Source organism: Paroedura picta, chromosome 1 (genome assembly GCF_049243985.1).
Source record: "Paroedura picta isolate Pp20150507F chromosome 1, Ppicta_v3.0, whole genome shotgun sequence".
In the NCBI taxonomy this organism is placed as follows: domain Eukaryota; kingdom Metazoa; phylum Chordata; class Lepidosauria; order Squamata; family Gekkonidae; genus Paroedura; species Paroedura picta.
In genome coordinates, this window is record NC_135369.1 from 29262099 (window position 1) to 29385578 (window position 123480).

Below are 123480 nucleotides of genomic sequence, written 5' to 3' on the forward strand. Positions count from 1 at the left end.
GGGGGATACGCTTCTAGGTAGCACTGTGTGTGAACGAGACCTTGGGGTACTTGTGGATTGTAAACTAAACTTGAGCAGGCAGTGTGATACAGCGGTAAAAAAAGCGAATGCCATTTTGGGCTGTATCAACAGAGGCATCACATCAAAATCACAAGATGTCATAGTCCCATTGTATATGGCACTGGTCAGACCACACCTGGAGTACTGTGTGCAGTTCTGGAGGCCTCACTTCAAGAAGGACGTAGATAAAATTGAAAGGGTACAGAGGAGAGCGATGAAGATGATCTGGGGCCAAGGGACCAAGCCCTATGAAGATACGTTGAGGGACTTGGGAATGTTCAGCCTGGAGAAAAGGAGGTTGAGAGGGGACATGATAGCCCTATTTGTCACTTGGAGGAGGGCAGGATGCTGTTCCCATTGGCTGCAGAGGAAAGGACGCGCAGTAATAGGTTTAAACTTCAAGTACAATGATATAGGCTAAATACCAGGAAAAAAATGTTCACAGTCAGAGTAGTTCAGCAGTGGAATAGGCTGCCTAAGGAGGTGGTGAGCTCCCCCTCACTGGCAGTCTTCAAGCAAAGGTTGGATACACACTTTTCTTGGATGCTTTGGGCTGATCCTGCGTTTAGCAGGGGGTTGGACGAGATGACCTGTATGGCCCCTTCCAACTCTATGATTCTATGATTCTATTCTATGACTTGGATCCATTCTGGGTTGTGGCCAGAACAAGGAGACAAGAAAGTCACTCCGCAGACCAAAATTCATCTGCAGAAATGCTCTGGTGGATGCAAACTAAAGCTTCATCAGTTTGATCAATGGCTCCCACATTCTCCATTTGTGACTACATCGGGGTCAGCCTTTCTCATCAAGAAACACATCCCATATACCTTTTAAACTGTTGACATTCTGAGAGCAATACTTTAGCTGCCCATCTCCACAGAACCCTTGCACTTTGAATTCTTTTGAATCTGATTATAGCACGACATTTATGCCAAGCCTTAAATAACCCGACATCAATCATTGGAGAATGAATCTCAGTCACCCAACTGAACAGACTAGGTCAAAATGATCCCATTTACAAAGTTCCATTGCTCTCACAGAGATATATTTATCCAAGCTGTTCATCCTGACTTTGTTTCTTTCTCTGGGTGACTTCATGAAAGTTTAAAACACCAGCATGCCACATCCTACCACCAAGGTTTTTGTGGGCCTGTGTCATGTCCCATGGCTCCTCCATCACAGGTCTCTCCGATAGCTAATCTGGAAGGAACTGAAAACCACTTTTTTGCTGCATCATTACCGACAAGGCTCATAGAAGCAAGAAAAAGACAGGTATACCTAACAGTGGAGGAAAGGCAGCCTGGTACTGGCCAGTCTCATCAGACTTTGGAAGTTAAGCAGGATTGGCACTTGGAAAGGAGACCACAATGGAAGGCTCTGTAGAGGAAGACAATGGCAACCACCTCTCCATCTCATTTGCCTTGAAAATCCCTTGCTGGGATTGTCAGAAGTCAGATGTGACTTGATGACTTCACACACACACATTCTAATGAACACAAACATATCCTTCATCTACATCTGTTTGCAAGAAAATTGGGAGCAGCACCTGGCTACCTAGAGGGTCTAAATCACACATTAATCTGTATGTGTGCGGTGTAAAGTAAGAATTGCATACACAAAGAATAATCACCTGCACCCTGAAGGCTGATTATACATGTATTGAGGAGAAAGGTGGGATACAAACTAAGTGAATAGTATTGACTACAACAATGGGACAGGGCTTGGCAGATGCCTTCAACACCCAGCACAGCCCCCCTGGTTCTTGAGCACCATGGGACTTACTTCCAACTAAACACACCTCAGATCAGAGCTGTATGGCTGCAGCTAGGCTTGCCAGCTCGGGGCTGGGAAATCCCTGGAGACCTTGGGGGTGAGCCACGAATGGGCGGGGAGGGACCTCACTGGAGTATAATGCTATAGAGTCCCCCCTCCAAATCATCCATTTTCTCCAGGGGTGCTGATCTCTGTCGCCTAGAGATGAGTCACAATTCCAGGTCCCACCTGGAATCCCCAGGAGATCCCCAGGTGCCACCTGTGGACTGGCATCCCTAGCTGCCGGCCATTGGGATGGGGCTATAGCTCGGTCCCAAAGCTCCTATGTTGACCAGCATCTCCAAACGAAAGCATCAGGTAATAACTGAGCCCCTGGAGAAATGCAGCCAAAAGGCAAGCCTGGCTTTGCTAGGCCAATGGGCCGACACGGTCGAAGGGCCAGAGTAAGGAACATTCCGAGCGAAGAGCAAGGAACAAGCTTGACGGGGCGTCCACCCAAAACACTCCCGCTCCTCACCCCGCCCCCTTGGACGGTGAAAATCCGGCGCTTTACGGCAATGACGTCATCGCCGTGCCCTCGCTCCCTACTTCCGCCCTTCTCTTTTGCGACGGTGTGGTGAAGAGGCGGGGGAACGTCGCGGCTGGGGCGAGAGGCGCGCTTGACGGCTAACCCGGACAGGAATCGCTTTGCGTGGCTGTGCGGGAGGAGGCGAAAGGTGTGCAGCCCTGAAAGAAGCAGGATCGGGGCCTTCGCCATGAGGCAGAAGAAGAAAGGTAAGCAGAGGGCGTGCGTGGCCCCCAGGGAGGGTGGCGCCCTTCCCCAGCCCCCAGCTGAGGGGCTCCCGCCAGGCGTCTTTGGTGTGGTTTGGGAGGGAGGGAGGGAGGGAGGGAGTGTATGTTTTGAAAACTTTGTTATGAATTTGCTTCGAACATAGATTTTCCTTGATTATGCTTTAATGAGGAGACTGATAATAAGAATGTAATGGGATGCCTTGCTCACCTATCCCTCCAATTTTGTATGCATTTATTATTTCACTTTTAGTCTGTCTTTCCCCCAAAGACCCAGGGTGAATTTATTTCTGAACAGTATTCTCTCTTGCTCCCTTACTTTGGGGATGTTCTCTCGCCTCACTTAAAGTTTTAAAATAAAACCAAGAACCACCTAAAGGGGCACGAGAAGTTTCATAAGCTGCTTTAGCTCTTTTGTTCCCCCAAATAAATTTAGTGATTGGGTGTGTGTGTGAGTTAATAGGTTGTTTCTGGTTATTTATGGGCATTCTGATTTGATTCCTGTATGCTCCATCTCTCTTGCATCTGTTTATTTTTCTGTCCTTCAGGATGTTTGGGGTGAGTCTGCATTTTCCTTTAAACATACCCCATCCCAGTTAAAAAAATCAGTTTGTCTCCAACTTGTTCACTCACTCTCTCTCTCTCTCTCACACACACACACACACACACACACACACCACTATTCATTATTTCTGTCATGGGATCACCCTTTCCCCTTGCCCATTAACCAAGGTAGGATCTCCCAGGACCAGTGTCTGATAACCATGAAAATGATCCACAGTTTAGCACCATAAAATCAACCTTCTGCCACAGTGCTTTCTACAAGTTGGGAAAGTTTACTTGAATCATTCATTCAGCATTATAAAACTTCCAAAATTGTTTCAGCACGGAGGCCTTCTTGATGTTCCCAGGAAGGCCATTTGTCATAATAGGGATGGCTACTGAAGAAGTCCAAGAGTGGGCCATAGCTGTCTGTTTGCAGGCAGGGATGATCAAGAAGTCCTGATGAGACAAGTGTTGTGTTATGCCTGAGGGAAATGAAACCTTTGGGGGGCAGCAGGTGCCAAAAGGGGTGTGGCTTATCAATAAAGGTGAGCAAGACCATTCTATGACCCATGATCCTGAGCTAGTTCTGAACTAAACTACATCACAGGGTTGTTCTGATCCATTGACTGGCAACTGCAAGGCTCCTAAATCTCCTCTTTGCACCAGTGTTTTCTAACCCTAGTAAAGTTTATTCATGGGGCTACTGATGGACATTGATGGCCTCATAAAAGGCTGCGGGGGGGGGGGGATAAAGTACTCACTATTCCATCAGCAATTTTGTGCCCCTTCCCCTCTCCACTGCTGCCTCTCATCCCTTGTAGTTGACATGATAGTCTATATGGGTCCCACAATTCCAGGAAGTAAACTTTCCCAGAGTCACAAAGAACTGCTGGGGGAGGGGGAGGGGGCTCTAGAGAGATCTAGAAGAAGAATGAGAAGGAGAGTTGGTTCTTATATGCCGCTTTTCTCTACCCAAAGGAGTCTCAAAGTGGCTTCCAATCGCCTTCCCTTTCCTCTCCCCACAACAGACACCCTGTGAGGGAGGTGAGGCTGAGAGAGCCCTGATATCGCTGCTCGGCCAAAACAGTTTCATCAGTGCCGTGGCGAGCCCAAGGTCACCCAGCTGGCTGCATGTGGGGGAGTGCAGAATCAAACCCGGCATGCCGGATTAGAAGTCCACACTCCTAACCACTACACCAAACTGGCTCTCTACAGTGGTCATCAACTTCCATTGATGGATCACAGACTCCTAGCCTGTAACTGCTGCCCAGAACTCCTTGGGGGAAAGGTAGGACAAAAATGTGATAAGTGGATGGCCCGCTTAGGCCCTGTGGTAAGGGGGAAATGTGCACCATATGTTTGTGTGAGAGCAGTAACTTTATGTGCAGCCTCCTGATGCTTTTGCATTTGTCTTTCAGGAGATCTCAGCCGGGCAGAGCTCATGATGATGACCATAGCTGATGTCATCAAACAGCTGATTGAAGCCCATGAACAGGGCAAAGATGTGAACTTAAACAAGTAAGTGGTGCCAGATGCTGGATGTCAACATCTTTCCCTGCACATGCCTCTTGAGCGAAGTGAAGTATTTCTAGTGTCAACTCCTGCAGACTCACTCGGCCCATTGCAAGAACAACTACTGATGTTTTGGAGGGACGAAATATTTGTCATTTAATTTATATAGCAGAATTAGCATCATCATGTAAACAAGTAACCTGTTCCCACCCCCCAAATTGCTTATGATCTGTGCTATCTATCCATCTTTAGCCATCTCAATTTTACACCTGTTTTTTCTCCAAGGAGTTTGGGGTGGTGCACATAATTTTTCTCCTGCTGTATTATGAAAGGTTAGCAGGGTTGGTTGGCTTCTGCCGGCATCAATAAAAGGAAAACTTTTTGCAAAATTAGGTTTTGAATAGGTTAGTAGGATGTAATGAATTTTAGCCAATGAATTGATCTTGCTCCCCTCCCCTCTCTTAAATTTTTATGGTTCTAGCTGAATCAAACTGCTGCTTGGAAGAATAGTGACTGTTTGGCAGTCCAGATGTTCATCTGCTAAAGTATTATGTTAAAAACAAAGCCTGGTGGCCAAGCGGTCCTGCCCGGCCGTGTGTGTGCTTGGGGGTGGGATGCTTCATTGTTGCAGACATTGCTTGATGAGTGGGTGTGAGAAAGACAAGGTCTGATTAAATCACCATGAGCAGTGCTGAATAGAATAGGCCAGAAGTAATACTGATTGCCCTTAAGGAAATATCCGGGTAGAACGCCACTAAATTGTGCTGCTTCCCGTTGCAGGATAAAAACGAAGACTGCCGCTAAATACGGCCTTTCATCGCAGCCCCGTCTGGTTGACATCATTGCTGCTGTGCCGCCTCAGTACCGCAGGGTGCTAGTGCCCAAGCTGAAAGCCAAGCCCATCCGCACTGCTAGTGGGGTGAGTCTTCTCTTTACTTGATCAGTCAGTGAAACAAACTCAAGGCTCAGGCCAGGATATCATGTTATGGAGGATAGTGATCTGCTCTATCTACTAGAGCAGGGGTAGTCAACCTGTGGTCCTCCAGATGTTCATGGACTAGAATTCCCATGAGCCCCTGCCAGCAAATGCTGGCAGGGGCTCATGGGAATTGTAGTCCATGGACATCTGGAGGACCACAGGTTGACTACCCCTGCACTAGAGTGAGTGAGTGAGGTTGCCATTAAGTTTCTTCCAACTTACAATGACCCTATAAATGAATGGAGATGAATGTTCTCCCAAGTGTCCTGTGGTTACCTGCTTTGCTCGGGTCTTGCAAACTGAGGGGCGTAGCTTCCTTAATTGAGTCAATCCATCTCATGTTGGGGCTTCTCTCCCTGCTGCCTTCAGCTTTTCCATTGAGTCTTCTCTCCTCGTAATGTGGTCAAAACCTGAATGTAGATTGACTTAAAATATTACCTGTAAGAAAAGTTATCAATGGAATTAAGCTAGAAAGGGCCTGTTAAACTTCCTTTGATGTATTTGAGAGCGTACTGGAGGTGGGCATGCTGTGGGTAGAGAATATCCTTTGTATCTGTCTTCTCTTATAATAGAATAAAGCACACAAACTGTAATAACTTCTCTGAAATTCTTTGTTTTTCAGATAGCTGTTGTGGCAGTAATGTGCAAGCCGCACAGGTGTCCGCACATTAACTTCACTGGAAACATATGTGTGTAAGTTTAACCATTTCCAGTTTGTTCATTCAGTACTCATACGTATTCTTTTGCTTTCACCTTTCTTTTGGTTTGGATTGCAAATTAAATCCGTACAAATTCAGCTTTCAGCATTAAGAACACTTCCATCATCTGGACCCACTGTTTGATTAAATGGCCCATTGTTGGCTTGATTGTTTGAGCATGGGTTACTTTGCTGTCATTGATTAGGATCTGTCATGCGTGTTAAGTGCTCTCAAGTTGTTTTCAACTTATGGCCACCCTATGAATTGATGTTCTCAAAAATGCGCTGTTATTAACAGTTTTCTCAGGTCTTGCAAACTGAGGACCATGGCTTCCTTGACTGAGTCTAAATGATCTGTGTACTTTCTCTTCCTCCAGCAAGCTTAGGGAAATGTACATAGCTGTCCTTCCAAAACATATGCACACACCATTTTATCCTGATTGTTGTTGTTATTTGCTAAGTTGTGTCCAACCCATCACAACCCCACGGACAATGATCCTCCAGGCCTTCCTGTCCTCTACCATTCCCCAGAGTCCATTTAAGTTTGCCCCGACTGCTTCAGGGACTCTATCCAGCCACCTCATTCTCTGTCATCCCCTTCTTCTTTTGCCCTCGATCGCTCCCAGCATTAGGCTCTTCTCCAGGGAGTCCTTCCTTCTCATGAGGTGGCCCAAGTATTTGAGTTTCATCTTCAGGATCTGGCCTTCTAAGGAGCAGTCAGGGCTGATCTCCTCTAGGACTGACCGGTTTGTTCACCTTGCAGTCCAAGGGACTCTCAGGAGTCTTCTTCAGTACCAGAGTTCAAAAGCCTCAATTCTTTGACGCTCGGCCTTCCTTATGGTCCAACTTTCACAGCCATACATTGCAACTGGGAAGACCACAGCCTTGACTAAACGCACTTTTGGCAGGGTGATGTCTCTGCTTTTTAGGAGCCCTCATAGGAACCCTATAAGACTGAAGATGTCTAATCCATGGTTACTCTATGAATTTCATTGCAGCCTTGGAAGGGAGGATTTGGTCCTAGCCAGGTGCTGCAAATGCTAAGCCTCAGTCATCAACACAAAAGCTAGTGCCTTGAGTGAGATATCTGCTGCATTGATTTCTCAAGGCCTGATCTTCCCTCGTGTTTTGGTAGAGAAGTGAGATGCCACGTTCTTTGGCAGCACAACGTCGTAAATCCTACTGTAGTACAGATGGTTAAACGTGGGGTTGGTAAACATGCAAAGTGAATGCCGTGGAAGCATCAGCAGATCTAGCTGCTCAGCCTGCTGTTCCTAGGATCGAGGTCAACGTGGCTCTTGTCCTCTCCTGTAGCACTTCCAAGCACACTTTGCTCGTGTGTGCCAGTGACCCATCTTTGAATACGGAGGCATTTTAGTTTATGACAGGAAAACTAAATAAACACCTGCGTTGTTTCTACCACTACTTCCAGAGAGCTGACATGGCGTATAGTGTCTCAGTTTTTCCATCAGAGAAGAAGACAAATCGGTTCTTATATGCCGCTTTTCTCTACCTGAAGGAGTCTCAAAGTGGCTTACAGTCGCCTTCCCTTTCCTCTCCCCACAACAGACACCCTGTGAGGTGGGTGAGGCTGAGAGAGCCCTGATTATTATTGCTCAGTCAGAACAGTTTTATCAGTGCCGTGGCGAGCCCAAGGTCACCCAGCTGGCTGCATGTGGGGGACTGCAGAATCGAACCCAGCTCGCCAGATTAGAAGTCCGCACTCCTCACCACTACACCAAACTGGAAAAGTCCTTTGAACTATTTCCTTTTGTTTCTCTGAATGATACAGATACTGTCCAGGAGGTCCTGATTCTGACTTTGAATATTCAACACAGTCCTACACAGGATATGAGGTAATTCTTTGGTGTTGTTGCAGGGGGAGTGCATTTGTTTAAGGGCAATGATGTACTGGGGGGCACTGATGATTTGTGCCTCTATTCCATCAGAAAGAAAGTTGGCTACAAGTTTCTATGTTTAGAAAATATTTTCAAATGTGAAGGAGAAAAAAAAAAGCCCTCAAGACCGCTTCTGCACATGAGTGTGGATTTCAAAACAACTACCCTGTGCTCTGCAAGCCAGCTAGTCGGGTCTCCTCTGGAACTGTATCCTAAAGCCTACATAAGAAGGATTGGGGATGTTGATAGGTGCTTGAAGGAAGAGGCCACGGAGCAGGAACTTGAGGCATAGAGTTGGCACACAGGGTTGATCCAGCAAGGCACCCTTTCCTAGCCTCACCCTATATAGGCTGGGAAGTAATCTGGCTCAGCTGTCCTGCTGGCAGGTGTTAATATCCTGCAGCTGCAAAGGGATTGACGAGGATCCTATTGCCTACTTCTGTTGTTGACCATTTTTCCTCCTTTGGGCCACCTTGGCTTGGTCCTTCTGCCACCATTCTTGCAGATGGAGAGCATCCCTAGAGGGTTATGGGCCCAGGTTTGCATCCTGCCCTGCTGAAGCCTGGTGATTTTTAGAGGTTGGTGGTGAGGTTTCCCTTGCAGGCTTTGGCATGGGGGCCTCAGGCACTGCTGGATTGTCATCAGCAGGCACCTCTGCAATGCTGGGCCCTCCCTGATCAGTCTTGTCCTCCTCAGACTCTTCTCCTGAGCAGTGGTCCCCAACCTTTCCGATGCTGGGGACCAGCAGGGCATCGGGCCGCGCCCGCACGGGCCGCGCATGCGCGGCCCGGCCCTGATTCCCTCTCCCCCCTCCTGCAGTAAGAAGCTTCCCGGGCCGCAAGCTTGCGGCCTGGGAAGTTTTTTACTGCGGGGGGGGGGGCAGGGAGAGGGAGCCGCGGCCCAGCGCCATGGCCTTCGCGGCCCGCAGTTTGGGGACCACTGCTCCTGAGGACATGGAGCTGGAATCGCTGAGCAGGGTCATGTGTCAGAATCCTGTTGTTTCTGCCATGATTTAGTGATGTTTATGTAGTTAGGTATGTAGAATGTACCCTTGTAGGAATTGGGGGCTTGTCTCTTCTGCCAAGTTTATAGCCCCTCACATTCCCTCCCTGCATTCCACCCTTCCCCTCCCCTCCCTTCCACCTTTCACTACCTGCTCCACACCCCCCTCCATGTCTTGCAGCTGAGTCCCTTATCTGAGTGTTTTGGCTGTGTGAAGGTCTCCCGCTTTTTTGGGTTCCCACGGGATGGGAGGGGAATATATGTGAAGACCTGTATCTTGGGCCCCAGTTTCGCCCATGTTTGAATGAGTATACTTTCATGCTCCATAAACAAAATCCTTGCTTCAAAGCCAAGAGTTTGCTTTTCTAGACAACTGAAGATCCCCACATCATGACAGCAGCAATGAACGTAGTGGCACTTGAAGACAGGTAGATTTACTGTGATCTAAGTTTTTGTGATCCATTAAAAGTCAGGAAGCCTTTAAGGAGCCCCTAGATTCTTTGTCTTGGAACAGGCTATCATTGCTACTCCTCTGAAAATACATAAACAAAAAGGTTCAGAAATATTACATACATCTTCATTAGGCTGAACACTTTAATGATTGTTAAAAGAGTGTGCCAAAGGGAACAGAGTATCTTAGGTGCTTGAATGAGAAGCAGGTGTACCCTCACCTTGGTTTGGCTTTCCTTTGGCCTTCTCTAGCAAGGAAGTTGTGGGGGAAACCAACACGAAATTTTGAAATTCTGGCCAAAAGGAGGTCTCAGCCTATAGCTGACCTGTGTCAGCCATGAATGCCCCTATTCCCCACTCCCGTTAGCACAGAATGGAACTGAAATTAAAAGAAAGTTTGTGTAGCCTTGATTCTATCTTTCCTTTTCAGAGCTCCTCTGATCAAGAGATCTTGGACAGTGACTAAAAGAGTACCCAGTTTCTCAAGGAAAATATGATTGATGGGAATTGTATATTAACATGTTTAAATAGCTTTTTGTTATTTTGTTGGGCATGGATAACCAGAATGGGTTTTTTTAAAGCAAAATAAATTATCTCTACTAGATGGAGACATCTTTGCAATATTAATTGGATATTATCTGTGAAATATAGGGATATTTCCAGGAATGTAGCTTGTACTTACCCCTTGGAACGTAAGTCACCATTTCATACTTTTTAGGTCATGATAGTATAAAGCAGTGGTCCCCAACCTTTTTCAGGCTGGGGACCGGCGGCAGCAGGGAGGGTGATTGCACGGCCGGGCTGCGCAAGCGTGCATGCGCCATGCACGGCCGAAAATGTGCATGCGCGGCACTTGCACGCATGCGTGTAAGTGCCGTGCATGCACGTTTAGGCTGTGCATGACTCATGCGCACGTGTGCGGCCCTGCTTCCCTCTCCCCCCCCCCCATAGTAAGAAGCTTGCTGAGCCGCAAGCTTGCGGCCTGAGAAGTTTCTTACTGCGGGGGGGGGGGGCGGGGAGAGGGAGCCGCGGTCCGGTGCCAGGGCCTTCGCGGCCCGGTGGTTGGGGACCACCAGTATAAAGCATGATCATAGAATCATAAGGAGCCATACAGGCCATCTAGTCCACCCCCTGCTCAACGCAGGATCAGCCCAAAGCATCCTAAAGCATCCAAGAAAAGTGTGTATCCAACCTTTGCTTGAAGACGGCCAGTGAGGGGGAGCTCACCACCTCCTTAGGCAGTCTATTCCACTGCTGAACTACTCTGACTGTGAAAATTTTTTTCCTGATATTTAGCCTATATCGTTGTAGTTTAAGCCCATTACTGTGTGTCCTTTCCTCTGCAGCCGATGGGAACAGCATCCTGCCCTCCTCCAAATGACAATCTTTCAAATACTTAAAGAGGGCTATCTTGTCCCCTCTCAACCTCCTTTTCTCCAGGCTGAACATTCCCAAGTCCCTCAATCTATCTTCATAGGGCTTGGTCCCTTGGTGTCCCTTGATGTTGATGGGCACTGCTTGCTTCTGTTATGTGGAAGAATAAATTTTATTGTATGTCTGTTTCTTCTAGCCAACATCAATGAGGGCCATTCGTGCTAGATATGACCCGTATCTCCAGACCAGGCATCGAGTGGAACAGGTAAAGCTTGCTTTGACAGGAGTGTGCAGTCATGACTGGCTAAAGAGAAAGAACATTTTGCGAGCTCTCTTTTCTGCAGATGTCTGTGATCTTGGAAACATAAGTGAGCTATGCTATGGCTCTCAAAAGGTGCTACAGTTGAAGGCTCAGGTCTCCCTAATGGCATGTAGCACTTTTTATCAGCTACAGCTATTTCGCCAGCTATGGCCATCCCTCATCTAGTTTCAGAGTCACAAGCTTTGAACTCATCCAGATCACTGTAATGCACTCTGCTAATTGTATGTTGTGGCAGAACCCATATGTAGGTAGGACTTAGGAAGGCAGGTAGGAGATCATATGACAGAACGCTCCTTTGTTAAAAACCAAATCCCTGTTCATATATATCCATCATATCTGGATATGGAATGCTGACCTGGCATTATTACCATGCTGATTGGCTACATTAAGGTGACCAGATTGTCCCACTTTTGGAGGGACATCTGGGGGTACCTGACAAATTGTACTTATGTTGAAATTAAAATATATATATTACAATACTATTTTTGCATTCTATGCATTCTATGAAACTTTTTATTGCTCCATATAGACCAAATTTTTAATCAAGACCCCCCCCCCCCCACCCCGGGTCAATGGTGTCCCGCTTTACCAATGTTAAAATCTGGTCACCTTAGGCTACGTGGAATGTGCTATTAAGTCACAGGAGACTTATGGCAACCTAATAGTGTTTTCAAGGCAAGAGACCTTCAGAGGTGGTTTGCTGTTGACAGCCTCCGCATCACAATCCTGGTATTCTTTAGAGGTCTCCCATCCAAATTCTAGCCAGGGCTCGTCCTGCTTTTAAGTTCCAAAAACGGATGAGATCAGGCTAGCCAAAACTAGACAGGTCAGGGCAGTTTGCTCTGTATCGGGCACTTTTTCCATTCAACCGTGTACTTCCCCACCTACTTGTAATCTAAAGTAATGCCATCCAGTCATGGACTTTGTATGTCTATAAGGCCCGCCGTACCTAGCAGTTTGAACCCAAAAGCCAAGCAATGGACCCAGTTTGCTGTGACTGGGCCAGGGGAGCCTCAGAATGGTTATCCCTCCTTTGTCCACTGTGTGTGAGTATTGCTCCGCAGTGTGTGCTTTAATTATCAAATGTGAACTGCCTTGAGTATTCTGGGAAACGGTTAAAGTATTTTAATGCACCCTAATGTGAATGTTTTGTGTCCTTAACTTTCCACTGTGATAAGAGGATTTTATCAGACACTTTTAGTATGATCTAAACCTGCATGAAAAAGGAGACAGGCATCCTTGGTGTTGCATGATATGAAGGAATATCTAGTTATCCAGTTTGGGCAAGTAGATAAATATATATAATATATAATAATCATCATTTTGTAAATCTGTCCCACCCTTCCATGTTGCTGAGGGTGGGTGCCCATGAGGAATCACAAGGGGGAGAAAGACCAGTTCGGAATGTTTTTTCTGGCCTAAAACGACCCCTCCAGGCCAATGCACATGCTTAAGAGTATCTCCCTGCTCCATTTTTTTTTACTCACGGAGGCCACTGTCTCATAGCTGATCTCTTCTTGTAGCTGAAGCAACTCGGCCACAGTGTGGACAAGGTGGAATTCATAGTGATGGGTGGAACTTTCATGGCACTTCCTGAAGAATACCGAGATTATTTCATCCGTAATTTGCACGACGCTTTATCAGGTCACACATCCAACAACGTGGCAGAGGCTGTCAGGTAGGCATCATGTGCATACATTCGTTTCCTCCCACCCACCCAGCTTGGCATCTTTGCTTCTTTTAAATCCAGTGTGGAGGACTGAACTGTGGAGCTCTTGTTCTAACATTGAGCATCTTTATCGCCTTTTAAAAAACTCCCCCTTCTTTTCCCAACTGCACCAGCTTGTCTACTTCCTTATAAAATGTGGCAAAATTCTAGGCAGTGTAATGTGTGTGTCTAAACTGTGCATGGTTGCAGAAACCACCCAGCATGTCAACATGAAATGAGGATACTTCTGATGTCTGAGCACCTTTGCTCCTATTTGCTTCCTTGGGCAGCTGGGCAAACTGAGACTGAAGGAGGCAAGACGCAGAAGGATGTGCCAGGCCCCTTAGAAGAGGTGGGGAGTCCCTGCGTGCTGGGCCTTATGTTGACAAGCAACTTTTCCCAGAAGTGCATCTGTCTTCCTAGACTGCAATACAGTGGTTGCATCAGGCAGTGTTCTTGCTTTGGAGAAACTGCCTGGCAACCAGCAGGGAGATCCTCATGCCCATTTAATAGGTCACTGCTGATTGGTTGGGCCAAAAATTAGCTTGCAGTGTGTCACACTTTTGTTTTTTCAAACTTTTTATCCAATATTTAAGGTGTGGTGGTGTATACTACTACTACTACTACTACTACTATTATTATTATTATTATTATTATTATTATTATTATTTAATTTTTAGACCGCCCTTCTCCAAATAGGTCTCAGGGCGGTTTACAACATAAACAGTTAAAACACAATAAAATCCCCATAAAAACCCCAATTAACATCAACAACAAGTTACATATAACATATAAGCGGCAGTGGTCACAATTCTGATCTTAGTTACCTGACTTCCCCCCAAGTTCAGCCTGGTGGGGAGAATAATATTCAGAAGAGGGTGCCACCAATACAATAGATCTAACAATGATCTAGATGTTAGAGATCTCAATATTGGAGGGGATCCTCTGATGGATTTGTGGGAGAGCTGCCCTGGCCTCAACCATATGCCTGGCAGAAGAGCTCCGTCTTACAGGCACTGCGGAAAGCTGGTAGATCCCACAGGGCCCTTAGCTCTTCTGGGAGCTCATTCCACCAGGTTGGGGCCAGGACTAGGATTCTTCTCAAGAACTTTAGAATAGTTCTGCAGTTGAATAAATGACTGAGCAGGGCATAAGAGGGATGGCCTTAACCCTAATTTATTACACATGGTTTCAACTTCAACCTGCTGCACAGATGTCAGTGAGAGATAAAAGTCATCAGGCAGGGAGCTCCTACCATTCAGACTAAGGTTGCTGTTCTGGACAAGCAGAGAAGCATGTCAATGAGACTTCAAGGGCCCCACTTAAAGGATCCTGCTCCCACACTTACAGATCCTCTGCTGACAAGGGGATTGGGGATCTTGGGATCAGAGATCGTATCAGGCAGAGGAGGAGGGGAAGCTGTTCCTTAGAGACACATTCTTAGAAGATAATGTTATATTATCTTGCACTCAGGATACTCTTTTTTGGGAAGAGAGATTTTGGTAGGGAGAGATTCAGAAAGGAGTAGCGCGGATAGGTGGGATTCATGATAGGCGTTTTGGCAATGCAACTTACATGACTGGTGTGATGGTTGCAGACTTCAGGTGCTGTCTAGATGACCTACTAGGTAGCACATTGAGGAATCGATAGCTATAGGGCACCTGGGCACTGGCAACACTGAGAAATGAAGTTGTGTGATCCCAGAAGAACAAGATAGGTTGCTAGGCTAGACAAGGTAGGTTGCTAGACTTCAAAGCCCATGACCTTGAGTTCATGGCATTTTCAGAAATATACCTTTGACTACTTAAACCATCAGGATTAGAGAAATTTTTGCCGGATATATCCATCAGTGGCTGTTAACCATGGTGGTTAAATAGAACCTCTAAGAGGCTGGACACATTGGAAGACCAGTTGCTGGAACTTAAGAGCCTCTTGTGGCGCAGAGGGATAAGTCAGCAGACATGCAGTCTGAAGCTCTGCCCATGAGGCTGGGAGTTCAATCCCAACAGCCAGCTCAAGGTTAACTCAGCCTTCCATCCTTCCAAGGTCAGTAAAATGAGTACCCAGCTTGCTGGGCGATAAACGGTAATGACTGGGGAAGGCACTGGCAAACAACCCCGTATTGAGTCTGCCATGAAAACGCTGGAGGGCGTCACCCCAAGGGCCAGACATGACCCAGTGCTTGCACAGGGGATACCTTTACCTTTACCTAATGGGGGGGGGGCATTAGTCTCTGTGTCCTGCATGGAGACCTCCCTGGGGTTTCTAGTTGACCAATGTCAGACATGACATGCTGGAGTGGATGGATCATTGCTTTATCCAGCATGACTGTGTTCTAGCCTGAGTATGTGTTGCTTGCTCAACGTTACAAGCTTTACAGTGATGTTCTTCTTACTGCTTCCTCTCCCTCCATATCCTGTACTTACCAGATTGATTCCCATGGCCATAAAGCAACCTGGATACTTTTTTTGTTGTTGTTCTGGCCTTTAATAAGTCCTTTCCTCTGGAGGGCAGCAGATACTCAAAATATTTTGGTCATTTCTTCTGCTTGCACAAAAAAATGAACGTTGCTTGAAGCTTTTTCTCATCACACATATTCACGTGTGGGGCAATGCCCAGAGTCTTTCCAGTGTCTCAAAACGTGCAAAAAACGCTTCTAGGAGATACCTTCACATGGTCAGCTCATTGATCCATTGCAACAACACTCTGCAGAGGTGCCTGTGCCATTCACAGGCCTTTCTTTGGAGCATCTGCGTGAAAGGTTCTGTTCAGGTAACCTGCTTGTCCCTGTACACTGCAAGATAATATAAGGCAAGAAGAAGTTTACAAGCACTTGGTGCTTATGTATTACAAGTGCATTTCATATACTGTGGCTGCATGGACATGAAGCCTTTAATAAAACTGCAATCCACCTTGATATCAGAATACAGGTGCCTTGACAAATTGGGGTTTGTCCCTGCCCCACTGGATTTTTTTTTTGTGGTAGTTTAGCAGAAACAGAAGAGAGAATGGAGGATGATCTGCTGCCTAGAGACAAAGTCCTTTGAGAAAAGGCTGAGGGACTTGGGAACGTTCAGCCGGGCGAAGAGGAGGTTGAGGGGAGACCTGATTAATCTCTTTGAAAGGCTGTCACTTAGAGGGGGGGGGCAGGAAGCTGTTCCTGTTGGCAACAGAAGATGGGCCTCACAAAAATGGGTTTAAATTACAGATGGAAAGGTTTTATGGATTCATTGATTGATTGATTACAGCTGCCTCCTCACTGGAAGTCTTCAAGCAGTAGCTGGGCAAGCACTTGCCAGGGACACTTTAGGTTGATCCTCTGCTATTCTAAGTACCTTCCAGTTCTGTGAGTCTGTCTATTTATTTTATTGATTTTCTGTACTGCCCTCCCATAAGGCTCTGGGCAGTTTACATAGAATGTTATGAATATATATAGATATCTAGTGACAGTAATATAACAGTGGTCCTAAAATTGAACATAGCGAATTATAACAAAATACTATAACAGATTCACAGTATGACAACAACTCTCAACTTTTGACATGAACCTGTAAGAGGTCAGCATGGCTCAGATCATGGAGGGGGTGTTTGGGGGACCAACAGATGTTGCTCAGTCAGCTGGCCTCAACCAAATGCCTGATGGAGGAGCTCCGTTTTACATGCCCTTTGGAATTATGGTAGTTTAGGATGGGCTCTGATCTCTTCGGGGAGCTTGTTCCACCAGGTGGGGGCCAGGGCCAAGAAGGCTCTGGCCCTGGTTGAGGTCTGGCATGCTTCTTTGGGGCCAGGGATCACTAGCCAGTTGATGGTGGCAGAGCATAATGCTCTTTCGGGGATATAGGCAGAGAGGCGGTCAGACACACTGGACCCAGACCTTGTATGGCCTTGAAGGTGATTACCAAAACCTTAAGCCTGATCTGGGATTTAACTGGGAACCAGTGGTGTTGTTGAAGCGCAGGCCAAATGTGGGATCTCCATGATGTGTTTGTGAGGATCCTGACCACAGCATTTTGGACCAGTTGCAGTTTCCAGATCAAGGTTAAGGGCAGGCCTGCGTAGAGAGAGTTGCAGAAGTCCAATCTAGAGGTGACCGTCACATGGATCACTGTGTCTAGGTGTTCTGGGGCCAAGTAAGGCGCTAGTAGTTTGGCTTTGCGTAGGGGGCAAAAGGCCTGCTGCACTACTCTCATGACCTGTGCCTCCATGGAGAGGGAGGCATCAAGGATCACACCCAGATTGGTTTGCTGTGGTGTCCAAACAGTATGTAACTTTTCTGGTAATGTATTTATTTTTGCACTGGTTTTGGACTGTAATAAATAGTTCTTTTGACGTCTGGGTTAACAACCTCTGTTGAGGGCTTGTTGTCCCAACTCCGGGGAGGGCGGTATAGAAGTATGATAAATAAATAAAATCAGTAACTCTCTTCAAGCTGGTTTATAGGCACCCAGTTAGTTAGCATTAGATTAGAGAGGAGGGCAGCTGTGGGCACCAGGAGGAAATGGAGAATGTGATGGCCCTGTCACAGGCTGCTACAGCTCTTGTTGTCAGGGTCTGTCTGTGTTGAACTCTGATAACCTGGGACAAGCATGATGCTTGCTCTCTTCAAACTGTGACTAGCAGGCCAGGGGATATGCACTTCTGCTTCTCCCCACACCCTTCTTTGTTTCAGATTCCTATTCCATTTGTTTGCCTTAACTATGTTTTGCCCTAGGTCTCTCCCAGCGCTAGCTATGTTGAGAACCAGCTTGGTATAGTGGTTAAGAGCGGCAGCCTCTAATTTGGAGAACTGGGTTTGATTCCCTACTCTTCCACGTGCAAGAAGCTGGGTGACCTTGGGCCAGTGACAGTTCTCAGTATCTCTCAGCCTCACCGGCCTCACAGGGTGTCTGTTGTGGGGTGAGGAAGGATAGATGATTGTAAGCTGGTTTGAGATGGCTTTGGGTAGCCAAAGGCAACTGTTCTTTTATGCAAAGCTTGCCCTCTTACCTTTGACCTAAATCTTTGGACGGCAGCGGAGAGAAAGGATGCCATAGCTTCTCTTACTCGGTCAGCAGGGAGGAAGATTGGCTTGCTCCTTAAGAGAAAAAGACTATGCGTATGTTGCATTAACATGATGTAGGAATCCCGTGGAAATTAAATGGCAGTTAACATTTAGCATGCAGAAGTGGTTGGTGAGTCACTGGTAATTGTGGCCTCTTCCCCCTCAGGCAAATGACCTGAAATGTGATGAATGGTAGCAGTGTGGCTGTGTGAACCCATCCAAAGAAATAACTGCTTGCCAAAACTATTACTCATGTGACCTTGGCATGACCTGAAAATGAAAAACTGTTTGTAATCGTAATTTTGACTGATGAGAATTACAATGGGGAAGGGGGTACACGAATCTGTGGATTTGCGGGCGCATAATAACCACTCTCTATTGACTTCTTTGTTCCCACCTCCCCGTAGTTTTCTCAGTCTGTTTCTATCACCTGTACTTTAAGGCTGTATTCCCTCATCATGGATCTCATGGGGAAATGTTCGATGTACATGTTTCCTGCCTCTTTCCTTTGCGTGGTTTTGCCGAGTTTGAAGTCTGAACACAGTAACCATAGAGACCTCAGTTTACTGAGTTTGCCTTTGTAGCTTTTAATTGGGCTCAACTTTTGATACGTGGCTGTGCTACTTGACTGGACGATCCTGTGTGTTCTTTCTAGGTTGGAACTTGTGGATCTGTTCCATTAAAAGCCGTGCTTTCCGCCGGCAGAAGGAGCTTTCCTCAATGCAAGCTTCAACCCTATGTGTTTTAATACACAGCCTTATGCTCGAGGCCAAAAATAACATCCACCATAGTAGCTGGCCTCACCACTAGGGGAGGAAGGAGAGGAGATGGAAGATCTGCCCCTGCCAGACCTCCCCCCTCTGGGACCTAGTTGAGGGCACGACTGGCAGAACTGGAATGTTTTAATGTTTTAACTTTTTAGAGTTGTTTTAACTTTAACTTTTAGAAGAAGAAAAAGAAGAGCTGGTTCTTATATGCCACTTTTCTCTGCCAGAAGGAGTCTCAAAGCAGCTTAAAATCACCTTCCCCAAAACAGACCACCCTGTGGGGTGGGTGAGGCTGAGAGAGCCCTGATATTAGTGCTCAGTTAGAACAGCTTTATCAGTGCTGTGGTGAGCCCAAGGTCATGCAGCTGGCTGCATGTGGGGAGTGCAGAATTGAACCTAGCTTGCCAGATTAGCAGTCTGCACTCCTAACCTTTACACCAAACTGGCTTTTATATTTTTTAAGGCCGTAACCTGCCCTGAACACTGGAAGGGCAGGATATAAATATATTGTTGTCGTTGTTGTGTGCTCTTTCTGCAAAAAATAGACTCACTAAAATAGATATTTTAAGAAATTACTTATATTTCACAATTTAATGTATGTGGAAGTTTATCTTTATTGTCCAGTTGTTCTCCTTTCTGATTCATTTTTGTTGGTCTGTGTGGAAAAAGTTTACCACAGAAGTTTACCACTGATGGGCTTGAAACCCAACATCAGTTGGAGTTACAATCATGCTTGACATCTGCTGCTTTGTCACATGATCACATTAACCACATTGCTGGATATTAGGCTGGGAGTTAAGAGAAATGGCAGCATCCTGTTTAATTTTCAACCTCTGCCATATGCAAGGATATCCTGCGTATAAAGTGTTCCCTGGAAACATTTCTGTCTTCTTGGAGTCTAAATCTATATCTATACACCCAGTGTCCTGAGCAGGAGATCTTTTCTATCCTGTCTGCTAATGAACCAAGAAACAGGGATCTTAAATCTCAAGGAGCTTAACTTTGTTTGCACACTGTGAGACAGTTCTGTGCAAGTAAGGAGGAGGCTTTGTGGTTGCACGTAGTGCATGGAGAAGGACCCAGGGTCAGTCCTTAGCATCTCCAGTCAAAGGACCTCAACAAGAAATGTTGGAAGAGACCTTTTTCTGCCAGAGCTCCAACAGAGCCTCTGCCAGTCAAACCATTATGAACCGATTGGTTTAATTAACAGCCTAGTATAAGAAGGTATCATATGTTGAATTCCCATGGAGCAGATCTGTAATAGGAGACCTGTCCAGATAGTTGTGAAAGATTGTGAAGGCATTTTCCTTAGATGTTCTCAACTGGAAGCATCTACAAGGAAGGCTTCAGGCAGAGAATAGATGTCCAGAGAGTAAGGCTTTAATTACAAGTCAAGCCCTTCTAGGAACCTATACTCTGCTGTAGTTTCACGATGGCTTGAGGCTCCTTATCCCTCAAGCAGGGTGCAATCAGGTTTGGAAGAGAAGCACACGTCTGTATTTTCTGTTACCTGTGTGGTGCCACCAGTTCAAAGGCATCTGTAAATGGCCAAGACCTCTGCAGCTCTTACCTATATTAATGGAAGGTTTCAAACTATTTGGGCAAGAATTTGAGACAGTAGAGAGGCAAGCGGCATGCACTTTGCAAGTGAGACAGTGTTTGGAAATAGGCAAGGAAGAGAGCTACCAGATGCATTAGTCTGCTAAGGCCCCAGTTGCTCCCCTTTTGCAAATGCTGCCTAACTCCACTCAAGTTTCTTACCCTGCAAGAGAGCCTGCTTTTTCCACAGAAGCAGAGAGCCTGCCAATGGTAGAGTTGCTACGTGAACTTTGCCACGTGAAGCATATCTGCCACCCTTAAGCCGCGTTGTAACTCATGAAGCCAGCCACCACAGTGCGGAAAGTCCTGGTGAAAGCCCTTTCCTTCAAGGGCATCAGTTCCTCAGGCGGCATCAGTTCCCAAGCTGATTGAGCAGCTTGCTCCACCGCAAGAGATTTTCCCTTGTAAGGTGCACCTGACAAGTTGATGAGAAGTTTTACTTTTATCTCTTGAGAACACAAGGCATTAAGGGGATTTCGGCACCTCTCCTGGATCTCTATCAAGCCACGATGGGGATTTAGCGATAAGGCAAAGGGCATCCCTTCTGTGGGAGGACAGCTGTCGGTGTGTGCCGGAGACTCTGCTATCAGCTTTGCTTTGTTCTCTAGAGAAGCCCACCAATGAGCTTAAATTATAGGAGCAAGGAAAACCAGGGTGGTTTTTTCCCCTCTTTACTTACTTAACTCTCCCTCTGACTCATTGGAGGCGCAGGAAGTGGGGAGGGAGATACTGTCCAAAGCATATCCAGTTGTGACTCACTATTTGGGGAGAAAAAAAATGAATGAAGTCCAAGAAAGTCTTGACTCGCTCTGAAGTTAGTGGTAACTTTTGGCACAGGAGGGGGAGTAAAAGATAAGACCTTTAATTACACGCTGTACCGAAAGGCTTAAGGAATTCTAAACAAATTGGACTGCAACTCAGCTGAAGTCGAGTAGATCTCTTGGCTTAGCTGGGTTTATCTGGTGGATGCAAACAGCACGGCTGCTTGTTACCTGCCAAAGATTTAGGTTCTGCGTTGCAGAGCCCAGGATTCCCCTCCCCCCACATTTATGGAGTGGGGGGCGATAAGTTGTAGGTTTCATGTTGTTTGGCTGCAATTTTGATATTGCATTGATATTCTGTTGATGGCATCACAATCCTGATGATTCCTTATACGAATTTTCGTTCTGCTAGTTCAACCGTTTTCATTTTATGATAGTTCTGAAATGGCACGGAGATGCTGCTGCACTGGAACAAGATCCAATATCCTCTGAACGCTTTCAATAGATGAAGCAGTTTATTCTTCCCTCAGTGTTTCCCAGACTTTTGATACCCGAGGCACAGCCCATCCCCAGATTAAAATTGGAGACACATCTTACCTTTACACTATAACTTCTCAGTCAGATCCTAGAGCATTGGGCAGGCATCTTCCTTGAAAGGGCATAAGAACATGAGAAGAGCCCTGCTGGATCAGACCAGTGGTCCATGTAGCCTAGCATCCTGTCTCACACAGTGGCCAACCTGTTCCTCTGGAGGCCAACGAAAGGGCACAGAGGCCTTCCCCTGATGTTATGTCCTGGCTCTGAATGTAGAGGTTCCCCCAAGTCACCATGGCTAGTATCCATTGATAGACTTGTTCTCCATGAATCTAATCCCCTTTTAAAGCTGCTTGTTTCTGTGGCCATCACTCTACATCCCCTGGCAGCAGATTCCACGTTTTAATCACCCTCTGTGTAAAGTAGCATTTCTTTTTGTCTGTTTGAAGAAGAAGAATAGTTGGTTCTTATATGCCGCTTTTCTCTATCTGAAGGAGTCTCAAAGCGGCTTACAGTTGCCTTCCCTTTCCTCTCCCCACAACAGACACCCTGTGAGGTGGGTGAGACTGAGAGAGCCTAGTGTCCATCAGGTTCATTGGGTGCCACTGAGTTCTAACATTTTGGGAGAGGGAGAAGAATGTCTCTTTGTCAGCTCTCTTCATCTCATGTGTAATTTTATAGATCTTACCATGTTTCCCTTGAGCCATCTCTTCTCTAAACGGGAAAATCCCAGACTCTTCAGCTTTTCATCACAGGACAGGAGCTCTAACCCCTGAATTATCTTGGTGGCCTCCTCTGCACTTTTCCCAGCTCTGCAATTTTCTTTTTGAGATAGAGGTACCAAAACTGCACATAGCATATCAAATGAGGCCAAGCCATAGATCTGTACAAGAACAGTACAGTATCAGCCGTTTTATTCTCAATCCCTAACACAGAGTTTGCCTTTTCCATTTATGCAACACACTGGGTTGACGCTTTCATTGAGTTGTACCACCCCAAAAACATTTTTCCTCTTAGTCTCAGCGATTCACACTCTATTCACCTATACTTAAAATTGGGATTTATTTTATCCCAGTGCACATCACTTTAGACTTACTAACACTGAACATCGTGTGCCACACTGTCACCTACTCATCCAGTTTGTGGAGGTCCTCTTGGAGCTCTTCATCTTCAGCCTTGATTTTTACCAACCTGAATAATTGGGGGTCATCTGCAAACTTGGCCCACTTCCTGATCACTGATGAATAAATTAAATAGTACCAGACTCAATGCCAATCCTTTTGGGACCCCACTGTGTACCACTCTTCATTTTGAGAATTGTCCATTGATTCATACTCTTTGCTTCCTGTCATTTGACCATGTTTTATTAAATAAGTGAATGGTAGCCAAGGCACTATTTTCCCACTGGCTGCACCAGGGAGTTGTGGCACATCCATACTTCCTCAAGATAAGCATTAAGGATTGAGGCTGCATGGAACCCTTTCCTGTGGTAGGACACAAAGCAGTGAATGCCTTCATGATTGATTTATTTAGATTTTTATACCACCCCTTCCATACTGCTCTGGGTGGTTTACATAAAATGTCATAGGGTAGTTACATAGAACAACATAACAAATATAACAATCATAGAATAACATATCAACTAGAACAATATTTCAACAGGAACGGTAACTTTGACAGAACCCTTAAGTAGGTCAGATTATTTCAGTCATGGAAGGGGGTGTCTGAAGGGGAACCAGCAGATGTTGTTGGGTCGGTCAGCGTCAAGTGAATGTCTGGTGGAGGAGCTCCCTTTTGCAGGCCTTGCGAAATTGTGGAAGTTCAGTTAGGGCCATGATCTTTTCAAGGATCTTATTCCACCAGGTAGGAGCCAGGACAGAGTAGGCTCTGGCCCTTGTTGAGGTCTGACATGCTTCTAGATGGTGGCTGACTTGCCCAGGGTTTACCTCTGAGCCCTTGTGTACAGTTTGAATACAACTGCAGGCTCTGTCAGTCTGCCTATCTATATTGTGTCCAGTCTTCATACAGATCCAATACAGCCGTTAACTTGGACATAAACACACGAGTTAGCTTTGGCGATGTTACTTTCAGAGTCTGAACTGATTCCTTCCTTTGAATGGTTTACATATCCAACGGGGTAAATTGGAAGTAGAGAAAGGGTCAACTATTCCTGAAAGGACTAGGGCCTTTTGATGTTTTATTGTTTAAACTTTAAGGCACAAACATGCATGCATATATGCACACACACACACACACACACACGTCACCCAGGAGAAGCAATCATATTGTTTTTTATAAGCTGGACTTTTATCAATAACAAATAAAATTCCATTTTATAGAGAAAGCTGGTGATCTGTGTTTAATGCAGGGTAGTTTGTACCGAAGAACCTCTGAAACGCCCTGGAATGTATCTGTTCTTGATGGCTGGGCTTGACCTAGAGCATAAGGTAACAGTCCCTGAAGCTTAGTGATGTCGTCATGCCTCAAGCCACTTCGTCATCTGCATAACGGACGACAGTTGATTGTACAAAATTGTTGTTCCTTTCCAACTTTGGGGATTGCGTGGATTATAAATAGCCTCCCTCTGTGATTTCGGTGGCCATGACTCACTATAAATATTTGCGGCAGGTACATATTAATTGACGAGCCTCTGAAGAAACACAGATAGGGAAGGCATGAGTTCTGTGATTTGAGTGTGGAAATCAAGACCTGGCCTCTGCATTTTAAGAGCCTATTTTGAACAAGAGTAGGTTTTTTTACTCCATTTCTACCTTAAGGAGCCTCAAAGTGACTTACAATTGCCTTCTCTTTCCTCCCCCTACAACAGACACCCTTTGAGGTAGGTGAGGCTGAGAGAGCTCTGAGGGGAACTGGGACTGGCCCAAGGGCACACAGCTGGCCACATGTGGAGGAGCAGGGAATCTAACCTGATTCTCCAGTTTAGGGGCTGCTGCTCTTAACCATTACACTACGCTGGCTGGCTTTCTAGAGTGCGCCTTAAAGGAGTATATCTGTTGTTCCCAAACTTTCAGCTTAAATGAGAATATAAGCACTTTGTGATGGGGTCAGACCAAGGTCCACCAGCCTGTTTTCTGGAATGGCCGGCCAGATGGCATGAAGCTGATGACCTTCACTGCCCTCCCACCAACATCTGGCATCTAGAAATATGCTGCCTCGCAGTAAGCAGGCTGTATTTAACTGTTGTGCTTGATGGCTGCTACTAGACCATGTCAGGGCATAATGAGCCTCGGCCCAGTGCAAATGAGCTGAAAGGGTGATCAGTCCTCTGCCCAAATCCATTTCTGACCCCGTAGGACTTTTCCCCAGAGGCGAGGGAGGGAGGCAGAGAGCTTGGCATTAAATTCTTGCATACAGAAGTAATGTCTAGTAAGCTCATGCCAAGGCAATGCAAAAGCAGATTCCAGGTGCTCCTCTGTGCAGCTGATGCAATTCCACTTGGGGAGCACGGTAACAGAGTCGCCTTTCTGTTACAGCCCTCCTGATGCAGGGATATCTTCGTATCTTGACCAGAGGTTGGCAGCTCAGTAGCTAAGATAACACTGCAGAAGGACTGAGGTGGGGAAACCGTCATGTACGCAATGTCCCTTTCTGTTCCCTGCAAACAGGAAAAATGAAAAATTTCCCTTTTGTAGCTTGTGTTTGCTACAGACAATGCATGAGGTCCATCTGCTTGTTGGAGCTTGCCCTTGCAAGACGTTCAAGTGGACACACAAATCACACATAGATACGCTCACGCGGACACATATGCCTTCAGCCTAGCATTCCATAAAGCAAGGTTTCGTTAACAAAGAAGTAACACAAAAATGAAATTATTTATTTATTTTTGGATATATAACCACCCCTCTCAGCCAACTAGGTGCAAGGCAGCATTGCATGTCTTGCTGAAAGCTTTCGCAGCCGGAGTCAACTGGTTGTTGTGGGTTTTCTGAGCTGTGTGGCGTTGCAAGTCAGGTTCAGTGAAAGCATAATTAAATCGAGCATGGATCATTTTTAAAAAGGCGTGCACTCAACAAGCCATAAGTTCAAGAGTCCCAGGTTCTCACAGACTTTTCTGTTAATCCTTTTTTGAATGGTACCAAAACCCATGGCTTTGCTCTTCGAGTGTCTGACAAAGCTCGACTGTGTATGCATCAAGAGGATGTTCCTATTCAAGGATTCTACAGTTCTTTAGAGCTGCAAGTGATGGGAGATCCTTTGTTGAATCTACCAGAGTTTCTGAGAAGGATCCCCATAGAGCAGGGGTAGTCAACCTGTGGTCCTCCAGATGTTTATGGCCTACAATTCCCATGAGCCCCTGCCAGCAAATGCAAATGCTGGCAGGGGCTCATGGGAATTGTAGGCCATAAACATCTGGAGGACCACAGGTTGACTAACCCTGCCATAGAGCACCTTTACATAATGATGATTGAAATTACTTGTTTTCATTTGGATCCCTCTGATAATGGGTAATACTCAAAATGCTCACCTGGAGGCCTCATCCAAAAGCTGTCTTCTGCGCATTCCATCACCAAATAAACATTCATATGCCTTACGTGGTAACGCTGGCCATTAGTTTGGGAAAGCATCTGTAAAAAGTGGTCAATATCTGCTGCCTCCACCCCCAATCCTGTTCCAGCTTCTGTGGCAGTGCCATGGCTATTCCAGAGCACTAAAAAGCTAACTATGACGTGAAGAGCACCAGCGAGATGTGATCAGGCCAGATGCTCTTGCCGTGTAAAGCATGCAATAAACATTTCATGGAGGTTATCAAAGGCAGCCTACTTGTCCCATTGGCCAAATTGCACTGACGAGACGCCTGACTTCTTCACCTTTACCGCAGAACAATCAGCGTACCAGATTAACAGTAAGGCAGTGAAACTGGACAGGCATATTCATGATTTGGGTCCCCGTTGGGGTGACAGGTGAGAGATAAATAAAATTTACTAGATGCCGAAAATGGCGTAAAACTTCAGTGGCATCTTTTCTCTTCTTCGGGGGATGGTTGTCCTCTTCCGAGCATGCACCTTGGGGAGGGTTGCGTGTAGAGTGGTGATAAGTCAGGGGACACCCACCTAGCTGGCCAGATCAATCCTGGCAATCAGTGGGGTGACAGATGTCACTGATGAGTGGCCCTCATATCCAATGATGTGTCATCTTTGTGTCCAGTTTGTATTGGATCTGCCACTCTTCTGACAATCTCTTTTTTTTGGGAGGGGGGGAGGTCCTGGACCCCTTGTGGAATATGATTTGGTGTCCTTCTCACCAGGCTGGAAGCAAAGCCCAGCACAACCGCAGAGTTGTACAGTGACAGTACCTGGCAGGCCAGCTTCAGCAGTTGAGAACAAAGGTTCAGGTCACAAGGTTCAGGGGTTCAAGCGACTGAGAGGCTCATAAAGTTGCAGACCAGTTGATCCCACATTGGGTCCAGCTTCCCTGCAAATGATGCTGGGTCCAATGTTACGGCCCTCTTGCAGGCCAAATCAGCAATGCCAGAACCTGCAGGGACTCATGAGTGTCTTCTGGTTCTTCTTCAGAAGAGTGGAGGCTTTAAGCTGCCAGGTGTACACGCCTGGGCTTGATCCAGGCCTTGGCTCTGTCTCTTCACTTTCTCTGCTTCTGGCTCCTGTGGGGGAATTATGGCAGTGGGCAAGTCCATGCTGGGGCCTCCTGGCTTGAGGACTCTGCTGGCATAGGAGGTTGTGGAAGGTTACCTTTTGGGGGAGGAAGGTTACCTTTGGGGGGAGCATCTACAGTGTAGGATGTGTCTCTCAGGGCAGGGCTCTTGGGACTGGCTTGTTCCTCCAATGAGGCTTCATTCTCATATGCTAACCCAGATCGGCAGTCCATGATGTTGGCGGCATTTGGGTTCTGTCTGCCAAGGGCATCCGGACCAGAAAGTGAGTCCTTCTAGTTGTGTCACAGCCCACCAAAAGCAGCACAAACAGTTGAGAATGCTTTGCCCAGCTGTATAGAACGTCTTCTTGGTTGTTGTTGCCTCTTTCATCTGTACCCTTCCCAGCTGAGGATGGGAGAAAATGCTGGGGTATTTCTTAGAGAACGTTCATGGAGGAAGGAAACCAGCTAATGCACTTCATACACCAACTCTTGTACAAGTTAGTTGGTAGAAATATGGCTGGATGCAATTACACAGAAACATAGAGCTGGAAGGCATTCCCAAAGGGCCATCTAGACCAGGGGTAGTCAACCTGTGGTCCTCCAGATGTCCATGGACTACAATTCCCATGAGCATTTGCTGGCAGGGGCTCATGGGAATTGTAGTCCATGGACATCTGGAGGACCACAGGTTGACTACCCCTGATCGAGACCAATCCCCTGCACAATGCAAAAAATGCATAACTCCCACCCCTCCAACTCCCCTGGTGGTCCCCGTTCATGTGCTGGATTTACTGTGAAGTGAAGAGACATTTCTAATGAACATTTCAGGACACAATCAGTTTTTTACAGGTGACTTTTCAAAACAGGACATTAGAGATGCTTCACAAAATTTGTATAGATATCTTAGACCAAAGCCTACCTGGCAGGGAGACACCAAATGGCTGTATCATAAATTAATATCTTGTCTCAGGTCTGCAGCGCTAAGTCATAAGTTTTTGGCAAGGGACATAAGGTATGAAGCTGCTTTGTAATTTTATTTCATTTGGGTAGTGTTTCAATAGGAAAGCGTGTTTTTCAAGCCCTGAAACAGATGGTGACTGCAGGTCTGTTTGCTGAGATCAGCTGAATGGTAACTCCGACTCATAAAATAAGATTTCTAATGCATTGTAGTTAGGCTCATAAGATTTCTGACGCTTCATAAGAAACTGACGGAAGCCAGAATTTCTTTTCTAAAAGAGAGACTAATGTGGTATTTAGAAGAAAATATATACAGTCCTGAGCTAGCTACTATCATTAAGGGAATGCAGGCTTCATTTTATTTGCACTCAGCACAAAGTAACCATCCTTTAAAGTAAGTTATTCTCATCTCTTACCCAGAGGGTAAGGGAATTTGTATGCTTAAATTATAATTTCTGTAAAACAAGTAGATGTTAAATGCAATGCTGTCCTTTTAAAAACCTATTACTGTTGGAATTCTTTTTGCTTAACTATGTGGTGTCTGAAGGAAGACTACAGGAGAAGGCAACAGCAAACCAACTCTGCTTCCCCCTTCCCTTGAAATTCCTTTGCTGGGGTCGCCATAATTTGACCGCAACTTGATGGCACATCACTCACTCACTCACTCACTCAAAACAGTGGGATACCCTGGACTCAACAAGGACATTGGCTTTTTTATCTCACTATGTATGCTAACCTTATCCAACTCTTATATCCATATTCCTTACAATCCATATTCCTTACAAGGAGCTGCGGCCGGGGGTTGGGGACAGCTGCTGTAAAGGAATTCAAACCTAGGGATAAGCACAGTAAAAAGTGATTCAAGCGGGTAACTGTTGGTCTGAAGTAGCAGAACAAAGTTTGAGTCCAGGTTTTATTCAAGGTATGAGCTTTCTTGTGCATGCACACTTCTTCATGCATTGAAATGGAAATCATTAGACTACATATATAAGGAGAGAGTAATAAATTCGCAGTAAATTAGTTAAACAGCATCATGAAAATATGCAACAAATATCCAGTATAATGAAGACATTTAGGTGATTCAAGAGCCTTGCTAGAGTAACAAACTGAGTTTATAAGGCTATCAGGTTATCATTCCTTTGGGTTCAACTCCAAAAACATAGTGGAGGGAATAAAAATGTCAAAATTAGTGCTTAAGGGCAGATGTATTCCCTGTTGTAGAGCAGAATAATTAAAAGAGACCAGTTACTAGTAACTGGAGTTCAAAAACTGCATATTTTTGGATATTTTCATATGCTATTTACTAATTTACTGCGAATTTACTGTCTCCTAATATATGTAGTCCAGCGATTTCCATTTCTTTGTCTGAAGAAGTCTGCATGCACATGAAAGCTCTAACCTTGAATAAAACTTCATTTCTCTTAAATGCATTGTAGGACTCAAACAATAAAAAGTGGGCAGTGATGTCTTATCTACAGCTATTTTGGGACAGGGTGCCGCTACCCTGGGCAGGGAAAGGCGATGCTGTATTCTTAGTTAACTGCACTAGCCTTCCCTGGGGGTAGCAGCCACCTTTGAGGGTCATGACTGTGACCACACTAATGTGGGAAGAGACAACAGCTTTAGTTCTAGGAGATAAGCTGTAACATATTTATTTGTCGTTATGGTCAGCTTTAATTTTAAATCAAGCTATTAGCTGAAGCTTTTTCTAACAGAAAAACCCAATTTAAATGTTAATCAGTTTTTAATTTTTAAGGATGATTCCTACTCCCTCTGAATCCCTTTCTATATTGAAGCCTGAGAGTGAACCAAGTGTCTTTGCCTTTCCTTAAAACGTAAAGGTAAAGGTATCCCCTGTGCAAGCACTGGGTCATGTCTGACCCTTGGGGTGACGCCCTCCAGCGCTTTCATGGCAGACTCAATACGGGGTGGTTTGCCAGTGCCTTCCCCAGTCATTACCGTTTACCCCCCAGCAAGCTGGGTACTCATTTTAGCAACCTCGGAAGGATGGAAGGCTGAGTCAACCTTGAGCCGGCTGCTGGGATTGAACTCCCAGCCTCATGGGCAGAGCTTCAGACTGCATATTTGCTGCCTTACCACTCTGCACCACAAGAGGCTCCCTTAAAACGTATCGGGATGCAAATTTCCCTAGGATACTCCAACTGTGGAGAGCTAGGTATGTGTGGCAGAATGCTCTGCTTCATTGCTTCCTTAATTCTCTCCAAGAGAAAGCAATTTGTTTGGCCGGGGTTTGCTCAGCTTTCCTCCTTTGTTCAATCCGGTAATTCACATGGCCTTCCCTAAGCAGGTACAACCTTCAATGGGCTTAGAAAGGAGCTTAGGGTGACACTGTAAGTAGCTAACTGCAAGCCTTTGTTCTTTCAGTCTTTGGGAGGGTTTTGTATTTTTTGGAGAGCTTCAGGATTCTTTCTCTTAACCAGTCAAGCTGAGGCCCTCCAGATGTCCATGGACTACAATTCTTTTGCGGCCGATTTGCTTGCAGCCTGGGTAGTTTCTTACTGCGGGGGGCGGGGGGAGCCGCAGCCCGGTGGGGACCACCGGGCTAGAGGATCTGAGCAAGTTGGCTTTAGCTCTCAGAAGCTATACTGTTAATCTTTAGGGTGCCACAGCATTCTATGTCGTTCCTATAAGGTAGGTTACCTGAGAGTATTCTCCCAATGAGTTTCACGGCAGGGTCTCCGTTACACAAACCTGGCTGTTACTTTACTATGCTGAGCCTGTTTGCACCGCATGAGGTTATTGATACACCTGCAATAGCACTGGAATGGAATAAATTCTTCCATCTGCTTTAGGAATGGCCAGCGCATCCACAAAGGACATTCCTGTATTTTTTTTTCTGACTGCAGCTTACGCCTGAGTTCTAATTAAACATCAAACGCCCAGTGAGTTAACTGTATGAATTTTGGGGGCTGGATTAATGTGTTTTAATTGCCAAGCATTTGCGTAAAACATGACGCACTTCTTGTTGTTATTTTTTTGGCTGCCTGCTTTCAGTCCAGCAATTATAGGAACCAATTGTGAAGCGAAGGGTGTACAAAGGGGGGGGGGGAGGACAGACCATGCTACATTGGTTTATGCAACTTATGATAGCAGCAGAAATCTCCAAGAACCCTTCTGGAGAACATCTCTAACATTATGCATATGGCATGCACACCCAACTTTGCAGGGATTCCCAACCAGGGGTCTATGGTTTTTCTCCTCCTGGCTAAATGGACTTGGCCACAAATTAGAGCTGCCTCCACCCAAAGAGCTTGATGGGGAGGCTGTGGGTGTAAAAATCAAAAGGGGGTGGAGTTGGTTGTGACATGTTATGGGGAGGTCCAGGCTGTCTTCTCGGCTTCTGCCCTTCTTTCCGGCCTACATGAGGCAAAGCCACCTTAGTAGTAGTAAAGGTGGAAGCAGGAAGTGAAAGAAGAGTAAATGGTGCGGATGGTTATCCCACTTCTGCGGGCCATGGCAGAGAGGTGTGGCCAGCTGACATAATTTCTGGGGGTCCTTGAAGCCTGAAAATGTATTTCAGGGGTTCCTCCACAGTCAAAAGGTTGAGAAAGGCTGGACTAATACATAGTGTATCAGACTAAGCTGCAGAATTCATGGCATTCCTTTTGATGATATCTGGGGCATAAGGCCCAAAGGTATGACTGTGACATGAAGTCAGACCTGCATTTCTACTTGCCTCTCTAGCCCTGCTTCCCAGTTTAGCAGATTAGGAGAAAATCCATGCCAAGCGGTACAGAACAAGACCCCCAGTTTTCTGTTCCAAGATCAGGATTAGCTCTGGAGTTTAAGAGCCACTAACAAAGAACATGCTTTGCTTTCACAAAGTCCCAGATTTGATCCACTGGCATTTCAGGAGCAAGCTCTGTAGCATGATGACTTTTGATAGGAATACACACTGTAGCACAGTGAAAATCCTTGTGCAATGTTGGCAGCTGTTACTGAAGCAACTTCTGAAAAAATATGCACAGCCAATCAGATCTCCACTGGCCAATCAGAAGCCCTGTTGTACAAAAGTCCCAGCTGGCCCCACCCACAATACCCAGGAAAGGTGTTGGTGGGTGCCATGGCATCCACGGGCATTGCCCTGGGGACCATGAGTTTAAAGAGGGCTTGAGATTTCTGGGATCTGCTGTTAGCCAGAGTAGATGGTATTAAACTCATCATTCCAGGCTTGGGTGCCCAGAAAGATATTGTCTTCCACCATCTCGGAACATTTGCTGGGAGTCTCTTTCCAAGCCTCAGAATGGAAGCCAGATTCTTCAGTCTGAGCAGACACCACTCTGCTTTCCAGGTAGAGGGCATATTCACAGCTGCTCTGCTACTTTCCTCCCTAGCTTGGACTCTGGAGCCTCCTTTATACCCAGGTTCCCCCTCCCAAGACTGCCTCTTCCTCCCTTGTCCTGCCTTCCCATCCATGCTTCCCCTTTATTCCATACACCTGCCTAGGGCTGGTTCTTTCCTGTAATTCTTGCTCACCCTGTCAGTCTCCTCTGGCCTTCCCTGCTGATAGCTGCTGGCTCCTCCCCTGCCTGAGCCATCTCTCCTTGACAGTGGGGCAAGGTTCGTGGGCCAGCTTGATGACTGACCTGGCTTGGCCTGGCCTGACCTTTTATCGCATAACTGTCCCTCCTCCAGGACTCTTGGTCTCCTGCCATCACCCTCCTACTTCTGGCCATGCTGTTTACTGGGCTGTCTGGTAAATTTCCTCCCTGAGTGGCTGCCTGCTTCGAGGTCCGCTGGGGAAACCCGGGGCCTGTGCTGCTGCCACCGGGAACCCGTGGCCACAGTCCCAGACAAAGCTATACTATTTACCCAAATGCAAGACTGTTTTTTCCCCAATATTCCATTGAAAAAAGAGAGGGAATCATCTTAACTTTCCATGCAAATATCAAATAAAAACCTTTGTTGTTGTGTATAATATATTTTTAGAGGCGGTCATCTTCCTTTCAAGTACAGTAGCTACTTCACAAGATAGCTTCATATGTTTGGCCCTGAAATTTAAAAAATGAGAATTTCTGCACATCTCGAGTTCTTCAAAAGTCTGAAAATAGGACGTTTTTACATCGCTGCCCAAACTCGCAACTTGGCATCTGTATTATAGTGGCAGGCAGCGAGCCAAGCCCTATGTATGATGGAATGCAGAGTTGTACGAGTTCACACATTAGCAGTTCTCAAATTTAGGGGCAGAAACGGAGTGTGTGCAAGATCAAAGAACATACATCACTGTATTATTACTGTTTAGAAGTACTGAGTTATCTGGATTGTTCCCTGTTCTGCTACATTTTATGTTAACTTCCCTAAGCCTCAGGGGAGGGCGGTATATAAATATAAAGGTAAAGGTATCCCCTATGCAAGCACTGAGTCATGGCTGACCCTTGGGGTGACGCCCTCCAGCATTTTCATGGCAGACTCAATACGGGGTGGCCTTGCCAGTGCCTTCCCCAGTCATTACCGTTTTACCCCCCCCCCCCCAGTAAGCTGGGTACTCATTTTATCGACCTTGGAAGGTTGAGTCAACTTTGAGCCAGCTGCTGGGATTGAACTCCCAGCCTCATGGACAGACAGCTTCAGACAGCATTTCTGCCGCTTACCACTCTGCGCCACAAGAGGCTCTATATAAATATATAATGAATAAATAAACTGAATATTTGCAAAATAATAAAACCAAAAACTGTATATTTAGAGTATTTTAAAGTCTGTCGTGTTGGTTTCCAGCTCCTGACTTTCTGAATTTGTATCTGTTCTGTGTCCATTGTATGGTGCCAACTGTTTTGCTCCAAACCTTGGTTTTGTGACTGTCGCTCATGAGACAGTGAAGACATAAATCTAAATAACAACTTCCTGCCATCTAACCAGACATTATTAATAGTTCACATCAAACACAGTTGCCAGGTGTACAGCAGCTCACGTTGAACAAATGGAATCCAGGAGCTTAATTTGTTTTCAGCGTAACGTACTGCATTGTATTGCTGTGACTGCAATGCAGTGTTTCAGTGGCGAGCAAACGGACCCCTGAATATCAGCAGGAAATACAATTATTCACACAAACGCCTTGCCTTTTTTAAAGGTCCATCATGTTTCTTCTCCTAAAGTGCCTCTCTTAGAACTTCCAAGCGTTGCGATTAGCCTCAAATCAAATTAAGCTTCCTTTTCGCCTCTAGCTTGCCAGGCTGCCGTTTTCTGACAGGGCACAGTAGATTAGTCATCAGTGGAAGGTGTTGTTGCAATTTACTCACTGGAAAGCCAAGAGGAGGGTAGAATCCGTCCCTGTAGTGCTTATTTATTTTTTTTATTGTTAGATTTCTAGCCTGCCACTCCCACTAGCGGCTTGTGGTGGTTGACAACATTATTCCCCAATAAAACCCCATTTATACTTCATTAACCCCCCCTCTCCCCTAATACATTAATACAGAATATCCAAGCAGTGACAAAAATCCCTTCTCCTTCCAAGCAGACAGTGCCCTGCCTCGGGGGTAGGAGGTTTAGCCCAATGACCCATCTAAGCAGGTGGGGGCACGATCTTACTAGCCCTGGCCTCAACCAAAGACCTAGTTGAAGCGTTATGTTTTACAAGCCCTGCAGAACTGTGACTGCTTGAGATGGGACTGGGTTGACAGTGAAAACATGCATCTTGTGGAGGACAGGCAGGCATGCACAGGGCTTGGTTTATATGGAGACTAGCAATGCTTCCCTAGATCTAAATGTTCTGTTTTCAAAACTCAGCAGTGGGTTCCTTTTGAGAAGGTAAACAAAGCAGTCTCTGAAGTGCTATAGAAAGCCGGGTTGGGGGATGATGTGGAATTTACTGGTCCTGACCTGGATGGCCCAGGCTAGCCCAAACCTTTTGAATCTCAGAAGCTAAACCGGGTTGACCCTGGTTAGTGTTTGAACGGGAGATCACTGTGGAAGTCCAGGCCTGCAAGGCAGAGGCAGGTAGCAGCAAACCCACCTCTGAACGTCTCTTGCTCTTGCACCATACAAGGTGGCCATAAGTCAGGTACGACTCGATGGCACTTCCCACCACCAAAGTCCAGGGAGGTTTATAGCTGATGACACATAACAGAGCACTTTGAGGTCAAAGGAAGTCCCATTGCGTGTCTTGGATTTCTCTGTCTCACCGCCTTCCAAATCTGGAGGCAGGCTGCAAAACCTCTGCAATATAAAAATAAATCAAAAGCCTTAAAGATACAGTTTAAAAGTGTATTGAATTGAACAGCAAGATTATTATTATTATTATTTATAGGTCATGTTTCCAGTTTAGCTCCGAGCACTTTACCGCAGTTATCAGAACAAATTTTGTTAAAAGTCGCAGCAGTCTCAACCGCAGCAGACACAAAGCTCAGGGGCCACCTCCTAATAAAATGCAGGCAGCAAAGCAACGCGGTTGCCCAAAAGGAAGCTAAAAGGCTGGACTTACTGCTTTGAAATGGAAAAGCTAAAAGGGGCAGCCCCCAAAGTTGCCAAGTTCAGGCAGGAGCAGCTAATTTTTAACCTTCCCCTGAAAACAAAGAATCTCCACAGGCCCTGGTTTTGGGGCATTTTAACGAACATGAAATGGGCTGTCAGGCTAGAAAGAAGGAGAAGCCTCTTGGGGATGTACAGGCCGTTTTCCAGGTTATTTTTTTTCCAGCAGAGAGCTCCAAAATGTCTTTTACAACAGTCAAATGCATTATAAGGGTGCACACTATATCCCTGCTTCCCGTCTCCTGTAGTCAGGATGAAAAACGCCTTTGTGCTCCCATGCCTACCAGTATGTCAAGGACTCTTTTGGCGCGATGCTGATTCCCGTGTGAGAGAAACCGGCAAGGAGCAACTGCGAGTCCTCATGGCGAAAAGACAGGAAGAGAATACCCGTTCTTCAGTGCTGCTGACATGACCAGATAACGGTGCTTTCAATGGCAGTGGTCAATTCCCCGTTTGATATGCCGACAGATTGTCCTTCAGCAAGCACTTAGCGCTTAGGGAATGAATGGGAGGCAGGCTTCAGGGATCCATATTTTGCAGGTTGTTTTGAATGCAGGATGATTACAAGCCTGGTTTTGCCGACAGATGCTGTAAACTCCAGCGTGGTGTAGTGGTTAAGAGCAGTGGATTCTTATCTGGAGAACTGTGGTATCTCGTACCAGTCACAGGTCTTTGTCTCAGAACTCTCTCAGCCTCACCTATCTCACAGGTCGACTGCTGTGGGAAGAGGAAGAGAAGGAGATTTTAAGATGATCTGAGACTCCTTAAGGCCGACTTTCTCAACCAGGGTTTTCTGATACCCTGGGGTTTCTGGATGGCCCTGGAAGGGTTTCCTGAATGGCTGGGCGTTGATTAATGTTTTACATATTTTAAAAATGTGTTAAACATTTATTGGATGATATGATCATATATGGTCATGTCGACCTGCCCTCCCCTTCCAAAATGAGCAATGATGTAGCTGGAGGGGGTGGGAAGGGGATGAGCCCTGGGTGAGTGTGTCCACAGCTATGTTCTCCAACCATATTCTGCACAATTGTGCCACTTCTGGAGTTTCTCAAAGCATTAAGAATGTTTCAGGGATTTCTCAACAGTAAAAAGGTTGAGAAAGGCTGCCTTAAGGTATAGAAAAGCAGGGCATAGAAAACCAACACATCTCCTTCATACCTTGTCAGTCCCTCTCTTATTGTTAGTCAGATCTTGTCTAGTGTTTGGGCTCTGGATTGATTTGCACCATGATGTGAAGCCGATACAGGGATGACCATGAACCAACTAAAAGAAGCAGTCAGAGACAGGGGCGCATGGTGGAGACTTTCCTATAGAATCGACTGAACGGATGACATCATCATCATTATCATCATAATGTGAACTTGGCTGAACAGAAATTTCACTCCCTCCCCCGTTACCTCCCACAGATATTCAGAGCGAAGCCTTACAAAGTGCATTGGGATCACCATAGAGACTAGGCCAGACTACTGCCTGAAGCGACACCTTAGTGACATGCTGTCGTATGGGTGCACAAGGCTGGAGATTGGAGTGCAGAGCGTCTACGAGGATGTGGCCAGGGATACCAACAGGTAAGGCCTTGTATAGTGGGGGTGAGGGTTGTTTTCAAGGAAGGTTACATACATTTGTTGGAGGAGAGACCTGACTATAGTGTAGTGGTTAATAGCAGCAGCTTCTAATCTGGCAAGCAAAGTTTGATTCCCCGCTCTTCCACATGCAGCCAGCTGGGTGACCTTGGGCTAGTCACAGCCTTGTTAGAACCTGTTCTCACAGAGCAGTAACATCAAGGCTCTCTCAGCCCCCGTCCCCACCCACTGCCCCTACCTTGGAAGGTCATTATAAGCTGCATTGAGACTCCTTTGGGCAGTAAAAAGCAGGGTATAAAAGCTATTCTTAGCCATGATGTTTGGATGGAACCTCCATGTTCAGAGGCGGTGTGGCTCTGAATATTAAGTTGCTGGCGCATCAACAACTGGAGAGGGCAATTTGTTTGATGCTGCCCACATTCATCAAAAACACTAAATTGATCTCCAGTTGGCTGTGATATCAAATGCAGAAACATTGGAGATTGTCTCTACAAACTTGAGTTCAACTCATGTATAAAATCATGGTTTCTGAAGAGGAAACAAATTACGATTTTTTCCCCAGAGTTTTGTATTTGGATATCACCACAAACTGGAGCCTGATGCCAGACTTCCCAAGACAGGTAACGTTCAATCACACCCTGTGTGTGAGAGGGGCTGGAATGGGAACGCATGAGCACAAGAGCAAACTGCATCCATGCTCATCACAGACCAATTTGAGTTTGCTATGATGTCTGAATGCAGCTTTGGTTCCTTAGATGTTGGATTTAGAGGATGCATAACACTATTTCCATTTTGGATCACATAGCCCAAATGTTCTGCCTTCTCGTTTAATTGCTGTTGGAACTGGGAGGAGAGAATTGAATTTTGTTTCAGTTTATAGCTGTAAAAAGAAAACCTGATAGCTCCTTTGTATGCTGACATATTCTGGAATGAAGTGGATGCCGTCCTTATGTTTTTACACATGCAGCTTAGAATATTGTGCTTCTAAGCTCCAGATATTTTAATTTGCCACCTTCCTAGGAGGCCTCTGAAACAGCTGCGTCTGTAATGGACTCGGTGTCACCAGCTCTTGTGCGTGCGTTCTGCCTGGAGACACTAGAGTTAAGCCCTGCTGCAGCCAGGAGTATGGCTTATAATAAGGGATGGCCGTTGGGGAGCATTATTGTTGTTGTTATAATAATATTCATAGCCCACCTTTCCCAGTTCACTCAAAGTGGACAAAGGTGAAAAGCGATTCAGTCAGAAAGCAAAGACCTCCAGCAAGCAAAGCAGTAGGGCTGGGATTGCAGAACTGGAAAACAACATCACTGAAAAACTGATCCTCCAAGAGAGTGACTGGCTGAAGGTCAACCAATAAATGTGGGGATTTCAGCCCAAGACTCTAGAGTCATTCCATTATGCTGGCTCTCACGCAGTTTTTAATGACTGTCCTGGGCATCGTTGGATTTCTGCCATTCAGCTGAGTCGTAATTCCTGGGGGAAAGGGTGTGGGAGGCTGATCACGTCCGTTCCCTGTGGTGTGTTGAGTATTGTTGGATTTGTGCCCATCTACTGAGTCAGAATTTTATTGATGCCAGGCTCTAAAATGTTCCTGGGTATAGCTCAGCACCATTTGCACACACACACACACCCCAACTCCAATACTACAGTATGGGTAATGCACTAGCTGTAACTTCGATGTGGTTACTGGATTAATTCAGTGTTACAAAAAGAAGGGTTAATTGGAATATTTGGCAAGCAGAAGGCCCTGGCAGCTCCAGGTAGAGGCAGCAAGTCTGAGAACTGCTGCTGGTCAAAGATGACTGTACTGGGCCAGGTGGATTAACGTTCTGTGTGTCGGTATAAGGTTGCCTCTTACACAAATGGGTCTGTGTGAAAACTAGAGAAGCAAATTAACAAACCATTGCAGCCAAATGGGTGCTGGTTTATCTTCATGAACGGGAAGCCAAAGGTTGCTTGTCGTGTCTTCCCAAATTCCTAGGTGAAAACTTTCAGTAGACCAGTTATGAGCTGATTCATTCAGCAAGCTATGATGCATCGATTTGGCCTTCCTCGGTATGGCAGCCTATCTGGGCAGGACTGTAAGACGCAGTGTCGAAAACACAGAAGTGGATTTGTTCGCATTTTCCAAGGGCAACAGTTGAATTGGTGGTACAGGGGAAGATGGAGAGAAAATTCCTCGGTCGCTAAGCCCAGTGGACACCTGCCAATGAACTGTATGGTCTGTTCTGGCAAGGGTGTCCTGGCCCTTTAGCTAAGAACTGGCCTAAACTGAGTGCCCTTTGCTGGATTAGATGTAGAAGGAACATAAAGAGATTCTGCCCAAAGCTGCTCTTTCATCAGGGGGAGTCTGAGATGCTCTTTTGTCCATGAGCAAAGTAAGTACGTGCAGATGCTCACAACAAGTTAAGTGCAGATGCTGGAAAGTAAACTCTGCATGCCAAACAAGTGTTCTGCCTCTATGCTATGGCCCAAGCTGATCTGCCATGAGTAACAGAAAGCAGCTCCTATGATATAATGAATAGAAACTTAAGGTTTCTGCAGATTTAATAATTATGTTTCTATCCCCCCCACACACACACTCCAGGGGCCATACAGTGAAGGCTGTGTGTGAATCATTTCACTTGGCTAAAGATGCTGGATTCAAAGTGGTGGCGCACATGATGCCAGATTTGCCGAACATGGGGATTGAGAGAGACATTGATCAGTTTGTGGTAAGTGTGACCCAAACTTCCATTCCAAGGGTGGGCTTGAGCAGAGTCAGAGGTTGCAGAGCATGTGAAGCTGTGACTGAATAAGCCATGCACAAGTCAAAGACTTGAAAAGCAGAGTGAGTGCGCCCAAAGAGGTGAACTGGGGTTAAGTTTTTGATGTTCCAGAGGGCAGCGGAAGAAATGGGATACAAGTTCAAATGTTGCTGGACTTGGTCATCCAGTAAAGATGATTTGGTAGTAGGCTCAGGGAAATGCCACTTCATAAAATACATAATGAACTTCAGGAAGTCTTTAGCTGTGATAGTCACCCTTTCATGGCAGATACATTTACCCAAGATCGAAAGCCAGAACAGATCTTCCATGCTGAGAGTCAGTGTATCTTGGATTTCTCAAGTGTTGGGAGCAAATGGGGCGGCCGTTGCAATAGCCTTCACCTGTTTGGAAGTTCCCAGCAGCATCTTAACTGGTTGCTGTTAGGATATGGTGCGGTGAAGGCTATTCCAGCAGGTGCGCTCCTACATTCAGGTGTATCTGTGCAGGCCATACAAAAACAAAAGAAACCCAAGATATAGGCAGAAGGTCACCAAAATTCAACAGGAAATGGAGACCAATAGGTTCTGTTGCTTTCCTGTGGCTCTCCAGATGTCCATGGACTACAATTACCATGTTAATTGGTAATTGTAGATTGTGGACATCTGGAGAGCCACAATTTTGGCCACCCCTGTTCAAGGCCCATTGAAAACCTTCTGTTCCTGAGTGGGCCAGTATTTGACACTCAGTGTAGATTGGTGAAAACCAACAAGCTATTTTTGGTTCAGGCTGATCATCAATCTTCTGATAATAGTATAGGCTGTTCGGATGTTAACCGTTTTGCGTAAAGCTTCATTTGGTTTATCATATCGTTTGGAGATAATGAGAGTCTAAATATAGAGTTTCTTGATAATCTCTCTCCAGACCTCTCAAACGGATCAATAGCCAAGTGCTGCATTAGCTCTTAGAAGAATGTGCCATAAGGAACGTTTTATTGTTCCTTTGAGCTGTATTTAGCTTAGGGAAAGTACTTTTATTCCATCACTTTTTCAGTTATGGCGTTTGAGTTGTCGTAGTGACTGTCGAGACCTGGTTTGTCTGCTTAACTTAGGGTTCTCAGGCTGGGTGCTGTCTTCCAGCCTTTCAAGGTCCTTCTCCTTCTGAAAGGACGCACAAACATTAACTTCAGCTGGTAATAATTGCTTTTATCTAACTTAAGCAGCTCCAATACCTGGTCCATAAGCTAGCCCATCTTTTATTCCATGAACTTTGTATTTGCTTTCCTTCATTTATATACCCCCTTTCTCACTGAAACTTAAGGTGGATTACAAAATATAAATTTGATCAGACAGCATAACACCTCCAATAAACAATGCAACAGGACTAGGTTTACAGAACTGGAAAACAATGCAAACAAAACAAACCCATAGAAAGCCATGGCATACCATAATGTCCTTTCTCAATCATTTTGCCCAGAAAGGGCAGATTAGAGACCAGGAGATAATTGGCTGTCTAATTCTCTTCTGTCGCTGATTTTTAAAGTAGCAGGCAGAAGTCAACCTATTTCAAAGACCAAAAAGGGGCTCTCAGTCAGTGATAGATAGATTTATAATGGGCATCAAGAACCCCTTACACAATTTCGATAGCTAGGACAGATAAGGACCCAGAGTACAAGTGATGACTTCCACCAATCTCAGGATCGTGTTGGAATCCATCACTGTAACCGAATCAAAACGATCCATAAACACGCCAGATGGTGTACTAGCATTCTAATAGCTATATTAAAACCTAATTAAAACCCACTTGAGAGATTTTATCTGTAATAAAAAACCCTTTTCTGAAGCATCGTAACTAATCATCACTTCTTAGGAATTTAAGGGCTTAGACTTTAGAACCAATAAGTGCCAAAACCCTTTTAAAAAACAAGCAAGGGATAAACTAGCTGGTACAGTGGTAGCACAAAGCAGGATTTCTTTGCTATTGTCACCACCTCCAGGGAGCTCTGCAGCCCGTTCTGGTTTATTTGGGGTTCTGTGCCAGTGCTGTTCTAGACTAGACGTCTACGAGCCTTCTTCAAGTCCCTGATCTCGGTAGTAAACCCGAGCACTAGTTTCACAAGGGTGGGATAGGTTGATAGGGACAACCACACTGATAGCTTCCAGGAGCTTCATAAGAAGAGTCCTGCTGGATCAGGCCAGTGGTCCGCCTACTCTCACAGTGACCAGTCAGTTCCTCTGGAGGTTCAACTACAGAGCATAGAGGCTGAAGGTTTCCCCTGATGTTTTCTCCTATGGGATTCAGAGCTTCAGTGCCCTGAAAGGGAGGCTCCCCTCAGTCACCATGGCTAGTAGTCGCTGACAGGCCATCCTTCATGAGTTGTCAGATGGTATCATAAAATCCCCCAGGACATTCCGGAAGCCAATTGGACCCATTAGACTCTGCAGGTGGACAATTTTAGCCAACACTTCACTGCTGCAGAGCATCGGTGCCACATTCGCCTGTGCCTTGAGGAGGGAGTGGTCAGATGACAGCACAGGATGGACCTTGAATCTCCAAAGAAGACCCCCCCCCCAAAAAAAAAATTCAATGCAAAAAATTAAGTCCAAAGTACATCCTGCTTGTGACCAGCAGGGCTGTGAGATCCGAAGCAAGCCCAGACCAGGTGCCATCAGTTGTGAATGTTGCAATCCTCCAGAACTTTCAATCCAGGTGTCTCCCAGACACCAAGATTACCTCTGCCAGGTGGACACGGCGGACTAGGCAACTGGTAAATAAGCTGAATGACCAATCTATCACTGGAACCTAACCTCTGAAACAGACCAGGGGTTCCCCATCTTTTTGACCCTACAGGCACCTTTGGAATTTTGACACAACATGGTGGATACAGCCACAGAGTGGCAGACCTGGAAGACAAAGCCAGCCGCAAAATGGAGGCGGCAGCTTACCCTCAGTTGCACAGTGACGATCGTTTTGGTGTCACTGATGCCAAAGCAATGTTTTTTAAAAGTGTGCGCAGCCAGTCAGAAACCTTGCTGGGCAGAAGCCCTACCGGGACCTTCCCGTTTTGTAAGAACACTTGGCAGGCCCCATAAAAGGTATTGGCAGATACCAGTAGGACCCACAGGCACCACATTGGAGGCCCCTGGAGCAGCCAATCAGTGCCAGCTATAGTATGCACAGGTAATCTGTGAATGGAGAAAGACTCTGGGGTGGGGTGGGGGGGATGATGGCTACCTCATCCAGGGACCTCCTCTGTGATCCTGATGGACTGCATAACCAGTCAGTGTTAATGGAGACAGATATGCCCTGTCATTTCCTTCCAGCCAGGTTTCTGTCCCGCAAACAAGGTGATTTCCCCACTCCTTTTCCAGCAACTCAGACAGGGGTGCTGCTTTATTCCTTGCTGATCCGGTGTTACAGAAACAGTGGCAGTAGGCATTCTTGGGCCAACATCTCTCAGGATGGGAATGGTTAGATAGGCAGTGAGATGGCTTATGTCTCCACATCCAGCTTTCAACCTCAGCATCTTCAGGCTGCATGGGAATGGCATCCTTGCTATTTGTTATATGTGGGAAATTGTTTTAACTATTTTATGGGGATTTTAAATTGTATGGATTTTGCTGTTTGTTAACCACTGCGAGCCAGTTAATGGAAGCGGCGGTATAAAAATCTAATTCACCATCATCACCATCATAATCAGGGGTAGTCAACCTGTGGTCCTCCAGATGTCCATGGACTACAATTCCCATGAGCCCCTGCCATTGTTTGCTGGCAGGGGCTCATGGGAATTGTAGTCCATGAACATCTAGAGGACCACAGGTTGACTACCCCTGATCATCATCATCATCATCATCATTATCCTTACCAAATGTCCTACCCCAGTAAAGACCAACAACCAGTATATCTGGAAAGACTCACTGTCCCGTTGGATCCAAAGAAGCCATAAATGAGTCCAGAAATGAATTGGTGAGGAGTCAGAGCTTGAAGGCATTGTCCATTCTTGTGCCGGTGCTGTTCATCGGCTCCAGGTATACTGTCGGTGGGTGAGTGTGTGTGAGTCAGAAGCCTGCTGGTAGTGCCAGTCTGCAGTCATCTGCTACATCACCTCACACATATATTTACCCTCAGGGAATTCTCAGAAGCGAGTGAAACACAGCTACCTTGGTGTAATGCCATCTGTTATCTTCAGAAGACGGAGAGTAGTTTTTTGTACCCCTCTTTTCTCTACCTTTAAGGAGTCTCAAAGGGGCTTACAATCGCCTTCCCTTCTTCTCCCCACCACAGCCACCTTGTGAGGTAAGTGGGGCTGAGAGATTCCTGAGAGAACAGTGACTGGCCCAAGCTGCCACCCAGCTGGCTGCCTGTGGAGGAAGAGTGGGGAATCACACCCAGTTCTCCAGATTAGAATCCTCCACTCTTCACCACTACGCCACCCCATCCCATGAAGCTGCCTTATGCTGGATCAGATCACGGGCCCATCAAGGTCAGTATTGTCTGCTCCGACTGGAAGTGGCTCTCCGGCGTCTCAGGCAGAGGTTTTTCACGTTGCCCACTACCTGATCCTTTCAACTGGAAATGGTCGGGTGCCTTCTGCGTATCAAGCAGATTCTCTGCCACTGAGCCACGACCCTCTACAGAGAGCCAGTTTGGTGTAGTGGTTAGGAGTGCGGACCTCTAATCTGGCATGCCAGGTTCGATTCTGTGCTCCCCCACATGCAGCCAGCAGGGTGACCTTGGGCTCGCCATGGCACTGATAAAACTGTTCTGACCAAGCAGGAATATCAGGGCTCTCTCAGCCTCACCCACCTCACAGAGTGTCTGTTGTGGGGAGAGGAAGGGAAGGCGACTTTGAGACTCCTTCGGGTAGGGAAAAGCGGCATATAAGAATCAACTCTTCTTCTTCTTCTTCTTCTTCTTCTTCTTCTTCTTCTTCTTCTTCTTCTTCTTCTTCTTCTTCTTCTTCTCTTATGTCAGCTCAAACTTAAGGACAGTTTATTATTTAACCCAGAAAACAGCCCGGTCGGGGAATCCCGAGTGCGTGTTTCCCGGTTTTAGCACTTGCCGTAATTCTGATTTGGCAGCATGTATGATTCATGACTCCTGCCTGCCTGTTTGGTTCCCCCCTCCCTGCAGGTCACCTCGTTTTTCTTGTGTGCTGACAACACAGAAGTTGTCTTGCATTGCCTAATGCAGTGTTGAGGTGATGGCTCTGTTAGAAACCTCATTAATCCTACTGAGCACTTGATTTATGCCGGCTATTAATCCCCTCGTTTTTATAAACTCCCCTGCTGGATTCAAGGCACTGGCAGCCGGGAGGGTTTCAACTCTCCAGTTTTGCCCCGTCAACATCAATTGCCTTGAAGGCCTGGGAAGGCAACTTGAATAGTCACAACACATGCAACAAACAGCACTGCTTGTGTTAAAAAGTGCTTTGGTCACTCTCGTGCTGGTAATGGCAATCCTATATTAATGGCCCCCCTCCCTTCCCTGAAAGTGTTAAGGACGCTTATTATTTCTTTGTTTGCTTTATTTATATCCTACTTTCCTCCCCAGTGGGAGCCCGAGGAGTCTTCCAACATTCTCCCTTTCTCTATCCTCACAGGTAGGTTAGGCTGACTCATCCAGCGTGTAGGTTTGTACCTTGCTCTCCCAGCGCTTAGTCTTATCCTCACATCACACTACAGATTGGCTGTTCTCTTTCCTGATAAAGATCCCAGTGGACTTTGATCTTAAGACTCCCCCCCCCCACCCTTCCAGTGGGGCCAACAAGGAGGGTTTACAAGTACTATTGGCATAGGGACGAGTCAGGGGCTTCTGTGCCTCTTCTCCTTCTCCCCCAGACCAAAAAGAGGACCTGGCCTCACCCTCTTGACATGGGTCCTTTTCAGCCAGCAAGGAGGAGCATGACAATCACCCTGTGCCGTTCGGTGTGTCTGGAGTGGAGGAGCATTGCAGCATCCTGGAGCTCAGTGGCTCCTCCTCTCTCCTTTTGTTCTTCCATGAGCTGGGGAGTGGTATAGTGGCAGTAGGGGCATGGCCGCTTCCTAGTCTGCCCCTGCCCATTTGTTTGTGTTGTTTCCCCACTTTTGCCAGACGTGTGACGGGAGAGTGAAGAAATATGCTGTGTAGTAATGCTGCAACACAGGCAAATCTGGGCATTATTGAGTGGCGGTATTGAGTATAACTTCTTCTGTTGCTCCAATGGGCCTGCTTTTAAAGAAGGGCACTGTGTTGCTATGAGACAAAGGAGTTGAGGGCTTAGGAAGGATGTTGGGGAGGAGACCAAAGAAGCTATGGAACAGGAGAGCAAAGGAAATGGATGACAAAGGGGACAGCCAAAGCTGTGACCCCAGAAGATAGTGGGTGGAGGCAATGCAGGGAGCTCTTAGGGCTGGGGTGGCCAAACTGGGGGTCTCCAGATGTCCATGGACTGCAGTTACTACTCTCCATATTTCCATGGACTACTGCTGGCAGGGGGTCATGATCATTGTAGTCCATGGACATCTGCGTTGAGCAGGGGGTTGGACTAGATGGCCTGTATGGCCCCTTCCAACTCTAGGATTCTAGGATTCTATCTGGAGACCCACAGCTTGGCTGCCCCTGTCTTAAGGCTTCATTCCAGGAAGACTCCATGTGGGTCTGGTTAGGGAAAAAAGAAAGACGAGCTGGCAGGAGATGAGTTGTTGGAGACCTTGTAGCAGCAAGGCGTGCCCAAATGTCCCATTCTGGGTGTAAAACAACCAGCCACACTTGCACTCTGTGTACCTCCAGTAGCAGATTTCTTAAGGTACTCGCTTGAGTCCTGTGTGTGCTGTTCCTCCTGAAGACTTTTTAAAAATACTGTGCTAAATGTCCCTTTATTTGAAAGGCTACTATTTTTTGCAGACAGGTCCTGGTGAGTCTGTGGCAAAAGCCTCTTGTGCCTTTCCCTGAAGCCTTTTAGGCTTTCACCAAGGAGCTTGCTGATTACGCCTTCAGACTCACTGGCAAGAGCTTTGCTGCACGCCAGAAACAATCACTTTAAATTGCAAGCAAATTGCTGTCAGATGCACTATTGACAACTTAATGGCTGATTTTTTTTTTATCCCCTCCTTAATAATAAACACGAACCTTGGCAATAAGCCGCTGCATTTCTTTACAATATGGCATCATAGCTAACAGAAGCCGTATTTTGTTTTGGGTTACAGATGTATGATCATGCTGCTGGACGAGAGTCCAGGATACCGTGAACATGTTTAATTGGGTGTGCTACACACCTCTGGATTGCTGCTTTCCACATTACAAAGCCCGTTATGACAAAGATGCATTTCTTTTCACATCTTTTCACATTATCAGACCTCAGCAATCAATACTTATTTTGGAGGGAGGGGGAGTTGTAGACTGTCCTGTTCTCTTCTGTCGAATAGCCTATTCTGCTGACTGTCCCGTGCTTCTTACATGCCTTGAGCCTAGAGGAAAGGCAAAGTATCAATATTTTAATCAATAAACTTCCCACTTGTTCTCAGTTTTGTTGACCAGCCTATTGTACTGTACAGCGACATCAAGCAACATCTGTGTCCATGTGCTTAATGTTGCACAGTTTCTCAGGAGAAGAGCCAGTTAAGCTGAAGGAGGTCTCCTTAGGCTGAAGAGAGAACATTTCATTTCCTTAGTAGACTGATAGAATATAGGCCAATGAAATTCTATCTTATTATCTTTAACCGCTCCTGCGGAGCGGATAAAATAAAGCAGTAAGGGCTAAAGGGGAGGAGAATGGGTGGGCCCTGTCCGGGATAAAAACTCGGACCTCTGAGTGTCACTCCAGGGCCAAGCGGCCAATTGGCTGGTTGGCCCAGCCTCGCCTGGGCCAGCTGGGGAGTCACTGCACAGAGGGAGAAGCCTTCCGATGTGGTGAGTCCTCTGGCCGGCTTCTCCTCCCCCTAGGGAAAGGCCCAGGGACGCCTTTTGGTGTATGCTCCTTTGTACCTGAAACTTGGAGTCATTTTGTGGCTATGCCATGTGTATGAGTAAGCCCCCGGAAGATGATTATTACTGCTTTCATTCACTGTTCATTTCCCATCGTTCCAAAGGTTTCTTCCACTAATCTCCGGGTTATTTTATCGCCTAGTCCTGATCACTGAAAAAGAGAATGAGCTGCTTTGTAGGTCACTTTAAAGTGGGAGGGGAAGAGAGGCAGGCATAGCATTATTAGAAGAAAGAAAGAAAAAAAAACTCCTAATCTCCAGCAGCCTTGAATGCCAAAGCCCCCAGAGGCAAGTGACAGAATTTATTACATTTGTATGTATAAACAGCCCTGCGACTATTTCGCACCCTGCGGATTTGGAGCCAAATCAGCAAAAGCAGCCATGGCTTTGAACTGTTGCTCTTGGGCGCTGTTGTTCATTATCCTGCAGGGAATGCAAGGATAGATAAGGAAAGCTGTTGCACAGAGTTTAAAATCACTGACGATTTCAGGCTCCTGGATTAGGAGTACAGGATTAATTTGCCGCCTGTTGTGGATAACCTGTAAAATCCGCCATATTAGAGTATTTTTCTAGGCAGATCCTGTATTGATTAGGGCTAAATCCTGCTCACCCCTCCAGCTGTTTTCTGATGCCGAAATATTTTGTTGGTTCTACTAAATTGTTTTGCCTTGCACCAGCTTTGTTCACCACCAGTGATATGGTTTAGGCAAGCAGCAAGCTGTTCCATAGTGTATTGCCATGATCCCTTTGACCATAGTGCTCCTGATTGGGTGGCATGACCCCATGTGACTAATCCAGAAAGGGGACAGAAGTTGTAGCCCAGAGGTAGATATTAAGAGTAGATTTATTATTAATATATATGGCTCCAAGGCAGATACAAAGACTTAAAAATCCAGAACAATGCTGTAGTTACTATAATAAAATATTATAAAACTGTAAAAAGTTGTAAAATAGGGAATTTAAAATATTGAACACAATTATTTAAAAACTACCAAGATTCCTGACAAGTTTAACGTAACTTGCAAGCTACAGCACAATATTTATCTACCAATTTAGAGATGTTAGTATGTTCCTGATGAGCCTCTTGTGGCGCAGAGTGGTAAGGCAGCAGTCTGAAAGCTTTGCCCATGAGGCTGGGAGTTCGATCCCAGCAGCCGGCTCAAGGTTGACTCAGCCTTCCATCCTTCCGAGGTCGGTAAAATGAGTACCCGGCTTGCTGGGGGGTAAACGGTAATGACTGGGGAAGGCACTGGCAAACCACCCCGTATTGAGTCTGCCATGAAAACGCTAGAGGGCGTCACCCCAAGGGTCAGACATGACTCGGTGCTTGCACAGGGGATACCTTTACCTTTACCTTTTTACCTAGTATGTTCCTGACAGGAGCATTTTGATTTTTCCTTCCTCTGTTGCTCCAGAAAACCAAAACCAAGGGGAGCAAAAAGTGGACACCTAAAGAAAATATGACCCACATACATGTTCTTTCAGCCTTCGGGATATTTTTGTATTGGCCCTCTAACATTGCAGAGGGAAGGGTGGAGCACCTCATGAGGGTAAATTCCTTCCTATGATGCTTGATATCCATAAATGACAGATATGCCGCTGGCTTTTGAATATATTTGCTCAGGAGATCTAGACAGATCTAATTGGCACTCTGTGTCATTAAACCTTTGTTTAATGATTTTCCCAGCTCAAGTACAGATTGAATAGAGAAACCAAGACTCAAAATTTTATTTTCTGTAAGTTGCTGCCATCTAGATTTAAAGTTGTCACAAATAATTAGCGGTAGCATTCCATTTATGGCTAAATGAATCTTTAGCCAGGTCAAAATAGATGACAGACCAATTCTGGCTTCCATCTTCGTCATGCCTAATTCCAGGCAAACCATGGAGTTAGAAACACATTTGGGGACTTGCAGCACAGCCCTAAAAAACAGACTGTACTCATTCTAACGGGGCAAAGCAAGAGGCAGGAGGACCAAGAAGAGTTCCATGCAGCATCTGAGCTATCGTTTTTGCCTAAAATAGCCTAATAGCAGCCAGGACAAAATGCTCCATTTGTGCAGTAGAATATCAGTATATTATGGGCAATTCTCTCCCCAAGGATAGATGCATATCTGCAATGTTCCAGCTTGGAACCAGGGGACTGGAAGGTCACTTCTAAGTATCTAAAGCTCTTCACTTGCTCTAAACTCTTCCCTCCTATAACACCGACTAGTGTTCTGGAAAGTAACACTACATCATCCGCATAATGGAGAATCAAGATGTTTTGAGATGCCAATTTAGGGGGGGTGTAGGTCTACTGAGTCCAGGCAACTTACCTGGTTGTTTATATAATAAATGAAAAACATAGGGTCGACAAACAGCCCTGTCTTACCCCTTTGTTAGTGAGTTCAGTGAGATGCCCATCTCTGCTGCATCTTACTCTTATTGCAGTCTGTCCGTGAAGGGCACAAATAAGAAAGAGAAGCCTCATCATTAGTAGATGCCTCCAATTTGGCCCACAAACGAGGCCTTGAGATGGAATTGAATGCTGATTTAAAATCGAAAAATGCCGCATATAATGAGACTGAACCCTTGGCACTGTTGGAGAGTAAGGCAATACTCAAGTGTAGATCTACCTTCCCTAAAACCTCCTTGTTCATGCCATGAAGGCGAATCAGTTAGATTGGAGCAAACTGACTGCAAGTATGGATCACCATACATGATCCAAAAAAAGGAGACCCATCTCTCAGCAGGAATGAATGAATCAAGGGGTAGAGGGACATTTGACAATCTATTTGAGGCTAGCTTCCAAAACCATGATGGATTCTTGTCTCTGGTTGCCTGTATCAGGATCCTCCAGAGCTGTCTGGACTATTCCCTTTTTCTTTGGATTATCAGTTGGTTAAAGGCTCTTTTTTGAGAAAGCAAGAGATAGAAAGACACCATAGCAGAAGCTAAGAGGAAATCTAGCATTAAACAGCATTAAAAAAGCCGAGTATTCATGCAAGTCAGTATTTGCGTGGGCTTGACTAGATTTTTTGTTGTTGTGCTACTGCCATCAGTGCAACTACTAGTTTCACCCCAAAAATCAAATTTGGGAAATATTGAACAGAGCCCACTCTCCATGTATAGTAGAAGGAAGGAATGCAGTACCTTGGAGACTGGTATGGCTTCTCAAGTCCAACAAGCTTTATCCATCATGCTAGCTGGAGTAGGGAGAGATCCATGATCAGATCCTTCCAGTAGCATTTAGCTCTGATTGAAAGAGACTTAAGCATTTCTCTCTGGGTGTTTTTGCTTCTTATATGCCTTTGCTAATAAAGAGAGGGTGCCTATTATTTTCCCCATCCATGCATTGCTAATAATTGTACCATGGCAGGATGATTTTGATGAATAAAACTGCCAAGTGTTGTCCCTTCTCCCTCCCCTTGTACTCAAATTGGATGCCCCCCACAGCCGATATAACGTGTGTAAAACAATGAAATGGATGTCCCCTGTACCTGAAGTTGACTTTATAAACCACTGGCAAGAACTGAACATGGATGCTCCAGCACTGCAATAGGTATGGTCCTATGGAGGTATGCTCCTTTTTTCTAGGCTGAATGTAACAGAAGAAAACCCAGAAGATAAAAGTCTTGATGAGCATCTTGGTCCAGCAGAGCAAAAAGCACAGGGGATAAAATACTTTTTATCCAGCATTTTGCTTTAAACACACAAATTTTCACCACAAATTTTACTTTTCTCTATATTTCAAAAGAAAACTAACAAAACAGAACATATATTTATAATGGTTCTTAACCATTGTGTCGGAGATAAGTGGTTAATTAACAAAGAACTGTTTCCACAAAATAAATGGTGGAAACAATTGGGTTTTATTTGCAGTCTTACTGGGATAGGAGGCTATTTTTATCACCCTTATGAAAGTGAACAATGTCTTGCTGGCCTTTTACAAAACATCTGGAAGAATTCAAAACGAACAAATTTAAGCTCTCTTTATAGGAAGGGTAGACTGCCCTCTGAGCCAAGAAGCGATTTTGTGTGTTAAGATTTCCCATTGTGTTTTGTCCTGGCCCTGAATTAGAAGGGGGTTTCTTATGTTGTTTGTGGTGCTAATGTTTGGAATTTTGCTACGGTGAGTAATAGAAGCATCAGTTTCTTTTTTGTGAGAAATGATTGGTATCCTGCTTTCCTGACAGTATAACTAATAAATAAAAGGTTCATTTTAGTAACTGCACGGCTTCTCCTTTTTCGAACCCACTGGCTTTCCCTGAGCCATTTTGTCCAGACCTTCAGAATGGGAACAGGAGGGGATAGCACCACCTGGTTCCTTGCAATTCCTGGGATGTCAGCTCTCAGACACAGAGCAGTGTCCATCACTTGTTCCTTGGCATGGTGCAAGAGCTCACCTTTGCAGGAGTCACCTAACCCAGGGGTATTCAACCTGTGGTCCTCCAGATGTTCATGGACTAAAAGTCCCATGAGCCCCTGCCAGCAAACGCTGGCAGGGGCTCATGGGAATTGTAGTCCATGAACATCTGGAGGACCACAGGTTGAATACCCCTGAATTCTAACACACCTTGTTTAACCTCCCCCAGACCTTGTGTCTCTCCACTGCCTCCTGGTTAGCCTGACCTATCATCTGAGGGGGATGATTAACCTGACCTCATCATCTGTCTGGTTTTAGGCTGCTCCTTGTGTGCTGCAGCCTTCCTCCCACTGGCTACCACTGTAGGCCAGCAGGAACAGACCACAAGTCCTGTCTTGTCTCTCCTGGGCCTACCACCTGTGATAGCTGTCCTCCTGGGTTGTGATTAAGCCACTCCTTGCAAGGCTAACATTACTTCCTCCTTGACCTTACTGTGCTACGGCCTCTGTTGGACAGTTTTGCTGCAGGCTGCCTTGCTCCTGGATTTGGCTCCAGGGCAGCAAATCCTGCCATGGAGGGTAAGGTGCTGGCACAGTCACCTTCTCTCTTGTCTCTTGTGCCTCCTGGACCAACTCTAATAGCTATGGGTATGGCTGCCCTGAGTTGAGGGGTTGTGCCTATCCTGGTCCGTTATCAGTGGTCTGTAATTCCTACTCTAATGTGCTGAGATTTGAGGGCAAGCCCTGTGGAGGTAAGAACCTATCTTGTTTCATCCCCCCCCCCCAACGACTGAGTGGTTTGGAAGAATATTGTATTGACTTTCTCAGTTTTGACCTTGTTCTTGAGAAAAACATATGTGCAACTCAAAAGGCTGCATATGGGCCCACTGGCTTTCACATTGCACACTGATCCTAATAAAATTTAACTGGGAGAAATCGAAATGCAAAAGGGGTGCCGGGGGAAAAGGTGTTGGTGTTGGGGGTGAACACGTTGTATATGTCAATTCCTATTGGAGCATTATAGCAATATTAATTAATTGTAGGGGTCTTTAAAATATACCAAACTTTGAAAAAATGCCATCCACCCTACAAGTCACCCCAATCATTCAACCAGTGGAACTTCACTCTATCTATATAGAGTTGCAATCCAGATGCAAATGCATGGCTGGCAGAAAGGAAAAGTGCAAAAGGGGTGAATTATCAAGTTCTGGAAACAGAATATTTTAGTGCTTGCAGATGCAAATCGCTCTGGCTGAAATAAGAGCAAAGACCATCTTACTCCTTGCTAGAATGTGGAACCTTAAGGTAATGGTCCCCAACCTTTTTATCACCAAGGACCGGTCAATGCTTGACAATTTTTCTGAGGCCCGGGGGGGGGGGTAGTCTTTTGCCGAGGGACGTCGACACCTCCTGAGCTCCACTTGTTTTCCTGCCTGCGCCCATGACTTCCCGCTGCCGGCTGGGGGGCACTGCCAGCAGCAGCTGCGCAGTGTCACGCCGAGGGGCGCCCCAGCCATGGCAGCCACTGGAGAACACCAAAGGTGAGCCGGTGGCAGAGTGGCAGGGCAGCCCCCGAGGCAGCAGCCAGGGAGGAGGACGAGGAGGAGTTGCGGACCACTACCAACTGATCCACAGACCGGTCCTGGTCCCTGGAACGGGCGTTGGGGACCACTGCCTTAAGGGACAGTTTCTAAGGGTGCCTGCATTGGTCTGCAGTAAAACAGCTAGATTCCACTGCCAGCTAGATCGAGGTGGATCATACTACTTGACCTACCAGCAGCGTTTGACACTGAGCTCTAGATGATGAGCTACTAGCTCAGGAGATGAGGGTCAGCCCTTCAATGGCTGATCTCTTTGGGGTTGCAGACAGAGTGGCAATAGGAGTACCTGTTGCATGTGGATTGCCCCAAAGAGCAGTTTTCTCCCCAGTCCTATTTAACATCTTTATGTGCCCTCTTGCTCAGCTGATATGGAGGTTTGGACTGAGATACCATCAATACACCAATGACACCCAGCTTTTCCTTATGATGAATGGCCACCCCGACTCACTCTCAGATTCATTAGCCAGATGTCTGGAATCATCTGTAGTTTAATCCTTCAAAGACGGCGAGCCTGTGGTTTGGTAGGAAAGGTCCAGGTGAGGAAGTGCAACTGCCCTACCTGGATGGGTTGCAACTATCAGTTGCACACTCAGCCAGGAACCTGGGTATGCTCTTTGACACCTCCCTCTCCATGGAGGAACAGATCGCAAACCGCCCAGAGCTACAAAGAAATGGGCGGCATATAAATATAAATATAAATATAAATATAAATATAAATATAAATATAAATATAAATATAAATATAAATATAAATATAAATATAAATATAAATATAAATATAAATATAAATATAAATATAAATATAAATATAAATATAAATAATAGTTCATCTAGACTTCTTCCACCTGCGTCAAGCCAAGCTACTACCACCATACCTGGCCCCAGAACACCTAGCCACAGTGTTCCAGGTGACGGTCAACTCTAGGCTAAATTTCTGCAAATTGCTCTGCACAGGCCTACCCTGATTCTTGAACAGAATTCAGCAGCCAGGGTTCTTACAAGAACACTTTGGAGGGCCCACATCTGGCCAGCATTCCAACAGCTGCCATGGCTACCAGTTGACTACCAGATCAGGCTTACAGTTCTGGTAAGACAGAGTGCCCCCCCCCCCCAAAGAGCATTACCCTCCATTAACAACAACAGGTTGGTGATCCCCAGCCCCAGAGAAGCTTGTCTGTCATCAACCAGAGCCAGGGCTTTCTCAGTCTTGGCCCCCACCTGGTGGAATGAACTCTCAGATGGCATCAGGCCATTGTTAAAGCTAAAACATTTCCACAGGGCTTGCAAAATGGAGCTCTTCCACCAGACTCTCCATCAAGACAAGTGAACAAACCACCAACCAGAGCCCACCATCAACTGCACCCGCAGAACAAGAGACTGAACCACTGTACCATAAAATTGAGTTCTTTAATGCTGGATGTTGACTGCTAAGTTATAAGCCATTTTATTTCGATACAAGTTCTTACTGTTAAAAATGTTATTTGTTCTAATCAAGATGTTTATTGTATTTACGCAAGCCTTCCAGCATGGCTAGGTCTCATCTGTGGCCCTGTTCATTCCTGTAGTGCTTGCAAGAGAAGCCCTGGGATGGTTTGAGGCCTTGCTCCGCTCCCACTCCGGAGTGAGGTTATAGAAGTCTCAGACACGCCTCACCTGGCAGCTGGAGGGAGGGGGGGTAAAAAAAGATGTTTATTGTTTTGTATAGTTTGTGAAAGTTTCCATTGTAAACTGCCCTGAGCCACAAAGGAGGGCGGCATAGAAAAATGAATGAATGAATGAATGAATGAATGAATGAATGAATGAATGAATGAATGAATGAATGAATGAATGAATGAATGAATGAATGAATGAATGAATGAATGAATGAATGAATGAATGAAATAGATTTGGGTCTGGTGACAGGAGTTTTGACCCTCAAAAGTTGATTGTTCCTTTCCTCCCTGCCTGGTTTTAGGCTGTTTCTCAAAACAGCTACATTGAGTGTTTCTGAGATCAATTCCTGTTGTTGTGTTTTTACCGCCATCTTGGGTTTTTACTGGGATATTACTGTTTTATGGGATTTTAGATTCATGTAAACCACCATGAGCTGGTTGTTCCGGGAGTGGCGGTCTAAAAATTTGAAAATAAATAAATTCATGGTGCTGGGTATGACTTTTAGAACCCTTCATGAAGTGTGAACCACATTATTGAAGGGGTATCGTCTTCTGTGTGTCCCTGGGCATCAACTATGGCCTTCAGGTAGCCACTTGCTGGCTCTTCCATCCCTCAGAGTGGCCTGTCTGGCATTGATGAGGCCCTGGGCCTTTTCAGTCATGGTTCTTGCTCTGTGGAATGGGCTTCCTGACGGTGCTGCAAGTCTTGTTTGTTGGCCAGGGCTTCTGAGGTGGTTTGAACCTGCAGCCATCTGTCAAGGGAGGGAAAAGAGAGATTGAGGCTTTTAAATTTTATTTTTGGTTTTAACGGGAAATGCTGTAAAGTCATAAGCGGCCTTGAACCACAAAGAAAGGTGGGGTAGAAATGTTTTAATTAACAAATAAAAAGCTTTACCTAAGCTTTCAACAGAGAGGGTCCATCTTTTAAAAACTGTTTTCATAATCTGCTTCTAGTTTGAGGACAGTTTTATGTATTTCATCTTCATTCTTTATGCCCCTGGCTTTTAAAAGGTTATTAATAATCTTTTTTTTATTATTATTACATTTTAACTTCATGAGCAGGTCTCTGGAAAGGTGAGCATATATATCTTCCCAGTCAATAATGAAGTCTGATTTGGTGATCAGATTTATGATAGCAGTCTCTCAGATATGTAGTCCTCAGGCCTTGAAGGTGTGGTGCAGGTACAAATTAGCACCTTGAATTGAGCCCAGAGGTGGATAGCCAATGTTTCATTACAGGTATAATGTGCTCATGATGCGCCACATCCACAAGCTGATGAGTTGCCACATTTTGCATTAGCTTAGATACTTCCACGAGAGTATCATTTATTTTATTTAGACTATTTCTGTGTCACAAATTCAGAGTCCTGCTCAAGGCAGCCTACAATTAAGAGCAGCAGCATAAAATACAAGATATTAAAATTATTAATCTAGCCAAGATAGTAGTTAGCATGGATCAACATTTCTAGATTAGCCGTGTCTAGAAGGGAAGCTCACTTTCCAATCAGATCATTCTCAGCTACTGCTCCAACTTGTTGGTCAAAGGCCAAGTCAAAAGTTTTAGAGCAGCCTTTCTCAACTTTTTTACCATTGAGAAACCCCTGAAACATTCATCAGCCTTTGAGAAACCCTGGAAGTGCTTCTGAACATGATTGGGAAGCATAGTTGTGTCCCATCATTGGTCATTTTGGAAGGCAGGGGGACAGATTGACATGACCATATGTGGTCATATCTCCCAATAAATGTTTAACTATTTGTTTATTTATTTACATTTCTAGAGCTATCTCTATATTATTAATTAATTCTCACCTATTTGAGAAACCCTTCCAGTGCTGTCACGAAACCCCAGGGTTTTTGAAAGCCTGTTTTAGATTGATTGATAGCAAAATCCTAACTGTCTAGGATAGGCATCACTCCCCTTTAAAGCACTAACTTTGCCATCCAGCACAACTGTCATGTCTACAATTTGCAGTGAAAAGCATCCCTAATCCCTATTCAAATCCTAAAGATCAATATCTTTCTTTTGTGTCATACTTTAGTGTCTATCCTCATGCAATATTTGTGTATAGGCATAGTTAGACTAAGGACAGTGAGAGAATATTCAAGTTGATTGAAAAGGATGTTGTGTCCTATTTAACATTAACAGCAGTGACTCACTGGGAGAGCATATATGATTAGTATAGAATCATAGAGTGGGAAAGGACCTCCTGGGTCATCTAGTCCAACTCTCTGCACCATGCAGGACACCCACAACCCTATTGCTGACAGTGTAAACTGATACCCCCTTCAATGTTCACAGAATCAGCCTCTCCGTCAGATGGCTATCTATCTCCATCTATCTAAATATTAGGATTCGATCTCGCTCTCTTGCTGAGCCAGGAAGGCGGCAGTGGGGGGGGGGGGGTCCTCCTCCAGGGCCTTAGCCACTACGCTCTCCAAGGAGGAGAAGAAGCCAAAGCCATGAGACCCGCAGACACCAGAGCAGCAGCCAGTTGATTTTGAAAGCCCATGAATCACTGTGAATGGAAATGTGTTTCAGGGAGTTCTTAGTCTGAGGAAGAGTGTTTGCACTCGAAAGCTCACGCCTTGAATAAATCTTTGTTGGTCTTAAAGGTGCCACTGGACTCTGATTATAGATTATATAATTGATTATATAATCTGATTATGTAATCTGATTGTATAATATATAATAGATAGATTATATCTATCTATTAATTAGCTCTCGCCTATTTGAGAAACCATTCTAGTGCTGTTTAAAAATTTCCAAAGATGGAGAACCTACCACCTTCTGAGGAAGCCTGTTCCACTGAGAAACCACTCTGTCAGGAACTTCTTCTGGATGTTTAGACAGAATTTCTTTTGAATTAATTTCATCCCATTGTATCTGGTCCATCCCTCTGGAGCAAGAGAGAACAATTCTGCTCCATCCTCTATATGGCAGCCTTTTAAATACTTGAAGATGGTTATCAGATCCCCTCTCAGTCGTCTCCTCTCCAGGCTAAACAGACCAAGCTCCCGCAACCTTTCCTCATACGTCTTGGTCTCCAAACCCCTCACCATCTTTGTTGCTCTCCTCTGGACACGTTCTAGTTTGTCAACGTCCCTCTTCAATTGGGGTGCCCAAAACTGAACACAGTACTCCAAGTGAAGCTGAACTGGAGCAGAGTAAAGCGGTACCATCACCTCCTGTGATCTGGACACGATACTCCGTTTGATACAGCCCCAAATCCCATTTTCCTTTTTAGCCACTGAGACACTGCTGACTCATGTTCAATGTATGGTCTACTAAGACTCCTAGATCTTTTTCGCACATACTACTGCCAAGACAAGTCTCCCCCATCGTAAATTGGTGTAAATGGTTTTTCCTACCTAAATGCAGAACTTTACATTTGTCCCTATTGAATTTCATTTTATTCAGTTTAGACCAGTTCTTGAGCATATCAAGATCATCCTGTATTCTGATTCTGTCTTCTGTTGTGTTTGCTTCCCCTCCCAGTTTAATATCATCTGCAAATTTAATAAGTATCCCCTCTAATCCCTCATGGGGTTGATTAACCACCATCTCTATAACGCTCCATGCCGAATGCCCTTGGTTCAATCCCTGGCATTTCCAGTTTAAAAACACTGTCACATAGCAAGGCTAGGGAAGGCCCTTCTCTGTCTGACATCCTGGAGAGCCACCACTTGTGAGAGTAGGCAGTATTGAGAAAGATGGACCAGTCATATAAACAATTTCATATGCTCAGTTGTTTAGTATTTATGATCCTGTTCAGATTTCATCTTGTATTCCCATTTCAAATTCATCAAGATGTACTCTCAGCATAATTCTTCTCTTTGCTAATATGCTTTGTCCATCAATCTACCATTTTATCTTAATATTCCAGTCTTATAAGGATCAACCAGAGTTCCAACTAATAGCCTTCTGGTTGACATGCTGATTACTTCTTGTGTTGAACCACTGGATCTGCTGAGTGGAGAAAAGTATGGGACAGTGTTGTCTTCCCAGATTCCAAGCTTGCCTCTGCCAGCCAAGCAGCCCTCTTGTTTCACCTGGCCTTAGCCATAAATGCTTCAAGGTCAGATATACTAGTCCCCAAGCTATATATCAGCCTAGCCTTGAATAAATTGTATGTTGAATCACCTCTTCTGAGAGCACCTTTACCATTGAAGGTGTCATGGGTAAGGAAGCTGCTCTGGAATTCATCATTATCTCTTGCATTCCTGTTTTCTGTGCTTGCTTTTTGTTGCTGTTTTCCATCGACCTAGCTATCAGAGAGTCGTTCCTCTCTCTGACACTTGTTAAGTTGGAGAGCGATAGGAACGACCAGTTCAATTTATTCTACTAAGGCAAGATAATCACCTGTTTGTCAGACAACTGATTAGGATTGGGAGAATGACATCTGCACAGTTGACTAACAGTCCTCTCCACGTCGGTGGAAAATCAGCAGTTTCCTGGCATCGAAATGACTAATTTGTACCAATTGCATCGTGATTATTTATGCTAGCAGTGGGTTTATAAGAGTGTGAATGAATGGAATCCATCAACACTGTTAACAATAATAACAGTGGGGTTTTTTTTTTTAAAGCATTTGCTGGTGAAATCAATTATCATGTTTGTAAAATACATGTGTTGGCTCGCTTGTCCAGCTTTTATGCTGATGAGATTGTATTGACATTTTGAAGTCTGCAATTCATAGAGCAGCAGCTTCCCATTCAGATAAATTGAGCTCCTTGGAATGATGCCGAACCTGCAGGGTTTTGAACAGCAGGTCGCCCTGATGACTTTGTTTTGTTTGCTGCAAAAAGTCGTGCTCTGATATGCTGGAGGTGTGTTTTCACAAACAAAGTAGTGGTTCTGTCGAGGTTATTCAGGCGCAAGAGATCGTGGCTGTGTATTTGTAGCCATTATATACAGGAGAAGTACATGCCTCACTTTTGGCATCACGGCATGGAGAGGAAATGGCCATGCTCTCAATGATTGGAGGAGGAGGTTTACTCTGGCCGTGGCAGTATTTTCACAAATGAACAGTTGAGGAGAAAAGATGCATGCTCCATTCCACTTTTCACAGGAATCAACCTCTGTGAGACAGACTAGGCTACACACAGTGGGAGAACAGGCTTCCACTTGTCCTGCACTGTCTGAAATAAATGAGGCCGGTCTGAAATAAATGAGGCATACATCCATGCATGTATGGATGTAAAGTTTCCATTAGTCAAGGAAGTGCTGAGCTCATAGGGGTTGAAGCATACAATTGTTTGTTGATTTGGGGTAGGGATCCCCAACCTTGAGCCTGTGAGTTCTGGTATACTGACACAGGGTGGTGGATGCAACCACAAAACAGCTGTCACAGAAGGTGGAGTCAACCACAAAATGGCTACTGCAGGAGCTGGAGCCACATGCAGAGAGGAAGCCCAAATGCAGGGAAGAATGAGGAGGGCAACAAAGATGGTGAGAGGTTTGGAGACCAAATTGTATGAGGAAAGGTTGAGGGAGCTTGGTCTATTTAGCCTGGAGAGGAGATGACTGAGAGGTGATACAATAACCATCTTCTAGTACTTGAAGGGCTGTCACATAAAGGCTGGAACAGAGTTGTTTTGTGTTGCCCCAGAGGGTTGGACCAAAAATTAATTTAAAATAATTTTTGACTAAACATCTGGGAGAAGTTCCTGACAGAACAGTTCCTTAGTGGAACAGGCTTCCTCGAGAGGTGATGAATTCTCCTTTCTTGTAAGTTTTTAAGCTTAAGCTAGGTAGCCATCTGGCAGAAATATGAATTTAGGTAGCTTGTGAGTAGGTGGGCAGGAAGGGTTGTGTCAGTGCTTGGCTGGAACCAGAGAAGCAATAGCTAGCCAGCCTGGGTGTCTGCTAAAGCCTTTGCATGTCCAATTCAATACAGTCGTATTCTTGTCCACAGAACACATATGTGAAAAAGACTTTTTGTTGAACATCAGCACATGATTATGAACATTTTTTGGGGGTGATTAACCTGACCTAATCATCTGTCTGGTTTTAGGCTGCTCCTTGTGTGTGACCTGCCCTCTTTAATCCTATGAATCCATTGAGTTTCCTTGAGGGGATTTTTTCTTAGTCTTCTAGTTCATGTTTGTCCATGCTCGTAGGAACTAACAAAAAGTTATGTTATGATCTACAACCATGTAAAATTTGACAGGGATTAGGGCTCCTGAAAATAGAAAACAGTGGGAAGGTTCTGTACCTCAAGTAAAATAACGATGCATGGATGAATTTGTACTTACAGACTGGAACGTTAGATTGTTAGTGTCACTGGCCTGGCCTGTTGACTATCCCAAATTCCTGCTGCTTCTGACGGCCATTCTCAGATGCTTTCTTTACTGAATGACAAACATGGCGGCCTATTTGAAGAGCAGGGCTCTAGCAGGCCTGTGCCTCTTGTTCTGATCTTTTGCTTGTCTTTCCTTTTCCACAGGAGTTTTTTGAGAATCCTGCCTTTCGTCCAGACGGCATGAAGCTCTACCCAACTCTCGTCATACGCGGCACAGGCCTATATGAGCTCTGGAAATCTGGGCGGTATAAGAGTTATCCTCCAAGCACCCTAGTCGATTTGGTGGCAAGAATTCTAGCTCTTGTCCCCCCTTGGACCCGGGTGTACCGAGTGCAAAGGTAACTTTGTTGTACAGTTGATTCACTCCACTCTATAAAATACAACTGAGACTTAAGTGCTAAGATCTGACTGTTAGAGTGGTTCCTCGGTGGAATAGGCTTCCTTGGGAGGTGGTGGGTTCCCTTTGTTTGGAAGTTTTTAAGCAGAGGTTAGCGAGCCATCTGACAGAAATGCTGATTTTGTGAACTTAGATTGTGAGAGGGTGAGCAGGAAGGGATGTGCCAGTGTTTGTCTCTTGTGGTCCTTCCTTGCATGCCCAGGGAATTGCTGATCATGACAGTGGGATGGTAGGTGACTTTCCTCCAGGCCAGGCTGGATTCTGGAGATTTTTGGTGGGGAGGGATCATTTGGGCATGAAATTGGGGTCACTGTAGGTAGGCTGGTAGTTGTGAGTTCCTGCATAGTGCAGGGGGTTGGAGTAGATGACCTTGGAGATCCCTTCCAACTCTATGGTTCTATGATTCTACTTCTCAGAACCCTATAAAGATATGTTCGTTTGATATCTTACTCAGACCTATTCCAGATTAACTATACTGCTCAGAATAAATACCAGTTGGGCGTGGGGGGATAAATTCTATTATCCCTGGCTCCCTGTATGTCACTGGCTCTTTTGTGCTGTCTTATAATGCTTATAAGGAAATCCTATCGCTTCGTGTGATTCAGGCTAAATTCACACAGTAGGTTAATCACATGATTACTGCAGGGTCAGTCACACTTAACAAATAGTCCCACTCCTACAATCTTTCACCCTGGGTGAGTCACCCAAAGTGGCAAAAGGCCACGAGCTAGGGTGATTCAGATCATTAGGGTAGCTCAATTGGTGTTTTACCATTGCACCAGGTGAGGCTATTAGACCCCTCCTCGACTCCAGAACACTTGGCCACCATAATCTATGCCACGACCACTTCAAGATCAGACTTCTGTAACTCACTCTATATGTGCCTACCCTTATCTCTGACCCAGAAATTGCAGTTGGTTCAAAATGCAGCTGCTAGGGTCCATACTCATGGTGTGAAAAATCTAGTCATCCAGAAAGCCTCCATTTTCTCTTTATAGTTAGTGGCAGGTTGTATTCCTTTCATAATTTTTTCTTTCTTTTTCTTTTTTCAGTAATAGAGCAGAATAAATGCTTTTTTCAATTATACTTTCAACAACTGAGATTGAAAGAATGTCTGTGTGACTAAAATGTAAATTGCAGGTCGGTAAGGCAGGCTTTTAAGAGCCTCTTGTGGCGCAGAGTGGTAAGGCAGCAGAGTGGTAAGGCAGCAGACATGCAGTCTGAAAGCTCTGCCCATGAGGTTGGGAGTTCAATCCCAGCAGCCGGCTCAAGGTTGACTCAGCCTTCCATCCTTCCAAGGTCGGTAAAATGAGTACCCAGCTTGCTGGGGGGTAAACGGTAATGACTGGGGAAGGCACTGGCAAACCACCCCGTATTGAGTCTGCCATGAAAACGCTAGAGGGCGTCACCCCAAGGGTCAGACATGACTCGGTGCTTGCACAGGGGATACCTTTACCTTTAAGGCAGGCTTTGTTGCTTGCAGGCTGCAGCTTCAGCTGCAAGCCCACTCTAGCTGGACATCCTTTCAACCATTCTTGATTGAGGTTTCTCAATTGAGATTCGTAAAACCCTGGCATTTATTGATGGCCCCGGAAGGGCTTCCCAAATGGGTGGGAGTTAATTTTAAAATGTTTAATATATTAAACATTTATCAGATGATATGGCCATATATGGTCATGTTGACCTGCCTCCCCCCCCAATGGCCGATTATGAGACTGGAGGGGGTGGGAAGGGGAGGGGCCCTGGTGGGTATGTCCACAGCTATGTATCCCAAACATATTCTGCACAATTGTGCCACTTCTGGGGTTTTTCAAAGCCTGAGGAATGTTTCAGGGGTTTCTCAACAGTAGAACAGTTGAGAAAGGCTGCTCTGATGGGAGCACAGCAGCTCAGAGATTTAATTTCCCCGTTTATCCTACCAGTCCTGCTCCGCCCAGAACTGGGAACAGGTTTTTTATCAAAGCTACTCCAGGCCCATCTTTGCTGTACTGTTCTGAGTAAATATAATTAAAATAATGTGAAAGTAGATGGAGAAGAGATATTAACACTGCTCGGTCACAACAGCTTTATCAGTGCTGTGGCAAGTCCAAGGCCACCCGCTGGCTGCATGTGGGGGAGGAGTGGGGAATCAAACCCGGCTCGCTAGATGTTTGTGCTCCTAACCACTACACCAAGCTGGCTCTCAGATGTTTAGGGTATATATCTGGTTTGTGTGTGAGGTAGGTGAGGCTGAGAGAGCCCTGATATGACTGCTTGGTCAGAACAGCTCTATCAGGACTGTGATGAGCCCAAGGTCACCTAGCTGGTTGCATGGGGGGGAGTGAGGAATCAAACCCAGCTCACCTGATTATTTTTATTTATTTATTGTATTTATATACTGCCCTCCTCGGAGGCTTAGGGCAGTTTACATAAAACTTATCGAAACCACTACACCAAACTGGCTCTGTGCCCCGTTGGCCTCTGTGCCCAATTGCTGGCCCTCCAGAGTAATAGGATGCTGGACTAGATGGACCTCTGGCCTGATCCTTCTTATATTCTTATGCCAACATGGAAAAGTGGCTTACAAATATATTATAATAACAGCAAAATGGATCTTTAATGGAAGTTCCAGTTGACCACCCTTTTCTGGCTGAGGTAAAATCAGCTAGGCTACCCATCCCATCACTACAAACTTTGCCACAAATTGTTTCCTGCGTGCTGCTTCTTCAATGCCAAAGCCCAAAGCTGCAGAAAAGAGGACCCTTTACAGATATCTCTCAATAGACATTTTCCAATAGGTGTAGGTAATATTCACTGAAGTACATCCTCTCATCTCTGCCAAGACCTTAGTGGTCAGCTCAGGACATTACCAAATATTAAATCATTCCCTTTATCAGCTGTCCAGGGTTTTTCCCTCCCGTGGGGAAAGAATATCATATTTGTAATTGTCAAAGCAGAACATTTTTAATAACATCTGGGCCTACTCAAAGGTGGGAGTTAGTAATAAAAAACCCCAAAAGTAATTCATCTTGCCTTGCCAGATGAACCAATGCAAACTTTTACTTTGATTTAATAATACCGTAAAAAGTTTGTTCAGGTAAAGTCCTTGAACCTCAGCCATTGCTGAGGCACCAAATGAGGTCCAGGACTTCCTTTTGTTCGTCTCCCAGAGTGATGGTTTTCTAAGTTACTTCTGCTAAGAGAAACCCTTCTAAGCCAGCCCAAAGTTCCGTCCAGCCCAAGGCACTGCCTTGCCCAATGAACACATGAAGAGCCCTCCTGGATCAGGCCAGTGGTCCATCGAGTCCATCATCCTGTTTCACACGTTGATTGACCAGTTGTCCTGGAGGGTGCACAAGTACAGCACAGAAGCCAAGGCCTGTTTCTGATGCTGCCTCCTAGAACTGAGTTTTTGAGGCCTGCTGACTCTAGGAGCCATTTATGTTCACGGCCCTCACTAGGTCTACTGACAGTGTATCCCACTATTTAGTGACTCTCTGAGTAGCTCAGCAGAGGATCTAATCCAAGGAGAATTTTTGTTTTCCAAACAGAACATGGAATCCATAACCATTCCCAGCAGCTGGTTTTCAGGGATGTACTGCCGCTGAACCTGGAAGCTTCAATTTTCTCACCATAAATTTACATTGTCCCTGATTAAGCCATCTGCATTAATGCAGGGGTAGTCAACAAATGCTGGCAGGGGCTCATGGGAATTGTAGTCCATGGACATCTGGAGGACCACAGGTTGACTACCTCTGCACTAATGGACTGCACTGCTTCTTGTAGGAGTGAATTCCATAGGTTCCTTTTGTGCTGTGTGATAAAGTATTTTCTTTGGTCTGTCCTGCGTTCGTTGTATTAGGCCACGAGGATGGATTTATCCTTGGCAAGTCCCCTTAAAGGTTAATTTGTAGCATTCCCCAGCTCTTTGCACCAGATGAACGCTGTCATCCTGAGATGCTGCCTCTGAGTTTGTGAAAAGCATAAATGAAACAATTTATGTCTGGGAGTGTAAACTTAGCCGCCATTTCAGCATCCTGACATCTGACGTTCTAATGTGTTTTTATCCTTGGGGGATCCAGAAATGGGCTCTTAAAAATCACCCATATACGGGAAGAGCAGGGCCCGCTTCCATCTAGGTGCCGCAAATGGCGTGCATTTGCATATATGAATATGCTAATTAACTGTGCGTCACATGCCCCCCCTACATAGACGAGGGGCTCAGCTACGTTACACAGCAGATGGCTACTCTCGAGTGCCTCCGGGCGCTCCAGTATGTCGTGCCGTAGTTCCAGAGACAGCAAACTCACCGTGCTGGATTTTGCGATCCAGACCTCATGTCGGGTACTGGGGTGGTTTTATCACCGTCCCCATTGTGAAGCACGCAACAGCCTGAGCCTCTGGAGCTCTCCAGTAATTGGAAAGAAGCGGCTGTCCCCAGCGGTGGCCTCGGCACTAACATGCCCCAATGAAAACTGCATCCTCTTCCAGTGCGTCCTTCTAGACCAAACAGCAAAATACTGATTGCCTCTAACGGCTGCTGTTTGGAGGCTGCGTTAGTGTCTGTTGGCTCATTGATGTTGTAAGAAGTCAACAGAAGACTAAACCAACTAGCAAGCTAATTATTGCTGTACGGAGGCAGGCATAATGAAGTTGATGGGAAGGAAAGCAGGAGGTAAGGGAATTAAAGCCCAATTGGCCCTTGTAAACAGAAAAATCAAGCATGTGACAGTGATGTACTGCCTTCTCAGAAACCCTGTTAAGTTAGCTCAGCCTCTCCCCACTTGTGTTCTGGACTGTCAGTTTGATGAACTTTGAATTCTCTTGTTTCCTCTTGTGCTCTTAACAGCAAATTTTACTTGGCTAGTTGGAGCTTCAGGAGATATCTACAGAATTGTTTCCATCTGTTCTCCCATGTGGCCCCTCATACTCCTGAAACCCCTCCAGGCAGCACCCTTCCCCTGCCTCTCCCCACCCTTCCTTTTCTTAGATTCCCCTTGCCCGGTAAATTCTTTCATGGTGCCTTTATGTGCTCAGTCCCAGTCAAAACAATGAATCCATACTATTTGTGACAAACAATGTACATATTTTATTTATTTACTTACTTATTTATTATATTTATGTACCACGCTCCCCTGAGGCTCAGGGCGGTTTACATAGAACTTGGCAAACAGGGAACAGTACAGATAACTTGATAGTTGTAAACAGTAACAATACAGTGGTGACAATAGAACAGTATGCTGGAACAGTGGAACAGTAGAACAATGGAGAACAGTGATTAAACTACGGCGTACTGAAGGCTCGGGAGTCAATGGAAAGTGAATAAGCATGTAGACAATGGTGACCCAGTAGACGTTATATACTTGGGACTTTCAAAAGGGGTTTGACAAGGTACCTCATCAAAGACTTGGCAGTCATGAGATAAGAGGACAGCTTCTCTTATGAATTAAAAACTGATTAAATGACAGGAAGCATCAAGGACAGCTCCCACAATGGACTGAAGTTAGCAATGGCGTCCCACAAGGGTCGGTATTAGGGCTGGTACTATTTTATTCGTTCATCAATGAACTGGAACTTGGGGTATGACATTTTTCTGGTCAGCCACTAGTTGGCTTCCGAGGCCACTTCAGGAAGAGAATGGGAGGTGGGGAACTAGTCTACTCCGCACCACTATCCACGGCCAGGTCTTTTGCCATATTTTTTAGATTATATCTGACATTTGTAACCAGCCACAAGCCTTCAGGGAGTGGCGGGAAATAAACCACAAAATAAATAAATGAATAAAACATCACTTTTGCTGCATTTCTTTGGCCCCTACATAGTCTCTCCATCCAGCTGCCAGGCACTATCACTCTAGGACAATGGTATTCTGGCCACAGCTTATGGAGAGCGAGTTTCACAGTTACCATGAACCAAAAGGATCATATTTATTTCCATCCCGGGCATGAGGCCTGTTCCTCAGGGAGGCTCAAAGCTTATCTGGTGGTGGGACAGCTTATCAAGGTGGGAGCCATCTACCAGCCACCTGCCCCACTAGGAAACAGCCTTGTCCATTTTCATGAAAAATGGGATGGAGAAAGGTGTCATATTGGGAAACAGTGCTTAGAAGAGCCTCGGGCATTTCAAAGAGCCTACAGAGCTACTAAGTATCACTGCTCTAGGGTAGACTTTCTCAAATTCTTTACCATTGAGAAACTCATGAAACATTCTTCAGACTTTGGGAAACCCCAGAAGTGGCACAATCATGCAGAATTTGGTGGAAAGCATAGCTGTACACACACACACCAGGGCCCCTCCCCTCCCCCCCTCCAGGCCCATCATTGGCCATTTGGGGAGGGCAGGTCAATATGACGATATGTGGTCATATATGACCATAAAGGTAAAGTTAAAGGTATCCCCTGTGCAAGCACTGGGTCATATCTGACCCTTGGGGTGATGCCCTCTAGCGTTTTCATGGCAGACTCAATACGGGGTGGTTTGCCAGTGCCTTCCTAAGTCATTAGCGTTTACCCCCCAGCAAGCTGGGTACTCATTTTACCAACCTCGGAAGGATGGAAGGCTGAGTCAACCTTGAGCCGGCTGCTGGGATTGAACTCCCAGCCTCATGGGCAGAGCTTTCAACCTTACCACTCTACGCCACAAGAGTCTCTTCATATATGGTCATATCACCCAATAAAGTTTAACAAATTTAAAATATATATTAAAATTAATTAATTCTCACCCATTTAGGAAACCCTTCAGGGGCCGTCAAGAAACTCCAGGATTTCACGAAACCCTGGTTCAGATAGTCTGCTCTAGGGGCTAGATTTGGCCTGAGGGACTCTGGTCAGTGATTCATCCTCTTTGGATGCCTCCAGATGAATCTCTCCTTTTCCATTCTCATTAAGTCAAACCTTTACCCTCCCTTTCACCTGTTTTCTGACTGTGTCTGCCTCACAATTTGACATTCCTAACCAAGTTAATCCAATAATATAAACAGATATGGAAAGGGTTAGTCCTGTTCAAGTGGTGGAAGATGGCAGCACTTGCAGTAGCCTACCAGCTCTCAACATGAATCTGAGGATATTGATCATCCTTTGTTTCCTTATGACTGACTGCATTTCAGACCAGGGTTTGATCCTAGATACCCTTGGCCTAAATGCAGGGCTTGGCCTGCTGTACCATGATGACTCCCAATGAGATTAATCTGGAGAAGAGGCATGGTGATTGAGAGTTACTAAAAATGATCCCCTACCCATCCTCTCCCTGGCTATATTACTTCAGATGGGCTGATGATCACTTTCAAGCCATGATGCCTTAGCAAACATTCACCAAAAGTGATTCAGCTAATGACTTGTCAGGAAATGACTGTTTCACCTCATACTCCTCTCACTGTGGAGGGTGGGCCATTCTGAGTGATTTCGGTGGGAGTTCAGTTGCTGCTGTCAGCCTAGACTGTCGTGACATTCATTCAGTAAAGCTGAAATGTTTGGGGGTTTGGTTTTGTTTGTTTTTGTTTTTCAGTTGTCAAGTCATCTTGCTGTGTTAAGGGCTGTTTTGACCTGAGACAGTTCACTTACACATATGCTCATGAAATTGCTTCCTAAGTTTCTGAGACTAGCCCTGTTGGTCCAATTGCGCCTTAGAAACCAACAAATTTTCAGGGTGCAACCTTCTGGGAGTCAAAGGTATTTGATGAAGATAGCTTTGACTCTCAAAAGCTTATACCCTGAAGTTCTTGTGGGTCTCTAAGGTCGTACTGAGCCCAAATCGAAGTTTCTGTAGGTCTTAGGACTAAATGCAAGACAGGCACATGAACCTGCTTTCTACAGGTGACTTCATCTTGGATGTTGGTAGGCTTTGTGCTTGTTTGAGTCAAGTAGTCTGAATAGGAAATAGAATTCTTCTGCCACACACTAAAAAGTATGTCTTTTGTACCAAAAAAGAACAAAAGCCTATGATGACATGCATTCCAAAATGAAAATGCGTTAGCTGAGTCAGAGATGAGGGTATGAAAACCCTGGCACCCATAGGCAGAACATGTTTGCAGCTGTGGGAGACACTAATTTTCCTCAATTGTTGTCCTTTAAATGTAAATGTCATGAATATCCAACCTCTAGTGGATATTCAACCTCTATTGAATAATATAGCATATATATCTGCCTTTGGCTCTTCAATATGGGGATGCTAGTTGGATAACCATTGAGGAAAATTTCCTTTTGAAAATGGGACAAATCTAGAAACCATTCTGGTTGGATCCTATATGACAGGGGTAGTCAACCAGTGGTCCTCCAGATGTCCATGAACTACAATTTCCATGAGCCCCTGCCAGCGTTTGTTGGCAGGAGCTCATGGGAACTGTAGTCTATGAACATCTGGAGGACCACAGGTTGACTACCCCTGCTATACAAGAATAAACGAACAAGAACAAAGAACCCTTTACTTCATTTATACTGTAATAATTTTTGTAACACTTATAGTAGCCTTGGGATAGGTTTTTTCTTTCTCTTATTGATCCTAGAACTGGCAATCTCATTGCATTATGGTTGGAATCCCTTTCGTTTTAACCTATTGGGGGGGGGGATTTCTTGGCGTATGCCAGCTCCTGCTGCAGGCTTGTGGAGGGAGTTGCATGTCAGTGTATTACCTTGAGGTGAAGGAACTTTCTTCTTAAAAATTTGTATTTGGGTGGTTTCCCTGCTTTACCTTTTTGTTTGTTTGTTTGCAGAGATATCCCAATGCCTTTAGTCAGTTCTGGAGTGGAGCACGGCAACTTGAGAGAACTAGCTCTTGCCAGGATGAAGGACCTGGGGACAGAGGTAAAATCCATTAATTTGAGTGAGTTCTCCATGTTTGTGTGCAGCTTTCCTCCCTTCTCATCCCAAACACAAGCGTGTTTATAGAGTCCACTTTTCTCCCAGGCATGGACAAAGACCAGTTAGTGGAGCTGGAGCACATGAGCTTGAGAACATAAGGAGAGTCCTGCTGGATGGGAACAAAGGTTGGATTGATTAAATTGATTGATTAGATTAATAGCCAGCCACTCCCAGAACGGCTCATGGTGGCTCATGCCCAACTAATCAACACCTGAAAGCTTACAAGTGGGCCACAGAGGCCAAAGCTTGTCTCTTGATTCCTCCCAGCAACTAGTGTTCTGCAGTACACTGCCACTGAACATAAAGGGTCCACTTATCCATCACTGTACATGGCCATGAATTTGTCTCAGCTGCTTTAAAGGCCTGTCTAAGCGAATACCTACATGGTCCACTAGTCATGTCTTGAGATTACTGTATCATGTATCAGAATGGCCAGGTCCTCCATGTGCAAAAAAGGAGCAACCTTCTGAGCCACGTTCAGCTTTACCTACCTCACAGGGTTTCTGTTGTGGGAAGAGAAAAGGGAAGGTGATTCTAAGCCACTTTGGTACCCCTTTGGATAGAGGAAAGTGGCATATAAAAACCAACTGTTCTTCTTTATCCTTACCCTTCTCCTTTTGCAGCTTTGTTCACTTCCTTCTCCATCAGGAGCCAGTCAGACTCCTGAACCTCTTCACCTGTCCTGCAGACAAAATGGTACGCCATCTATTGTAGAACCCTACCTAAAAGCAGTGGCCTTCCTGTCCAGCATCCCTTCAACTTTTTGCTTCAGCCTCTTGACCACAGCATTCAGGCACTGGCCCAGAACAGAGATAGCCTCATCCAGAGCCTTCTTGGGACAAAGTATTGACTGTCAAGGCAGAACCATTATAGCATGTAGATTTGTTTGTTCCTTGCCCCACAGCTACGCAACTCCTTTCTCTCTCCAGCAGCCATAGGTCCCCCCATCTCTCAATTTTCTATTCAATTATTGGCAGGAGATCTCAACAAATTTCATCTTACATTCTCACTTGCAGACACAGAATTTCTGAACTATTTTTTTCTCATTAAAAGATTCTTCCTGCATTTTGAAGTTTGAAGATTAGCTCTCCTCTTTTGCATTTCCCTATCTTTCCAAATCAAAACACAGTAAGAGTTAACATTTTGTTACTGAGGCATTCCTTTGAGCTTTGTTATTTATAAATCAAATGCTACATTTTCTCTTGAGACCCAGACTGTTCAGTGAACCTGATTCCTATCAGTATGTCCCTTATATTTAAACATCATGGCTTCTTACCCCCCCCCTCCCCAAAGTGTTTTTGGGATGCATCAGTGAGCATTTCTATTTTGAAGGTTCCTGTTTGAATCTATCAGCTTAAAGTCTATTCCAACTTCATTTTAGGCTCTGAAGGAGGTAGTGGGAAATGTAATGTACCTTAGCCGTGGTGTGTCTCACTATGTAATTGTTGTTTCTCTCTCTTTCTCTCTTCCTATTCCCCCCCAGTGTCGTGATGTGAGGACAAGAGAAGTTGGAATACAAGAGATTCATCACAAAGTGAGACCTTATCAGGTGGGACTTGTTGCTTCTCATGTGTGTGCGTATGTTTAAATTCCACTGTGCACATCGCAGTTGAGAATCCCTGAATTAAGCCGTATCAATAGCTGCAACCACAGCTTCATAAACTTACAGAAAAGGAAGATGGTGTTAATCTCAGAGTTCAGTATATGGTAGAGTATGAATACCAAGACTGAATTTGAGAACCAGCTCACAGTTTTACCATACAGGCGCATCAGGGCTGTACATGGATCTCCTGTGTTACTCCGGGCTACACGCATAAACCTCAGCTCCCACAATCCTCTGCAGCGTTTTAAGAAGGGAGGAGTCATGAGGCCTCCTCATATGTGCTGAGTCACAGCATGCAGCCATTCACGCAGTCCAGATCTTTCCAGCCTGGAGAGTGGGTGGGACCAATCCCCATCTCTTCTTCTACTAATGTATCATCAGTGGTGCCAAATACCCAATACGTTCCTTCTCACAGATTAGAAGTGCTAAGATTTGTGTATGTTCTCATTAAAGTTCTGTACCAGTTTTGGCTCGTGTGAAAAATACAATAATCACACCTTTGCCTCTTATCTGATGCCGCTAAAAATCTGCCTGCAGTCGGATGGACTTTGTGAAACCATTTCTCACCCTTCCCCTCATATAAACAAGCTCCGACATTGCTGTGAAATTGGCTCTGGTCTCTTAAAGGTTGCCACATCATTATTTTTTTATTGTTTCTGCTGCTGCTATCTGATTATTTTTGTCTCGGCCTTTTGTCCGTTTGAACAGGTTGAACTAATTCGGAGAGACTATATGGCCAACGGGGGTTGGGAAACTTTCGTGTCCTATGAAGATCCGGAGCAGGACATCCTCATTGGCCTCCTGCGTTTGCGGAAATGTTCAGAGGAGACATTCAGACCAGAACTGAAGGGAGGCGTTTCTATTGTCAGAGAGCTCCATGTGTACGGAAGTGTGGTTCCCGTGAGCAGTCGAGATCCCTCCAAATTCCAGCATCAGGTATCCCCAGCTACCTCAAAATATGTTTCTGGATTTCAGTATCCACAGATTTGGCCATGTTGAGACTAATATTATGCTAAAATTGACAGGCCCCCAGGTTGACTAGCACTTCAAAATTGAAAAATTAACATACAACCCAGCTAAAATAATACCAAAACAGCAACAAATCCAGGGGGGAGGGGGGGCACCCAATTGCCCTTTCATGTAACAATTCAAGAATGGGAATGCCTTCATTTTTGGTCTAGATGACCTGTAGGAAACAACACCAATTTCAACTCCTGAGGTTCATCAAGTAATGTGATATCAAGTCACAAAGTGGTTTCTTTGGGCCATAACGCATCCTCACTAAAGGACAAAACAGGCTTGGAAAGGGCCCTGCACCCTCTATCTTTTATTGACAAAAACCAAGGCTTGAAAGATTGCAATGTTGTGTGGTTTCTTGGAATGGCCAATGAGGGCATTTGTTAGCTACACGTTCTACTACTGCTATTTGAGTGAGGGATTTTTTTTAAGAGTATGATTTTTTTTCTGGGCGCAAACCTGTGGCATTATTGAAGTTAATGAAAAGATTTGTTTTGTCTGTTCATGGCCCCAGTATTCTGATTTAATTATCCACTGATTTGGCTAGGTTGAGAATTCAATATATTGATATTCTAGAAGGACTGAATCCAACCAGTTTTTCCATCAGTTGAAAAAAGGAGGAGGTTCCCTTTAACAGCCCACAAGGCTATCTGATAGGAGCCATGGCAAATGGGAGCTGTAATAACAGGGGGAATAGACCTAGTTTGAGCAAATTTAGGCTTGGATTAGGGGCTAGCAGTTGGTTGTGGTAATAACAATCAGGTTATCTCAATGTTTATTTATATGATGCAATATTTTTCTCACCACTTCAATAAAAATATGAGAAACAGTTTAGGATTAGGTTTTGTAATGGCAATAATTAGAAGATGTGGTCACTAAAATACAGAACCCTGAAGGCAGAAAAATGAGACTGTCATTTTTGAGGTTGGTCTATAAAACCAAAGAAATTTTCCCCTACCTTTTAGATCTAGTTCTCAGCGAGGTGACAAACTTTAGTCTGAAAAAAACTACTTCAGGCTGCAGATGGAACATACAATTAAACATCCCAGCTCATAGAAAATTAGCATCTCAGAGAGAGGAGTGGGGTGCCAGTCTGGCTTTCTTCCTGACAAGCTGGTTACAAATAGGCAGGATTTATATACGAGGAGAGTTTCATCATTTGAGCCCCTTCCCTACCATGCTGATCCTGTGTTGAGCAGGAGGTTCGACTAGATGGCCTATATGGCCCCTTCCAACTCTATGATTCTATGATTCTGTGAGCTGCTACAGCCCCCAGATACCCCATTGACCTTTCAGGTGCAAACCAGCCCTTATTGTAATAGAATTAGACCTGATGAAATACATGGACTCAAAGCATCCATAACATTCACATCTGATGCATAGGCTCTCACCCAAATAGATGGGTTAAGCATATCAGGTGGTTAGTTGTGGCTTTTTAAATATAATGCATTTCAAGCATTCAGAGCACTTCACATACCTTCATCTCAGTAATCTACAATGAGAGTTGTGCACATCTCCCTGCTGTTGCTGCTGGGATAAAAATAAGGACGTCACATATAAACAAGATCTTCCATTTGGGCTGTCTTTGGGCTTTGGGGACGGGATAAAGAAATTGCCATTGTCTGCTTTATTCCTGAAGCCGTCAAAACTGATGGGTCCGGTGAGCTTCGCTGCTGTCATTTAGAACAAAACCCTCCAAAACAGCCCTTTCTTCAAAGCTGGCTCTCTCTGCATTAGAATGCAGTTTAGGTCTGATAGTAATGACCCCAGGCAATGAGGCAGCAGTGGTAAATAAGGGGGGGAGGGGGAAGGAGCAACGGAATATGAATGCTTACCTCCTGAAAGTGAAATTTTAAAAGCCGGGAAAGCGGCTGACGCACGTGAAAGGCAAAAGGAGAGGAAAATCAATTGAATGGAGCCAGCACTAACAAATTGAAATAGATTGAAAACAGAGACTTGGGTGTATGACGCACAGATACAGGCTGAAAAAATGTTTACTAGGGCATCTGAGAATGTCCCAGAATTGAATCCATTGCTGTTCTTCCCCTCCCCCCTCGCAGAAAACAATGTTCTTATGCACTCCCTGCCTCCCCAAGTGGTGAGAGGTTCCAGCGGAGGAGCTGCTGGGCTTAGGCTCGATTGGATGAGAGAGCTCGGAAGATTTGCAACGTCCTGCTAATATTTGCTTTAGTTGTGAACATAACAGATTGGCGCAAAGGGGCATCCATTTAAAGCAATAGGTCCAATACCCCATCCCCAGACCCCAGAACAAAATCATGCAGCCTCAGGCATTTCAATTTTTGGACGACTCACAGCCTTGGCTCTTTTCTGGACCAGTCTCTTTCCAACTCCAAAGTTGTTTGTTTTTCCCCATTGACACTCCTGCCCCTAGCTAGGGTTGGGGGGGGGGGTGTCACTTTCTGTAAGCTCTTTACAAGTGGGTCGTCATGTTGATTGCAGTAGAAGGGCAGGAGCTGAGTCCTTAAAGATTTGGTCCTCAAAGACCAGGAAGATTTCCAGGGTATAAGCTTTCAACACCTGGATATTTGAGGAAGCTAATTGTGACTCTCAAAAGCTTATGCTGAGTGGCAGACCTGGGCAAGCTTCTGGGAAATGTCTAACATGGTTATCAATTTCTTTATTTAGTCCCCCCTCCTTTCCGAGGAGCCTCTTGTGGCGCAGAGTGGTAAGGCAGCAGACATGCAGTCTGAAAGCTCTGACCATGAGGCTGGGAGTTCGATCCCAGCAGCCGGCTCAAGGTTGACTCAGCCTTCCATCCTTCCGAGGTCGCTAAAATGAGTACCCAGCTTGCTGGGGGGTAAACGGTGATGACTGGGGAAGGCACTGGCATACCACCCCATATTGAGTCTGCCATGAAAACGCTGGAGGGCGTCACCCCAAGGGTCTGACATGACTCGGTGCTTGCACAGGGGATACCTTTGCCTTTTGCCTTTCCGAATGTGCCCCCCCCAAAGCAAACACTCTTTTATTCCCATGTGTCTACTTTTCCTGCAACAGGTGATAGCGACCTCCTTGCAATCAGCTGTCCCATGCACAATGCCTGGCTTTAAGGAGAGAGAGACGAGTGGCTCATTTGTAGGGTACCAGAATTGGTGCTGTGACTTCATTGTACTTGGGATTTCCCTGTACCCACCTTCACTCCACTTCAGCCAGTGAATAAGTGGGCATCCTTCTGGGCCAGATTGGTTAGTCTGGTTAGTGCCCGGATGAGAGACCTCCTGAGAATCCTCTATAATACCACCTTAAATAGTCTGTTAGAAGAATACGAGTATACTAAATAGGCCTTTACAAGTTTTTCTTACTGCTTGCACAATGCATCTGTCTGGGAAATCCAGCAAGAGAACAGAAATTGGAGTTATTGACTCAGACCAGACATGCACATTTTTACAATGCTCCTGGCATTTTTTTTCAGACTCAATTATCAGTCTTGTGGGGACTCAATTCATATTCAGACTGTGGCTCTAGGAGAGGGGGTGTTAATCGGCTCTTCTTGCATACCGTTCACCCCCTAGGAAGCAGCACAAGGACCCACAGTTTGTCCCACTGAGGAAACATCCACCTGCACGTAAATTCCCCCAATAAGTATTTATTCCTTTAGGCAATTGATTTTCTTGCTTTCCTCCCCAATGATGACCCAAAGCGGGAGCCCTTTGACCCTTGCTCTTCATCTTGTGCCTCTGGCCATGTCCAGGATACCTGTGAGAATGTCACCCTCAAAGTTATAAAGCTGGAGGCTTTGATCTCAGATTCCCTTCCCTGCAACAAGCTCTCTGGGCCCTTTCCAGGGCAGGAAAACAGCAAGCTTGGGGTGGGGTGGGGTGGGAGGTCTTTCAGGCCTCCCTGGGGCTGCAGCCTTGAGCCCAGACAGGTGCCCATGTGCCTGCTAATTAAGTGTGGAAAAAATACTGGGTGCTGCAGAGGCACACACGCATTCAGGTCGAGCCTCTTATGCAGGGCCCTCCAGATGTCCATGGACTACAGTTCCCATGAGCCCCTGCCAGTGTCCGCTGGCAGGGGCTCATGGGAATTGTAGTCCATGGACATCTGGAGGGCCGCAGTTTGACTACCCCTGCTCTTAAGGCAGTGGCTGTGCTTAGGAATTAAAGCAATCTCTACAGAACGTTTGAAAGCAGTCCTGTTTGCTTTTGTAGTGGATGGACTAAACAGTCGCTGCTATTCAGAACAGAGAAGCGGGTTCCGAGTGTTTCACGCACTCGCTCTGCACTGCTCGAGGGTTCCCCCGCCCCAGGCAGTCAAGCTGTTACGCTGCTCCTCGGGCAGCCGTTTTTCCTCTCCCCTGCCCACCCACCAAGACGTAAAAAGCCCCAGTTTACTAATCCCTAAATTACAAACGCTCTGTGTTCACTTCGTTTCCTTTGTGTTCTTTTCGCTCCTGCAGGGATTTGGGATGTTGCTCATGGAGGAGGCCGAAAGGATAGCCAAGGAAGAGCACGGGTCGTGGAAGATGGCTGTCATTTCAGGTAGAGCAGATGGGTTTGCTTCCCAGATCTGATCTGCCGATCTACTGGGGCAGGGGAAGGCAAGGGGAAGGGCTGAGCCAGCCGCGTTTGGAAAGGGCAGGCGCCAGAAAGGAGGAGAGAAGGAGTCCTCGAGGGCAGAGGCCCCTACTCTTCGTGAAAGACGGTTTCCTGCCGCAAAGCACATGATCAGCAGCACCAGTGAACAGGTCGAAGTAGTTAACAGAGAGCCTCTTAACGTTTATTTTATCCATTTATTTTACATTTATTATATACTGCCCTCCCCTGGGGCTCAGGGCAGTTTACATAAAACTTGGTTGGAACAGAAACAGTACAGAGAAATCAGTGGCTATAAATAACAATAATTGTAAACAGTAATAACAATAGAGAAGTATCTGATAGAACAACGGAATAGTAAACCATGGAACAGCAGTGAACAGGATCTGGCTTGCTGAGGCCTGGGGGCCGGATGGGACTCGTGATGATTTACTTGGGAGGGAGGCTCGGGGGCGGGGGGGGTTGCAGAGGAATTAGTGGTTCTATACATTTAGTGTAAATGTGTAATATATACACACATATATATTGTGTATATTTATTTATATATAGTATATACTTATATAGAGTTAATGTGCATTTAGTGGTGGAGCTGAGTGTGCAAGTAATTTTTTTTTATGTTTCCTTCCAAATTGGATCAGTGGACTCAGAATGCTGTTAAGGTTGACACAGGCTGTGCTTAAATCACAGACTTCTCTCAAAGCACTCTCTCTCTCTCTCTCTCTCTCTCTCTCTCTCTCTCAGCCCCACCTACCTCATAAGGTGCCTGTTGCTGGGAGAGGAAGGGAAAGGCAATTGTAAGCCTCCCTGAGTCTCCCTAGGGTAGAGAAAAGTAGGGTATAAACACCTACCCTTCTCCTGTTGTAGAAGGACAGTAGTCTAGAGAAATTTCAGGCATCTAAAGGACAAAATTCCATCTTGGCCCCTCCCTTTGAATCCCCATAGCTGTGACCTGTGACTAGTGCAATCTTTCCCATTTTCTGAAGGAATTACTTGAGGAGAAAGGGGATGCCAATTCCCTCTGCGAACAGGCACAGTGTGACAATGTAAGAGGAGGTGGTTATAAAAGAGTAATTGCTGATATTACCCATTTAAGGCTCTCTAAGTGCATTGGGCAGCTCTGCTACAGACTAAGGGGCTCATTCTAATGCTAATACCATCAATTTAGGGATGCCTCTGAGGGAATGGGGGTGCTTTTCTCTATGGTATGGGCATGCTAAAGGAGAGATGCGGGCTGTGTTGCATGGATACCTTGTGTGGAGTAAGCATGAAATACAGTCAGGATTGTACTTCTCTCTCTTTCAAGGCATCAGAATTCAAAGCAAGGGTCTAAGACAGCAAAAGAGGCTATTAAAAGACCCACAAAGAGCAGGTGCTTTCAAGCTGTTACCTAGGAAATACAAATCTGACAAAACTCAGCTGCTTCTTTAGGTTTTTCATCTTAAATAAAAATGCGGTTAGGCTTGACTTTTGCAGGAGAGAATATTAATCCTGCTTGGTTAATTCTGAGAAGAGTAGAATCTTCTGAGAATTGGTACTACAGCAAAATTATCACTAGCTCCCTAACAAGGACAGTTAATTTTTTCCCCTCATCACATAGGAAGGAATAAGCCACAGCTTCATTAGCAGAGGGGTGCCCAAATTTGTTGAGCCTTAAGGCCACTTTTGGAATTCTGAGGAAGGGCAACGGACACAACTACAAAATGGACGCTATGCGAAGCAGGGCCGCCTACAAAATGGCTGCCCTGGGGACCATTGATAAACATTAAGAGATTCTAAGCCAAGCATCCTCCAATGATAACATCATCTGTTTCCAAATGGGTGTTCCTTGCAGACCCAAAAGTGATAGCCTCCTGGAACAGGTTTGCCAGGTTCCCCTTGGCCACTAGTGGGGATGGAGGGCTAGGGCTGCCAGCTCCAAGTTGGGAAACTCCTGAATATTTGGAGATGGATCCTAGAGAGGATAGATACCTTGGTTCACCCACCAAAGCAACCATTTTCTTTGGGGGAACTGATCTCTGTAGCCTGGAGATGAGTTGAGGCTGGGCTTCCACTCTTTGGATATTCTGAAGCACCTCTTACTCTTGAGAGCCAACTTGGTGTAGTGGTGACCAGATTGTCCCACTTTTGGAGGGACATCTAGGGGTACCTGGCAAATTGTACTTATGTTGACATTAAAAAATATATATTACAATACTATTTTTGCATTCTATGCATTCTATGAAACTTTTTGTTGCTTCATATAGACCAAAATTTTAATCAACCCCCCCCCATCCCCACCCGGTCAATGGTGTCCTGCTTTTCCAATGTTAAAATCTGGTCACCTTAGCCACGGACTTCTAATCTGGCAAGCTGGGTTTGATTCCAGCTGGGTGACTTTGGGTTCACCACAGCGCTGATAGAGCTGTTCTGACTGAGCAGGAATATCAGGGCTCTCTCAGCCTCACCCACCCCACAGGGTGTCTGTTGTGGGGAGAGGATAGGAAAGGCGATTGTAAACCACTCTGATCGAGAAAAGCGGCATATAAGAACCAACTCTTCTTCTTCTTCTTCTTCTTCTTCTTCTTCTTCTTCTTCTTCTTCTTCTTCTTCTTCTTCTTCTTCTTCTTCTTCTAATGAAGTGGAAGAAAGTGAGGAATGATTGCTTGCTCCGTAAGCAAGGAGCCTAGAAGAAGCAGCAAGTGGACACCAGTACTTAGATCAACTGGCACCATGGATACCATGGTGGGGAATCAGTGCTCTCACGGATGCTGATCTCCTCGGCTCAAGGCTGGCCTTACTAGAAGGTAGCGCAAGTCAGCAGCCTTGGGATCTGGGCATGCCGCTTGCAATACAACCTAAGTAGGTTTTGTCAGAGTAACTACCGAGCCAGTATGATTCAGTACACTTTGAGCCCTCGAGCAGGCGTTTGCAAGGAGCAGGGCCTTCTTGTTAGCACCCTCCATCTAGGGGGATAGGCTCCCTAGAGAAGTGCACCCGAGTAGCTTTTTAGTCTGCATTCAGGTGTTGGACTAAAAGCGTTTTTCAATTGGACCTTTGCTGGCTAACATGAGAGACTTTGGAGGCGGCTTTTGTTTAAATTGACTGTTGCTTTGTGGGTTTTATGAAACCGCAACAAGCCTTGGGGAAGTTGGGAAATCTTCACCCCGAACTTTCCTGGCTAACTCTCCCCCCCCCACCCCTTTCATTTTCCTTCAAGTTGGTGGTTATTCTGAGTAATTGTTGCTCATTTGCACCATGAAAGCAGCAGAGAAGGGGAGGCACTTAAGAAAGCTTAAGTGCACATCTTGAACCAGCTTGAAAAGTGTGGGCTGGCATTGTGGAGGAAAAGCTGGGCTGCTGGCTTGACTTAGCTGTACATTAGGAGGCACATGCTCTCTGTCTCTTTCTCTCCCCCCCCCCTCTAAGCAGGGAATCCTTCCAACTGGGCCAAGGGCCCTAGCATCATCTCACTCTGCAGTGGTTGGACCTTGCAGGGGGGCTTTGTGTATATATTTACCTGTTTGGAAGAGGCAGGGGGTGCTGGTTTCTCCCCTTCATTTGTTTCTAAAACTATATTCTTCCCCAAAATTAGAGTCTTTAGCAGGGATTCTGCTTTAAGCAATACCATGTAGCAACACTGGAAGATTTCTGTCTTTTTCTAGGGGGGGCGGAGAGCATGATGAATGCAGAAATAGCTGTTATTTATGGTACTTCTATCTCGTCTTTCTTCCCTCATGGAAATGAGGGGTGGGGTCTCCCATCCAGATACTGACCAGTCCTAGACCTCCTGCACGTCAATAAGCTTGATCAGGCTCTTTGAAACATACTCTTAGTGACCCTCATCGTTGGAAGTAAGGAGGGATGTATCAACGTAAAAGGGTGACTCTGTGGCTAATCCACTGTCTAACTGGGTAACACCTGAAACACTGAATGCTAACAGATGGTAAACCTGCCAGTTTTGAAGGCTATAGTCTATCCAGAAGCACCAGTTTGAAGCTGCATGATGGGGACCGGGCCTTTCACAGGGATAGTGGATATGGTCTTTTCCTCACAGATACGAGTAGATGGGTCCAAGCTGACTTCCAGGAGACCCGATTTATTGAGCTTGTTCTGTATTGTAATCCCTGAAGCCTCTTCATTTTCAGGAGGGCTTCTTTATCAACATGCTTGTGCTTCTGGCCTCTTTCTTCTTCTTTTGCATATTGTCCGTAACACCATAGGTTTTTCGCCCCAAGTCAGCCCAGTCACATGGACTCCAGATGGAAGATGATCGATTGCATATGCAAATAATTTAAATTAGTACACCAGATTTTTTAAAAGACGTATTTGAGCTCCAGTTGCCAGCAGATGAACCCTTGTAGCTAAATGCCAGTCTAAATAAATACGGAAAACTGGCTGGAAATGACTTCTTTTCATCATCACTCCATGAGTGTCCCCCAAGAGCAGTGGAGTTCGGAGGAAGAACCCAGGACCAGCAGAAGCCTTTGGGGTCAGCAGATGGCTTTCGTCCTTCTCCTCGGTCACCCAGGACAGCTACCCACTGAGCTCGTCATACTTCTTTTGCCCATAGCTGTGGATGTTCCCATCTTCTCTCCCATGAGAAACCCCTTCCTTGAAATTCTGGGAGCCCAGGCTGTTTGCAGAATTCTCATAGACTGCTCATCTGCTCATAAACAATTTTGTGCTCTCTGATGTTTCGGCCATGAAGTAATTGAGCGGATTTGCCTAAAGTGCCATGCCACGTCTTAACCAATCCTTTCCATGGATTCAGAACATCCCACCATTCCAATTATTAACATTTCGCGATAGCAGAACATTAAACGGGCTCTTGTTCTCCTTTCAAAGGATTTCTCTCCCTTCCTGCTTCCCTTCGCATTTTGTGTATTGTTTCTTTAAAGTATTTCTACGTTGCCGGAGTTTTCATGGCAGTTTGCGCAAACGGCTGGAATGTTAAATGCATAAAATCAGCAATGCTAATCATGAAACTTCAGTAGTAAACTCCCCCCCTTCCCCAGAAAGCAGTATCTCTGGCAGCAAAAGCAGTCCCACAACAGACTATTCACAGCAGCGATAATGAATTAAAACAGCAGCAGCCGATAAAACCAAGTTCCTTGTTTGAGACAATCCAGCACACACTCCAAAACCATAATTATTGCCAAGGGCATGTGAGAACAGAAGTGCCATTTTCCCCTGCTGTCCAAGATTTCACAAGAGTAGGAACCAGTCGAACTCCAGCAGGGAGAGAGTTTTCATACATGCAGTGCCAAACAGAGAAACAATACCACAAGCGAACTGATAATGAGACATAGTAATGAGTCTGTCAGCTTCTACACAGGGTTGGCTGGTTTCCTGGCAACTTCAACCTGAAGAAGAGGCTCCTGTTTCAAAAGGAGGCCTTGGATACTATTTGTAAAACAGTGAGTGGGGTACTTGGTGAGGCATTGACAAGAATCCTGAGGAAAGGATGAAATCATAGAATCATAGAGTTGGAAGGGGCCATACAGGCCATCTAGTCCAAACCCCTGCTCAACGCAGGATCAGCCCTAAGCATCCTAAAGCAATTGTTCATCCAGTAGAGTTAGAGGGAAAAGAGGAAGCAGGAGCTCAAAGAAGAGGAAATGTCAGGTTGACATGGTCTGTTCCAGAGTTGGCCATGCACTGCAAACCTGAATTCCATCTCAGTTCATGGACTCTTGTGGTCATTTGATCTTGGCCAACAAATTGGTTCATTCAGTTTGTGGTCAGTGGTTAATGAATTCAGACCATGTGCTGCAAATCTGCAAAGAAACATCTGTCAAAGAATTCTAGGGTATATTTAACATTTCTGTGCTAAGAACCACTTGATGTTGTCGTTAAGAATGGTGGCCTCTGATTTGGAGAACCAGGTTTGATTCCTCCACAGGCAGCCAGCTGGGTGACCTTGGGCCAGTCACTATTCTCTCAGAGCTCAGCCCCCCCTACCTTATAAGAGTGAAGGAAGGGTTATTTTCTTGCATTATGTTGACTTCTATTTATGTTTCTACTGTGGCATGTCCAAAACAAAAAGGAGAAAATATTGTGGCCCAAACAAAAGTCAAGAACCTAAAAAAAAGTCAAAATAAGGGAAATTAACTTAAGCCTGTGTAGGATTAAGTTCATTTCCTTTATTCTGACCTTTTAACATTTTTGTTTATTTTTTAGGTTCTTCTCTACTATGGCATGTACCAGAATACTAGGTCAACTTGGATAATACATGGAAACATCTGGTTGAGGGTTTGGGGGTGCTGAAATGAAGGTCTGAACATCAGCAGTTTTGCAAAAAGGGAGAGGTGCTTTTTATTTTATTACTCCACTATTTATTTTTATCAGTGTTACATTAGGATAGCAATCCAATGTGATCAAGGGATGGAAGTCCTCAGAGAACAATCTAAAGTAGCGATCCCCAACCTGTGGGCCGTGGAGCACATGTGGTCCTTTGACTAATTTTAGGTGGGTCCCGAAGGACGCCTTCTCCCCCCCCCCCACCGGCCCTTTACTTCATCCCCCCCAGCCCTTTACAACACACTTCATTGTTGTGGCGTGTCTGTATCTTATTTTGAAGGGATGTTTAAACATTACCATAGCGATCAGAGAGTGCTAGGGCAGTGGTTGAGGAGTAAACTACCTCCCCCCACCGGGCCTCAGTAAAAGGCGTTGAGTGGTCCCTGGTGATAAAAAGGTTGGGGACCACTGATCTAAAGTATTTGAAGCTTTTAGTTAAGAATGTATGAAGAGCCCTGCTAAGTCAGACCAGTGGTCCATCTAGTCCAGCAGAATCCGAATTCCTATACTGAGACTGATTTTTGTATCCCCCTATTGGGGAATGGCTGGGGGGAGGGTGGGGGGGCTGGAAGGCAACTAGGCTGCCTAGAGAGGCCTGTGGGTTGCCTCCTTATATGACTATGAGAGAGAGAGCTTTTGTGCTGGAGGTGCTCTGTGCAGCCATACTTAACCGTCCTCATTTAGAAAATCAGGCCTCTATTGTTCCTGCACAGAAGATTTGCTGTTGAGCGCCAGAGGTGGGCCGCCAGTCCATAGCAACAGAACAGGGAGAGCCCCTCCTCTCCCCTCCTGCACTCCCCTCCTGCACTCTCAACAAGCCAAGCGTAAAGGGAACAACTTGTTTATCAAGAAGTTGATGCTCATTTGAGGTAATTTTCTGCTCCTCCAATGTGAATAGCATATTAGCATGCTGGTGTCTGCATGTGAGACCCCAAGGCATCAGCCCCTGTTGTTCAGAACACAGAGGAGGTTTGACCCAAATTCCTGTCTTCATCTGATGTTTCTAACATTGGGGTACATGTGGGTATAATTTCTCTTCTGCAGTCAAGAATCAAGACAATATTTAGCTTTTCCCGGATTGGGTTGGCAGACCTACATTTGGTTTTAACTGTGTGGAGTCCCCCCCCCTTCTCCCCCCTTCCCCCCAAAAAGTTTAAACAGAACACTAATTGCAATCTTCGAAGTCACTGTGCGGAGAAGCCTGGGTGTTCCTCCAGCGTTTTATGCCCTACCTTGTGGAGATAGAAGAGAGGCAGTTGGGTGTTTTCCTGCTGCATGGGATCTTTCCACGTCTAACTCCACATGGTTAAAGCAGATAATTGGATATGCTGAGCAAGAACCAGAAACAAAGCTCCAGGTTCATCCTCTCTCTCATTCTTGAATCCAATCATTAGAGACGGAATGCTTGTGTAGGACTGTGGTTCCTCGGATTTTGTGCATGGAGCTCTTCGGCTAATAATGTTCGCACAAAGTGATGTGTCGAGGCTGCCCTGATGCATTTTGCTGCGTGACCCCAACACATGAGCTGCAGCATTTCCTGCAGTGCTGGAAGGGAGCAATGACTGTCCCTCTTGGATCTCATGCCACTTCACTGGTGACAGTAATAAATAAAATGGCTGCCCCAAGTATTGCTTGGGTTCTTTGTGCTCCTTCCAGCGAACGCTGGCAGGGGCTCCTGGGAATTGTAGTCCACGGACATCTGGAGGGCCGCAGTTTGACTACCCCTGAACTAGCATATCAGAAGGATGGCTAGACATTTGCTTGGCACAAGCAGCTGTGGTCTCCAGGTGAATGGCAAGGCACCTCTGTGTTCCTTCCCCAGGACTCCTCAATGGCAGGGTCATGGGTTCCTCTCTCTGTATTTTAAAGTCAGGGGAAATCATCACAGCAGTGCTGCTGTCGTCTCTCTGGCAGAATTGCTGCAGCTGATGGACAGAGGGCATCCTTCAAATAAGGCTTCAAAGAAAATTGTGGCAGTTGGGAAGGAAAGGCTGGGTTCTTAAATTTTTACTTTTGGAGTGAGTGGTGAATGTGCCCTGCAACTGTACATGCACACACAAAGGGAGGAATTGGCCTCAAGAATTCATATCTAGCATGCATGGTCTGGCAGGAAACCAAGGACAAGAGATTCAGAAAGGAGGGAGGACTAAATAAAGAAGTTCATTATCGCTTTAGACATTTCCCAGGAACTCGCCCAGGTCTGCCACTCAACATGTACTCAAAGGAAAGAACAGTCAATAACTGTTTTGAAGCACCCTTAGCAGTGCGTTTAACATATCTTGAATGTACTCCTAAACAATGTAATAATGTGTGAAGTAGCCCAGCTTTTTCCCTCAAGGACTTGGATTTCAAAGTCTGTTTATCTTTAGGGCCTTTTGAACTGGGTTTTATCGAAGGACTTATTCCTCCCCTCAACCCCCCATTCATTCAAAATGACTTTTAACCCTGGGTTTGTAGCTTTTGCAGCTGCTTTGTCATGGGGGGAGCTTCATTTTTTGCCATCTCTTTGTGAACATAGCTGGTTTGTCACACACACACACACACTGTTGTGTATAGAGTGTCCTCCTATGGAAATGGAAAGAAACAGCCTTCCCACATCAGGCTTGGCAAGTTCCCTCACTCCGTCATTTGGAGTAAGCTCAGGTGGGAGTTCCCTACCCACATGCAAGGCCTCCAGCCACCTTGTAAAATACGGCCAGAGCTTTGTAAGAACTCGGAGTCCAGCAGCACTTGTGCAAACGGTTCGTTTTGTTTTGTTTGGGAGTTTTTTCGTGGGGAGAGGGTATTGTTATAGATGCCTGACTTTTTTGTTTGTTTGTTTGTATGATATCTGACTGGGAAGAGGAGGGGGAGCTTGAGAGATTGCCGCTCTGCGCTGTGAATTAATTACCACGTAGCTGAGTTGATCAGCTTTCCTCCAGACCAGATTTCGATTTGTGTGCCGTCAAGGAGAAAATTAACATGGACACAGGCCAGAAACGTGCCATGCCTGAGCGCTCATCACAGCTGAGGAGGCGCAAAAGGAGGGCTGGACTCTAGGAACGGGTGACGTCCAAGGCCACTGGTCCTCTGTTAGCCAGCTCTTTTTAAAAATGGCCTCTGGCAAGGACAGCATCTGTCAGCCTGAAAACCTCCTTTTATTTTCAGGTTGGTCTTGATGCACAGGTCCCTCTCTTAGAAGAAGGCACAGCTTCCTTATGTTAAGTGCGGATTCATATAGTGCCAGTTTCTCTCAACAGGGTGTCTGTTGAAAAGGTGTAAGCCATTTTGGGATTCCTTCAGGTACTGAAAAGTGGGATATAAAAAAACAGCTGTTCTCTCTTTCTTTCCAGGAGTGTATCCTAGGAATCTTTGGTGGTGATTGTGTACAATGCTGAGCAGAGCCATTGGTCGGTTCTCCGCTTCGGGGCCGGTTGCAGAACCAGATGTCCTTTGTTAACAGTCCTGAGCTTTAGGGATTGGGCAGGTTGCAAATGTAGGCAAAATGCAAAAGGGAACTGGGGAATGGTGTTCCAGTTGGTCTCTGGAGAAGTGGCATATAAATTCCATAAGTATTACTGTTACTATCTGCTTGTAGCATACCTTTCTCAGTAAGACTCAAGGCTGATTGCAAAATGGGACAAGCAATTCAGACAGCAAAAGCCACCAGGAAACAATGTGGTATGGCCAGGGTTACAAAAAGTGGAAAACAGTCTTAACCAAAACTGTCCGGTGCAACAGTTTCTTTATTTGGGAGAAATGTTGGCCTAGAAATATTTTATGTACATAACTATCTCGTAGAGTCCCCAGTTCTCCAAATGTTCTCTGTGAATGATCTTTAAGACTATATGAAGTTGACCATTCTTGCTGGGTCAGAACCAAGATCCAGCCTAGCATCTGCTTCCCACCATGGCCACCCAACAGCCTCAAGGAGTCCTACAAGCAGTGCTTGGGAGACAAAAAACCTCCCCTTTCCATTGACTTCCTCTGACCAGTATTCAGAAGTACATGGAACATGGAGGTTCCATGTAGCCATGATGGCCCATAGCCATTGATAAACCTATTCGCAATTCATTCTCAATTCATCTCAACTTATTTTTAAGTCATCTAATTGCCTGTGAAAGCCATCTGATTTTGCTTCCATTGCTACCTCTTCTGGAAGTTAGCATCATAGGCTTCTCGTTATTGTATCCCACAGGATGCCTCCTGCAAGTTCCCCCCATTTCAAAAGTACGGCTGCAAAGTAATGCATAGGCACCCAGCATCCTGGGAACTGCCGCTCCGATGGTTCCCAGATCCATCAGGGGGCCTGCCGTATGGGTTTTTCTTTTATGTCTTCACACGTTGTGGAGGCCCTTGGAGAACTTCTTGGAACCATCTTGCAGCTGCCTAAGACAATGGGGGAAAGCATCCCTGAGATGGATGGCAGGGCACATCAGCTGCCAACAGGGAAGCTGGTAATAGCGGAAGAGCTTATTGTGCTTCACAGCAAAGTGAGGAGAATACAGAGTTGCAGTTTTCCAACAAGCCAGGAAGAAATTGGCATGTCGCTTCAACAGAAGTTCAATGCGTGGAAATGGGCAGCTGACACTTCTCAAGGCAAGGAGCTAAACGTCACCTAGCATTTGCTGCAGATCAAGCTGATGCTAAAGGACAGCTAAACAGGATTGACGTATCCATTATATTTCACTTCTTGCCTTTGAAAATAGTCTACGAACCTCCGCAGAGGCTCCAGATGGAGTGATTACATCTCATTGATCTCCTAGCGAGATGGCGATATTTCATTAATGACGCTGCAGCTCCGCCCCGTCCCCAGCTGTACCGAACCTCTTGCTGTAGAAAAGGAAGATCGTGTGCAGAAGAGCTTTTGAAAAAGGATTCTAAGTGAATCAAATGCTTTTAAAACTTTCCAATAACTCATGCGGGATCAGTGTAAACCCAGGTAGCTTTTCATTTCCATGTGGGGTTAATACTTGAAGAAGAGTGCCTCTGAGCATCTGCTGACTGCCCATTCTTCATTTCTGAAAAAAACACACGTGTCCCGCCATTGGGGGTGAGAGTGAGAAAAGGGTTTCCAGGTGGTCATGAGGCTTTTGCCATCTTTTACTTTACAAGCTGAGTGCTGGATTTCATTGCTTTAAATATTTGCACCCCTCATTTCTTCTGCAAGAAAAGCAGCTTTGCCTTTTTTGCAGGTAGGAGGTTAAGCAAAGCAGTTAACAACAGCTGAGATGATCATTTACCTACCTGCCTCGGGATCAGACTGGAAGCGGATCATTTGTTTTAGAGATGGACACCAATGTACGTTGCTCTTTCAGTTATAAGCTTCTGTGCGTATAATTTCTGGGAAAGTCAACTCTTCATCAGGCCAGACAAAAATAACACCTAAATCTCAGCGTCATGAAAAGCAGGCTTCCATCAGTCACCAACCCTTGAATGAAGAAAGCAGTTCCCAGTCTTCATACAGCTCAAGGCAGACTTAATTTAAGCTTTCTAGGGCTCATGTTCACTTGGAAACGACAAAGGTACCTTGACCTTGACTGCACGTACAACTGCAGGCCCCATTCTCACTTGACCTTGCAGGGCCCAAAGAATGGATAAAGGACGTGGAATGCTGTGACTTTGTTAAAGCTAAGCTTGGCCTGAACCCAGTCAGGGCCTGAATCTTCAGCTGCTTGGAAGACCCAGTCAAGCGGTTTTGGGCTTCCCAGTACCAAATTGCTTGATAAGGCTGTAACAGAAGACCTTGGGCCAGACACAGTTTTCTCACTCAGCCTCCCCTACTTCACAGGGTGTCCGTTGTGGGGAGAGGAAGGGTAGGTGATTATAATCTGCTTTGGGTAGAAAAAAAGCAGCTGTTCTTCTTGGGTCTTCATTTGGCCATGATACCCTCTGAGTGCTCTTGGGTCAGTCCTCATCACTCAGGTTGATCTAAGTGGGATAAAATGGGGTCGCTCGCCATCTGTCCCCTAAGTTCCATAAAAGGGAAAGGCAGGACATACATGTCCCTAGAAACATATTTATTTGAAGGTCAGGTGAGGAGGGCCTTCTCCTACAAGGCCTCCATCTTCCAAGGTAAGGAAGGGCAACTGTTAAAACTGGGTTCCCTTTGTTGTGATGTTCTCTCCCCAAAGATGCCCACCAGGCCTCCTTCGCTGGAAAAGCAGTGGAGACTAGAGTATCACCAGGACTGTAGAGGGTGCTGGTTTGGGTTTTGGTTTTTGCTCATGATCAGCTGCAGTGGTTGCTTGTCTATCTGTGAAGGTGTGGCTTTCTGTCTGCCCTGTGTGGTGGGATTGAAGCCTTCAGTGCATTCCTTTCTGGTGACACTCCCAAAATGGCCAATGATGGGCCTAGAGGAAACGGGAAGGGGAGGGTTCCCAACCATACTAATCTTTGCTGGCCGAGGCTTGTCACACACGGTAGTGACTGGAGATCAGAGGGGTAAATACCCTCATTTTAACTTAACTGAGTGGGGATGGAGCAGCATAGACCTGCTCTAGCCCAGAAAACTGGTAGCCAGCCCAGAGTACAGGTATGGTTCTCTTCACAAATCACCTGAACATATTTCTGTGCTGTCACATCCTGTGCTGTGGGAATGGCTTACTGACGCCACATCCAGTCAGAGTATCTTGGTAATGTCCCTTCTGGTGATACGTGACTTCTGGGAGCGTGGCAGGAATGTGTGTCCTGCTGACTTCACTTCCGGGTTTCTCAAAGCCTGAAGAATGTTTCAGGGGGTTCTCAACAGTTAAAAAGTTAAGAAAGGCTGGCTTGAGGACAGGCAGTTAGTTGGTCGACACAGAAAGAAAGATGGGAAAGGACCTCCTCTGGTGCTGCTCGAGGCAAATAGGTAAGAAAGGCTGAAGGACCCCATGACTGGAAATAAATTTGATCTTTGGAAGTAGGGAGCCAATTTGGATTCTCTTGTGCAAAGCATCTCTTGCAAGTCTTGATTTTTCTTTGGAAACTTATTCTCTGTTGCCACTAGTCAATTTGTCCTTTTGGTTTTTGCTTGCAGGTGTGGGCACCAGGGATTACTACCGGAAGATTGGCTACGAGTTGGAAGGACCCTATATGGTGAAGAGGCTGGACTGATGTATTTAGCCAAAAATGTTTCAAAGACCTGTCTTTGCGCCATTAACCCTGCTCAGGGGCAGTGCTGGGAGAAGAAAATATTTTTCCACTCATGGCACAACCATTGGTCCCCAGTCAAGATCATCTGATAGTGAAGATCTCCGTTCTTTTTGAGGTCCCTGCTGGAGTCCCAGAATCTTTGCAGGGACTCCCCTAAAGGACTGCTCTTTGGCTTGAGCATGGAAGAGGCCACATGATCTTCGCTACCCTTCCCTTATTACTCTCCATGAAAAACCATTTTGCCTTTGATTGCAGGCCTCATTATATTCAGTGTCTAGCAGGGAAGTGGAGATCACCCTCAGCAGCAACTAGGCACCCAGTCCATATTGATGTCCTGTTACATCTTGGTCTTACATCAGCCTACCTGTTTTTTTACTCTTAATGGTAAATCATGGTTTCATTTAAATTCCTTTTTTCGGGGGGGGGGGGTCATAAACCCTTAATTTTATCTGTAAGGCCCTTGAAAAGGACTAGAACCTTTCTATTCAGATATTTAACCGCTTGCACTGGGCTAGCATGTGGGCTAGCCAGTTTTATTCTCCACGGAGGAACCGGTTGGAGGGAAATAATCTTTTGAAGTTATTTATATCCGACAAGCATCCCTTCAAGATAGGAATTTTTGTTCGATCTCCTGCCAAGTTTCTCCCAAGTTTGTAAGGAATCCTGACACCCTAGAGTGTGTTGTAATAAAGGACTCTGTAGGAGTTCAGTACGTTTTCTTTGTTAAGAAACTGCAGATCACAATAGTATACAGCAGTGGTCCTCAACCTTTTTTGTGCCGAGGACTGGGGGAGGGGAGGGGAGGGTACCAGCGCCCGCGCCTCCCTCCCGTGGTGCAGCAAGGACCGTGCCACGCGGGGGAGGGAGGCACGCCTGCTGGTGCGCCTGCACCGCGCCTCCCCCACCACGGCCCGGTACCGAGGGCTTCATGGCCCGGTACCAGTCATCAGACCGGGGGTTGGGGAACACAGGATCCTAAGTGAACATCAATTATAAAAGGTTTTATTCACCAGAACATTGCCCTGAAATCTCTGCTTATAGCTTCTTCTTTTTTAAGCAAAACAAAAAAGAAGAAAATGCACTATTACTCAAGGGTGAAGTCTGCAGTTGGAGAAATCTCTGCCCCCCGGTCTTGTATTTCTGTGCTCTGGCCCAAAGGCTTCTTGGAGACCTCCGTGCAGGCAACTAAAGCGAGGGTTGAATATGGACAGCCTTCTGGAAAAGGTATCCCGCTTGTAGTAATAAAACATGGCTTTCACAGTCCACGTGTGATTAGTATCTAATGAAATGGGGCATTGGGATCTCAGCTGCAGAGGCAACCATTTCACATGAATCACACTGTTTCTCTCCTGTGTTCTCGGAGGTCATTTCCACCATGGGTCTTGAAGGTACTGGAACCTTTGCAAGTGTTGCACCTGCATTAAATGTCTTTGGAAAACGTACAGTGGGGTGTGTTAAGGCATACTCCTATCTCCCAAAGCAAAACCAAACAGCATTTTCCTTGGACCAGCAAGCAGAACCATATAGCCCAAATGGTAACCATATAGCCCAAATGGTACTTCAGTACATGGTTGCTTTTCTTCCATCTCCAGCTTTAGGAGGATCAGTGGCCTGGCTGGCTCTAAAGCGGCCTTATGTGCAGTTTGAGAAGCATTCTTGCTTCATCTGCTGGGAAGGGCCTCTGCACTAAATCCATCTCTTCCATTTTCAAAGGGCCGGGTAAATAACAGCCTTTAGTAGGCTCTATAGATCCTGGCAATAATTGGCCTGTCTCCTAAAGACCAATCTCTCCTAAATCACCAATGGCTCTGTTGTCACTGCCCACCACCGCCACCACCCCTTCTCTCCGGGCCAGTACCGTTGTGACTTTCTGTCTGTGCCTCCTAACAAAGGGGAAAGCGTTTGCCTGAACAAAAGTGAGCGGGGAGGCCTCGACCCATTAGACATCCGGGAGGCACCAGAAGGGGAAGCGTGCTTTTCCTTCCCCGTGAAATGTCAAGGCTGCTGTTTGGGGCCGAAGCACTGGAGCGTGGCAGCTCATTTTAGTGGGGGTCAAAGGCGACATTTCTTTCACTGCTGCTCCAGCGCACTCTTGATGGGGTCTAATGTGTGGCCAAAAAACAACAACAAAAGATGTAGCTCTTGGCACTGTCGCTGGAATAAACGTCCTTTTGTATTCCTGAAAGTGAAATGTGATGGGGGAGAGACCCCATTATTGGTCAGGGCACTTTGACATGGCTCTTTCTCAGGTATTCCGGTGTGCAAACCAGGTGCGACCCCATTGTTTTGGTGGGTTCAACACAGAACCTTCCCAAGTGCAATATCAATGAAGGGCTTTCTATTTACTACACGAAAAAGTCTTGGAGCAGTTTGGAAAGCCTTCGTGCCTCACTTTACCCCGGAATGCTGAAGGGGTAGGGCTGTCCTATGAGAAATCCAGATGATGATTCAGTTTTTAAACTATTTCTCTGCCATAGGGCTCAAGGTGACTTGCAACCCATTAAAATATGTGATGCAAACTTAAATGGACTCCGGGGAATGGCAGAGGACAGGAAGGCCTGGAGGATCATTGTCCATGGGATCGCGATGCATCAGACACGACTTCGCACCTAACAACAACAAAATATGTTAATACATACTTTATTGATTAGTTTCTAAAGATTTAAATCACTAAAATAATCCCTCTCTCCCTGGCAACTAATATTGGCTAATTTGCTGTCTACCTGTCCGTCTCCGACCCGACTCCGCTACCTGTCTGCAATTCTTTCTTACCCCGCCTGTTAGATATGGCAGGTACCTCAATGACATGGACTGGGAAAGTGGGGAAGAGCTGTGATGATCAGAGAGAGGCCCTTTCTGTAGATGGCCCTGGCTTCAACCATAGGACTGGTGGGAGAGTGCCACCTTGCAGACCCTGCAAAACTGTGGTACCTCCATCAGGGCCCCCGTCTCAAGTGGCAACTCATTCCACCAGGTTGGCACTAGGGCCAAAAAGGCCCTGGCTCTTGTCAAGGCCAGGCAGATGTCTTTGGGCCAGGGACTACTTGATAAGTTTGCACTAGATGACCTAAATGCTTTCTGGGAGACATATTGGGAGAGGGGGTCCCTCAGATATGCAGACCCAAGATGATATAGGGCTCTAAAGGTCAATACCAACATCTTGACTCTTAGTCAGAACTCTACTGGGAGCCAATGCAGCTGTTGGAGGACCGATCAAACGTGTGCCTTCCATGGGGTCCTTGTAAGGCATGGGCAGTCTTGCTCTGCACCAGCTGTAATTTCCAGGCCAGGGTCAAGGATACCCCCACATAGAGCAAGTTACAGTAATCCTGGGCCAGGTAGGGCACTAGTAGCTTCTCCTGGCTTAGATGGAAAATTCCTGGTGGGCTACCTTTGTGATCTGAGTCTCGATTCAGAGGAAGTCATCAAAGTTCATCCCCAGATTCCTGTCTGTGGTTTGGGTCACTGACTTTGTGCCTCCCTGCCTTTAAAGCAAAAAATGCCACCAGGAATCCAGGAAACATGATTTCCATTAACTCCAGTCTGAAGACTGGAGCAGCAGTGTATTTAGACTTAGTTGTGGAGATAAGTGGAATGCATAACCTTACACATTTCCATGGTTTATGAAAAAGCAGAACAAGGCCTGACGCTCTCGTATCCATGCAGCGTCTGGCTTGAAACAAGGATGATTTATTTATTTTATTTATTTAAAACAGTCACAATGTGTAAACTCTACCCGGTAGGAAAAAAAACGCAAATAGACTCAACTAGGCAAAGCTTAAGGGGATTACATGGAAATTCTTTCACCAGGTGCTTTATTGCTGCCTCTGCATGACACCATTTTGTACTATTTTTGTGAGAGGACTTTTTCACCCCTTCATTAGACCCTGCCTGCGTTCCTGATTTGAACACATGAACTCATGTGGCTTGCCTTCTATCATTGGTTCATCTAGCCCAGTATGGTTGCAGTGGAGTATTTCTGCAGAGCAGGGGGGCTGACTTTTGCTGATTGTGCTGCCATGATACACCTCTGCCCTCTCCTGCTGCTCCTAGAGTGGACCCCCATTCCTCAGAAGCGGCATATCAGCGGCCATTTTGGGCAACAGCAGGAGGGAGGAAGCAGTCTTGCTCTTCGGATTACCAGATATCCTCTTTTGTGTGTGTGTGTTTCTGTCCTCTTTGGGGCTCTTTAAAAACAAGTCATTAACATGTCCTCTTCTGGGGTTGGAAAGTTAGGTGTATTTCGAGTTAGCAGCAACGATCGCAGCTTAAATCGGAGTGATATTTTGTCATCGTGATCATTTGTTTGAAGAAGTCAGTCAGGAAACATGTCCTCTTTTTTGCCTTACAAAATATGGTCCCCCCACCCATTCTATGGAACTGACTGCTGGATTCAGGCTATGGGCCCACTCTAACTGGCAGGGGCTTTCCAGTGTCTCAGAAAAATGTTTTCTCCACCACTTGCTGCCTGACCCTTCTTAATGGGAGGTGCCAGGGACTGACTTTGGGATCTCTTGCACGAAAAGCAGGCGCCCTTCCCTTGTGGCTCTTTTTCATTTGCTCCTGCAACATTGCCCAGCAATATAAGCACCAGGCATTTCCATGATGTTCAGATAGACCTTTGTTTTTGTACTGGTCCTTTTACACCTCCATCCATTTCGCCACCTCCTCTTCAGACCCCTGAACATATTTTTTCATTCTTTAGCAAGTTTTAAGAAAAGCCACTCTAGAGGCATGTTAGTGCATGTTCACTTTCCTAAATGGAGCTTTGTCATGATTTTTTTCCCCATGTGGGTTTGGTTGCATTGTAATGCAAAGCACCTCTATCGCTGCAGATTGACTGCAAAGCATTGTGTTGAATGGGATTTTCTCCCTAAGTATATGTAGGATTGTAGCCTTATTCTGATATGCAGTTGGCTTGTATTTGATAATCGACAGCTTGATTTTGGGAGTGGGATACAGAGAAGTGGGCTATTACAGAGCCATTTAAGGTTTTTCTTGTACACGGGGGGTTTGAACTGTTACCCTGGACTGCCAAAAAGACACATAAGTGGAGTCCAGACCAAATCAAGCCTGAACTCTTGAGTTAAAATGACTAAACTGAGGCTATTGTACTTTGGGCACATGATGAGAGTTACTGGAAAAGACAATAATGCTAAGAAAAGTTGAAGGCAGAAAGAAAAGAGGAAGACCCAGCATGAGACGGATTGTCTCAACCAAAGGAGCTACGGCCCTCCACTTGCAAGTTCTGAGCAAGACTGTTAGAACAGGAAAATTTGGAGATCATTCATTCATAGGAAGGCCATTAAGCATTTAACACACACACATGGGGAGGGGGGTGAAAAAAGAGACCAGTATTTGAATGCTAATTTGGTTTCTGCTCAAAGTTAAACTACCTAGTATCTTTTATCTCTTTAACACAATTAACATTTGCACGTATGGACATGGCTATAGCCTGTGTGTGTTGATTTTGGAAGAATGCAGACAAATAGCAGAAGTGGACAGAACTCAGGTTCCGGGGTGGGGGGAGGAGGGCTAACTGGAACTTCCATGTTTAGTAGCAGTGCACCTTTAGTAGGGCAAACAGCGTTGTTATATTCCTTGTATTTTGCCAGACTAGTTGAAAGTGTGTTGTATTCTAGCCATGACATCTTTTAATGCTGTAAACAGGTTGATTCTTTTGCAGAACCTTTTAGCTCAGGCTTCTGGACTCTGCCACTGCTGAAACTGTCCCCTGACTACATGACCTGTGTTTTCCCCCTCTACGAAACCATCTATTTCTTCTAGCGGTGTCAGTAAACAGCAGGATCCGCTTCTGCCTGGCCACATAATAAGCACCGTCAGCAGGGACAGAGTGGTCTCAGCAGGCCCAGTCGAGAAAAGGGGAAATTAGACAGAGCACATTCCGACCAAATAATATCCAACTTTCCCAAACAACAGCACTAAGTGGGCGGATATGCACCAGCTGTGGAGCAAGGAGAAGCAGGCCTGCAGTATCATTTCAAAGGGCCACTCACCAAATTTCCCAATCTGAATCTGGCAACGCAGCCTGCCATCCCCCTCCAGTGGCCAGGGGGATCTGACAACCCTCAGTGTGTCCCAGACTTTCCCAGAACCTCCACATGGTCCTGTAAATCCCTTCCATTTGCCTGGTGGTAACAGTGCCGTGCTGCTGGGTCAAGAGACAGGGAGGTCGGAGGAGGGAAGAATCTCTTTCCACGCCGCACTCCCACATCGCTGGAGCCTCAGTCCCTGTTCAGGTAGCATCCAAAGGGCCAGGCTTGCTCCAGATAACAAAGCATGGGTGCACCTGAAGACCTGGACCTTCTGAACACATGGGGCAGGGAGGCAGCAAGGAGGATAATGCACCTTCACTTCACTGGAGAGCCAGCATGGTGTAGTGGTTATAAGTGGCAACCTGCAATGTAGAGAACTGTGGTTGATTTCCCACTCCTCCACATGCAGCTATTTGGGTGACCTCAGGTCAGGCACAGTTTAGGCATAAGACTGCCACGCATGCGTGTTTGCGGCCGTGCATGCGCGGCCCTGCTTCCCTCTCCCCCCTCCCCGCAAAAAGAAGCTTGCCGGGCCGCAAGCTAATCGGCCGCTTTTGCGACCACCGTTTTTAGGACCACCGTCCTAAAGCATCCAAGAAAAGTGTGTATCCAACCTTTGCTTGAAGACTGCCAGGGAGGGGGAGAGTTGTCTTCTGTTGCCCCAGAAGGTTGGACCAGAACCAATGTGTTTGAATTAATTCAAAAGAATTTGCAGCTAAACATCCAGAAGAAGTTCCTGACAGCTAGAGTTGGGTTATAAGTAAATACACATCCCTCAAATGCTGCCTTATAGCACAGGTGTTTAGAGGGATGTAGGTTCCATTGATTCAGGTATCCTTTATTATTAGGATCATGTGAGTATAAAACCAATAAGTCACAGCAGGATAAAATGCAGTTACAGAGCATGACAAAACAGACCAGAGGAAAATAAACGTACATATCTTTCACAAAAGTCTAATAAAAAAACACCTTAGATCGATGCTCCCCAACCACCGGTACCGGGCTGTGGAGGCCTCGGTACCAGGCCACAGTGCGGGGGGGAGAAGGCTCTGGCACCGGCGCACCAGTAGCCGCGCCTCCCCACCCCCCACCCCATGGCGTGTGCACGCTGCACCGGGAGTGATCAGTCACCTCCCAGCACAGCGAGCACCACATTGCATGGGGGGGGGAGGTGCGCCTGCTGGTTTGCGCCTCCCTCTCCCCCCCCCCCCGGTCCCCAGCCTGAAAAAGGTTGGGACCGCTGCCTTAGATAAAACAGATGCGTAGACATACATCGTTCTCATATGGTCAGCAGAATAAAACTTAATTTAGCAACATTTTAAAGAGAACCATTGTCAGATATTTTGCAACAGATTGAGTTATTTCTGGATCTAAATCTGCTAACAGTAAAGGTACCAACCAAGACTCAGCAAGAAGCCGGTATCTGGAGAGAATAGAGGTAATCTGTAAATTATGACATATCTAAAAAAAATGACCCCCCCCCAAAAAAAAGGCCTTGTTCCAGACAGAATTGGAGTGTCAAGGGAGGGAAAAATGACCAGGTGACCCATTTTGAATATCTAGGAGTTCTATTCAGTCATAATCTCACTTGGAAAGCCTATGTCTCACTCAGCAACTGAAATTGCTAAGACCAATACAACGTTGGAATAATTTGTGCATCTCACTTCTCCCACACACAGAAGCAATCGCTGGTTTGCAAGTCACACTTTTGAAATTGTCCGGAGTAACCTTCGGTTCACAAAAATACTCTCAGTTGTGAACATCCCTGTCAATCACTGGAACTCCCCGGCTCAGACAGCAGATGAAATCCAGCATGGGAAGAGCGAAAGGATGTGTTCTGCCAAAATGGCTCCGAAGAACGCAGGATCTCTATTTGCTCAGGTGGTTAATTCAAACATTATCTGACAGAACAAAGATGTTAGACACCATTACCCCGTTTCTGACCCCCAGTGTTCTCCTCACATAATATCGAAAAGAACGAGATGCAAATGAACTCCCGTCAATCAAAACGTCAACACAAAGGTTTATTCAAATCCTTAAGAAGAGCTCAGATAATTAGGAACGGTTTGGTGCAGCCAAATCGCTCCAACCCAGCAAGAAATCGTTTTTGTCAACGAAAGGGACGATTGGACTATGGAAGTGGTTGGGGATGCTGCTGGAGCTCTTATCTCACAGTGGCAGGTGGTAGCGAAATTATCTTTTAATGAAGTCAGTTCACCTCACAGTCCTGGGTCGGCTGTGAGCTCTATTATTTTTTTCAGGTCTCCCTACAACTTTAACTCTTAAAATCCACCATTTGGTGGTATGAGCAGGGATTAGCTTGGGGTTTTTGTTCAATTTTTTTAAATGTCCTTTCAGTCTTGAATACAGAAAAAGGCAATATAGCTGCAACACAGAAATACAACATATTTATTGGACAGTTTTAAGGTGATGGATGAAAAAACTGATTAATTTAGAGGTAGAGTTGCCAGCATCCAGGTAGTAGTTGCAGGTGTCCCACTATTACAACTGAACAAATTATGAAATTATTTGAAAATAAATACCTATCTTTGTTTTATACTTTTCATATTCACATTTAGAAAGCCTATTATACAAAAGGAGTAAATTGTCATATTTTTAAATAATTCTTAGAGTTAAGATATTATTTTCTATGACAACCCTCGGTGGTTTGATAGTATAAAAGGGTCAAAAGTGAAACTAGTATATGGAAAATTCATAAAATATTTTTTTAGATAGAAGGCAAAATAGAGTAATGGCATCTGGAACACATTTTAAAAAGTAGATTAGAGGAAAATTAAGAAAAAATGTAGGAACAATGGAAAATCATCACAAGTACTGGTGAAATTAACATCATATTTGGGGAACAGATCAGTTTTGAAATCTGCAGAAAGAGGAAAAGTCTGTTATGAAAGCAGATGTTAAATTTGCAATGAAAAACAATCTAAAATAATATATAATCTTATAAAGAATTGGAATTTGAATAGTAAGAATTTTTATCTTTTAATTTTGCATTTTTAATATTTTATTTATTTCTATATGTGCTATGATATGCTATGATGAAATAATATTTTTGGATTATGGTAAATAATTTGTGATTAGAGTTAATATGACAATATGATAAGGTGGCTATGTAGAGGTAATAAGATGTTTAATGGAATAAGTGGTGGTTGCATGTGCCATCAGCTCCCCCCCCCCACCTTTCCCTTTTAGTGGGGTTATGGAAATTGGAACTGTCCATTGGGTTTTTATGGCAAAGATATTGGAGTGGTTTGCCATTTCCTTTTCCAGTGGAAAGAAATGGAGGTAGTGAAAGAAATGGAGGCAGATGGGGAAGAAATGTAAGTAGTGACAGATTTTATTTTCCTGGGCTCCAAGATCACTGCAGATGGGGATTGCAGCAAAGAAATTAAAAGACACTTGCTCCTGGGGAGGAAAGCTATGGAAAATCTTGACAGCATCCTAAAAAGCAGAGACATCACCCTGCCAACAAAAGTGCGTTTAGTCAAGGCTAGGGTCTTCCCAGTTGCAATGTATGGCTGCGAAAGTTGGACCATAAGGAAGGCCGAGCGTCAAAGCATTGAGGCTTTTGAATTCTGGTGCTGGAGAAGACTCTTGCGAGTCCCTTGGACTGCAAGGCGAACAAACCGGTCAGTCCTAGAGGAGATCAGCCCTGACTGCTCCTTAGAAGGCCAGATCCTGAAGATGAAACTCAAATACTTTGGCCACCTCATGAGAAGGAAGGACTCCCTGGAGAAGAGCCTAATGCTGGGAGCGATTGAGGGCAAAAGAAGAAGGGGACGACAGAGAATGAGGTGGCTGGATGGAGCCACTGAAGCAGTAGGTACAAACTTTAAATGGACTCCAGGGAATGGTAGAGGACAAGAAGGCCTGGAGGATCATTGTCCATGGGATCGCAATGGGTCAGACACGACTTCGCACCTAACAACAGCAACAATGGAAATTAGGTTAGTTTACATGAACCTTGCCGCTATTCTTGTCTTGCCTTGTTGAAATTAATGTACCATGTTTTATTGTTCTTATTACTGTTTTTAGGGGATTGGTTTTATGTGACCTGCCTCGAGCCTCTGGGGGGAGGCGGGATATAAATTAAAGAATAATAATAATAATAACAACAATAACAACAATAATAATGATGATGATAATAATAATAGTAAGTAGCAATGATGAAAATTAATAATGGTAGTAAACCTAGTACTAAACTATTGTTAAATAGGGAGAATTTACTACATTATGCAATGTATAGAAATATTTGATATATATCATCTTTTACTTTTTTAATAAAATAAAACATTTAAAAATACAAGTGATCTCCCAGTGACAGAGATCAGACTTTTGTAATCTTAGGGGGGAGGAAGAATACATCTACGTACTCACAGGAGCTAATTTTTTTTTTATTACAGCCTAACTCCAACTAACACAAGAACAAAAAGCTAAGGTAAATGAACTAATTCAGGGGGTGGAGTTTCCCTCCACTCCTAATCAGGTTTCAATTAAGGTAACCTGGAGAAAATGGCCATTTTGGAAGGTAGACTCTACAGCATTACACACCGCTAAAGATCCTCTCCTCTCCCCAAACCCCATCCTCCTCAGGCTCCCCCCTCAAAATTTGCAGTGATTTTCCAACTTGGAGCTGGAAACCTTACTTAGAGGTCTAGTCAGGGCAGCATCTTGTTGGCCCTGTACTAACTAGCTAACTATGTATGTACTTACGTATGTATGTATGTATGTATGTGATTTATTTCTCGCCACTCTCGTCTAACTGGTTTGTGGCAGGTTACATGATAAACCCCCATATAATAGAAACCCCATATAATAAAACTCCCATTAAAAAAATCCAATAAAATTAACAAATTAGTAAATAACAGCATGGCGGTAAAAATAACCTCACCTCTAGTCCAACCAACTCCCTGGCAGATGCCACAGGCAAGATTCACTGCCCCCCTTGAGGATGGATCAACACGGTGGTATGGTACTTGAAGTTTAATTAACACAACGAAGTACATTCAGCCATCAAACAGAGAGTTGTGATTCTGGTTCGCATGAGCTGATTGGGCAGGACCAATCAACATATTGGCTTCCCCCATAGGAGGCTTTATCAACCAGAGTTTCATGAAACCCTGGCGTTTCTTGACAGCCCTGCAAGGGTTTCCCAAATGGATGAGAGTTAATTTTTATATATATTTTTAAAAAATTGTTAAACATTTATTGGGTGACATGACCGTATATGGTCATTTTGACCCACCCTCCCCTCCCAAAATAGGTCTGGGGAGTGAGAAGGGGAGGGGCCTCAGATGGGTGTGTCCACAGCTCTGCTTCTCACCCTATTCTACATAGTCGTGCCACTTCTGGGGTTTCTTGAAGCCTGAAGAATGTTTCGGGGGTTTCTCAATGGTAAGAAAGTCGAGAAAGGCTGCCCTATAGACTCACTCTGTCTAATCCGCCTTGAGCCCCAGTGTAAAGGCAGACTAAAAATAACATAAGAAAATTAAAAACTGCAAGAGTCCAGTAGCACCTAACAACATTTGTGGCAGGCTATGAGCACTCATGAGCCACATGCTGATCGCTTCTTCAGAAACCGTGAACATCTTGAAAGAAGAAAAGGTGCTGTTTGAGATTTCACAAACGAGCCTCATGCAATTCACAGGAGAAGATGAATTGTGGAGGATGGAAGGACGAGAGGGCAAAGCAATGAGTTTGTTCTGTCTCCCCTGCAAAGATCTGTTGACACGTAGGGAGGGAGGGACAAATGAAACAAGAGCCTTGCTCCTCCCAATTTATTATATTTTTAGCCTTCCTCCAAGAAGTTAAGGGTTAGTATGCCTAGTTCTTCCTTCCTCCCTTTTTCCTTCTGAGGTTGTGCCAGCCATAATAACTTATTTGTTTATTAATTGCATGCCAAAGGTCCCAGGTTTAACTCCTGGCATCTCCAGCCAACAGGATCAGATAGGACAAGGCAACAGCCATGAGAAAAATCTTTGTGAAAAAAAATGGAAATCCTGCTCAGAATCATCAAAAAGGATGTGAGTGTAATATCTGCCAAAATAATTCTGTTTACATTGGGGGGGAGGGGGATGTGAACCCCACTGGAAGATAAAATGTTCAAGAAGATAAGAGTGTGCCATGCTCCTTTGTATTATAATGGTGAAGTTTTGCAATGCTGAATGTGTGACCTGCTGAATTTCTCAAGGGCTGCTGGGAATAATTAAGCCCAAGTAATTCTTACAAAGGCATGAATAAGTGGGGGAGGACATTTTTGCTCCACCAATAGAGGGGTAAAGCATTCCTCAAGCTTAAGGAATCTTCCTTTGCCTTAAGGCTACTTGTAGTTTTGTACTCCTGCTAAAATGTGGAAGGTAAAACATTACTTTTTAAATTGTGTGGTCTTATACAAATTGACACTTAAGAAAGAACCCAGCCGTAGATGTTATGAACCATCTCAACCATGAAAGCAGTAAAATTAGACAGTACTGACCTCTCTCCAGAGAATGCTCTAATTTGCTATGAGGCAGCTTTATGAGTTCTGGTGATCAACCCAACAGAAAAAAGAAGACTTTTTTTGCACTGAACTAAGAACTATGCATTTACAATAGTAACCTGAAAGATCCAGTCAGACCAGAAGTTGGCAAGATCCAAAAATGGACCTTCAAGCATTGCATCTCAATCTCACAGTGCAAGTGACCAGACTTCAGGAAGTGGCTGGAGATCTCCCAGGAGTACAATTGATCTCCAGACAACAGAAATCAGTTCTCTTGCATAAAATGGTCACTATGGAAGATGAACTCTGTGGCATTATGCCCTGCTCAAGTCCCTCCCCAGTCCCCTGCCCAGACCCCCCCCCCACCCCCAAATCTCAAGGAATTTCCCATCCCAGAGCTGGCAACTTGAAAGCCCCAATCTAGATCAAGTCCCACTATGCAAGGCCATTTTGGTTTTTAATAGACTGAGTTCAAGGATCTTCTGGCGTCCTGTCTGATTTGCCCTTACGGTTTCATCTGCACATCACAAAGTCCTTATGTTTGTTAGAGAAGATAGAGATGTTGTATCACATGCCCAGTGGGAGTTTTGTACCCCAATGAATGTGACGATTTTGTAATATGTGGATTGTGACTTCGACTCAGTAGGAACAGAACTCCCAGCTTGGCCTTGGGACAGGCAGCTCCTCCTGAGGCCTTTTAGATGAATCAGCAACTGGTGAGAGGATGAAAAGCAACCTAAAAACTAATGATAGCACCGCTGTAAAGCAGCCATAAAGCTGATTGCTGGGAAATGTTGTGTGATACAACACCAACTCTTTTCCTGCCTTCTTGCGTTCTGTATCTTTTACAAACCAAGGGCCAAGATCTGCTCAGGCTAGCCCGATCTCATCCCATCCCAGTAGCTAGGCAGGGACTCTCACCTTGAAAACCCCACAGAGTCACTGTGAATCAGCTGCAGCTTGATGGCAAAAAAAAAAAAAGGTTTATAGATTAACAGAAGATATAACAATAATGCTTGTCTGATTGCTATAAAACATGTTTGGAGATATTCATTTAACCAATAAATGTAGGTCTCTTTTCTTAATGCATTGTCTAGCAATGGGATTTTTAGAGATCGGAGCAGGCTCCCTGTTGACCTCCCGGCCTCGTTTCCACTTTAGCCGGGCATCTACCACTGGCCCTAAATCCATTTCCTTCCTTCAGGGTCAGCCCTATGACTAGAATCTTCCTCGGGGCCATGCCTTGTTGGCTGCATTAACTGCAGAGGGGGTGGGAGTCAGCTGTGCCCCGATCAAAGGGAGAAAAAAGGAGGCCGAGAGAACATTTAGCCTGCACTGGCTGCTTTTTGTTTAGCAGAACAGGGGTGTGGTCGTGATTCTATGAACATAGAATTATGCTGAAAGCACATCAGGATTTGAGGGCAGGGGCCTGACATTGGAAGGTGAACTCTGGAATGCTTCTGCAGCATCTACAAACAGGCTAATTTGCAAATGGGGAGTGGCACGATGGAGTCCTTGCGAAAATCAAATAAAGGTCCTATAAAAACCCGATGAAGGTGAACAGAGATGACAATGTTGCAGGGCGAAGAAGAAGAAGAAGAAGAGTTGGTTCTTATATGCTGCTTTTCTCTACCAGGAGGAGTCTCAAAGAGGCTTACAGTCGCCTTCCCTTTCCTCTCCCCACAACAGACACTCTGTGAGGTGGGTGAGGCTGAGAGAGCCCTGATATCACTGCTCGGTCAGAACAGTTTTATCAGTGCTGTGGCGAGCCCAAGGTCACCCAGCTGGCTGCGTGTGGGGGAGCGCAGAATCGAACCCGGCATGCCAGATTGGAAGTCCGCACTCCTAACCACTACACCAAACTGGATCTCGGAACATCATCAGTATCACTCTTCCAGTATCACTAATGTGACTATCACCTGCTTCCCTCTGAGAGATGAGGATACTCTGGAAGAAGTCGTGAGGAATTCTGATGAACTGTGGCTTTTTATAAATTCAGAGGGAGAGACTTCATTCCTTTTGTTTGTTTTTGCTTCTCTACCCCAGGAGTCTCTGGGGCATCTTGAAATCTATTTTCCAATGAGAGCCTGTGTAGTAAAGAGTGGTTGAATCTGATCTGGAAAACCAGGTTTGATTCCCTACTCCTCTTCCACAGGAAGCCGGCTGGGTGACCTTGGGCCATTCACAGTTCTCTCAGAGCTCTCTCAGTTTCACCTACCTCATTAGGTGCCTATTGAGGGGAGAAGAAGGGAATAAGATTATGAATGTCTCTTTGAGACTCTTTAAGGTAGAGAAAAAAAATGAAAATTCCTCTTCTCCACATGCACCTTAATTTGGGTTTTCCTCACAGTATAGGCGTCTGTGGTATCCCTGTTGTTCCTCCTAGTACACCCCAGCAGCAACAGAGCTGCCACAGGGAAGTTTTCCCTGCCCCAATCTCCAACAGCAGCCATTCTCCTCCCTCCACACCATCAGGAGACTTTTTCAAAGTTTTTTTTTTTAATGAGCAATTGAGCTTCGTTATAGCGTTATAGCAATTTGTTTATCAGGTTCTCTGAGTTCACCGAATTCATTTTTTAAAAGCAAGTCACTAACCCCTGTCATGGTAGAAATATAAGGGGGAAGGTTTATCTCTGCAACAAAAGGGATTAGAAACTTGCAGGGATAAATACCTTCATACTAGAACTGAGTTCTAGCAGCCCCAGAAAAGGGCTTTCAAGGCTGAAGAAGAAGAGTTGGTTTTTATACCTTGCTTTTCACTGCCTGAAGGAGTCTCAAAGAAGCTTACATTCTCCTTCCCTTCCGCTTCCCACAACAGACACCCTGTGAGGTGGGTGAGGCTGAGAGAGCCCCTATATTACTGCTCGGTCAGAACAGCTCTATCAGTCCTGTGACAAGATCAAGGTCACCCAGCTGGCTGCATGTGGAGGCTCGTCAGATTAGAAGCCGCCACGCTTAACCACTACGCAGGGTGGCTTGCCATTGCCTTCCTCTGTTATCTTCCTTGGGGCTCCCCCATCCAAGTACTGACCCTGCCTAGCTTCCCAGAGCAGCCAAAAGCAGCCTATACAATTATTATTATTATTATTATTATTATTATCATCATCATCATCATCATCATCATCATCATCATCATCATCATTTTTATTTTTATTTTTATTTTTATTTTTATTTTTATTTTTATTTTTATTTTTATTTTTATTTTTATTTTTATTTTTATTTTTATTTTTTATTTTTTATTTTTTATTTTTTATTTTTTATTTTTTATTTTTTTATTTTTTTATTTTTTTATTTTTTTATTTTTAATTTTTAGACCGCCCTTCTCCAAATAGGTCTCAGGGCGGTTTACAACATAAACAGTTAAAACACAATAAAATCCCCATAAAAACCCCAATTAACATCAACAACAAGTCACATATAACATATAAGCGGCAGTGGTCACAATTCTGATCGTAGTTACCCGACTTCCCCCCAAGTTCGGCCTGGTGGGGAGAATAATATTCAGAAAAGGGTGGCACCAATACAATAGATCTAACAATGATCTCGATGTTAGAGATCTCAATATTGGAGGGGATCCCATGATGGATTAGTGGGAGAGCTGCCCTGGCCTCAACCATATGCCTGGCGGAAGAGCTGCGTCTTGCAGGCCCTGCGGAAAGTTGGTAGATCCCGCAGGATCTTCTGGGAGCTCATTCCACCAGGTTGGGGCCAGGACTGAAAAGGCCCTGGCCCGGGTCAAGGCCAGGCAAACATCCTGTGGGCCCGGGACAACCAGTAAATTCATACCCGCAGAGTGGAGTGCCCTGCGGGGGGCATAAGCAACCAAGCGGTCCCGCAGGTAGACACTCTCTCAATGACACTGTCCCTCCTGGGCTAGAGGCTTACTACTTAAAAATGAAAGTTAGAAATTTAGGCAGCCTATGGAGAGTTCATTATAACACTACTAGGGTCAAAGTCTGTTGTATTCAGGAATACAATGGGCACTAGATTGGGAGGGGGGGGTGGAAGAACTCTGTGGCTGGCCTCCCCAGGACCTGGAAAGGCTACAAGCGGCTGTTAAGGAACTCACCGGCAGGCGCAGCTCTCACACGGCAGGGATATACAGCCTCCAAGCCTCAGAGGGAAGTGGAAGGAGGAGGGGTGGTCAGGGGTGGGGGATGGCAGGTGATTGGCTGGCCGCTGGACAGACAGCCAAGCCGGTTGGAGGAGGAGGCAATCAGGGCGGGATAGCCGCCCTGAGTGGGTGTTAAGCGCTGAGTGGCACTTAAGCCATGAGACATGCTCCTCCTCCAAGCCCTTACCAGAAATATATTATGTGGAACAGATAACAATATGTCAATTGCCTTTTTTTAAAGTCCTACCATGGGCGGGATGAAGCTGCCACTGTAAGAGACTGTCCTGAATTCACAACCAGGCATTTCTTGGTTGACCCCAAGTTACGTGAGTTGGAGGGGGGAAATTGTCCATTTTCTCCACATCCTTAATGACCTTATCTAGGCTTGGAAAATACTCTGCTTAAGACCTTGAAGAGCAACTCCAGTTAGAATAGAGAGAGACAGCACTGGGCTGGAAGGAACAGTGATCTGTCGCAGGATCAACCCATAAGTCAGATCTGGGACCCGGACTCACTTTCCTCATTGCCATAAAAGAGCTACAGGGACCATCGTTTTTAAAACTTGTGGTTGCCCAATTCAGCTCAGGTCTTTAGTGCGTGGGGAGGACTGAGGCTTTTGTCTTCTCCTCTGTCATATTTCCCTAATCAGAACAGGTAAGTGGAGGAGTAATTTCCTAAGTTTTTTGCATAACGTTGGCGCTTGTGTCACTTGACCCTTAGGATAAAGTGGCTTCTGGAGTTCCTGGATGGACCTTGAGCCAGCAAATCCATACTTGGTTCATAAAATTCCCTCTTCAACACCCCTCTTAAATGTTCTTTGCTAATTATGCCATGACTCACCCATCCTCAGGCTGCTTTCCCAAACTCATTTTGCTGTTGAATAATAATGCCGTCAGACTGATAGACTGTCACCCAAATTCTGAATTGAAAAAGTTTCTTTCATTGGCGATAGTTCACAAAGGCCAACCTCTTATTCTACACTGAGACAATTGGAATTCAAAACATAAACAAAATTATGTGCGTGCAAGCTTTTTTCAACAAAGTATCTCCAAAGCCTCCATGTTCAAGGGCACCCAGACTTCCCTGGGCAGAAGGTCAGCTGCAAAATGTGGGTGTTGGCCACCATAACCGTGGGCAGAAGACCAGGTAGGATGGGGCCTGCCTTGGACACATTTATAAATTTGGCAGGAGCTAAGAACATTATTATAGTTATAGTTATAGTTATAGTTATAGTTATAGTTATAGTTATAGTTATAGTTATAGTTATAGTTATAGTTATAGTTATAGTTATAGTTATAGTTATAGTTATAGTTATAGTTATAGTTATAGTTATAGTTATAGTTATTTCCCGCCACTCCCTAACAGGCTTGTGGTGGGTAACAATAGTCTTAAAACCCCATTAAAACTCCCACTAAAAGACTACAAAAGCCCCCAACATGGCGGAAAAAAATATCCCACTCCCACCCCTACTGCCAAGGTGGTAGAGAAAAACAGAGAAGGAACGAACATTGGCGGTATACCACTGAGTTAATTTCTTCATTTCTCACTGTTCTCCCTAGTGGGGACACCTCTCTTTTTCTCTTCTTCCTCTCCCTGCCCACATTTTCCACCCAGCTCTGGGCTCTGAAGAAGAAGAGTTGTTTTTTATACCCTGCTTTTCGCTACCCAAAGGAATCTCCAAGCGGCTTAGAATTGCTTTCCCTTCTTCTCCCCACAACAGACACCTGGTTCTCCAGATTAGGGGTCGTCGATCTTAATCATTAGACTAGACTGGCTCTCTCAGGAGCCCTTCAGCACTTGATTTTTCTCATGCCTCTAGGCATAGCCCGGCCTCAAGTTAAAGTTGCCAGGTTGGGAGGTTGGGAGGCAGAGCTGTCAAAGAACTTTTCAGAGAACTTGCACAACCCTTGTCCACCATCTTTGGGACATCTTTAAGGACTGGAGATGTCCCGGAGGACTGGAAGAGAGCAAACGTTATTCCGATCTTCAAAAAAGGGAGGAAGGATGACCTGGGAAACTACAGACCAGTGAGTCTGACCACTGTAGTGGGTAAGATAGTGGAGCAGATATTAAAGGGAGCGATCTGCAAACATCTGGAGGACAATTTGGTGATCCAAGGAAGTCAGCATGGTTTTGTCTCCCAACAGGTCCTGTCATACCAACCTTTTTTGACCAAGTAACAGGTTTGCTGGATTGTGGAAATTCAGTTGATGTCGTTTACTTGGATTTTAGTAAAGCTTTTGATAAGGTTCCCCATGATGTTCTGATGGATAAATTGAAGGACTGCAATCTGGATTTTCAGATAGTTAGGTGGATAGGGAATTGGTTAGAGAACTGCACTCAAAGAGTTATAGAATCATAGAATCATAGAGTTGGAAGGGGCCATACAGGCCATCTAGTCCAACCCCCTGCTCAATGCAGGATCAGCCCTAAGCATCCTAAAGCATCCAAGAAAAAGTGTGTATCCAACCTTTGCTTGAAGACTGCCAGTTGATGTCAATGGTGTTTCATCAGACTGGAGGGAGGTGAGTAGCGGGGTACCTCAGGGCTCGGCACTCGGCCTTTTTAACATATTTATTAATGATCTAGATGAGGGGGTGGAGGGACTACTCATCAAGTTTGCAGATGACACCAAATTGGGAGGACTGGCAAATACTCCGGAAGACAGAGACATAGTTCAATGAGATCTGAACATAATGGAAAAATGGGCAAATGAGAACAAGGTGCAATTTAATAAGGATAAGTGTAAAGTTCTGCATCTGGGTCAGAAAAATGAAAAGCATACCTAGTGGATGGGGGATACGCTTCTAGGTAACACTGTGTGTGAACGAGACCTTGGGGTACTTGTGGATTGTAAACTAAACATGAGCAGGCAGTGTGATCATAGAGAATCATAGAATCATAGAGTTGGAAGGGGCCATACAGGCCATCTAGTCTAACCCCCTGCTCAACGCAGGATCAGCCCAAAGCATCCTAAAGCATCCAAGAAAAGTGTGTATCCAACCTTTGCTTGAAGACTGACAGTGAGGGGGAGCTCACCACCTCCTTAGGCAGCCTATTCCACTGCTGAACTATTCTGACTGTGAAAATTTTTTTCCTGATATCTAGCCTATATCGTTGTACTTGTAGTTTAAACCCATTACTGCATGTCCTTTCCTCTGCACCCAATGGGAACAGCATCCTGCCCTCCTCTAAGTGACAACCTTTCAAATACTTAAAGAGGGCTATCATGTCCCCTCTCAACCTCCTCATCATGATGCAGCGGTAAAAAGGGCAAATGCCATTTTGGGCTGTATCAACAGGGGCATCACATCAAAATCACAAGATGTCATAGTCCCATTGTATACGACACTGGTCAGACCACATGAAGACATGAAGAGGAGTCTTTGCAGGACTGTTCCTGAGCAGCTGGACATGTGGCTATAAAGTACAAGTTGTCCTGAGAGAGACTTCTGGGCATAGACACAACTTGTACTTCAGATACTGGATGGCTGGCGCTACTTTGACTGATTTCTGGAAGCCTGACCTTGGACTGAACAACATTGCTTGGACTGACCTCGGACTACATGATGCTGGACTTCTGAAACTTCCTCTGACCTAGGTATATTTGGAAAGTAAACACTGCAACCCGACACCAGCAGACTAGTTCACTGCTGAAGAGTAAATAGGATTTTGATGGTCATCTAATCAGTTCCTAAAATGCTAATGGAAAAGGAGTCTGGTGGGAAAATCCAACCCTCTAATAAAAGGTTGATTTATGTTCTTTAGCAGGTTATTCTAATCATTGGCTTCCATTAACTGCAGCCCGTGATGTTTATCGAAATGGGTATGACTCACCCCGCTATCGGGGATGGAGATGAACTGGAAATAAATAAGATGGAACTGGAATTAACTGAGAAATTCAGTAAAAGTGTTGAACTCGAAGAGCTGTTTGACACTGTCAGGGACAGGTTTTGTTTCTTTCCTTTCCCCTTTTTGCCATTCTTAATTTTCCAAAAATATTTTTCAGACTATCAGATAGGCAAACACTTACAGTCATATTTAGGGTAGGTTGAGGCCAGCCAGGTCAGCCACACCCAACTTTAGAGTGGGGAATGGCTTCTGTGGCAAACGTGACCAGAGAAAGAATGTGCTGTTCTCAGTCAGCTTGTTCCCAGAAGCAGAACAACCACCACACTGCCTCTGGGAGTCATGTTTCTAGTTGTGGCTGCCAGGCTCCTTTGTTATTGTTATGTGCGAAGTCGTGTCCGACCCATCGCGACCCCATGGACAATGATCCTCCAGGCCTTCCTGTCCTCTACCATTCCCTGGAGTCCTTTTAAGTTTGCACCTACTGCTTCAGTGACTCCATCCATCCACCTCATTCTCTGTCGTCCCCTTCTTCTTTTGCCCTCGATCACTCCCAGCATTAGGCTCTTCTCCAGGGAGTCCTTCCTTCTCATGAGGTGGCCAAAGTATTTGAGTTTCATCTTCAGGATCTGGCCTTCTAAAGAGCAGTCAGGGCTGATCTCCTCTAGGACTGACCGGTTTGTTCGCCTTGCAGTCCAAGGGACTCGCAAGAGTCTTCTCCAGCACCAGAGTTCAAAAGCCTCAACTCTTTGACGCTCGGCCTTCCTTATGGTCCAACTTTCGCAGCCATACATTGCAACTGGGAATACCATAGCTTTGACTAAACGCACTTTTGTTGGTAGGGTGATGTCTCTGCTTTTTAGGATGCTGTCTAGATTTGCCATAGCTTTCCTCCCTAGGAGCAAGCGTCTTTTAATTTCTTTGCTGCAGTCCCCATCTGCAGTGATCTTGGAGCCGAGGAAAATAAAATCTGTCACTATCCCCATTTCTTCCCCATCTATTTGCCAGGAATGCCAGGCTCCTAGAATCTATACTAAGCCTAGTCAATCACAGAGCCCAGTATTGTGGGCCCAGATCATACCTCCTTGGTGTAGTGGTTAGGAGTGCGGACTTCTAATCTGGCGAGCCGGGGTTGATTCCCCACTCCTCCCCCACATGCAGCCAGCTAGTGACCTAGGACTCACCACAGCACTGATAAAGCTGCTCTGACTGAGCAATAATAATCAGGGCTCTCTCAGCATCGCCTACCTCACAGGGTGTCTGTTGTGGGGAGAGGAAAGGGAAGACAATTGTAAGCTGCTTTGAGACTCCTTCGGGGAGAGAAAAGTGGCATATAGGAACCAACTCTTCTTCTTCTTCTACCTCACTGGATGTCTATTGTAGGGAAGGGAAGGTGATTGTAAGGCACTTTGCAATTCTTTTGGGCGGTGAAAAGTGGGATATAAAAATTAACTCTTCTTCAATCTGCAAGCACAAAAAAGAGTCAGGGCCAGGGTCTGTGCCATCTTCCTCTCCTAGTTGTTGTTGTTTTTTTCCCCAGCAACTGCAAAACTGTGAGTCAACAGAGACAGACTGCTTGCAGTTCAAGCCAGCTGCTACAACTTGAAAGTTCTCTGAAGTATGTTAAACAACAAAGTGTCTGTTTGCCAACAATATTCCAAGTATTTTCCTGGATCTCAAAGGCAGAGGGATTTATGGATGGTGGGAGTGAGCTGGTATATAGTTTAGTTACAGAAGTGTCCTAAAGAAGTTAAATTGACCTCAGCCAGGGTCAGGGCCTTTTTAGCTCTGGTCCCAACTTGGTGGAACGCTCTGCCTAAGGAGATCAAGGCCCTGTGGGATCTTAGACAGTTCCACAGGACCTGTAAGAGACAGCAGTTTCACCAGGCCTAGGGTTGAGGCCCGGAAATATCATCAGTTGTCTGACCTCCCTACCTGAGATGCCCGAGATACCCACCTATTGATCAATAAAGATGCATCTTAGTACTCCTCTCTCTAAAGAGGAGACAGACACTGTTGGGTTGTAATGTTTCATTTTAATTAAATAAATTAGGATCTCATATGTTACTTTATTTTATGATGCTGCATTATTACATTGTCAGCCGCCCTGAGCCCCCATGGGAAGGGTGGCATATAAATAGATAAATGGATGGATGGATTAATTGTAGATTGCATTGTTAAAAATGTTGTAACCCACCTTGCATCTCTGCAAGAAAGGCAAAAAATAAGCAAATTAAAGAAAAAAGAAAAGAAATAAGGAAGGAAGGAAGGAAGGAAGGAAGGAAGGAAGGAAGGAAGGAAGGAAGGAAGGAAGGAAGGAAGGAAGGAAGGAAGGAAGGAAGGAAGGAAGGGTACTCCTCCCTGATTCCTTGCTCACGCATCAGACTAGATGAGCACCTGATGTGCTAAACAAAAGCCAGAATGTCCATCATTTTACCAATTAGACTAGAAACTTGAAAGGTTTTAAATTTTTTCAGTTTGTAGGTAGCATGCTCCCAAACCAGCATACTGGGGGTGGGCTGCAAATAGGTAAATAAATACATACATACATCAACAGAAACAAGAGTCACATGGTGCCCTTAAATTAGGCCAAGTAAAATGACCTCAAATAGCAAGCTTTTGAGTACCCCAGAAATCTTCATCAGGCTTGATATACAGTGCAATAAAATAAGAGAGGGAGAAAGATAAAATATTTCAGGACACCCTGGAGAAACTCTTATAAACTGCCAATTAGGACTAGGATGTCCTGAAATATATTTTCTCTCTTCCCTACCTCATTTTTAGTACTGAACAGTCAATCTAAGTAGATCTTGGGAAGTCATTTTGGAGATTTAGGCTGCCTAAGGAGGTGGTGAACTCCCACTCACTGGCAGTCTTCAAGCAAGGGTTGGATACCCACTTTTCTTGGATGCTTAGGGCTGATCCTGCGTAGAGCAGGGGGTTGGACTAGATGGCCTGTGTGGCCCCTTCCAACTCTATGATTCTATGATTCTATGATATTTGGGGGAAATTTTGAGCGATCTCCATAAAAAGATAAGCCCTATCATTAAGCAAACTTGAATATTATCTTCCCCTATTAACCCCTCTCTGATATCCTTGACAATGCTTTTGAAATTCTGTGAAGATATTGTGAATGGGTTTGTCAGTGCTTGGCTTTTATGTCCCTTTATAATATGCCCAGGGAAATGCCAATCAGCTCTTCTGGGACAGAAGGCAAATTTCTTTCAGGCCAGACTAGCCAAGAATTCTGGTGGGGACGGGCATCATCCGGGCATGGAAGTTTGGAAATTCTATGAGGTTTGGGGGTGGAGCCTGGGGAAGGCAGGGTTTGGGGGAGGGAGGAAGTAGCAGGTGCCATAGACTCCACCCTCCACAGCAGCTGATGTCTCCAGGGAACAGATCTCTGTCATCCAGATAATTATCTGTCTGTCTGGCTATCATTATGGCCTTTGTAGTGCAGACAGGAGATCTGAGAATTGGTGCAGTGAGTTCAGGATTTCATCATGTGTTGAGTCTTGAACCCACTGCTCATTAATGAGCATTATTCTCCATTTTCACATTATCGTTTTTCCCCATTCCTACAAATTGCCTTTCTTCTTAATTGAAAAGGTCCAAACATTTTAACGTTCCTTCTTGAGATGTTCCATCCTTTGGATGACTTGTATCTTTTCCTACTCCACAATGCCATCTTTCATAAAGAGTGACCAGAAGTATACATATTGATTTATGACATCATTTCAAGGATTTAGGTAAAGGTAGATTTTATTTATTTATTTTTAATTTATCGTATGCCATGTGGAGTGTAGCCAGGAGATCCGAGGGTTGTCTGGCAGCCCGGCAAGGGATGTTCAGAGGTGGTTGGCCATTGGCTGCCTCTGTATCATGACCCCTAGTGTTCTTTCGAGGAACTACCACCCAAATCCTTGGCGGTCTCCCATCCAAATACTAGCCAGGGTCGACCCTGCTTAACTTCCAAGATCTGACAGGATCAGGCTTGCTTGGGCTATCCAACTCAGGACCATCTTTAGGAGTTACACTGGGATTCAGGGAGATCTGAAGGGGCTACCTTGAAGTTGACAACTTACCCCACTGACTGGGGCATGTGGCCTGCTCCTTCTTATTCTGGGAATGACCATTGGTTGACTTCTGCACCTTGGCTTAGGGCTCTGTCCTTTGGGTGGAGGCAGAGTGCAGGGTAGTGGTGATATGCAGACTGGTCAGACACATTCCATCACCTCCCCATTTAGGTCTCCCTCTGCAATTCCCCACCAATTTCACTCTCCTCTCACAAACCCCTGGCCCCCATATAGTCCATCTCCTTGGGAAAGTTTTATTGGCCAGAGATTGTTCAAGACAGAGAATTTCAATTCTGTCGCAATGAAAACAACTTGTGCACAAGTGTGCGGGCACACACATACACAGTCACACACTGTCTGGTCTGGCTTATGCATCGACACCTTTTCTTGGTATTGTTCCAAGAAATTACAGAGATAAAATCTCATTGCTGCCGGGGATTTTATCGTCTAAATTCACCCTCGGTGCTAAGGAAGCCATTCTCTATCCATCTGCTAGTCTCTCCAAACCAAATCATGTGCCCATTGGAGTAAATGAGAGTTTAGACACTGATTTATTAGGAACAAGGCTCAGGGTTCTTATTAGGCAGTTAGTTCATAGCAACACTTTGTGGACACCGTTATGGGTAACAGCAAACAATAACAGGCTGCATGACCATTCCTTCCAACGAACTGCCATGCGGACATTCGAGAGCCAAAATTACTGGTGCAAAGTCAAGACTGGCCCCAGATGCTTTCCTACCCTAAGGAGTTGTGTTCTATGGTTCAAGAGACCTGCCCAAAGGGAAATGTTGCAGAGAATGCCGGGTTACAACAAAATGCACACAGGTTCTCAGACTGGCTCCATGAAAGAAAAAAAACGTTACCGGTCATCTCAGAGCCATACAACTGCACAGTATTCTCTGTTTGATGGTAAGAAAGGTAAGAAAAACCAAAGGTAAGAAAAACCACTGTTCTTGGAACAGCTGCTAAACCTGCTACTAATGGCAGAAATGAAATTTTACAATGGGCAACTGATCATTTTCAGATCCCCCCCCCCATTTAGTTGCAAAAGGTTACTTCTCTAGACCAGCTGGTTTAAAAGCCAGAATGCAAGTCCATTGCTGGCCCCAGAGCCCCCACAGCTATGCTAGTTCCACAGACCACATTTGTCACAGGACGCAGGAGCATTGATGACTGAGTAAGCACAGTGAAAACAACCTGCTATTTGCCAGCCATTTTAATCATAGGAACGGGCCATAAACTAGGGACGGGGGGAGAAATCAGGTTTTATATGAGTATCTGATTGAGTGTCTTTAATTTTTTTGAAAGCGTTTACATACTCACGGCACTCGTTAAAAACAAATAAAGAGGGACGTTAAAAAATAACCAGCTGCGTGCAAGTGATAAAAACCTCAACAAGATCATTTACAAAGTGTCTCATTTTTTATTATTTTTTTAGAAAATAGGTAAAGGCAGGCATGCTCTAACTTTAACACCAGCAGTAAAAGTGAAAACAACAAAGAAACTAAAAGAGATAAGAGCGTTACCGCTCTGGTTTCAGTCATGTCATAGTGGGACCTAGAAAAATAACTTTCCAAAAGATGTTGGAAAATAGGAGTGTCAGAAAATGCAACAGATTTTGCACAAAGCCCATATCTGGGAAGAGAGATCAACCCAAAGTCTTAGCACAGCAGAAGCAAAGCTCTGATCCTGGGGCTCAGACTCCCTTCGGAAAGAGGGTGTGGCAGGACAGGCTGGGGATGGAAGGAAGGAAGGAAGGAATCTCCAGGTATTTCCCAACCTGCAGTTAGCAACTCTACCTGGAGTGACATAAATGCAACATGTAGCATCAGCCCTTCCCATGCCCGCCCCAAAAGCTCCCAGGAGTTCCACAGCATGGCACACCACAGGGATCTTCCTTTGTTTTTCTGCAGCTCACCACTGTTTATACGACAAGTTAGTCCAATTCTTCACTTGTTTCTGTATTTATTGACATCCTAAAACACAATTAATTAGATTGCAGCATTAGATTCAATGCATAAGGAAAAGGAGTCGAAGGACACAAATCAGAAGGAGAGTTAAAAGGGAGGTTAATGAGATTTTAAAAAGTTTTTAACCCAGCTGTAATAATGGTTTAGATGTACAGAACTTCTGCAGGCAAACTGAGAAAGAGTTATCTTAAAAGAGGATCACTGTGGCTAAATGGAAGCATGAAAGCAGCAATTCAAATGAAAATGGTACATGTTTCAAAAAGAAAAGTGGAAGACCAGTGCAGGGAATGGCAGGTTTTATGTACTGGATGCCTTCTGTTAAAGAGCTGGTTTTTATACCCTGCTTTTCTCTGCCTGAAGGAGTCTCAACGCAGCTTACAATCGCCTTGACTTCCTCTCTCCACTACAGTTAGCATGTGAGGCAGATGGGGCTGAAAGAGCTCTGAGCCAGAGAACTGTGACTGTCCCAAAGTCACCCATCAGGATTCATGTGGAGGAGGAGTGAGGAGCCCAGTTCTCCAGATGAGAATCCACCGCTCTTAACCACACTGGCATTTGCAGCATCTGTTGGCAAAATCAGGCTTGTAATAATCCTGCATTCAAAATGGTCTGCAAAATACAGATCCCTAAAACTGAAGCAACTCCCCATCAATATTACCCTCTTCGCACGAACGCCTGCCCACCAGCAGAAGGCACACATTTCCATCTCCTTGGGAAAAGTTTCATTGGCCAGAAATTATTCAAGACAGAAAACCTCAATTATGTTGCAATGAAAACAACTTGTGCACATGTGTGTGTGTGCACACATGCATACACACTCTGGTCTGGTTTCTACACTTTTTCTTGGTGTTGTTCCAAGAAATAACGGAGATAAAACCTCATTGCTGCTGGGGATCACAAGATGTCATAGTCCCATTGTATACGGCACTGGTTAGACCACACCTGGACTACTGTGTGCAGTTCTGGAGGCCTCACTTCAAGAAGGACGTAGATAAAATTGAAAGGGTACAGAGGAGAGCGACGAGGATGATCTGGGGCCAAGGGACCAAGCCCTATGAAGATAGGTTGAGGAAATTGGGAATGTTCAGCCTGGAGAAAAGGAGGTTGAGAGGGGACATGATAGCCCTCTTTAAGTATTTGAAAGGTTGTCACTTGGAGGAGGGCAGGATTCTGTTGGCTGCAGAGGAGAGGATGCGCAGTAATGGGTTTAAACTTCAAGTACAATAATATAGGCTAGATATCAGGGGGGGAAATTTCACAGTCAGAGTAGTTCAGCAGTGGAATAGGCTGTCTAAGGAGGTGGTGAACTCCCCCTCAATGGCAGTCTTCAAGCAAAGATTGGATACACACTTTTCTTGGATGCTTTACGATGCTTTGGGCTGATCCTGCATTGAGCAGGGGGTTGGACTAGATGGCCTGTATGGCCCCTTCCAACTGTATGATTCTGTGATTCTGTGATTTCATTGGAGTGTGGAAGCACCAAGCAGGCAAGGTGGTCTTCCCACACCTAGAAGGGAACTCCCAAACACTGGGATTCTGAAGGGTGTTGCAAGCCATTCTGGGTCTCTGTTGGGAGGGAAAGTGGGATATAAACAAGCAAGCAAGCAGAACAAGACTCTGCCATAGAGAAGGCTCTTTTCCTCATTGCCACTGGGAGGGGGATGCACAGACAGGGCCTTTAATGGTGACTTCAGTCTCCAAAGTAGGCCAGTATGGAAGGAGATGGCCCTTGAGTTATTGGGGCCCCAAACTAGTTAGTGGTTTAGATGTTATGACTGGAACTTTGAACGGGCTTGGAAACAGATGGGCAAGCAGCCAGCAATCCCTCCCTCCCTCCCTCCCTCCCTCCCTCCCTCCCTTCCTTCCTTCCTTCCTTCCTTCCTTCCTTCCTGTAGTCTCCTTCTCTCTCCTCAGCTAGGTGTGGTGCCTTCCATTTTATGGATTTCCCTGGTCCCACCTCCATCTGGCCTGTACCCAATCCCCTTCTCCCTGTTCCACTTGACAGGCTATAAAAGGAACATGAAGCCTTCTCTGCTTCTTCCCCCACTCCTGGCAACTCAGGGCTGCTTCTTAGCTTCTCTCATCCTCATCTTCACTATACTGGTCTTCTGACCACACCCCTCCCTGTTCCTGCATGGCTCCTGGCTGCACCTTTGCTGTAGTAGAGACATCTGCCTGGATCCCAGCCACCTCCCTTTCCCTGCCTTCCTTGCAGGGATGTCAGACCTCCTCCCCACTCCACTATACTCAGCTTAGGCAGCTGGGGTGGGGTTGACTCAGAGCCAGGTGTCATCTCTGGACAGCTGGCGTTATTATCTCTCTGTCACCCATCAATGGCTGAGGCTAAGAGGCTTGCTTTTCTCTGGCCAAAAACCATTAAAAGTACAAAATAAGTGGACCCCAAGCAACTTTTCAAAACCAAATAAACCCCCAAAGTAAACTTTTATCATCCATTTTTTTTAACTAAAGCATCCCTTGAATGTGTTAAATCTAGAATAGAACAGTTTATTTAAAAAAAATCTAGGTTATCATTTCATAATGAGGTTTTCACCCAAACAAACAATTCTCACTCACAAACTCACTTTTAAGGATGGTCTGTTCCAGCCTTTCTCGACTATTTTAGAAACCCCTTAAACATTCTTCAGGTTTCGAGAAACCCCAGAAGTAGTTCAATCATGCAGAATATAATTGGGAAGCAGAGCTGTGGACATGCCCACCATGGGCTCCTCCCCTTCCCACCCCCTCCAAGCCCATCATTGGCTGTTTTTTTTTTGGGGGGGGGGAAGTCAACATGACCATATATGGTTATATCACCTGATAAAAGTTTAACAAATTTAACAAATATATTAAAGATTAACTAACTCCATCCATTCGGGAAACCCTGGTTTAGAAAGCCTGGCCTATTCAGTGACTCTAAGCTCAATGAATGGAAAACAACAGATGTTTGCGTGCTCTGAAGCCCAGCTGGCTCAAGATATTTTACCTAGGACACAACCAAAATCAGTTTTAACCCCAACCTCACAGTTATGACTGCCAACTTCCAGGTGGGACCTGGAGATTTGGTGGAATTAAGACTGACCTCCAGATGACAGAGATCTTTAGAAGGAAAGAAGAGACATTTGCTCCATTCACAGGGGGAAGGAAGGAAGATGGATTGGTTAGGGAATTAAGGTGGGGAACAGTTGCCCCACACCCTGGAGAGTGGAGTAGGAATTCCTCCTAGATCAGGGGCTCATGGGAATTGTAGTTCATGGACATCTGGAGGACCACAGGTTGACTACCCCTGTCCTAGATGATTTTCCTGATTAACCTGGTGCTCTTGGAGTGTTGAAGCATCAAGGAGCCTACACTATGGATCCTGCCTATATAAGGTTGGGGGTTGGACTAGATGACCCATGAGGTCCATTCCAACTCTATTATTCTATGATTCTGAAGTTAGCTGGGATTTTTAAAATCATCTGTTATGTACATAATTACATTCTCAGCATCCAGGCACTTTCCCAATACCAACCTCAGGATTCATCTGGACACACACACACACACACACACGAGATGCATGTATGAAGTTGTAAAGGAACAGCCCTTCACACATACTCAAGGTCACTGATCTTTATTTTTAATTCTTACATTTTATGGACAGAGTGCTATTATTAGAAGCTGATCTGGGGATAATCTCCATGAGCTCTGTTCCCAAATCTCTCTCTCCTGATCTCTTTCACCATTCGCTTTCCACTTTTATTCTTTCCTTTCACTTGTCACCTCCTTTTCTTAGGATTGTATTTAGAAGAAGAAGAAGAGTTGGTTTTAATACTAAACTTTTCACTATCCAAAGGTGTCTCAAAGCAGCTTACAGTCTCCTTTCCTTCCCCTCCCCACAACAGACACCCTGTAAGGTAGGTAGGCCTGAGAGAGTTCTGAGAGAACAGTGAGAATAATTCTTAGAGAACTGTGACTAGCCCAAAGTCACCCAGCTGGCTGCATGGGGAGGAGTGGGGAATCAAACCTGCCTCTTCAGATTAAAAGCTGCTGCTCTTAACCATTACACTATGCTGGCTCCCTTTATTTAGTCGTTATTTCTTGTATAATTCTCTTAAAGAATCACAACTGATGATGGTAAGAGAGAATACCCTTTGGTTTGTAATACTAAAACAGATAATACTCCCCCCCCCCCATACAAGAGTCTTATACAAGAGTCTTATACAAGAGTCCAAAAATTGGTTCTGAAAATTTTACAAGTTTAACTGGAACCTGGGGGCAAAAATATCTGTTGCCACTCAACCCAATTAATCAACCACACCAAAGATTTCCTTCCCCGGTTTAAAGGTAGATTCATTTATAATTAAGCCAACAAGCTTTCATTTGTTGAATTGTCAAGTTAATCAGCGATTGTTTTCAATGAATAAGGGCAAGCGGTGCTGAGAATTACAGGCATGTCTTGTTTATTCTTTGAAAGCATTTTGCCTGCCACCTGCAGCCGCCCTCAAACACCTCTAGCTAATATGCTCCGATGTCAGGGATCACTCAGAATTCTGACGATGCGGAAAAGCCGGCCGATACAGAGCGCTGATAGACAGAGTTGGTTGTGTGAAAGAGTCAAAAGGCTGGCAATCGGAGGGAGAAATCAGACTGCATGCCGAATCCTCAAGCTCTCTCCTCGGCCAGCTTCACTACTCCACATACCCTCTTCCAGCTTACACACCTGCATCTACCTGCCCTCTTCAGGGGTGGTCTCTGGAGTTGGCTAATTTTGCACGGCACACGAGTCAGGATAGGTCTGCCAGGAGAACATCGAAAGCGACTCAGTCACTGTCCTTAGTCCTGAACACAAGCCTCCTGCGATCTGTCCATGGCTCCACGCTCAGCGCTGTGTGGAGCGTGTCTCTGGGCAGTTGCCCTCCGCAAGGTAGCAGCAGTTCTTCCCTGGCCCTCGGCCACAAGCCACACATTTTCTGTCTGGGTGCCCTTGTGAAAAGCAGCAGGGGTTATGAATCAAAGAAGCCCTCAACAAACAAAGAAAGGCTTGCAGTAGACTTCCTGAAGTCTCTGACA

The 123480-nt window shown here is 45.3% G+C and overlaps 1 protein-coding gene and 1 non-coding gene across 2 annotated transcripts; both read left to right on the forward strand.

Annotated features, from left to right (window-relative positions):
* Positions 1–2452: 2452 nt before the first annotated feature.
* ELP3 (elongator acetyltransferase complex subunit 3) lies at positions 2453–93133 on the forward strand. The gene is made up of 15 exons (XM_077331496.1): positions 2453–2607; positions 4587–4686; positions 5461–5599; positions 6282–6352; positions 8149–8212; positions 11277–11345; positions 12926–13080; positions 37283–37444; positions 40047–40173; positions 62213–62406; positions 71152–71242; positions 72783–72848; positions 73611–73838; positions 78340–78421; positions 91755–93133. The coding sequence occupies exons 1-15, from the start codon at positions 2589–2591 to the stop codon at positions 91829–91831; spliced, it is 1644 nt and encodes a 547-aa protein (XP_077187611.1). The 5' UTR covers positions 2453–2588; the 3' UTR covers positions 91832–93133.
* Positions 55625–55762, forward strand: LOC143828194 (small nucleolar RNA SNORA9). Its single transcript, XR_013227554.1, has one exon. It is a non-coding gene; the product is annotated as a small nucleolar RNA SNORA9 (small nucleolar RNA).
* Positions 93134–123480: the final 30347 nt, after the last annotated feature.

Excerpts from the sequence above, each read along its gene's own strand:
- ELP3 (XM_077331496.1), top strand. Across the intron at positions 37,445-40,046 it reads GTGGCCAGGGATACCAACAG|GGGCCATACAGTGAAGGCTG; the intron begins GTAAGGCCTTGT and ends CACACACTCCAG. Across the intron at positions 72,849-73,610 it reads ACAAAGTGAGACCTTATCAG|GTTGAACTAATTCGGAGAGA; the intron begins GTGGGACTTGTT and ends CCGTTTGAACAG.